General features: G+C 40.4%; 9 protein-coding genes and 1 pseudogene across 11 annotated transcripts; 4 read left to right on the forward strand and 6 right to left on the reverse strand.

The window, feature by feature from the left end:
• Positions 1-3,420: 3,420 nt before the first annotated feature.
• On the reverse strand, positions 3,421-8,634 carry LOC104425144 (2,3-bisphosphoglycerate-independent phosphoglycerate mutase). Of its 2 annotated transcripts, none has more exons than XM_010037739.3 (9): positions 8,221-8,634; positions 7,712-7,839; positions 6,620-6,770; positions 6,323-6,526; positions 5,716-6,140; positions 5,122-5,314; positions 4,949-5,044; positions 4,568-4,723; positions 3,421-3,880 (listed from the first exon to the last, which is right to left on the reverse strand). In XM_010037739.3, the coding sequence occupies exons 1-9, from the start codon at positions 8,380-8,382 to the stop codon at positions 3,719-3,721; spliced, it is 1,677 nt and encodes a 558-aa protein (XP_010036041.2). In that variant the 5' UTR covers positions 8,383-8,634; the 3' UTR covers positions 3,421-3,718. The 2 variants fall into 2 exon arrangements, with proteins under 2 accessions (XP_010036041.2, XP_010036043.2); XM_010037741.3 differs by having other exon boundaries at positions 7,712-7,899; positions 8,221-8,360.
• Positions 8,635-10,667: 2,033 nt separating this feature from the next.
• LOC104425145 lies at positions 10,668-11,737 on the forward strand. The gene is made up of 2 exons (XM_010037743.3): positions 10,668-10,897; positions 11,023-11,737. Exons 1-2 carry the CDS (start codon positions 10,819-10,821, stop codon positions 11,292-11,294), a joined length of 351 nt encoding a protein of 116 aa, XP_010036045.2. The 5' UTR covers positions 10,668-10,818; the 3' UTR covers positions 11,295-11,737.
• Positions 11,738-17,779: 6,042 nt separating this feature from the next.
• LOC104425146 (protein LURP-one-related 5) lies at positions 17,780-19,541 on the forward strand. The gene is made up of 3 exons (XM_010037744.3): positions 17,780-17,818; positions 18,183-18,458; positions 18,914-19,541. The coding sequence occupies exons 1-3, from the start codon at positions 17,780-17,782 to the stop codon at positions 19,316-19,318; spliced, it is 720 nt and encodes a 239-aa protein (XP_010036046.2). The 3' UTR covers positions 19,319-19,541.
• Positions 19,542-25,865: 6,324 nt separating this feature from the next.
• LOC104425149 (ethanolamine-phosphate cytidylyltransferase) lies at positions 25,866-34,244 on the reverse strand. Of its 2 annotated transcripts, XM_010037745.3 has the most exons (8): positions 33,481-34,239; positions 32,736-32,917; positions 32,329-32,400; positions 30,482-30,549; positions 27,504-27,624; positions 27,039-27,104; positions 26,815-26,937; positions 25,866-26,274 (listed from the first exon to the last, which is right to left on the reverse strand). In XM_010037745.3, exons 1-8 carry the CDS (start codon positions 34,052-34,054, stop codon positions 26,203-26,205), a joined length of 1,278 nt encoding a protein of 425 aa, XP_010036047.1. In that variant the 5' UTR covers positions 34,055-34,239; the 3' UTR covers positions 25,866-26,202. The 2 variants fall into 2 exon arrangements, 1 of the variants encoding a protein (XP_010036047.1); XR_721611.3 differs by lacking the exon at positions 25,866-26,274 and having other exon boundaries at positions 27,500-27,624; positions 33,481-34,244.
• Positions 34,245-39,119: 4,875 nt separating this feature from the next.
• LOC104425150 lies at positions 39,120-47,969 on the forward strand. The gene is made up of 15 exons (XM_010037747.3): positions 39,120-39,505; positions 39,709-39,836; positions 39,996-40,128; positions 40,674-40,830; positions 40,916-40,994; positions 41,644-41,684; positions 41,807-41,923; positions 42,073-42,153; positions 44,060-44,122; positions 44,205-44,256; positions 45,378-45,452; positions 47,057-47,104; positions 47,276-47,311; positions 47,410-47,484; positions 47,646-47,969. The coding sequence occupies exons 1-15, from the start codon at positions 39,346-39,348 to the stop codon at positions 47,718-47,720; spliced, it is 1,320 nt and encodes a 439-aa protein (XP_010036049.2). The 5' UTR covers positions 39,120-39,345; the 3' UTR covers positions 47,721-47,969.
• An 894-nt stretch (positions 47,970-48,863) lies between these two features.
• LOC104425151 (bifunctional protein FolD 1, mitochondrial) lies at positions 48,864-53,303 on the reverse strand. Its single transcript, XM_010037749.3, has 5 exons — positions 52,794-53,303; positions 50,817-51,133; positions 49,647-49,883; positions 49,385-49,552; positions 48,864-49,221 (listed from the first exon to the last, which is right to left on the reverse strand). The coding sequence occupies exons 1-5, from the start codon at positions 52,999-53,001 to the stop codon at positions 49,051-49,053; spliced, it is 1,101 nt and encodes a 366-aa protein (XP_010036051.1). The 5' UTR covers positions 53,002-53,303; the 3' UTR covers positions 48,864-49,050.
• A 9,894-nt stretch (positions 53,304-63,197) lies between these two features.
• On the forward strand, positions 63,198-67,541 carry LOC104425152 (protein SCARECROW). Its single transcript, XM_039305669.1, has 3 exons — positions 63,198-65,552; positions 65,675-66,093; positions 66,754-67,541. The coding sequence occupies exons 1-3, from the start codon at positions 63,966-63,968 to the stop codon at positions 67,223-67,225; spliced, it is 2,478 nt and encodes an 825-aa protein (XP_039161603.1). The 5' UTR covers positions 63,198-63,965; the 3' UTR covers positions 67,226-67,541.
• Positions 67,542-70,782: 3,241 nt separating this feature from the next.
• On the reverse strand, positions 70,783-76,436 carry LOC104427329 (probable leucine-rich repeat receptor-like protein kinase At5g49770). The gene is made up of 19 exons (XM_010040436.3): positions 76,089-76,436; positions 75,655-75,775; positions 75,471-75,542; positions 75,220-75,294; positions 75,051-75,122; positions 74,796-74,957; positions 74,544-74,618; positions 74,366-74,437; positions 74,181-74,252; positions 74,028-74,096; positions 73,855-73,929; positions 73,687-73,758; positions 73,459-73,596; positions 72,892-73,358; positions 72,657-72,803; positions 72,428-72,567; positions 72,072-72,291; positions 71,685-71,920; positions 70,783-71,556 (listed from the first exon to the last, which is right to left on the reverse strand). The coding sequence occupies exons 1-19, from the start codon at positions 76,165-76,167 to the stop codon at positions 71,041-71,043; spliced, it is 2,880 nt and encodes a 959-aa protein (XP_010038738.2). The 5' UTR covers positions 76,168-76,436; the 3' UTR covers positions 70,783-71,040.
• Positions 76,437-79,336: 2,900 nt separating this feature from the next.
• On the reverse strand, positions 79,337-87,886 carry LOC104427331 (annotated as a pseudogene).
• A 27,686-nt stretch (positions 87,887-115,572) lies between these two features.
• On the reverse strand, positions 115,573-116,667 carry LOC104427333 (F-box protein CPR1). The gene has a single exon (XM_010040438.2). The coding sequence runs from the start codon at positions 116,665-116,667 to the stop codon at positions 115,573-115,575; it is 1,095 nt and encodes a 364-aa protein (XP_010038740.2).
• Between the last annotated feature and the right edge of the window lie 19,468 nt (positions 116,668-136,135).

Here is a 136,135-nt window from a genome sequence, read left to right on the forward strand (position 1 = left end):
AACTCTTGCTCTGCTCTGTCTTGCTAGAAACCGCCACCGCCGTGCGATTCGACGCTCGAGCCACTCCTGCCCTGATCTGTCCGCGATCGCCCAGTGCCGACTGACTTCTGCTCCGCCTCGAATGCGACCCGCAGATCTCGCGTCCGCAAGCCCACCTTGCCATGTCTCCAATGAAGCCACCACCTTGCTGCATCGCGACGCCGCTACGTTCCGCCATCGGCCCGAAGCTCCACCTTCACTCGCCCCCTCGTGACACCAGCACCCGCGGCCGCTTGGCAAGGCCCCGCTTGGCCACCGGCGAGGTTGGGCGAGCCTCACCAGTGCTCGCCCTGGCCTGGCGAGCCTCCGGCGAGCTTGCCAGACTGGTGGCGGCAGACGGCGGACGGTGGCAAGCGGTGGTGGACGGCGGTCGCAAGATGGTGAAGAGAAGAAGAAGAGTTGTTGATTTTGATTCTCAAATTTGTTCCTAGAACAAGAATCAACTTTTTTTTTTTTTTATTATTCTTGATTCCACTCCCAATCTATTCCCGGTAACAAAAATTTTACCAAACGCAATTTTAGGCTCAAAGGCGATTTCGAGGACAAAGAATCGAATTTGGTATGTTTGAATGGTTACCAAATATGGCCTTAACAAGCATTTACTTTTGCACCTTCTTCAATACTCATTATTTCAACAAGATCCTAACACTGAAAATATTTCCGGTCTTTTTTTTTTTTTTTTTCAGAATACTATCATCTAAATAAAAACAAATCACTTTAATTAAAAATAATTTCCATGAAAAGTATTTCTTATAAAATTTCAGGTAAAATGATCTAGCCAAGAATCGGGGAAAATTACCAAAAAAATCCTAAACCTATTGCAATTGTGCTAATTTAGTCCTAAACTTTTTTTTTGCCAACTTAGTCCTAAACCTTTTACAATTGTGCCAATTCAGTCCATCCGGCCAAAATTGGCCAGCCTGGGCGCGCACGTGGACGCTGGGGCCTGGCCGGCGAACGATTTTTTAATAATTTTTTTCGATTTTTTAATTTTTTTTTTTTTTTTTTTTCTTCCTATCTTCTTCTTCCTCTGGCCGGCCGGCTAGAGACGAGGGCCGGCGAGGCTCGCCCCACCGGCCACTCGCGAAGGCGAGCCTCGCCCGGCGACGGCGAGGCCGCCGTCGCCCGCCCAAGGCGAGGCTCGGCCTCACCCGGCCATGGCGAGGTCGAGCCTCGCCGGATCCAGTGACGGCGGCCTCGCCGTCGCCGGGCGAGGCTCGCCGCTAGTGGCCGGCGGGGGCGAGCCTCGCCGCCCAAGGCGAGGCTCGGCCTCGCCCGCCCATGGCGAGGTCGAGCCTCGCCCGAGATCCGGCGACGGCGGCCTCGCCGACCACCGGCGAGGCCGCGTCGCTCGGGCGAGGCTCGCCTTCGCCCGGTGTGGCGAGGCTGACCTCGCCGGCCGAGGAAGAAGAAGATAGGAAGAAAAAAAAAAAAGAAGAAATTTTTTTAAAAAAAAAAATTAAAAAAATTTTAAAAAATTATTAAAAAATTGTTCGCCGGCCAGCCGGCGTCCACGCGCCGGCCGGCCAATTTTGGTCGGATGGACTGAATTGGTACAATTGTAAAAGGTTTAGGACTAAATTAGCCAAAAAAAGTTTATGACTTAATTAGCACAATTGCAATAGGTTTAGGACTTTTTGGTAATTCTCCCCAAGAATCGGCCCTCCTATGAAAATGGCGAGGTCCTCTCACCAATCTGGCAAGCTCACCCAACTTTTTCAAATTGTTCCATCATATTTCATAACTTTTTTATATGCAATCAAATTTTTACTATATATATATTGAGTTGGCTCTTCTAAAAAAAAAAAAAAAAAGAAAAAAGAAAATGCTAATGTTAAACGAGACATGACTGTTATGTCGATACTTACTAGATGAATAAATGCTTACATGTAATTTTTAGGCGTTAACTAGATAAAATTTTGAAAAAAAAAAAAGGGAAAAAGAGGAGATGAAGCAACAAATCCTTAGAAAAAGAGAGAGAAGAGGAGTAGGAGGAGTGTGGAAGCAGTGCCACCAGCGACAACACGGCAACAAGGGCCGCTGAGTACTTACTTACCAGCCGTCACCAAATTCGTGCAACCCCTAGTGATACGTGGGGGTTACTTAATCAAAGGTCAGATCCATCACGGGTTGCACAACTAGAGTTTGATATATTTTTCAAAGTTTCCTTTGTTCTATTTTTTAATATTTATTTTATTTTGTAATGTTCATCATTTCTAGACCATTTTAATTTTTTAGAACGTCAAGGAGGACACCATCTAACGGAAACTTAACATCTCCATCGTTATTTCCATTTATAATTTTGATAGAAGGACAAACGTGAATAAGAAAAAACATAAAGTTTAGGAAAAGTTCCCTATCATGCCATTTTCCCCCCAAAAATAATCGATTTGCCGAGGGGCTTTATGATCGATCTCCTAGAAGTTAGAACCCATTTTATCTCTCTCAATAATGATAATCCTTGAATAAAAAAATTAAGAGATTTCATCATGAGACTCAAGTGCAATAAAATAAAAACAAAGAACCATCGACCAATAATTCTATAAATTTGTCCACCACGATTCTTTTGCAAGGAAATTACTATGAAGTGCAAGAAGTTGGATGTATCCGTGTTGAAAAATCGCGAAGAGACCAGGTAAAGTCTTTGTCCGATACCTCGCGCCATCTCATGGGATGAGCATGAATAAATTCGTGCATGAAAATCAAGTCCCATGTCACCGTCGCAAAAGTAAAAAATTAAAGAAAGGTAGGAAAAAGTAAGACCCACGACAAGATCGACTCGACCAATCGTAACACGGGACGTGTGAGAACTGCACCACGATTCGACGTCGATCGTGATGGGTGGATGCTGTTGTTTCGACCCTTCATTCACGCACTTTCGATCGGACGTGAGCATGGCTCGTGTCGTGAACGAGTCGGATTCTGCCTTGGACGGCATGCACATCTCGACGGTCAAACACGCGGATGACACGACACCTATGCTATCTTTCCATAACTATAGAAATTACCATTAGAACGGCCCTACCTTATAGAAAAACACCTACGCCAATTACAATCTAAATGTTGAAATATTTTTTTATACGGACAGTCATCAAATTAACTCTCCCAGGTGTCATATACGTTTTTTTCTTTGGTATAAAAAAAGGCTAGAAGTCCCTATCCATCATTGTTGTCCGAAAATTTCCCTTAAATCTCTAAGCATCTTTTCGGGAAAATCTCTAAAAGCCTTTAGCTTGAAAGAGAGGAACAGATCCCTTCTCAAAATTCAATACATACATGCTTATACGTAAAACTTTAGTCCAATATGAAAAACATAACTAAGATATCGGAAAACGACCCGACAACAAATCCAACATGCCACGATTTTTCTTTAGTGTACGGTTACTTGCAAGAATGAATTTGACTCTTTTTCTGAATAAGTCAACCTAAGATTGCACGAGATGGAAGGAGATGCCCAGACATCTGTTCTTTTATCTTATAGGACCACTGTTAATCAGCCGTAGTTAATTGCTATTAACTTGCTAAACATGGCCAACCGGAGGCTGAACTGCTCAGGCTCCAAAAGAGTTCCCTACACTCCGGGAGGACCAATAGCTTATTTTACCATGGACAGTAGACTAGTTACAATACGAAACTATGCACATTAGCTCTGTGATTTGAGTTTGGCAGAGGCTCAGGGTTACTCGACAACTTCGATGAGGGTGGGCTCGTAATCGCTGGGAGCCTCGAACCCGTGAAGATTAATCACGGTGGCGGCGACGTTGGCGAGCCCAGCCTCAGCCAAATCCCGGCGGAACCTGACACCTGGTGCCAGTCCTGGCCCTCCGATCGCGATCGGCACCTAGCACAAAAGACCCCCTAAAATCAGCCTCCACATGAGCTTAAGATCACACAAAGGTACACGGATATATTGGACATCCCTGAAGCAAACTTTTTGGACACGAACAGTGACAATACTTAATTATAAGAAATCGACTGTCCAGACTCATTGAGATTTACAGAATATTCAAAATGATCGGTTTCAAGATCACGCCCGGCTTACGAATTACCAAAATCGACCACAAAAGAACCTCCAAATGCAGAAACACATGCACATATTTTCACCACCATATGCAGAATTACGCGAATGGGAAGCCCACACATCATTTTCAGTGTCTCAAGGTTCATCTTCCTAGGAGAGGCCATTTTGATTCAACCGTGTATTTGCTTTTGCAAGTGTGCCAGAGTTCCAACACAGATTGTTAATCTCAGAGTGCAGAAACAAAACTTGCCAGGCTAATCGTAGCACATACTTTCCTTTTTCCCCTCTTACATCCATGTTGCCAGAACAATTCCACTTCAAGTTATGACTGCCTGGACCCAATCTAGAATTGAATACCGGGACCAAAATTTCAATACAGATAGAACTTATATGGTACGTAAAAGCTGCTTCCGCTAAATTTAGGTGACTGATCCACTTTTGGGATGAGAATGTCCGTGTTGTCTAAGGCAAATCCTACCAGCAAAGAAATAACACAACAAAACTTACCGGTCGAAGGGTGTGAGAAGTAAGAATCTGAATGTTGCCACTCTTGTCGACTAGGGGTTGCCCGGATTTATCCCTCTTCACCATGTCCTCGGCATTCCCATGGTCTGCTGTAACAACATAAATTCCACCGACCTGCTCTACCGCATCTAGGATAATCTGCAATTTAAAACACGGTCACAATCAGACAAGCGAAATTATTGGTAAGAGAACAAAGATTACAATCAGTAGACGGGGAAAAGACAATGACCGAGTTCCTCTCAAGTGCCAACATGCTATGCAGCCCCAAAAAGAATTGCATAGTACTAAAAAGAAGAGGAAGAAAAGGCTAGAAGCGGATGAAAGTCCGGCGGGGAAAAGAATAGTAGATTTGCAAGACCAAACCTTGACAGCCTCATCAGCAGCCTTACATCCAACAATCGTCGCCTCCATATCTCCAGTATGCCCCACCATATCACCATTCGGTAGGTTCACCCTCACCTGCTTTATGCATGCAAACGAAGGGATCAGTTCCTAGCCATTTTCTCAACATCCATAAAGAAGTTCCATTAGATTACCTGGTCAAATTTTCTACTGAGAATGGCATCCCTTGCCTTTTCAGCAATCTCTACTGCCTTCATCTTTGGGCGGACGTTAAATGGAATTCCTGTGTCGCTTGGGATTTCAACATACTCCTCCAATTCGGGGTTAAAATAGCCAGACCGATTGCCATTCCAGAAAAATGTCACATGACCAAATTTGACAGTCTCACTGGTGAAACACAAATGTATAGATTAACAGATGCATGGCTCAACGACAATAAAAAGATAATAACAAGTGTCGGAACCAACTAGCATTGCAAGAAATAGAAAATAGCATCCAAGAACATTCTACCAATTACCAAACAGAGGAATTGGTTTCCTACTGTTTTTTTATCGTCGACGAGACTGGATAATAAGCTTCAATCCTAAGATGTTGCCTCAAGATAATGGAAAGCATGGAGATATATGGACATAGGTGAAGAAAAATAAAAGTATCTTCTTTCTCATTTTAATTGTCCACAACACTTCTTTACCATGGTTGACAAAATACCCAGCATCCCCCCTTCCAACACACGCAAACAGAAGACCTGCAATATTATAGCTATAAAGAGCAAATTGATGTTTGCTGACCTGCAAGCAAATGTTCGAATACCATTCTGAACTAAGTATTCACCGGATGTCCTCTCGATTTCTGGTGGAGAGACAAGGTAATGGCTCGGAAGCTTCAGTTCACCATCATACTGAAGCATTCCGGCGTAGTGAATTTTTGGAAAGCGAACCCGATCGAATTTGTCAAAATTTTCATATTCAAGTGCCTTGGCAAGCATGACCATACGATCTGCTCGAAAATTGAACGTAACAACAGCATCACCATCCACAATGGGACCAACAGCCTTTCCATTCTCATCAACAATGACAAAAGGAGGCAAATATTGGTCGTTGGCATTAGGCTCTGCCCTGAGCTTTTTTACTGCTTCAACAGCACTTCTAAACTTATAAGGAGCTTCACCAAGAACTTGCGCATCCCATCCTCGTTTAACCACATTCCAGTCGTTCTGTAAAAGAAACACAGCGTGGTGAGTTTACTATGCTACTTCAAATGCCCTGGCAGATCTTCACGTCAAAGGTACCCGGCAACTATCTTCCTCTGGGACAAACATCTAAGGGTATGCATAAAGATGGTTTCAGACAATTCATTGTGCTCAGTATAACCAGTTGAAGTTCATTTGTAACCTACCTCATAACGGTCCATGGTCACATACATGCGACCTCCCCCAGACGCGATATGTGCATCAACTCCTTTTTCACGTAACTTTGCAAGATCATTTTCAAGAGTTTCTACAAAGCCCACACTTGAACCGTCCAAAACATCACGGCCATCAGTCAGAATATGAACTCGTATTCTTTTAGCTCCATGCTCGGCAGCCCCTTTTACAAGCAACTGCACAAGAAAGATAGAAGAAGTGAATTTTATAGGCACAACCCACTACCACACCTGAAGAAGATGAGAGATTAAGTCAAGAACTGGAACAACCTGCAACTGATCAAGCCTAGAGTGAACACCACCATCACTTAATAGCCCAATTAGGTGCAACGTTCCATTCTCAAAGCACTCCTTTATATACTTAAAACCTTCTCCTTCGTAAATTTTTCCAGAAGCTAGGGCTAGGTCAACAAGTTTTGCACTGCATCAAGAATGGATGAGATTCAGAATGCTGTACCTGCTCTGTATTTTGATGCCAAGAGCACATGAATAAAAGAAGGCAGAACACTTTGACAAGCTATAATCTCCTGTTCTACCATTTCACTGACCAAATTCTCAATCTAGAATAGACACAATCACCGCATCACGCAGCATACATAGATGAGCACATTTCAGTCAAGTTGGTGTATTCAAATGTTCCAATCAATTAGATCATTGAATATCAAGGTTTCGAGAAGTGATATTGCTAGAAATCCATTACACTAGGCCAAATAATCCCAATTTTACGCGGTTCAACAAATCTAGTTGACATTTCTTCATTAATTTACTCACTCTCAATTTGTCGATTGGATATAATTAATAACGTGCAGATGTCTAAATAATACACAATGTGGCCACCCATACTACAGTAGTTCCTTTTAGTCAGTTTACTAATGAACGATCAACTTTTAACCTTTTAGTCTGAACTTGTGGCAACCATAATATGCAAGTTGGCCGAGTCATGTCACATCCTTGTTTTCTTCAGTTATAAGGCCCAAAAACTCAGGCAAAGGATATACACTAACGTTAATGCAAAGCGAGTTTCCTACTTTCTAAGAGAAGTATTTGAATTCTATTTGAGTCTGCAACTGAAATCATATGAAAGAGAGACAATTTCACGATGAAGTTGTAGAACTAATTTTCTCCTGTTACCAACCATAATAATATCGGTAATAAAGCCCTTCAATTTCGGTGACGACTTATAAATCTGACACAAATTCGTATAACATTGGAAATACAAATTTACTATTTATGTTCGACACCACAGACATGTAACTTCGCTGTTCCATCGAGAAATGTTATGGCACGGCAAGTGATTCTGCTATAAATATATACTCAACATGAATCCCGGAAAGAAGCATCGTGACAGGGCAAGAAGCTAACCCTTGCGCATAAATGCGCCCGGCGCCTAAGGCGTTGTGACCGACCTCGCTGTTGCCCATGTCATCGTCCGTGGGAAGCCCCACCGCAGTTCCATGAGCCTTTATCAATCTCCACTTGTCAGGAGCACCCTTTTACACAGGAATCCATGACCACAAAAGTCAGTTCCAGCTCCAGCCACCAATTTTTGCCTACGCTTTACGTACATATACAAGGCATTTCTTTAATTTGCCTTCTGTGTGAAAACTGTACATGGCAAAAAGACAACATCCCCTGTTTTCTCTGGGACACAATCACAAACGTGGTACCACTCTGAGGCAAAACCACGCGAGAATCGAGTAAATTCCAACTCGAGCTCCATCATCACATTAGAAAGGAGACAAACAATAACGAGCTAGAGTCAGAAAGACCCCACCGCATCAAAGTCGCCGAACAGCCGACTAAATTTATCAGCAAGCGAACATGCACCAAACCGGGACGTTAAAGAGTATTTTCTGGCAGACCAACTGTACCTTTCTGAGAGAATCCAAGGCAGGAGTATCGGCGACGTGGATGCAGTTATACGGGTCGGGTTCGGCTTCGCCCCAGCCGTCCAGCACCACCACCGCCACGGTCCTCCCCTTCGGCAGCCTCGGGTGATCCGGCAGCTTCCACGTGAACTCCGAGCTCCCCATCTCTCTATCTCTCTCTTCAGCACCACCGAAACCAAAATTCCGCACGTACCAATGAATCCGCGACCAGACCGACCAGACCAGAATAACTTCGTCACGTCCTCAACAACGACCACGAAGAAGAAGAAGAAGAAGAAGACGAAGAAGGAAGAAGAAAGAAGGAGAAGGTGCTGGAATGGAAGTGATGAATGTAGCGAGAGTGACGTGAGACCATTGAATGCAAGAGACCAGCTTTACACTTGGCGCTTTGACGAGAGAGTCAGGGAGTCTGGAGAAAATTCAGGAGTCCATGGCGGGCCATGGAAGAGCGGCGAAGGAACGAGAAACTGCATGCGCTTTTGCGCGGTGTTTGGCTCGCTAGGATAAGATTATTCCCACCGCCCGACCGGGACCTTCTTATCTCTGTTGCCAAACGGGCCGGCCGAAGAGCGAGAGTCAGTCGGCGTGATATAAGATGTGATCCGAATATGACAAATCGAAACGAGACAACGTTTAATGAAAGGCGCTCTACCCGATACGCCTAATAAAGTGTCATGACAGATCACATGACATGACATGGCCTAATCATCAAACGATCAAGTCTCATATAATTATTATGATATCATATCGTTTGATCGTTACGTCTTGCATTTAATTTATCATGCTGCATTCGGTTATTGTCATGTCATTCCGTTTTATCAGTAAGTATTGCTTCACATTTGCCAAGTCAAGATACAGGGGATTACTTTCATGTCGTGTAATTTCATCATTACATTATATCCGTATGTGATTATTACAATATCATGTTATCTCACCGTTATCATTTTATTTGTGATTATTGTCATGTCATCTCGTCATATATCTTGTCTTTGTTATGTCATATTATGTCATATGTGACATATAACATCATTTCATCGTTCTATAATTTATTCAAATTTGGGCCGACAACAATGGCCTTGAGTCCACAACAATAATTGGTGTTTGTGATGGCATTGCATGTGAAGGGCTTGAATCCTTGGCATTGTAAAAGGGGGTTTACTTTGGCTCGTCGAGACGTGCGAGGCATTTACGGGCGATTTTTTATTTTCTCTTCCTTTCTATGGCTTTCCTCACCGTCTCTCTTTTTACCTTCTTTACCCTTTTAATACCGTCGGTCCACTTTTTCTTCTTATCTTTTCAATTTTCTGCGATTGAAGCTTTAGGACTAAATTAATGGGCTTTGGGCTGGGCCCATTTATTACAGTTTAGCTACCGAATTGAGCATGGAGCGAAAATTCATAATTTTGTCCCATTATCATTCCAAAGAAAAATTAAATATAAATGATGTATTTATTTTGCAAAAAATAAATGATTTAAATAATTTTTTTCCAAAAAGATCACTCATTGCTTTTAAAAATAAATAAATGAAAAATATTTTGATCTTCCATGTTAAATTAAATTGCTGACAATAATGAAAATATTTTTTATTGACTAATTATTTTAAATGATATAAGTGATATTTTTCAAAAAAAAAATTAAAAATTTTTCTGTTTTGCAAAACGAATGGAGCTATCAATTCTAAGGGTAAGCATGGTTTAAATAGGGGTTCGCACCCTGGAATCGAGAATCACTCACTAAAGACCGATTCCAAAATATTAGAATCGAAAATTGCCCATTGATTTCATGAATCCTTCTGAGAACCAAATCACTAGTCTGATTCTCGGGAAATTGGTCCCACCAAACTTCACGCGACGCCCAACCGCGATGTCCCTATCCAATAAAGTTACCTATAGCAAACCGAACGACTTCTAATCCGCCACCCCGATCATTCCTGCAGCGGTGGTCCTCCATCAGCATTATTATACTGGTTAGTATCATTCACTGAGAGTCCGTGAGTCAGTGAAAGATACTCGAGAGGCCGTGAGTCAAGAGACGGAGATGGAGGCGGAGAGACCGAGTTGAGATTGAGGAGCGAGTTTCAGCATATTAGGGATTTAGGATTTTCATTTTTTTTAAAAGAGTAAAAATTAAATATATATTATATTTATATATATATATACACACACACATATATATAATATAAACATCAGGCCGGTTCGAATGGGCAGGCGAGTGGACAATTCCACACTGAAACCATAATTTCTCTTTAAAAACTATTGATTCTGGTCAGTCCGTTTTGGTTTTGGACCGTTCTCGATTTTTTTTTTACACGTCTAAAGAAGGGATCCATTTAAGGGAGATAAATATCAATGGACAAATCAAAATCAGAACCGACTCCTGTGCCTGGTGTCCCCATCATATCACTGCTGTTTGTTGGATTTGTGCATGAACAATTCCCACCAATGTCTGCTTCCAATTCCATCCACTCATTGACCTAACTTCACTTCCCACTTCCCACTGCAAATCCCCTTTCCTTCAACCCTTCCCACCACACATCACAATCCTCCCCTTCATCTCTCCCCCCTCTCCCTCTCCCTCTCCATGGACAACTCCATTCTCAGTGACTGTTGCACCAGAACGATCATTCTAGTGGCTCTACTTCTCTCCCTCAGGACTCCAGGTATAAAATTAAAACCATCCTCCCTCCCTGTTTCTTTTGGATAAGATAAAGTTTCCATTGTTGATCAATTCAATCTCCCCCACCACCAAAAAAAAAAAACACCACATCTTTTGGGGACGTGCCAGGATCCTGTGCGTTCGACAATCTCGAGTTCTGGCCTGCGGCGGTGGAGCCCCGGGTCCTCGAGCTCCCTCGCGACTATAGGGCTGCCGAGAGACGGCTGCTAGGGCCGTTCCAGCTCTGCCTCGCGTGCAAGTGCTGCGCGGCCGCCACGCCGGCGCCCGTGTGCACCACGATGCCGTGCTGCTTCGCCATCGACTGCCAGCTCCCGAACAAGCCCTTCGGGGTGTGCGCCTTCGTCCCCAAGTCCTGCAATTGCGCATCCTGTGCTGTCTAGCATCATCTAGACCCACCCTTTTTCCTATGCTGCTTCTGAATCAGAATTGGAAAAGGATGTCAACGACTTTGTCAGAATCTTTTCCTGGTCTTTTTGCTTTTGTGAGGGTATATACTGAAATTTCGGGGACACTTTGTGATTCATGTCTTGAGTGATTTCTATATCATTAATTTTTTCTTTTTCTTTTTCTTTAATTGATAGAGGCTGTACACAATGTGTAATTTCTATATCATTACTTTTCTTTTCTTTTCTTCAATTGATAGAGGCTGTACACAATGTGTAATTTCTATATCATTACTTTTCTTTTCTTTTCTTCAATTGATAGAGGCTGTACACAATGTGTAATTTCTATATCATTACTTTTCTTTTCTTTTCTTCAATTGATAGAGGCTGTACACAATGTGCATAGAAATCATAGGCTATATAGCTCCTCATTATTGCAAGCGTTGACATTTTCATGGGACCTAGACCCTTTTACTATTCATTTGCCATTTCAAAAATGATTTTCCGCAAAGCACTTTTATCGCGATAAAAGAAGGGAGTAGCCTGCCTCTATTTGCTTCCGATCCATCCATGCCGTCTCAGTAATTCGATCGGTCTTGGATCAGAGGAAATATCACGAGAGGGGGAGTCGAAGTCATCGGGGCGGGATACATCTCTCTCGCGGGCCAAAATTGAGCCCGGTATCCTGAAACTGCCCATCTCATGTGCCCACGACACTACGGGCCCTGTCATCCGGCCCAGCCAGCAGGAGGCTAAAAACCCAACCCGGCCCAAACATGTCTCATCTTCCAAATCCTTCATGTTTCCATTACAGGTCAGTCGATTCCGAACGATCACACACCCATGCGGCCTTAGGATTTCATTTCCAAGTCAACCTCCTATGCGCACACACTTGAACACAAGGGCCATATGAACAAGGGGCGAGTGTATTTGCTTATGAACGAGCTGACACAATAAGGGGGAAGGTCCCCCATTTATACAAGTTTGGTCCTCATCTCAGCTATTGATCCTCCCTCCGAACCAACGGTGGTATTTGAACATATATCATCATTACAAATCTGTACATTAGGCCACTCAATGGCTCTGGGTCCGGGGAAAGCCTAAGGGACATGTGTCAGAATTAAGGGTAGGGCCGCCCGACACAAGTAGGTGAATGGTCACGAGCTTTTGTCTGCATTACGTATGGGCTGACTGTGTATTGATCAAGGGTCGTCCACGGATCGATCATGGGCAGCTCGTGAGCTAGCTCTTGTGCAAGACACAGCTCTATCTTGGACAGTTTTGGATCATGCTTGTCCATGGGCCTTGTCATTTCCATGGTGGAACCCGTAATGCCAACCTTGACCCGGATCCGACGGACCGAAGTGCATGCAACTATAATACGCAGTACGTACGTAGACTTCAATTTGTTCAAGAAGGACTACATGGTCCGCTTCTTTCCCGTTTCTTGCGTCAGCCAGGCTAATCCCTTGCCCAGGAAATGACGTCAGCGCACTCAGGAATATCATTTTTTTTATGTCTCTGTCTATGTACTGTATTCTAGACTAAGGTATATAGGACGGGGTGGTTGATATTAATTAGAAAAAAAAAATGAATGTTAGGTTGTGATGTCTCCATTTAAAAATGTTCGATCCAATTCCTTAGCTTTTATCTAGATTTGGTGTAAATGTACTATTGATGAACTTAAGATAAATACTAAATAATATATGACGATGTCTCGTGACTTTTCATTCCAATAATTCGAGCATTGCGTGAATCAATTAGATCTCTTGCCAATGAGACAATTCTTCTTATTTTCTTTGGAAAAAGAAACCTTTTAAAATGGAAATTGAAATGTAGGGTCATAATCTATTGCGGAATTTCAATTTAGATAATTTTTTAAAATCTAGAGATGTCAGAGTAGAGATTTGGCTGCCTGGAAACTCATAAAATACCTTGTAAGCCTCATGAACCGGTTTAGTTTAGATTTTTGACACATGCAGATAACCCAAACTTAGAGCAACTTAATTTGAACGAGCAATCTCCAATTTTTAAACTTAAAATTCTCAAATTCAACGTGAGATGCAAAGATCAGCTTCTCTTTTCATTCTTTTCAATAGGAAAATGATTTTTTATTTCTCTTTTAGAAAGAATCCAATTCATGAGGTGGAAATCTTGCGGCGAGCAAACAATCTCGAAGGGTCAGTTCGGAGAATCTTCCACAAGACGTGAAGATCAGCATCATTCTCCCGATGTCAAAGAATGTACTAAATGAGAAATTAAAAAGACTTTCTTCTTTCACCCAATTTTTTTAAAACATAAAAGGGAATGTTCCATTGGAGGCGTCAGTCAAAACACGCGGCCTTGTCTTTCAAACTGGCTGGTATCGCTGGCATGACTCGTAAAGATCTTGGCACGACATCGGAGAGCATCGTCCTCCACGAATTGCCCACGAATTAAAAACAAGAATGTCATCAACCAATAATGTAATCTGACCACTCACGACTTCACGAGCATCCACTTCAGTTGTTTTCTCTGCATATAATTAGACGTAAACACCCTCGTTAGTCATCGCAAGAATCTCCCATTCGATTTCTAGATTACCTGACGTTAGGACCGGCACCGCCACCCCCAAGATTTTCTTGCAAATTGTACATATAATGTCACATGGGATATCAAGAAAAATCGGATCTAGGAAACTAGAACATTGCACGGTAGTTGTAGAAGAAGCCAAAGGCTCTTTCGATTCGGACGTATGCAATATTCACATCACCTGCTCCTTTTTTTTTTCTTTTTTCTTTTTTCTTTTTCCTGTCTTGGCCTTAATTGATAATGAATCCCCTCATTTCTTGGTCTCTCTCGGGGTGTCCATTTCGTTGAAAATGCTCGCTAATCGTCCCCATATTTTACTAGGTTTATGCCTAATTAATTTGGATATTGTCTGCGTGGGTACAATTCATTTGGTAAGTGCGCCATTTCCTGGTTCACATTGAACGGCACTGATTGACCAACTTGTTGTTTTTTTAGTTCCGCGGACTGAGCATTTTTTTAAGTGTTGTGCAGTGAAGGATCGAATTTTGACCGGATGTCCGATGCGATCGCGTGGGGGGATTTCATGCGAGTTTTCTGAAGGGGAGATTTCATGCGAGTTTTCTGAATGTCGACATCGAGCTAGAGAACAAGAGGACAAAGGAGACCTTATTCCAATGCCAATCAATCTTTGGCCTATAAGGGTTTTTATTTTAGCCCCGCGTGATGACCAAGTTGCACATTAGTGGCAGGGAAAGAAACAATATATATGGGGGGAAGATCACAGGGACTTTGAATATGAACACCTAACTTCCATTGAACAAGTTCCTTTGGAGAGATTCCTTCGAGAACATCGAGATTTTATAGGGAATTTTTTTAGGTTCTTCTCACTTATGAGTTTCTAAGTTTTCTCCCCCCCTCAGTGAAATGATATTTAAGTTAGGTTTCCTATGACATCTGCAAAACGAAAGTTCGGTTTGAATTTCTCACAGTAGGTTCAATTTAAAAAGAAAAAGGGTGTGGTAGCCAATAAGATGTTAGATATACGCTCCACAATTGCTTAATTCTCATGGTTGCGCAGCTGGATTTAATAAACTACTCCACCTAGATTCTAGGATGTTGCCACATACAAGTAACATTACTTCGCAGTTGAGCACAGCTGAATTTTTTTTAGGTTCTCACTTATGAATTTCTCTCCCCAAAAAAAGTGAAATGATATTTAAGTTAGCTTTCTTATGACATCTGCAAAATGAAAGTTCGGTATGAATTTCTCACAGTAGGTCAATTTAAAAAGAAAAACGGTGTGGTAGCCAATAAGATGTTAGATATACGCTCCACGATTGCTTAATTCTCATGGTTGCGTAGCTGGATTTAATAAACTACTCCACCTAGATTCTAGGATGTTGCCACATACAAGTAACATTACTTCACAGTTGAGCACAGCTGTAGTTCGGTCACGGCTCTAAACAAATACAAAGTCCAATTCTCTTGTTCAAATGCAACAATCAACCCACGTCGAAATTAGGGATTTCGTGATATATTGGGACATAATCCTTCTTATTTGTCAACTCAACAATCCCTTGAATTATGACATGAGGTCATGGAGAAAAGTACCAAAAAAGTCTTAAATATATTGCATTGGTACCAATTCAGTTCTAAATCTTTTTACATTGGTACCAATTCAGTCCATTCGGCCAATTTTGACCTGCCGGCACTAACGTGGACATCGGCACGTGACCGGACGCTAACGTGACAATTTTTAAATATTTTTTTGAATTTTTTCCTTTTCTTTTCTTCCTTCTTCCTCCTTGGACTGTTCTGACGGTGACCGGCGAGCCTCTGATGAAGCTTGCCGACCACTAGGCAAGTGCCGGCCACTAGGCAAGGGCCTCGAAGCCCTCCCTAGCCACTAGCGAGGGTCACAACCCTCGCCTAGCCTCTCCCAAGGCTGCTGGCAAGGCAGCTTCATTGGGATCTGGGCGATGGCCGCAACAAGGCCTGGCGAGGGGCCGCATTGGCCTCGCCCAGATCCGAGCGAAGCTGCCTCTCCGGTAGCCTTGGGAGAGGCTAGGGGAGGGCCGCGACCCTTGTCGACAACAGGCAAGGGCTTCAAGGCCCTCACCCACCACCGCCAGAATAGTCCAAGGAGGAAGAAGGAAGAAAAGGAAAGGAACAAATTCAAAAAAACATTTAAAATTGCCACGTTAGCGTTCGATCACTGGCCGATGTCCATGTCAGCATCGACATGCCAAAATTGGCCGAATTGACTGAATTGGTACCGATGTAAAAATATTTAAAACTGAATTGGTCCAATTGAAAAGTTTAGAACTAAATTGGTACCAATGTAATAAGTTTAAGACTTTTTTGGTACTTTTTCCAAGATCATGTTATCATATCATCAAGCATTCAACTCTTTTGAGCAGATAAGTTCATTAGTAAAATGGAATGTTATATTATATTGTATAGGTAACCTCAAAAATATATAGAAAAAGAAAGCAAACCCTAAGAATTAAGAACTGTGAATTATATCGAAAGCCAAGAAAGACGCCATAGACATTTAAAGTATCCCATTCTTGACGTCCATATAGCTCACCTGTCTCTCGGACGATCGTGTTCCACGAACAACGATGAACTCGTTTCTTGACTGTTTAAACGTTTCGAAATGGAAAAGGAAGTAATAACACCAGCCATTTTGGAGTCACTAAGAAAGTCGTCCTAGGTTTGTGCATCGAAGAGGCGACGCCATCGAGGGTTAGTTTAGAAACTTGGGACTCTCCCCCACTGAACTTTTTTGATAAGTTGATGCGACCAAGGCAACCCTAAATGAAAATTAACTTAATTAATTAATCCCCCCCAAAAAAGGATTTAAAAAAATATTCTAAATGTTAGGTCGTTGTCCACATCCCTCGTGCTATTTCCTCGTAGACAATGCCGGCTTCTAATCCAATCATCCACATAAAAGGAGGGGAAAAAAAACAGGGAGAGAGACTTGCTTTTTTTCTTCTTTTAAAAAAAAATGGAAGAAGAAAAAATTATTTTCCAAAATTAAGGATATAAAATATAAATTATTTTCACGTGGAGGGTGGGGAACTACTCTCGCTTGATGTCAGCGTGACTTTAAGTTTATGCAGACCCCCAAAAAAAAGAAAAAAAAGAAATGGTGAGATTTCCTTTTACGATGTTGGAGATGAGTCATGCCCATGTTGGAACTCGAAGCCAAGACAAAATGATGACTTCACTTAATTCCGGGACCAAATTCTCTGCCTCATCATCTCTAAATATTTTATACACTTGTATAGTACAAGTCGCCCACGTATTCTAAAGATGAGACAACTCTCCCATTTTTATAAATACCCACCCTCATGCTTTTTCTTTAAAACTCCCCTTTTCATTTCTTAATTTTATCTCTTCCAGCTTTAGTGCAATTTTCAATTTTCATGGATAATTCAGCGTGCGAAAACTTCTGTTTTTTCGTTAGTGTCGCCGAGTGTAGCTTGTAGTATCGTTTTTTCGGGTACTATATGCAAATAAATAAGGGTGAATGATATCATAAAAACTTCAAACCAATAAATATATAATAAATTTATTTCAACTTAATTTTTTTATTATAAAAATCTATATACTTATGATAAATTTACCGTTCGTTAGTTTCTATTAAATTTTACGATTAAATTGCCGAATTAGATGACACAAGCGTATCAACTCAGGATTTTACCTTCCATTTGTCACAAATGCATATTAATCCAATTCAATAGAAACTAATAGATAATAAATTAATTACAAAATATGCCAATTTGAAATTAAAGGTTGTAAAAAATTAATTTGAGATAAATTTATTGCAATTATACTAATTTAATTTTTTTATGGCATTAACCCAATAAATAAAATTTCCTATACTTTTATCCCCAAAAGAAAAGGATTGAATTTTAACTCTAGTTTGAGAGCTATTTCACCCCCACATTCTATGTAAAATCATGGAGTTATTAGGCATTTATCCGACGCTAGTTCTTGAAGTACGTAAAGCTTCCTGTGGTGCAGCTTCCTGGAGACAGCCATGAAGATGGGTTGATTTTTGAAAAAAAATCAACAGCGTCATTGATGGCGGCATAAAGGGAGGGTCCTACGTAATTGAGTAGTGTTAGCCACTAAGCGATACAGCTCTCCGAAACCAAGGACCTCTCCCTCTCTCTCTCCCTCTCTCTCTCTCTCTCTGTGCAAGCACTCCCTATGGACCCCCAAAAGTTGCAATTATAAAACGTATGCTTCACACAAGGAACTTGAATCTCGCCTTCAAGACCCCAAACCCCCACGTTCCTCTTCTTTCCTTCCGGTCTCTCCACGCGGGTTTGTCGTCATTGGTGAGGCCGTCATGTGTAGGATTCACCCGGACGAGAGCCGGTGCGAGTACCAGTCGCGCCGGGAGAAGAATGGGGACCCGGCGGCGGCGGCGGCGGCGGCGGCGGCAACCTCACCGTGTGGAAGAAATCGAGCATGAGCTTCCAAGGGACCGACGGGTTCACGGTCTTCGATGACCGCGGGAGGCTGGTCTTCCGGGTCGATAACTACTCGAGGAGAGGTCAGTGCGCGTCCGGAGGCGGCGGGCTCGTGCTGATGGATGGAGTTGGGAATGCCCTTCTAACTTTGAGACCTAAGGTGATTTGATTCTCCTATGTTTCGTCATATGCCTCGTGAGGCAGCTAGCTAGTTTTGATGCTAAAATATATTTGCTTCAATGCAACAATATAGCTTTAGAAGAAATTAAGTTTCACCTTCGTTTAGACATTAGATCGCGTAGATTCATGCTATTCCGGGTTTCTCTTGTTCGAGCGATCGTTCGGATTATACAATCGATCTTTCCAAGGAGTCTAGGCTTTCAGAAAAGAGCTGTGAACGTAACTGCTGGATTATAATATACATGTATTCTCCAATTAATGCTTAACGTTATCGTTCTTTTCCGATTCAAACTTTGCTAGGCTGTCCAGAGGGAGTAATTGAGATTGTTTTGAGATTTGAATTGACTCTAGCTACAAAAATCTGCAAAAGACCACAATGAAATTTTGTCCCATTTTCTTCAGTGGAACTTAATGTTGGTGCTGCGTTGTCAACAGGTTCTGAGCATGCAATGCCAGTGGCGCGCCTACAAGGGAGAGAACGACTATGGAAAGAAAACTCCCAATTTGAGAGTATTTTCCATGAGGAGGAGCTCACTGCTCTTTCACAACAACAGCAAAAGTGAAGCCGAGGTGTTCTTGGGCGGGCGTGTGAAGCACGGTCAAGCGCCAGATTTCACGGTCGAAGGCTCATTCACGAGGCGAAACTGCATCATCAGGAGCTCCACGGGGGAGATCGCGGCGAAGATCTCGAGGAAGAGAGCAACCACGACGGTCTTGCTCGGGGACGACGTGTTCTGCTTGGCAGTGCAACCTGGGTTCGACCCGGAGCTCGCCATGGCTTTTGTCGTGATCTTGGATCGGATCTGTAAGAAAACCTACAAACCGGTTTTGTGTTCTTAGATGACGACGGTGAATGAACATCCGGAGGGCAAAGAGAGAGGCGCACATAGTACAGTCAGCCACATTCATAGAGTTCCAATCGTTCAATCTTATTTTGTTCGCAGAAGCCTTGTAAATTGTACATTCCTGACGAGGTTTGAAACTTAAACTGCCACGGCTTAAACATAAGGAGCAACCTAATTCACTTCCCATCCATCATATGAAATCAGCATTTCTATCTCAACGATTGCACCCCTTTCCGTTCTTCCATTTCCAGATTCCCAAACGTCGTGACGTTCGTCAAGTCATTCCAGTCCCGATTACATGTTGGGTATTCACCATTCACCCGTCCTCGGGTTTGACCAAGCAAAACTTATTTGGTTGATCCATCTAACAACTAGGATGGGAATCTTCGCTGCCGGTAGTTTCCAAAACCTGAAATAATAAGCTCGATGATGTCGAGCTGCAAAAGAATCAAATCCATGGCATATATTGACAATATTAGTTCTTGAATACTCAACACCCTGACAGCATGATTTTGACAAAAATGATCCAACTTAGTATAAAATTTTATAACCTGCCTTCACCTTCGTCACTGCACACGATACCTCATCATCCTCGTGCCAGTCTACTCAGTCGTGCACTTTTTCGCCCTTACCATGCCTTTTCACAACCACTAAACCACTGCCCTTCTGTTCCATTGCTTAAACGTGTTTCGCTTGACTCGGTTCTGTTCCCAGTCTCCTCCACCGGCAGGTGAATCACATTGCTTCAAATGCCCAAGGTCATATTGACAAGCAACCATGATTCTTTTGGCACTCCTTCCCTTTCATGCTTCGCACGTGCAGTACCAATGTAATTAGGCAGCAAAGGTCAACCATATGCCGTCAACAAAATCCAAAATTGCTTTAGGTGCTGGGAAACAACAAAGAGCGACCCAAATGACACAAGAATGAATGGCTGTGATGACCCAGAGTCACTGAGGAATCACCCGCCTAATTTCTTCGACCCTACAACTCCACCACGATGGTGGGCCCAACTGCAAAGACACCGATCAAGCTAAGAGAGAGAGACAGAGAGACAGAGAGGGGTATGGCAAGCCAAACTCATCAAGTAAATGTGACCATCACATGAACAGTATCCCAATTGAGCCGAACACAATGCTGCAGCCCTACAAGACACGAGATATATACCAGAATAATCTGCATCTGTTTCTACTTTGCAATAAAAAATAAGGTAAGTTGCTGGGGCAATAAACCATGGAGGTGCCCCAGATGTTCTAACATCAATCACCTGTAACATAAGTCTTATCTTCATAGTACCTCTTCTCACTTGCTGACTTCTTTTCACTGCGTTTCTGCAGGAGGTGGAGTTAGTGTCTCACGTCTTCCAGAGAAAGATGATGCTAATGGGAAAAACCCTCATCCACAAAAGATCGCCACCAAAGTCACTCTATATATACGTAACATCAGTAAGGAAGCAGGATTTTCATGCTCAGGACGGGCATCTGAATGTTGACAAGCAATCGTCACATCTACCTGTCTCATTCCAGGAAAAGCTCAGCATTGGTGTCTAAGCTTCTGCTCAGCTCCAAATCCGACAAAAAGAAGCAATCTTGAGGGAGTTGCATCTGCTTTTTGTGCTTAATCATTGACCAAGCATCTAGGGAAGCATAAATTTTGCGTCAGACCATCATGCCACAAGCCACTGTTACCAATAGCCCAAAACTCAGTCATCCCCCAACTAGATGTCAGAAGCCTTCATCTTGCGGGGCCTTTTAGATTGAGATGGGGATTGTGCAGGTTCTGATGTTCTTCCAGGTGCCTGAAGATGCCAAATTTATTATAAAAGGAAAAGACTCGTGATATTAAGCACTGGACCTTGTACAAGAACAAGTACATCTTTATCTCAATCGGAGAACCTGGTTACCTTGCGTTTCTGGTCCCTTTTGCCAAATATATCACCTGCAATTCGTTCATGTATCTTAACCCAATCATTTCAAGCTACAGGTCTAGGGTTCACTTGCAGAGGTTGATCTCAGGAGACTATTAATAGGAAACAACAAAAAGTTCCACAGAATGATTTTTTGGAAATTGACAATAACCACCAGTAGATACCTCCAAAATTAAGAGGGTCAGGCATAAATGGCCGATCCTGGTCCCCACGGGACGTGCGCTGTTATCAAGAGAGACATTTGAATCATAAAAGAAAATTAGAGAGCAGTATAATTGTGGGACACTGAAGACAGCCCAGAACAATAGTAGCAAATGCAAAGCAATAATTGCAGTGGCTCAACTACATCTCATCTCAGTTCACTAAAGTATCAAGATACTGAACTTTGGGGTGCCCAGTGTTTCTGTGTAAGGACTGTCCTGAAAAGATGTAGCTTCTGCTTCCTTATATGGAGGCTGAAATTTGAGAGTGGGCATGTGCATTAATGAAAATTTCAAATTTGTAATTTTCCAACTCAACAAATCTGACTATTCTTTATGTGTGTTCCTATCTTGTGTAATTTCCTTAATGAACATCACTTCTTTATTTATTTAAAACACATATAATCTATGATTGGTGAGCAACCAGGCACTATTAGCAGGCATATCAAGCAATTCAAAATGCAATTGCTGCCAGAAACTAAATAACAGCTACACCAGGCCATCATGGTTACTTGTATTAATTCAAATGTCATGACAGCAGATGATACATGAGTTTGACGACACAATAAGCAAATGTTTGGTTTTACTGAGATATAAACATAAATGCAAGACTTTTGATTGAAAGAAAATGTAAAAGCTTAGCGATACGTAATCTGCTCATGAAAAATTCAGAAATCAAAAGATTAAGACAAAGAGACGAATATAATTATGGTTACGCAAGACATTACCTGCTTCTGAAGATTTAGAAGAGTCAATATCTCTTTCCTTAATTCAGGATGCTCTACACAAACAGCTTTGGTTGGAACTTTTGTTTTCAAATTCACCTGAAATATAGAGAAAATTGAAATAATCATGTAAACTTGTTGACAAAAAGCTTAAAAATTTATTACCAAGTCGCAGGAGAATTAAGACCTAGCAAAGGCTTAACTGCAACAGCAAAAATGAACAACACATTCATTCACATAACATAGAGCAGGAAGTACTCTTTTCAAATCCTAATAAGAAATTATGTGATAATGACTACATAAAATTCCCTTGCCAATAAACGTTCCTGAAACCATTCCATGAAAGAGGAAATAAAAATACCCCAAGTTCTTGCAACGTTTGCTCAACCCGCTTGATGCTTGATTGTCCGAAGTCCAGCAAATGCACTTGCAGCTTGCACCATTTGGTCAAGAGCATACGTTCTCAAGTACACACGGAGCTGAAATTTTCTCAGAGAGTTGTGGAAAGGTGTTAAAAGTTTAGTACCGGAAATAATGGCAGCAGTAAACTACTCACTGGGGCAGACTTACCAAAATAATAGGAAAGAATCAAAAGGTACTTTTAAGGGGAAAAGAAGGTCAACTTAGATGCAAACAGAGCCTACCATGCGAAGACATTGTCTGCCATTAATGTTGACAAAGGGAAGTGTAGCATTTGAAGGAGTTACAGCATCACCAGTGACAGCAGCTCTCTGACTATTTTCTGGACCAATATTTGCTGCTACAGGTGACTCAGACTCTTCAGGGCCCTGTAAATGAAGAAAAAAGACTTGAGAACTGCAATCTCCAGAAACTTCGCACAATCACACTATTAGAATTGGAGTAAGAATAAATACTCCTCTGGATACCAGAGCTTCTTTATTCATTAAGATCATTCTTTCTGAAGAGTCATAATGCCCTCCTCCTGAAAACGGAAAGCAAAAGAAAAGGTTGATGTTTGCTCATCAATGAATCTACCGGTCACTGGTCAAGAAATGCTTGATTCTTCTGCCAAAAGGCATAGTAAAATAATGACCTCTGCATCTTTTCTCTTGCTGTTTTGTTTGAGAGAGGACCATTGACAAGGCACGTTTGCACTCTACTTCCTGTGACATATTGTAAGGTTCCTGTGCCATGAAGAAATAGATGAGCATGGCAATCATGTAACTCGGGTGCAAAGTGAACTCACGGCCCTAATTGACTATCAGAAATATAATATAGGTGCTTAGTTCTTCATCACCAACCTTTACAAGAGGGTATCTCCAGGAGGAGCTCTAGTACTCAAAAGAGCACGAGATACTAAACATACACAGCACAATAGCCATCAATATAAAAAACAAGAAAATTCATGTGAATGGACCTTCACTCAACCTCAAAAACAGACACTTACCACTATAATAATGATCCTTTAGTTCCTCCGCCATGTGACATGAGGGAAGCCTGTCAGCTACCACTATAAAGCGGAGATCAAACCTTTCACACAGGTCAAACAATTGATCCGTCTCTTCTTTTGTCCATGTCTGAAAACAGGTAGAACAACTCAGTCAGGAAAGGAGAATTTGAAAAGCTAGCCAAAACAAATAAAGTCATGTGCAACAAGCATTAAGTGTATTCTCTTATAACGGAAGAAACCAAACAAAAACTGTATCTATTCCGAGGTTACGAAGACAAAACTTGAGAGGGTACCTACGGAATCAGTCAAGTACTTCTCATACTCCTCATCAGTATAATAATGTTGACAGACTGCATCACATCAAGAACAGATTGATAAACTTTCAGCATTAGCATAGCCACATAAACACAAAAACCTTCTCTCACCCGAGAAATTTATTCCTACTCCTCAACTTCTTGGATCAATGATCTCTTCCACAACTCTTTGACATTAGGGCTTATGCTGATGGATGGAGTTGGCAATGCCCTTCTAATTTTGAGACTTCAGGATATTTGATTCTCTCATGTTACACCATGCCTCCTGAAGCAGCTTAGTTTTGACGCTAAAACATTTTGCTTCCATGCAGCTATGACTTTAGGAGAAATTAAATTTCACCGAGAAATTCAATTTCACCTTCATTTTGATATTAGATTGCATAGAGCAACGGAAAATTGGAGGTAAGACTCTTGCTATTCCCAATTTATATTGTTTATCGTCAAAAGCAATCACTTAGATTATACTACCAATCATTTCGTAACTGAGATATGTGTGTATATATACTCCAATTAATGCACAATATTAATGTTCCTTCCGATTCAAACTTTGCTAGGCTGTCAGAGGGAGTAATCGATATTGTTTTGAGATTTGAATTGGCTCTAGATACAAAAATCTGCAACAAACCACAATTTTCTCTGAGAAATTTTGTCCAATTCCTTCTGTGAAACTTAATGATCGTGTTATGTTGTCAACAGGCTCTGAGCATGCAATGACAGTGGCACTCCTACAAGGGAGAGAACAACTATGCCAAGAGGACTCCACTGCTCTTTCACAAGAAGGGCAACATTGAAGCCGAGGTGGAATTCAGAGGGTGTGCAAAGCACGGTTGGGCGCTGGATTTCGTGATCGCAGGGTTGTTCACAAGGCAAAGATGCTTCATCAGGAGCTCCACGCAGTAGGTCTTGGTGAAGATATCGAGGAAGAGAGCGAACACGGTGGTCCTGCTCGGGAATGACACGTTCAGCTTGGCGGTGCAACCCGGGTTCAACCCAGAGCTCGCCATGGCATTTGTCATGATCTTGGATTGGATCTGTAGGAAACCCTACACAACGGTTTTGTGTTCCGAGACGACGAAGATAATGAATAGTACTGTCAGCCACATTCATAAAATTCTTACCGTTCAATCTTATTTTGTTCGCAGAAGCCTTGAATTCCATATTCCTAACAAGGTCTGAAACTTGAAATGCCATGGCTTAAACTAAAAGAGCAACCTAACTCACTTTCCGTCCGTCATATGAAATCAGCATAGATATTTCAACAATCGAATCCCTTTCCATTCTACCATTTCCAATTCCAACATGTTTTTCACTCTCAAGTTACTAGGAAGTGCCATGGGCCATCCCAATGTTCGTCAATCCATTGCAGTTTCGATCCCATCTTGTATATTCATCATTCACCCATCCTCGGGGTTGACCAAGCAAATGTATATAATGCAGATTTGACTTATTCGGTTGATTTATATAACAACTAGGAGGGCGATCTTCACTCCTGGTAGTTTCTAAATCCGGAGATACAGACTCGATGATGTCGAGGTGCATCAGAATCAATCCAAGACATATAGTAGTTCTTGCACACTCAACACGTTGACAGCATGATTTCGACAGAAATGACCTAACTTGCTACCGAACGTGATATCGCATCAACATCGTGCAAATTAACCCTCTGTCGTGTACTTTCTTGCCCTCCTGCCTTTTCAGTTTTCACACACTAACTACTGCCCTTTTCCTCCATTGCTTAAACACGTTATTCACTTGACTCGGTTATGTTCCCAGTCTCCTCCACCAACATGTGAATTAAATTACTTCAGATGTCCAAGGTCATAATGACAAACAACCATAATTCTTTTGGCTCTCTTTCCCTTTCATGCTTCGCACTTCCAGTATCACGGTAATTAGGCAGCAAAGGCCTGCCGTATGCGGTCAACAAATCCAAAATTGCTTTAGGTGCTGGGAAACAACAAAGAATGACCCGAATGACACAAGAATGAATGATTGTGATTACCCAGTATCTGATAAATCACCCACCTAATTTCTTCGTCCCTACAACTCTACCACAATGGTGGACTCAACTGCAAGACACCGATCAAGCTCACACAGAGAGAAAGGGGTATGGCAAGTCAAACTCATCAAGTACATGCGATCATCACATGATCAGTATCCCAATTGAGCCGTATACAGTGCCGCATCCCTATAAGACACAAGCTTTATCCTAGAATAATCTGAATCTGTTTCTAATTTGCAATAAAAATTAAGGTAAGTTGCTGGCGCAATAAACCATGGAAGTGCCCCAGATGTTCCAACATCAATCGCCGGTAACGTAAGCCTTATCTTCATAGTACCTCTTCTCACTTGCTGCCTTCTTTTCATTGCGTTTCTGCAGGAAAGAAAAAACAAGTCATTGTACTCACGAATTCCATTTATCTTGTTTTGTACAGGTCAAAGAAAGAACCCTATCTCTATATCTTTGTCAACTAAGCACCCCTTGAACTTCTTCCATGGAAAACCAACTAATGTCTTTTACTGCAGGGCAGGTAAAACTCGCATTCTACAATGCAAACACAGCCCACAGGGAACAATGTCTTAGACAAGACAAGGAAGGTGAAAACAGCAATCAAACAAGATATCATGGATGTCGGTATCATTGAACCACCTCAAGGCCAAGCCTTGGTTCCTTGATAAAATTTGGATACACAGCATTCATTGGAAATCAAATAAGGTCAATTACCTTGATAATACACCTCCTTGGCAGCAAGGATCAAGTATAGTCACATAGTTTAATGTGCAATGGCCAAGAACAATTTATTTTCTTAAATGTATAGCACTTTGACTGTCGTAGAAAAGTTAGAAGACAGTATAATCCATAGATCGCCTAGGAAATACAGAGAGCTAAAATCACATGTCTGGAAGGACCTACCAGGAAAGCTTCGTGATTTGCTACAATCCTTCGAATTATTGTTGTAGTTGTAATATCCAGAGGACTCTCCAGGACTTTGAAGATGCCCATACTGATTGGAACAGCATACGGATTCCCTTCATCCTGTCATTATGAATTAATGTGGGTAATTCACAAACAAAAGAACAATAGTACTTTAACAGTATAAGCAATTGTCTAACAACTAGCCATGTGCTATAGTTCACCTTCTGAAAATCGTTGTTTTCTGCTATTGTTCCATGGACAACTAAGGAAATATCAAATGTTGTGATCTGCACAAGAAATCAAGTTAGTGATATTATAACCTAAAGTGACAAATGGAAGTCTTGCTAATATAATGCAAATGAGATATCAAAGGGAAATCTGAGATAATCTTTCTAGTACATAAGTGCTTTTCAAAAAGATAGCCTGAGAATCCATTGAGCCCTTGCTCTCTCTGCCCCTCAGATTGTGACATAACCCCCCACTCTCTCTAGATGAGTAATTTGTACACCAAATCGCAATATCCACCTCAAGTTTAACAATCATTCACCATGCATACTATGTTAACAATTTCATTTCCACACCCTCAAAATTTAGAAAGGATATTGCTAAAAGATTTGACAAAAGCAACTAATAGTACAATATATCAAGCTCATCCTAAAGTATATAGCTTCAGAGAGTATACCAACCATATCTCTGGACACTTCCCACGGGGCTCCAATTATCACCTCATCCACATAACGGCATGCCAAAACACTTAAGCTTCTTTCATGAAGATTCATAATTGGTCGGTGTGCTCCTCTTTTAGCACTGCAAAGCCATGTGGACAAACCGCAAATGTGTCAAGTCTGAGAAATCCAAACCAAAAGCCACCTTGGACCCATCAAAGTCTCATTAATGTGAAATACAATTGTCATGACATATAATCCATGAGTGAATGCTTTAAAACTAAGACTGAAAGCAGATAAATTAACACCATTCAAGCAGAAATATCCACAAAAATTAGCAACAATAACCCAATCACCACAAATAATTACAAGAAATCACTGCTATATAGACTAGAAGTAAGCGAATATCATATAAATCATATTAGAGGCAGATTTGTATATATGCATGGTCTGACTTCACAAAGCTCCCAAAACTACTAACAGAAAGGAAGCTCTAGAGATAACACAAGAAAAGAGAAGCCCTCTTTGGTAACTTTCAGAAGAAATTAACACAAATTGAATAAGTTCAACATGAATAAGCAGCAGGGCTTTGAGTAATTCAAGATCAGAGACGTCACTGTCACGAAAATATATCTTATCATTTTTTAACCAAAAATAGCACTTTTTTCACAGAAGAATATTTAAGGAATGTATTTTGCTAGCAACAATTTATATAGCCATTGCCACATAATTCTAGCTTACTTTTCAAATACAGAGTCCCACATAACATCAAAGAAAAGCAAGTAACTTAAGATGGGTGTAAGCAACTTTCTTGGATTTTATCCAAATCTATGTAACCACAAAGAACAATCTTCCCAATAAACTCCACAAATGTCTATCCAATAAAATTTGCATCATTGATGATTGGAAGAATACATTATCACGATCAAGTTGCTGATTCCACCATCATTTATGTATTCTCTCCTACCTCTTTACTGCTAATTTTCTCTTCAGATTTAGACTTCCTCTACTATTAATTGTCTTAAACTATGCTCTCACACAAGTTCAGCTTGCATAACTCATCTTTATGAGAAAGACATCAGCAAAAATCTCATAGAACAGCACCGCCTTTCTGTGGAGTCAAAGCAATAGTGCTCATTGAGCACACAAGGTAACCATACTAAAGACCTATAATGCAAGTCCAGCATAGGAATGGCCTATTAATATAACCTACAGAAACCAATGGTTCAAAAAATTCCCTGAAAACTCGAATGCCTGTAGTGTTCAAATAGCAACATATCTACAGGAGAAAATCTAACTGATTAAGAAAAAGGTCATATCCATGACCATCATGCCCAAGCATTTAAGTTTCAGCACCCAGAAGTCCTTGGCCATCCAAAACTTCTTTTCCTCTAATGAAAACTCATGTAAACTATGCAACCAAATATTATCAGTGGCTTCACGGGATATTCAGAACCAAATCAAGGGGATCTAATCTCCATCATTAGACAGTGGTGCCTCATGATTGGGACCTAATTAACCTGCATAGTGCACCAGTTTTCATACTGTCTTGTTTGAAAACTTTTTACTGAGAAAAAAGATTCCCCGGCATCAAACATCCTACTTTCCATTAAACCTACTGAAGCCATATAAATCCTACACTAGAGATATACTCTGATGATCTGCAAGAGATAACTAAGTCTAATAACTCAAGCCATGTAATGGCAACACGCACTGGAATTGGGAGGAAGGGAGGGAAGGAGAGGAAGAGAGAATTCTACAAAGAAGTGAAAGAAAGAGAAGCAAAGGGGAAGGGAAAGCTTCTGACTCCATTATAAAACAGGGAGGAAATCGAAGCATTGAGAAATACTGAAGATATCTAGAAGTGCATGTGAGAATACGAATATGGTGACTCGTAGACGAGTTCTATCTATTATTTTATTGATTTTCTGAATTAATAGAGGATACAAACACTGTCGATATGATCGATTTTATACAGTCATTCATAGATCAAGACATAAAATAGTGCAGGTACCAGTTGTGAATTATTTCCAATGCTGACAAAAAATAGATATTTTCTGTAAACTGCTGCATGCATATTGCTGGAAGAATGATATAGAAGAAACATGTCTGTAAAGATGTGATTATTATTGCCTATTAAAGTTGATCAGCCACAAATTATTCTTAATTATGAGCATTCATGAATTCTGACACGTTAGTCAAACTTTGATAAGTACCTTCCTTTTTTGTTAATTTCGTGTATTTAAGTCCAGAAGTTCTCCAAGTATTTTAGAGAGAGCCACTGGGCACAGGGCTGAGTATTAAGGGTTTGGGTGGTCAGTTTGAGGACTCAGGTTCAACCCCTGACAAAGTCTGGACCTAAGGACAATTCAAACTTTATGTAGCCTGAAAAACAAAAGGAATTTTATAGAGGTTTGATGGCCAACTTACCAGCCCCCAACCTAATAAATCTGTTCGCAAAACCGCTTATCAGTGGTGAGGACATGGTTAGGCAGTGGGGCAGCAACTTTTGAATGGAAGAAAAAACTCAGGAAAGAACAAACTAAACATATTAGAATTGTATTAACAAGTTCACCCATAAACTAGCACTCGTTCTAGTTAGTCACCCTGAAAATAGTGGTCTATCAATGCTCCATAATGGGAAGCACATTTAATGATTGTCATTGCCTTTCTTGGAATAAGATCAGGACTGTGCGACATGGCTGAAAGAGAATAAACCATAAATCCACACAATTTCGAAAAGGTAGTTAGACTAATTCTGTCTTCAGGCTAGAATCCCGACTGTTTAGTATTTGCCAGATTACGCCGACTAACTGCGACAGCCATGTGAACTGGCAATAAAACCACCCGACGTTAAGACATAGAGCAAAGTGAACATTCAAACTCTAGAGTTTCATGTAATTTTTTTATTTTTTTTTGGGGTCTAGAGTTTCATGTAATTGACATGAACCAAACGAAACCTTGAACGAGTGAATAAAGTAAATGAAAGAGTTTACAACCTCACGGTCTGGTCAGTGTGTATTCCCACAAGAAGAAAATCTCCAAGCCCACGTGCAACCCTCAAAATCTGTACAAAACACCAAAGTTAGTGACAATACCCACAAACTTCTCAACAAGCTCATACTTACCAGTATAAACACCAAAGCACATTATCTTCACGAAGTGCAAGAAATTGGCAATGGTGATCCATTAAAAGCGCAATATGAACTATATCACAAAACAAAATGTGTACAACAGCCATAGCTGAAAGCCTGAAAGCAAATAGGCCCTGAAATGCATGAGAAACGGAGGGCATCAGAAAGGAAAGACACATGTCTTTGGAAGGCTTTCATCCTATATCTTTCTCTTTCAGCAGCACCAATAGAATCTCCTGGGTAGCTTTTACTAGATCCACCCAAAAGACATTTGAGTGGAATCAATTTGTTCTGCATAAAAAAGAAAAGCACAGGAATCCCTCTGCTTTTTATTCATTGCCTCCTATTATCTCTATATTCATGGTTTTTATTTTATATTCTTCCCTATCACCTTATGACCTTTGGAAGTAAAGCCAGTGTAGGACATAGTAGACAGTGAACATACCAAATTAACCACTGTTTATGAAAAAGCCAAGCTAACATCATCTACTATAAAACTAGCCGATGCTATAGACAGTTTTCTATAGGTATCAAATTCGCCTAAACTGAACTTGTAGTTTAACTCTGAAACATCAATTATCATAGATGTGTATGTATGTCTGCTCAAAGTGTATAAATAGTCACTTAACAGGTCGGCAGGTCTATGCTTTCTTGTAAGCTTGCCTAGCTTCCTTTCTTTGATTTTCATTTGGGTAGATATCTTGTGCCTTCTCAATCATGTTCCCCCTAAATCTTATAAACAAATACACAAAAATAGGTTCAAACTTCTGACACAAAGTAGACATCAAAACCACAGACCTTGGTATTCTGGACATCTCAACATTTCTCATTTATACTAACCACTGGCTTCATCTGCCTGACTCAGCGTTTGAAAGGGAACAAGAACTGCTGCAGTTAACTGCACTAGCAATGAATATGTGGAGAACAACATAAACCTCACATTAGAACACTAAAAGAGAAAAATAAGGAAAGGCAAGACAATAAAGCAATTTGTGTCTAGGTGAAATTGACAATAGTATCAAGGTCTCTAACGATTTATGAGGTGCACAAATGATAGATAAGGTGCATATTGCAGCTCATCTATTGGCTTAAAGAAAAAAAAAAGAACAGAAGGGCATGCCCACCAATAATATATGTGTCCAGAGTGACTTATGAGAATATCATGAGCCCACACAAAGGCTAGTGACTAGTTCTATACTCTTGAAAAGGCCAGTGACATCATCTAATTTCCAAGAGAGACATCCAATTAATGGCAGCTTAAGCTGGAGACTATCACCTAATCTTGGTATTTACTACACTAGAGTTGTCAACGGGGGACACTAGCTGTCCAGCATTGTTTTTGTCACAATTAACTTCTTCCTCTGATATTAATGCTAAATAGCTGTTCAATTGTCCTCCTCCCATAATTCTGTTTACGATATTCCTCCCCAAGAGCATACGTTAACAATTTGCACTGAGAAAGAGCTGAAAAGGTAAAATGTATTAAAATGCAAAGGAGAGAATTGTTGGGTAAATAGTTCCTCCTCTTAACTACAAACATTCTCATGATAAGTAGTAGCCTATCCACGGCTATGCAAAGGCAAAAAGGCAATATAAGTACCTCCACATGTCCAGCATGAAATAGATCAAATGCACCATCAATATAGAAACATTCTCATGATATGTAGTAGCCTATCCATGGCTATGCAAAGGCAAAAAGGCAATATAAGTACCTCCACATGTCCAGCATGAAATAGATCAAATGCACCATCGATATAGATTATACGAGCATCTGGTCCCGGGCTCTACACAAATAGAGAACAGCAAAAGAGGGTTAGACTAAAGAAGAGGCAAAGTCTAAAGGAGAGAAGGAAAAAAAAAAAGACAAAAAGCGAAGGGGCATTGATAGCTTTTTACAGCATCAGATTTCTAATAGCCATCTGATCCAAGTCAACCCATTTTATAGATACGAGGTTGACATTTCTAAATCATGTCGGTCATCTACTCCGAAAGTGTAACATGCAACTTCCTATGTTGACAACTGAAATAGGGATTGCTCTTTCTGGCTCCAAATCACAAATCTATATTCCAAGATCACGCTGATAATAGATAAGGACAATAGATATTTACAGTAGCTCACCACTCCATTCGAAAATTGGACAATTCTTCGAGATGTAGGAAGAAAATGAGATACACGAGTCCCAGCACCAGAGCCACCATCTTCAACTTTTGGACTCCGACCATGGCTGAATTGTCTTTGCAGGGTAGAATGATTTTGAGTGTCACTAATAGCTCTTTCCCTCACACAAAGCAGCATCCGACCTGTTTCAGTGAGGGAACTTCCTTAAGAACAGAAATTGCAAATTGCTCACAGGAATAACTCAAAGAAATGACCAACGCTTCCTGAATAACTCTCAGTACATGCTAAAACATTATTGAACATGCACATCCTACAAAACCCCTGTTGGAAAAAAGGATCAATTCGAACATCGAATCCACTGAGGTAAAAGAGTTATCTCATTAGCAGCCTTGCAGCTCGAACTCTCGTTACCACCATCTTTAAAAAACACACCGCCAAGCACAGCATCAGCATCTCCAGAAAAAAAAGGGTTACCAAAACCTTCGCTTCCAGGAGTCCATTGAGAGGACCAATGCCACCAGAATTCACCTTAATGTGAATCTATAGGAGCAGAAAAAAGTTTTCCTTCTCAAGATCCGCCATAGGAATCTTAATTTACAAGCTGGAATACAAATTGAGACACATTGCAGAACAAAGGAAGATTAACGGATCCATATTCTGAAGCATTTAAAGAAACTTCCCCTGTACTGCAAATGCCAAGAGGAAAGTAAGAAACGTGCGAACAAGGACATGGAGAAGACCGTACCAACGATATCGGTGCTCGAAACACCTTCCGTGCGCTTGATCTGCTTGTATTTCCCGGCCTTCTTCGCAAGCGCGTAGGCGTCGGTGCCGTCGGGAAGGACGCAGGGGTCGTCGCCGTGGATGATGTAATCGATGTGGTACTCGTCGAACAGCTTCTTCATGAACTCCTCGGTGATGGCGTAGGGCGCATCTGGGATCACCTCGTCCACCCACTTGACGGCGTTCACCATTATCATCCTCTCCTTCAGGGGCGTCACGGGGGGCCCCTTGTTCACGACGATCTCCGCGTCGCTGACGACGCCGACCACGAGCTGGTCCCCCAGGGCGCGGGCCTGCCGGAGGGCGTTGCAGTGGCCGTAGTGCATCATGTCGAAGCACCCGTCCATGTAGACCCGCACCGGCCGCTTCTTCCCCCGCCTCCGGCCGCCGAGCCCGGCCCCGATCCCGAGCGGGGCGCCGTTGAGGTAGAGCCCGAGCAGCGAGGCCCCGACGACGACGCCGCCGACGAGGAGCGCCGCGAGGAGCTTGGCCTTGCTCTGCGGCTCCGACGGCGCGGCGGCGTCCGGACCTGCCATTGCTCTGCGGAGGTCGCGAAGAGGGGCGGCGGAAACGAGAGCTCAGGCGGCGGCGGAGGCGGCGGCGGAGGCGGCGAATCGGGTGCGGTTGCGAGCGGCGCGGAGGCTGCGTTGGCTGGGGTTGAGGTTTAGCATACGCGTTCGCATCTTCTATGTTGTTTGCCTCCTCTTTTCACCGTGGCGTTGGTTTCCATTTTTGCTTTTTTGGCCCTTTTCTCTTTTTTTTTTTGCACTTTATTCTTATTCTCATGTTTATTTATTTATTTATTTTTGTTCCTCTGGTGTTTCGGTTTTGTAGGGCCCGACGGTTTAAGGACTTTGCAAATAGTAATTTTTTTTTTTTTTTTTTTTCGGTCCCAGAAGCTGACTTCCCGTGTCGATCGCGGCAGGAGGAAAAAGTAAAAAAAAAAAGTGAACGGGGATGGGAGCTTTTTGACCTCTAAAATCTTTTAGGTTGTTCTCTTCTAGCTTTGTTTTGTCTAAAATGATGCATTTAATAACGATTTTATTTTTAAAAATAACTTTAAATTAGAAATAATTTTTTATTTATTTTATTTTTAAGAATAATTATTAAGTATTTTAAGTCATTTGATAACTGTTCAAAAATTTTACTCTAAAATAGAATTACATTTCGTATCGTACTCAACATTTTTACCCAAATCATATTTTAAAAAATAAAAAAGTGAACGGGGTGCTTCTTGACCCTCTAATTTTTTACGTTGTCCTCATCTGGCTTCATCCTTAATTGCTCTAATCGAGCCTCGAATCATCAGTCGCCCAACGGCGGCGGGCGGCCCATGATGGTCTCGAGTGGGTGTTGTCGGAGGTGAGTGAACGATTGATTGAGGTCTCGCGAATCTTGTCTAATCTGCATAACCGTTAACCTCGTGGAGAGAGACGTGAGTAATGGAGACTCGTATCTTAACTACATTCCACGATGGCGAGATAAGTTCTTTCTCTTTTTCGGGATGATTGTTTTCATTGCTTGATATGATGTGTGAGAAGTGCATAAATTTCATGGAAAAAGCAAATTTAAGCAATAGAAAGTCTTGAATATTACAAAATAAAACCAAATCCAAGAAAATAAAGATTAAAAAAAAAAAAAAGCACCATCGGCAAGATTAAGCACATATAAATGTCATTAAGAATGAATTTGTTGAGTATAATAATAAGCAGCCAATTATTGAATCTCGTATTTTCGTTAAAGAGAAGTAAAAGCCGAAAATTCTTTCTAATAATTACAGCATTACCAGTTGGCAATACACGCATTTTTGTTCCCTCTATCCAACAAACGCATATTTAATACTTGAAATGGCAAATATTCGTGATTCAGGAAACTTATAACTCCTATGATCTTTGCTCCCTCTATCGAACAAATGCATATTTAATATTTGAAATGGCAAATCTTCGTGATTTAGCGAAATTTATAACTCCCGTGGTCTTTGCTCCCTCTATCGAACAAACACATATTTAATATTTGAAATGACAAATCCTCGAGATTCAACAAAACTTAGAACTCCTATGTTCTTTGCTCCCTCTATCGAACAAATACATATTTTATATTTGAAATAGCAAATTTTCGCAATTCGGCAAAACTTATAATTTCTATGATCAAATCTAGAACTAGGTTGGGAAAGTCTAAATTCTCAAATATAGTTAAAGAAGTCGCATTTTTTAAATTGTTTGTGCAATATCCTTGAGAGGTAACTCGAATTGATTTCGAGTGACTTGTGTTTGCATTATTCATCGTGCATAGGAAGGATTCAGGACAAGCGGATCAAGTTTGGGCAAATTACAACCCTACAAGGTAACTGTGTCACCCCGATTAGAGATGATCTAGCATTAAGAGTTGGATGATTCAAGTTCTTTATCCCTTTCTTCTTTCCACGAAAGGTGTGACATGCCACCATGCCAAACACGAGTTTCGCGGCTAAAGTTTACGTTGAATTAGAGTTGCAATGTGCGACTCGATTAACGATGATCGTATAAGACAATCAATCAATCCATGCCCCTGGGGGTTAGCGTGAGAATCAATCACTGAAGACCTTTTCTCGAATAAATATATTTTCTATCGCATCTAAACTTGTCACTTACTAAAAAAAAAAAAAACTTGTCACCTACAATCCTAATTGCTAGAATAAATCCATTATTATTTCGGGGACAAGGTTTCGTACTTTCTCCATAAAAGTGGCCACCTCATGGACAGGCAATTTAATCCTCATTTAGTTGTTAGTCGAGTTATTACTATTTAGCAATTAAAGATGTACTCAGAGGCTTGAAAATTTATTTATTTCATTGTTGAAAATGTTGTTGCTTTTATCTTACGGTCGTGGAAGAGAATAAAGGTACGTGCAGACATACTTTCGACAAGCATTATAGCTCTTCTGAATATCGCTCTTCTTTATTCAAAGCTTTGCCATATATATACCTCTATTATATCAAAGTTAGAATATCGATTTTATTAAGGAGTTTATCTATTTTAATTTGTTTCTAGATGATTAAAATAAATGGCTCTTCCTTTTATATATGTTTTTTCTAGAATGATCATCTATAAATAAATATTCAAAATTTTCCTTTTACCGTAATTTTATGAGTTCTTCATTCGTTTGCTCTTTCTCATTAATTTCTCCTGATAAACTTAAGAAGATGCCCGAGGTGCGGATAAAAGTAAAGTAAGTTCGGATAAAAAAGTTGCTTTTTTTTTCCAAATAAGTTTTTTTTTTTTTTTTGGTCGAATTTTCCCAAATAAGTTGAAAAGCTACTTTTATCCGAACTTACTTTACTTATTTAAATATGACCGACCAAAAAAAAAATTTTAATATATTTAAATCTTTCGACCAAAAAAAGTTATCTTGATTATCCAAGAGCGGTCATAGATTCTTCTTTTTGCTTGATGCCGCTATTTGTTTATTCTGTGATTGTTCTCTTTATCACTGATTTTTTGTCAACTTGATTTCTTTTAGTGGATTTTTTTTTCTTTTTAACTTTTTTTTCTGGTCGTATATTTGTTTTCTTTTTAACTTGAGAATATAGATTTGGACAAGTGGAGGCAATAGTCACATAAAGAAAGGAGAAAAAGTTAGAAAAGCGAAAGACAAAAATGCATTTCGGCTAGCGAGATTAGGCCATTATTTGAGATTAATATAATCATTTCATACCCTTATTTTAAAAAGTTTCTCTTCAAGCCATTATTTGAAAATAATGACACTTTAGATCCTTACTTGAGATAAAGTCCATTTTAGATTTTTATTCGGGAAAATGGGAGCAATTTCACGTCCTCATCTAAAATTTTCCCCATAAATTATATTCTTTTCAATAAATAGTCGGATAATCGCGAGATGATATGGTTTTACATGAGGCTTCCATAAAATTATTTTATAATCAATCTTTCCATGATCGTGAGAACCCGAATCCAAACTCTTATGTCTATTGCTTGCTCTAGAACAGTGATCCTTTACTCGACATACCATAGAGGAGGGGTTTTGCCACGAGATTAAAATTTACTTCCTTTTTTTTTTTGGTAACCAAGGATTTGTTGGGCCCGCCTTTCGCTTACACTATTTGGCCACCCACGGCCCATAGAGTGTCAATGTACCTTGGACCAAGCGTCAATACCTCATGGGAGACTAATCCAAGAACCCCCACTTAAGACACTTTAGCAACGTCAAAACCTCGGGAGAGGTTAGTCCGTGATTTCCCACTTAAGACACTTTAGCAATAAGAGGATTCGAACCTCTGACCTCTGCAATGAAAAGGAGAACGCACACCATATGTGCTGCCTGTGTGGGTTCCTTTTTTCGTGGCTCTATTCCCCCAAATAATTTTCTATTTAGTAAGGTTCCAATTTTTTCTGTTTATTGAAAGAGAAAAAGAACATAAATCTAACCACTCGTGGTGGCGGTGTAGTTGGTTAAGCACTTGTTCACTCGTGGTGGTGGTGTAGTTGGTTAAGCACTTGTTCCTTTCGCAAGAGGTTCAGTGTTCAACTCCCTACGTCGTCTGTCTTGTTAGAAAGAAACCCACGACTTATCCGACAGGTAAGAGTGGTGATAACTCTACCTACTCCGAGATTTACCTCGTTGGGCTGCCACTCTACCTGCTCCAAGGTTTACCTCGTTGGGCTGCCGGCACGAGAATTCCTTAGGTTACAAAAAAAAAAAAAAAAAACATAAATCTATTTAGTAACATTAGTTGATTTTTATATTTCCCAAATTGTGAAAAGTGATGAGAATATATATTTGAAATAGAAACAAGAAATAGAAAAAAATTAATTATTTTTTTTAGGAATAATTTCTAAGTTATTTTCTTTCTTTTTTTCCTTCTTCTCCCCGTTTTAATTGATCGATGGAGCCTCATCACTTGTGGCCCCCCGTACGTCGCTAGATGATGCCCAATCATCGGTCACCATGACCACCCTCTATTGTTGCCGGTAGTCACCAGTTGTTGCCATCCGTTGTCACCCAATGATCGGCTTGGAGAGGAAGAAGAAGAAAAGGAAAAAGAAAGATCTCAATTTTTTATTAAAAATTAAAATAATTTTACATCATAAAAATGCTTGTAAATCATACTAAATGCATATTTTATTTTTTTCTATTTAGAAATATAAATTTTGTATAGTTACCAAACGCATTATTCAATGCACTTTGTTGATCTTTCTTGAATTTTCTCTCATTTCCGTCCCAATTTTTAATTAGCGCATTAATTAAATTACACGCCGCACCCACTTTCTCCACCCGCCAAAAGAAGAGCTAAAGAAAGGTAGGTGCATCCAAACGGAATTATTCCTTCCTTCAGTCGGAAGATACTTTTCTATTTTCCTCTGTCGCCATTTTCTTTTTCATTTCTCGTATTTCCGAAATTGCGAAAAATATAAATGGCAATTGAGGGAAAACATTGCCCCATATAAAAGAAATTATTTCAATTTTTCCCTGCCTTAATGTCGTATTTATTATAAATTCCATTTTTATCATACCTAATTTCGTTTAATTATTTATTAGCAAGAAAAATAAAGACAAATTATGAAAAAAAAAACAAAAAAGGGGCCCCGTTCCACAAATGCACCGACCGGGAAGGCATCCGATTGCGTTCTCGCGTGGACTTGCAATTTCAGAGCGAGAGATCTTCTCCTTCCTTCCTTCCTCCTCCTGCCGGCCTTCGTTGCAGCGGCGAATTCTCTCCCCTCCGGCGGAGCCACCGCGCGCGGCGGAGCTCAGTTCGGATCCCCGTCCCCCCAACCCCTGCGGATCGGGCGGAGCCGTGATCCCGCCGGAAACCGTCGGCCCTAAGGAACCATGTCGTCGATGGATGGCCTGGTGCCGATAACCCGATCCTTTCTCGCCGCCTACTACGACAAGTACTCGTTCCCTCCTCTCTCCGAGGACGTCGCCGCGCTCTCCTCGCGGATCCGCTCGCTCTCCAACGACCTGCTCGGGGACGTCCCTCCGACCGAAGGTGCGCTCTCCATCTTCGTCGTTGCTTTTTTTGGGAGGATCTCGGGAGGTTGATGCTGGATCGCGTGCGTGTGTGCGTCGTTGTGATGGTTCAATGCGGTGGTGTTTTCCCGAGCTTTTAATTTGCCGTGCCGTGGACGATTTTGGACGTGTTTAACGGAACGTGGAAGTCATGCTGGTTTAGTGTGTTGTGGTTTTTTTTAGGTGAGAAATTGTTGATAGAGGAGGCAGATAGGACGCCTCCCCATAAAATTGACGAGAACATGTGGAAGAATCGAGAGCAGATGGAAGAGATTGTTTTTCTGCTCGAGAAGTCGAATTGGCCAGCGGCGGTAAGATATTCATGTGTCTAGGAGTTCGCGAGTACATATGTTTACGTAATGCCGAATGTTTTTGGCGATGTTCTTGAGTCTTGTGGGTTTTTTTTTTTGTTAAAGGGGCGGTTTTTTTCTCTTTTAATTGGTCGTTTTGCTTTCGCTTGGTGAGTGCAGCTTCAGCAGCAATTGACAACAGAGAATACCGAGTTTGCTACCATTTTCAGCCAGCTCAAAGATAAGGTTCAAGAAAGTTTGAGTTTGTTGATATCTTTTCAGGCTAGAAATTCTGAACGTGTATTTAACACAGGTTTTACTCTCATTCTCTCGCTCTCCCTCTCTTTTTATGTGTCTTGATTAATTAATGCTTTTCATTCACATAACGAACGCTAGTTCACTTTCGTCACTATTAAGCTTAAAAAAGCACCGTAATATTTGGGATTACAAGCTTTTAGCATTTAGATTTGCGGGCATAGCTTTAAATGTTCATGCATGGCGGCAATGGGTCTCACTATTACGAGCCAGTGGTAATCTATGATTGGAAATTTGCATACCTATCTGATAGATGCAGTTTCCATTTAAGTGCCACTACCCCTGATTAGCGGCTCAACTTTGGTTCATTCATCTTGTGGGATGAGTTAATGATCAATCTGTGAGAAATGAAGAATCTGAGTGTGGTAAAGAGGGTTTTATTTATATATTTATTTATTTATAAATTTGATGGAAAATTGTTGGTGTGTTATGAGAAGTTGATTCCAAGGACCTTGTTGTGATTGATGTGTAATAACTCAAGTAGCATAGGATGCTCCTAAGAACATAAAGGACTTTTAAATGAGGATTTATCCATATCTGCAGTCATGACTTACCTGCCTCAAGACTTTCGGGGGACACTTATTAGACAGCAAAGGGATCGCTCTGAGAGGAACAAGCAAGCAGAGGTTGATGCTGTAATTAATTCGGGTGGAAGTATACGAGACAGATATGCTCTGCTATGGAAACAGCAAATGGATAGGTGAGATCTTTGCTTCTCTAATTGCTGGTTGTGATGCCCTAGGCTAGTAGTGATCTTACGGTGCAACTATTAAATGACGTCTCAGGAGAAGACAGTTAGCCCAGCTTGGTTCTGCTACAGGTGTCTACAAAACCCTTGTGAAGTACTTAGTAGGGGTACCACAAGTATGTATTCCTTTTTGCTACCTCTTGCCTTGTCTGCTTTTATTTCCACCCTGCTTTTGGAACTGCACTTATGCTTTCCTGTTGTAATTCTGTTAATTATTCTCGTTATAGTTTAGTTGCCTTGTTATCTTATTGCTTAGATTGATTGCATTTAAGAAAGAGACTATAGTTTAGTGTTTCACATTTTGATGGTTTGATTTTACATGGTAATTGCTGTTTGCTTGGTCATAGTTTACCATGAATTTTCTGCCCATGTACTGTGATGGTGTGTACTGTTTTATAAGCTCTATAAATTTATTAATCTGTTCCAGAGTGGCCAAAAAATGAATGAGACTCCTAATTCCGACGGGTACATTGTCATGCCCTTTGGTATTCTAGCCAGGGTGATGGTGGTTTAGATAGGCTTGTGGACTTCTGATTTGCTAGAAAACTTATTCGGGCTGGATTTTTTACTATTGCTCATTTCGCAAGCTCTACAACCGCAATAAATTAACTCGCATTCCACCATGTGGTGTTGATTGGATAAATACTTCTAAGCATCTGCACTTCATTCATTTTCATGTCTTTTGCTAAATGTACTTATATTTTTACTTATCCTTCCCTTCCCTTTGCCAAGCTCCTTAATAATTTCCTGATGTTTCTGATACAGGTTTTACTGGACTTCATTAAGCAAATAAATGATGACGATGGGTAAGTTCCCCAAAAGTTCTCTTCTTGCTAATGTCATGTCTACTTTTATTGATCTCAACATCAGTGAGCAAGTGATCCCTGCAAATACTAAGTTCTGATTGTTTCTTTTTAATAACTGATAGGCCCATGGAAGAACAAAGACAACGATATGGACCTCCTTTGTACAGCCTCACATCACTGGTTCTGTTTATTCGCCTTTTTCTTTCACTATCTTGGGGACGCTTTGAGACTCGGAAATTGTGAGATGCCTTACCCTTTTCTAATTTGTTTTTCTTTCATCTTAGTAAACCTTTGATAAGGAAAAATTTTGTATCTAGATTCTGAGAGATGACACTTGCATTTTCTTCTTTGGCATCTATTAATGCAATTGTCATCATGATATGAGCAGAAAAGGAGATGAGTTATCTGCATTGGAGCAAGCATTGAATGTCTATACTTCCGAATTTGAGAGATTCATCAAATTTCTCAGGTACTTATTTTGTATGATGAGGATGATTGTGTTAAGAGCTGTAGATGATAAAAGGGCCCATTACTACAAAACATAGTTAAGCATGCGAAGTTCATGTTGTCATTTTTACGTTGATGATTTCCCTTTCTTTTCTTCTTATTTTTTTTTGCTGAACATTCATTTCTTTTCCATTTCTTTTGTTTCACTTTTCATGGGATAGGTGGCTAAGAACTGTTGAACATTGCTTTGAGTAATCTCTTGGTTTCTAAGGCTTCCTGGAGTATGAGAACTGTTTTATCTTTTGGGAATAGTAGTTCTGGATACCTCATAAGCCAAACTAGACTACATCTTCTAATGTTCAATATCAAACCATCCCTCACATGTTGTACCTACAACATGAAAACATGTCTTGGTATCTTAATTAATAACAGCAATTGGAGGTCAAAATGTGTCCATATTTATGTCTCTTGTAAGGTTGGTATGTTTTTAAAAAAAATTTAAGAGTATTTACCCGTGTAAGCTCCTAACTGTTTGATGTCAAAACCATTATTTTGCTTGAACGAATTTTCAGGAGAATTTTATCATGGTAAACAAATGTGTCATAGTAAGTTTTTTCTTATCTGAAAGTGTAAATGGGTTTTAACTATTACTAGCAATGCAAAACCTTTAGCTCTTGAATAGTGATGAATCTTTTCAGGCATAGATGTATCTTAAAAAAAAGTTCAAAAGGAAAAGACGCTTGAATGTGCTGAGGTAGTAATAGTGTGATAGTTACAGAGTCCCAAATTCTGAACAGGCTGCTCTCCTAGAGATCACTTAACTCCAGAACCAGAGATTTTTTTTATAGGTGTTGACAAATGTTTTGTTGCCTAGGTTTAGATAGTACTGATTAGCTAGTTATTTTGGTGTGTCTATCTCAAACAGTCAGATGGGTAGTGGAAATGATATTGGTCAATTGAAAATGTCACATTTGTATTAAATGACTGCACATTTGTGCCTTCTATTTGGAAAGGATTAACTGATAAAGTCATGGTTCAACTTTGTTATCAGAGGCTTAGTGCTGGATCCCTGAAGCTATTATAATACACAGCCTTGCAGCTGGCGGAAACTTGAAAGTTAAATTGTGTTATCAGCATTTCTCAACAAATTGACTAGGAAAACAACATTGTTTTTTTCAGAATGCACTTTCTTCATGATTTATAGATCTTATCAGCCCATCTTCGACAGAGTTTATAACACTAAGCATGCTACATCTTGCTGATCCATATAGCATTCTGCCACATCAATGCCAAATTAGCTTTATCTTGACTCGGATTCCACAGTCATTGTTACTGTCTTGGGATGCAAAGCCTTTGTCGTCCTGAAGCTACTGGCCTACTGCTGGTGCGATGGTTAAAAATTTTTAGTTGCCATTGAAGTTCTACATTAGAATTGGAGAAGCACAATAATGGGCTTGAGGGGCAGTGGGCCTCTGGAAGAGGGTTGTTGCAATTACATCTTTTGGAGGCTAGGCGATCAATTAATTGGAAGATGAGGCGCATAGTAGTCCTTTCTTGATAATTACTTTATTCAAACAAGACATTTTGTATAATCTATGATAAAACATCTTAAGCACACAAAGACTCAGCTTATGGTGTCTGCAAGATATTAAAGAAAGCAACGTGCATTTTAAGTAGCGGTATGATTAACTGAATCAGATGATATTCCAATCTTTCAGATTCTAAAGAATTGATCTTCTAAAAAGAATATGCCAAATCAGTTGCTTTTATCAGTTTGCTGATTTTGTGGTCACATGGTGAAATTTTTATGACAGCAACAAAGAGAAACTGTTTAAAGGTTCTTTGTTGTTATATATGCGTTCTTTTTCACTGTTATCTCTATTCAACATGTTTTTTTTGTATTGACTAGTATTTTTTCCTTCTTCTAGTGAAGTATTCGTGAATTCCCCCTTCTTCATATCAGCAGCGGAAGCAGGTGCCCTAGAAGCAGGGTAAATTCATTTTTATTTCGTAATTACCTTTCTGTTAGATAACTCTGATATGTCTTTTCAAGTATTTGGATATATTCTGCAGGCAAAATGATGACTATAAAGAGATAAGTATACCAGCTGGTAAAATTCATGAGGTAAATTTTTAACCTTCTTGTCAAATAACTGCATTTGAAGCAAGATATTCCTTTGTACCGAGTTATCTGTTTTGGCATCACTGGGTTGATCCTGATGCATAGCTGATGGGTTATAAGCAGTTGAATCTGCTCGTAGATTAGAGATGGATTTTTATTTGAGATAAGATTTTCAGCATCTATTAATAAACTGATATGATTGTCATATCTCTACTTATGTACAAGATATAGGGAACATTATTCTCATTGGCCAAATAGCTAGTGATTTTTAATTAAGAATTTAGACTCTGACTGCAAATGATTAAGAGGTGTTGATCCTGACAATTATAAGCTGGAAATTAATGGATTACTGTTTCTTCTAAACTTTTAAATTTGGGTAGCATGTTCTTTTATTGTTCTTTTTGTTAATGATTTATAATTTAGAATTCTATTTTTGGTCCTTTTTTTTTTAATTTCCTAATCATGGATCGTACTGAATGGGTGCCAGCCATTTGGTATAAAATATGTTATGGATCTAACTCCTACGCTAGAAACGTTTTGTTGGTTCAGAAATTTTACAGACTCCAGAGAATTTTGAGTTTCAATAACTAAACTCCCGATTGGTCCAAAGAAGAACACAGTAGACAATTTTATGTTGATGGTTGGAATCAATATTTGTATTTTTTTTTTTTTTACATTTTTACTTTTTGCGGGTTCTTCCCTAACACAAGCTAAAACAATGTCTTCTAGCTTCCTTTGCTGTGCCCTCCTAGTAAGTAAGTCCATCGTCTTGATGAGAGTTTGGATTCTGCTTGCTGCACCCTACCATCCTTGCACAAAAGTTAAGCTTTTAAAGTCCAATTGACTGGATAAGACTCTTGAGGAACTGTAGGATTGGGAGTTTGTCAGTATGTGATACTTATGGTTTGCACTTTGTCCAAGTCTAAATATATTGCATAAAACAATGGGATTGCTGTGCTTCAGTCAGTATCACAAGTCAACTGGGTTAATTGATGTCTCAAAGTATCTGGTTATGGGTCACAGACTTATCTTGTCTATTAGCAACTTTTTTTGCTCCTGCTGTAACCTCGATGATGGTGTTTTGGCTCCAAATTTCTGAAGCTTCATAATGGACTCTATGCTAGGTTTCCTTCATGGTGGATTCGTTAAACTCATACATTGCATGGGATTTTTCATTGGTACAAGGGAAGATTAACCTGGTAAGTCATGAGGCTTTCTTTCCCGGGGTTGTCGAATCTTCTATCCTGTTCTTTGGGAAATTTTTGTCATCTTAATGTAATAGGATTTTTTTTTAATTTAACAATCATCTTACATTTAAGACTATGTACTGGGTGGCCCACATCTAAGGGAGGTGGCAAGCTGTTTATGTTTGCCTTTTCCTCGTGATTTTTCATATCTTTTGCCCTTTCTTACAATCAACTGTCTGTTGACTGCAGTTGCTTGATGCAGCTGAAGGAAGAATAGAGGGATATGTTGGTTTAAGAGTTGAAGTATTAGCTCGAATAGTTCATGAATTGTTAACAGAGAAAAAAGTATTTGATTGCAGCTTCATCCTCCCTTTATAAAGCCATGATCTCTTGAGGTTATTATACTGGCTCTCAAAAATAATTCATGTGGAAACTAAGGATCTGTTTGGTAACGTGCCAAACAGTGCCTATTTTTATTCTTTTGTTTCCCAAAACAAAAAAAGAACGAAAATCCATTTGGTAATGTTTTTGTTCCGGAAATAAATTTGTTCTCAAAAATATATTTGAAATGGAATTAATAATAAAATAAAAGTTGCTTTTTTATTCCTAGGAACAATTCTAGAATCAAGCTTTCCCCCCCTTTTTTTTTCTCCTCTTTTCTTTTCTTCCTTTTCTTCCTCTAGCTGGTCGCCAGCCCCTAGCTAGGCCAAGCCTCAAAGGCTCGGGCCAACGAGGCTACCCAAGGCTGGCAAGGTCACTGGCCCTCATCTAGCCGGTTGCCAGCCATGGCCAAGGCCAAGGCCAGTGACCAGCTAGATTTTTTTTTTTTTTAAAGGAAAGAAAAAAAGAGAACAATGTAATAAAATTATTAAAAAATTAAAAGAAATTCTATGCTACAAAATTTTTTTAGGGTTGTACCTAACAAATTCTTGTTCTAGGAATAGAAATTTTGCATAGTTATCAAACATCTTCAAATGTTCGGAAACTTGTTGATGGAACAGAATTATGAAAACCCATTGCACCCTAATTGATTTGTAAACAAAATTCTCAAAGTGGAAGGCCAATTGCCCCAGTATTCTCAAACTGCCCTGAAACTTTCCTATTCATTGAGAAGTAGCTGGAGCCATATTGCTTTGGCTGGAAGCAAGATTTCTTCTACATGACATGAACATGTTCACTAACTTGTGATTTCAATTGCAGACCCAAGACTAACCAAACCAGTCTTGTTTACGGAGAGATTACCGACTACCATCTCTTTTACCCATTGCTTCCATGCCCATGGCTTGGTTAGCTTGCTCTTAAATTGAATTTGGCTCGACTGTATGGACAAGTTCTTCAAGTCACAGACTTTAGGCTTGATTTTGAGTCAGACAAACGCCTTTCTCAAATTTGGTTGTGGATTGAATTTCTTGGGCTTGAGTATTTCTTTTTCAAAATGCAATAATGGTAGTTGAAATGAGTGCCCCTCTTTTGTAGACATCAGACAGGATGTTGAATTTGGTAATTGAATTAGGAGGATCGAAATGAATGCATGGTCCAGATGGTTAGTGTTTTTGGTATGCAAGCTGGAGAATATTGCAAGAATATCTTTTGATATATGCTCTTCCATCTGACAGGACATTGGATTCAGTGTGGAGTGTATAAGTCCTTCTGGAGAAAAAACCGTGAGTTCTGTCCATGCTCAGCTACATGCTCAGCTCTGAATTATCTAGATTCTTGTCCTTTTGGACCTTTTTGTAGGCCTGCTGGCTTTGTGCTCAGTTATAGTGGATTCGGCAGCTTACTCACCTGCTTTCCCACTGATCTTTGACTGCATCTTGTTGGCTGTTTTGCAGTTGATATTACCTTACCGTCGTTATGAGTCTGACCAAGTGAGTGCTGCTTTTTTTTTTTTTGGGTTCATGTCCTCCCTAGCTTGTTTTCTATGAGAAGCAAAATAACTTTTGGCTTTTAATCGCTTTTTGGGCAGGGCAACTTTTGCACATGCATTGCTGGAAATTATAAGCTAGTCTGGGATAATTCATATTCCACATTCTTTAAGAAGGTATATGCTCTTTTCTTTTGGGGCCTTATGATGTTGCTTCGATATTTTATCGCGTTACAAATATTTTTTGAAAATAGTATGATCATTCCTTTTTCAACAAGATAATCAAAGTAGTATTAGTACACTATATTGATGATATAGAGTTTGAATTTCACAAATAGGCCCTTCGCTACAAGGTAGATTGCATTCCCCCAGTTGTGGAGCCAGTTCAGTCCATGTCTGAAGAGGAAGCGTGAGGAGGGCCTCTTTGTTAGTTTATTTGCAAATGTTTGGGACATTCTGTTTTAATCTCTGCCCCCAGAATTTTTGCTGGGATGGATATCTTACCCGGCTGTCCTTCTCATTGAGAAGGTGACCCTAGTGCTAAATTGCTCGAATTTGTAACTTTTTTGTATATACTCCACGAAACGATGTAATCAATTCTCCTTCATGATTATTGAAAGATGATTAGCCCGTTCAGTCATGGACGTGGTTTTCTCACTGTTTGGAAGGGAAATTGCTCTATTGGATAAACAGCGAATGTATAAATTGGGTAAGTTCGGGAAAACAGTAATGCCTTTGGAAGAGAAGGGCCATGCTGGAACCTCAGATTCTGCTGTTTGAGGCGACCAGTGGAGGAAAAAAGGAAGGAATGAGATGAGAGATGGCCCGCTTGGAGTTTGGTCGAGGGGAGGATAGTCCTATCGACCAATATGAATTTCGAGAACCGAGTTTCTGTGCATTCGAGCTCTCTGGTTAAATCCTTCTCTTCCACTACATCCCGAAGATCTGGGATAGCGAGCTCTCTGGCTAAATCCTTTCTTCCTTTCTTCCACTATCTCTCGAAGATCTAGGATAATAAACCCGTGAATTTGATCTTGAACAGTGCTCTTACCTCATAAAGTGATCGCATGAGAGGGATCATTTGAGCTGTATCTGAATCGTGTACCCGTCGGATTTCTTAGGACCAAATGCCTAACCTGAGAAGTAAATATCATGCTACCGAAGTCGCACCCGATAGGAGAGCTGATTTAAGTAGTACGCTTCTTTTCCTTATTTTCCTCCCGGGTAGTTAACATACGTTGTGCTAGGTGATAAAAAGTAAGAGCAACTTGTTTTAGGTATCAGTATGTACAGGCTTTTGCTTCATTTTCTTCAACAACATATACTGTAGATTTTTTATAATGGACAGTAACCATCACAATATCTGTATCAGTGACTTTTTAAGTACAGGTGTAAAGTGGTCTCCTCAGCCAGTAATCACCGGCTAGTCATTTGGGGCATGAATTTATCCATTTTGAAGCCCAAATACTTGTGTAAACGGCCGTATTTTTTAATGCTCGACCTCCACTTCAGTTAATAAATGTTGCCCGTGCAATGCAGTCGGCAAACTTAACACGGTCGGATAAAAACCTACATGAACTATTCTTTTTACTCCTTCCTCGAAAGATGACAACGAGTGATGCGGCCATGCCTAACCTTTAAATATACAGCTATTATGACCCAACAAAAAAGCTACCCGCCATAGGAAAGCTATTGAAAAATCAGGCAAGTATTAAAAAAGATATTTTCCGTGTGTCCTATAAGTCAAGAAAAATCATATGCCCGCTTAGCGGCATCCAGAGTGTTGGACAGAAGCATGGCTATTGTCATGGGACCCACTCCTCCAGGTACAGGGGTTAAAGCACTGGCCACCTGCACAGCTTCCTCATAGCAAACATCACCCAGAAGACGGTATCCATGCTCGTGGTTTGGATCCTGTCCCACGGTCCATAATGATATTACAGATTTGTCATAAATATTGCAAATGGAAAGGAGTGCCTTATGCGTCGACTGCAACAAGTGCATGCATATCAAGGACATCTGCCGACCATCGTTATAGTGATATAATAAACACTGCACTATATGCCAGAATTCTCACCTCGATTGGATGAGTTCCAACATCAATAACCACAGCTCCCGGTTTAAGCCAACTGCCACGGACCAAATTTGGTACTCCAGCGGCCGTGACCACAATGTCAGCTTCCCGAGTGATCTCTTCAGGGTTTTTTGTGAAAGCGTGCACAACAGTCACGGTTGCATGGTGCCTCTGCCAGATAATGCCAGGAAGTAAACATCTATGATCTGGTAGAAGATAAAAAATATGTGCGATCAACCTTTTTGTGAAAAAAACATCTTAATACCTGCAACAGCAAGAATGTGGGCAACCCAACAATGTTGCTTCTCCCAATAACCACGGCTTTTCTCCCCATGATCTCAATACCAGATCTTATCAATAACTCAATGCAACCTTTTGGAGTGCAGGGGATGAACAGAGGCTCCCTTCCTCTCATTGCAAGATTGCCCATATTAAGGGGGTGGAAGCCATCAACATCTTTTTCTAGGCTTAGAACATTCAAAATCCTCTCCTCATTCAAATGCTGCCATAGGGAATTTATACTGCATCAGCAAGCTAATACTGTACATACTGCATCATGTTCGTAGTAGAGTTGACAGGATTGGGTAAATTGCCATTATCTTTTCTCTGTAAAACCTTACTGAACAAGAGCATTCACTCAAGAATTGTGTCCAAAATGCACTTTGATGGTACAAAAAAAAAAAAAAAAAAAAAAAAAAAAAAAACCATGAACACAAGGACATACGTCTAGTAGATTTTTTGTCTCAGACGACACACTATGGAGCATTTCCTGATGCGGTAAAAGCAAAATTTAAAAGCCATGTACATTTGTCCATATTATAAGGAATGATACAGCATTTGCTTGCTTAACTTTTGTCAAGCATGTGCATTGCCAAGTAACAGATCTGGTTTCAGAAGAATTTCTTTCAAATGGGGCATCTGACCCTACAGCAATACCCCAAGAATGGACTGCAAAGTGATGGGTATTTTAAAAAGAAGCAAGGGACTAGGGAATCTAAGGACCACAAAGCCAGTATATTTTTCAGTCACGAGAGATGGCCAATTTATGTGCTATCATAATTGCACAGAACGGAGTGAATGTCTAAAGGCTTATTGCATTTTTACGTGTCCCTATGTGCCCTAATTTCAATAATTATAGTCCTGTCTACTATTCATGTTTGTGAAAATAACCTTCAGTTAGGACATCTAATATAGCTGTTTTAAATGACACTGTCTTAACACGTAGGAAGATTGAGTCAGAAACACAACAGAATAGAAGAACTATTTTTACCAAAGAGAATAATATAGCGACTAAAGTGGATAGATCGAAGTTCAGGAAGTCATGTACATATAATCCCAAGTACAAGGACCTGTACATGTTCTCCCCCGCCCCCCTCCCTACCTCATGAAAATAAAAAAAAAGAGATACGTACAGAGAGCAGCTTTGAGTAGTTACATTTGGTAGAGGCAGCTGCACGAGAATACCATGAATTGATGGATCATTTTCAAAACTTAACAAAGCCTTGAGAACGTCATCTTCGGAACAATCGTTAGGCAGCTCTGCTAGTACAGACTTGATTCCGGCTTCTTCACAAGCTGTCATCTTGTTTCTAACATAAGTTTGAGAATCCTTTCTCTGTCCCACCATAATTACAGCCAAGCCTGGAATCCTATCAATAGAGTCCTTCATCCTTCGAACTTCACTCGCTATTCTTGACCTGATTCCCTCAGCAATCAACTTGCCATCGATCATTGCAGCTGTCTGCCCATTGGCTGTGATGAATACCCAATATATTCAATGCTGGTTCTTAGAGTAAAAATCAATCTCAAGACATGAGACGAATCGGTTCTTAAATTATCTTGGCCATACAATTCATAAAGTAAGGTTGACACACCTATCTTTATTTCTTTCTTTCTTAATCTTTTTGAGTCACCAAAACTTACCTCATTGATCAAACCATCACAAGACAAGTGACAAAAAGATTCGTGCACAACTTCTTGTACATATTTCCGGAAGTGAGTAAATGAAGAACACATATAGACTGTACCCATACAAAAATTGTTTATTCATTTGCATTATCTTTCTATAGGGAAGAACACATAAAGACTGATGCTGCATATTACAGCCACTACTCCTTTTCATCAATTATAATACTCATGCTCACTTTGATAATAATTCAGGTTTGAAGCTATACGTATGGAATGCTTCCATGCATGTCACAGAAAACCATATTCCTAGCAAGCGAATAGAATTGACGTAAAACACCAGAAAAATAGCACTTTTTCCAAAGGGGCCATCTCTTGACATAGAAAAGGATTTCAATTCAGTGAATGTTTTTGGATCACCAGAGAGAAAGAGAGGAAAACAAAGCCGATTACATATTTACTCAAATGAACTTCTTACAAGAGCACGAAAGATGTTCTGTATATAGTGTAGAGAGGACACGACTAGATCATTTAATATCTACCTATTAACTAATGGCTGACATCCCAACACTATTACATATGCTTCAACAATTTTAAATATTTGTGTAATTCAAGTTCACAGAAAGAATCTTATAAAAAAGTATGCTAGGAAGGAATTGACTACAAAATTAAAATCTGAGTGCCCAAAAGGCTGATGTTCTGACAGGAAGCGATTTAAGTCTACACAGTGAATCAGAAATCTAACTAATTTAACTTTTCAACTAGTGTAAATGCCTAGCTGAGGGAATATATGAGTAATATTATAGGGAAGTTCATGCGACACTCCAGTCATCACTATAGCGAATTATGTTTTGCACCTATTGCTAATCAATAAATACACGAAAGAATTCTCTACTAGCGAAAAAGTTGCGTTTTGCCATCTATTACATTGTCATATGATTGTGTGTAGTTTCATTGTATGAACAAACCTATTATGCAATATCAATGTTGTGAAAAACAATGGCACTTTGAAACTAGAAAAGTAGTAGTTTACCATTGAGCTAGAACAATTCAAAACTTCAGTCAAGCCAAAACAACACACACAGAGCTAAACAAGGTGGGCTGCGTTCGATTCATCTTCAATTAACCCTCAAAATTCCCCCTCCCCATATTAATTAGACAGAGTATGCGCGTGGGAACAAGAAGTGTAATGGGCTGGTGGCCTGCACAGCGGGGCAATCTGACCACGAATATGAACACCGTGTGAAAGCAAGCCTCAATGTTAAATTCCAAAAAGCCACTCAATACCCAAAGAACCGACGCAAAAAGAGATGGTACATTGGTTTCCATGGGAACAAAACATAACGGGAAAAAAATTTGAAGTGCTGCAAACAGGATATGAGAAGCAGTGCCAGTAATCATACTTATTACAAAAGGCATAAGAAAGACAAATTGCATCAAAAGATTCACAGAGACCCATCAACTCACCCACACAGAACCAACACAAGATATACGGAAAGCTGCTTACTTTGATGGTAATTGAGTGGCGGACCAGAATGGCCGAAATTGGGAGCCCACACGTCGGGGAGATCAAGCGAAACAAGCGGCGGCGACATGATGATCCGGGAGCCACGTTTACCCTCCGCGACGGAATGCACCGCCCGCGGCCGCGCAGGTGCCGCCGGCCCGATCGACTCTCTCAACCTCCGACTCAAAACCCTCATCAGCACCACCATTTTCCCTTTCCCCTCCACCGGTTCTCCGCAACGAGGCGGCCGCCGGCGCCGGCGCCGGTGCGCGACGCAAGCTGAAGTCTTTTTCACGACCGAGCCGACGCAACGACGCCGCCCGCGATCGTCCCGCCGCCTCGGGCCGCGACGGAAGCAGCTGCAGCTGTGCTCCTACGATTCGACGACATCATGCGCATCGCCATTTCACGACGAGACGGACGCCGGACCGCCGTCCATCGCCCGATTGCCGAGTCTGTCGAAGGATATTCTTCCCTTCCGATTCCCGTCGTCGCTGCTCGGTTTGATGGCGGAGGATTTCTGGGTCGGGCGAACATCGCGTCTTGGACTTCCTCCACGGGCCTTTTCTTGGGTTGGGCCCGTTATGGGCCGAGCGACAGAGTGGGCTGAGGAGCCCATTGGGTTCTGTTTCGGATGCATTTTCTCCACTTGGGTCTGCGACATGACTTGCCTAAACCGGAGGTGATCCATGGGTAGGACCGAGTACCGTACCGTACCGGACCGGACCCGACTCGACTTTCGTGATCAATTAAGCATCGGATGGTGTGGTGTCGGTGGTTAGGCTTTGGGAAAATAATTGCTAGGGATTAGTGGATTAAATTAGGGGTGTTCCCGGTTCAATTAGAGAACCGGATTTGACAGGCCAGTGCTGGACTGTTCTTGAGGAGATCGGTCTAGTTTCTAGTTCCATATACGGAGCCGGACCAACAGATCGACTAAAATTTCTAATATCCTTTTATGTTTTTCTTAAACAAACCCTAATTGTTAAAAATTATTAATTTTTCTTTTAATGTTGGGAAACTCCCACTTGTAAAGAATAGAAGAATTCGCCTGATTTGAGATCTCACTGAGTGGATCAATTCTTGATTCTAAGTTCTAAAGTGGGAACCAACTTGGCCTAGAACCAATCCCTCCTAAATTAAATACTTTTGCTAGGTCTCAATGGTGTACTTTCCTCTTATATAGGATTCTGTCGATTGGATCCTTATTTTTAGCTGAATCCTCTTCCCCATTATTGATCTTGATTAGTCCCCACTTATCATGAGTCTCGTTTTCTTTCGGGATCGACTTATTTTTCTAGATCATCCATTGAAACACCCACTTAGGGTGTATGGTAATATTTCTATTCCGATAAATAATTTATGTTCATAAATAATTATTTCTATTTGTATTATTGGATAAATTTTGTAACAAAAGAACGCATTTGGTAACTGCACAAAATTTCTATTTGCAGAATAGGAACGCGTTTGTTTGATAGGACTCAAGTTTTTTTTGTAACTTAAAATTTCTTTTATTTTTAAAATAATTTTATTATATTTTTATCTTTCCTTTTTTTCTTCCTCTTCCTCTAGTTAGTTATTGGCCTTGGTCATGGCCAATTGGCGATCGACCAAATGGAAGCTTGGGAGGTGGCTAGTCTCGGGGGAGCCTCATCGCCCCCAACGAGGTCAGCCTATGCCTCGCCGTGGATGGGTGATGCTCAACCTTGCCTTGGTTGGGCAAGGCCCCTCCCCCAACCATCGTGAGGTCGGCCTCACTTGACCAAGCGACGCAAATCTCGTTTGGCTAGTCATTGAACATTGCCAAAACCGACGATAGCTAGGAGAAGAAGAGGAAGAAAAGAAAAAAAGAAAAAAATGATTTGGTTTGAACTCTTGAGTTGTTTTCCAATTAAAGAAGCAATGTTTATATATTTTTTAATTCTATTTCAAATCTATTCCCAATAATAAAAATATACATAAATGAATTTTTATTTTGGGAAAAAAATAAAAAATCAGAAAAATATAAGCGTCATGAAAGGCACATTTATCGTGCCAAATTTGGCTTAGACGCCATGATAATTTGCAACTATCCCATGGTATCTGAAGTACGTCGTATTTTATACCCCGTCCTTTTTCCTTAAAATAGACCATTCCCTCACAAATCCTCGAGTCAAATCCTGCTTTTCTCAGACTCGAAAAGATCTGCCCCCTTCCCCAGTTCCTTTCCCGCTCCTATTCACCAATTATTCCCACTAAAGTCACAACAAACGATTGAAGCAAAACATCAAGTCACCTCCAATACGAAAGACAATCAATGATAAAAATCCACAACTCCAGATTCGCCCGTCGCTCGCTAGAATCCGAGCGATGGCGAAACATGAGATCTCAGTGGCGATCCCTGTTCTCCGCTCACGTTCCTCGTGGAAGCAGGCAAGGAGTCGAGGACAGGGCGCGACCGAACTGGCCATGCATGTTCCGCGAACTATAGCAGTTGGAAACACTCGGATCGGGAGGCAAGTCACATGAAAAAAGGGCATGAAATGAAACAGGAACTGGGCAAGTTTTCTAGCGTTCGGGAGAGAAGATAATCACTCGCAAACGATAATATGTAATTGATAGGAAAAGGACAAGAACCGGTCATATAGACTATACCAATCATTCAAGCTTTTCTCCTCGTAGCCCAACAATGGCATCCAAATAATTATTTTCCACAGGGAAAAGTGAGTGCTTGCTCTTTGCTATAGGTCAAGAAAGTATTTCCTCCAATGTCTCCTCGCTTTTTCTCCCCCTCTTAGTGAGGACATCCGAATAGGAGTGATTTCCCCCACATGGATCGTGCTAAAGAAAAAGGCCGTGCATTATTAGGGACGAGCACTTAAGATTTTTCGATTGATATGGTCTTATTTGCCATGATGATCTGTCCAAAAGTTCAGTCTAACTGTGAAATTCGACAAACCTAATCTTATATATTGAAATTACGTTCACATTAGTGGGCACGGTTGCTTGGGGAGATGATCATTTTAATAAACTCACGTCTATTGCGAGAGAAGTTAATGATATACCGTAGGCAACTTTTTTCACCAAATCTCTCTTTTGCAATTAGATTGTAAGGAATTTGAAGGAGGCACATTTATTGGAACAATATTCAAGTGACTCTAAATAGGCTTGTTATCCAGAAAAACCCTTTTGTAAGTTATTTTGATCGCAGCAAATGAGCATTTATTTTTACATCAGTGAAGTGAATTCGTGAATTATCGGGGACCAAATTGAATAAAGAAAATGTAAAACAACATTGCATGTGTCGGATCCTTTTTGCATGAATGAGGATAGATTTCTTCTTTTTCCCCCCGCCCCCCTCACAAACACATGTGATGTTATTACCACCATAAATGTTCATGCACTTATATTGTTCGAGAAAAGTCTTGAAACAAGTGGGAATTGAAGTGAAGTCATGTCGAGAGAGATGGGAACAAAACCAGCCAACAACGTCATCATGCTTGAGAAAGTAGTTGCTTTATTTGATGGGGACAAGGAAAATCTCCTTTTACACTAGTCATGGTTAATTTTCTATTTGATATATGAGAGGGGAAAAATAATCATGCCATTGGAATTTTGACATTTATTTTATAAGCAACATTTTCTTTATCCAATGACCCAGGAAGACAATTGACCTTAAAAATTGACACTTTTCATGTTTCCTTAAAAAAATTGGAATTTATATATAAATTTTCTACGTTTACAAAAGAATTTTAAACGACCCGCATGTTAAAATTCATGTATTTTAAAGTTTCGGGTATTCAACTTTATATAGAAAATCAGAACTAAAATGTCATGATAAGAAAACAAAACAAAACAAAACTAGAAATGACAAATAGAAAATGTGAGGAAGCTAGACACTTCGAGGAGAGGGCCAATTCTCCTCATGCTCTGCTTAATATTGTTAACGTTACGTGAGGAAAAACACACTGACATTGCATTGTAAATTTGTATAAAAAAAAGTTTAATGAAAGTATTTTCGTGTGTTCGACTGGAAAGTAAATACTAAAGAGTTGTGAGAATAAATTGGGTTAATGGAGTCTTTTAATGTTATTTTATGCAGTTTCATATTGTTCAAACGTATCAAAAATTAGTCACTACATTAGAATTTCATTTATAATAATAAAAATTAAATTCATCAAATGTCCCAAGTCCCAAGTCCCAAGTTCTTACTTGCATAAACCATAATAATCATAACGAGATATAGATCTAATCATTTAATGCAAAAGGTAATCAAAAGAATGGTCAATAGAGTCGTACGCAAATAATTTCTAGAAATAGTGAAATAGAAAAAATAAAATAAAATATGGCCATATCATTCCTTGGCGTGGCCATTCAATATGAGATTCACTTAGCCAACCCTTTGAATTGTTGGGGGATGGAATGCGTATACGTATGTATGTATATACGATGTAGGTATGTATGTATTTATAAAACCAAGTTGTGTATTTATAAAACCAAGTTGAACGGGTGATTTATAGAAACGGAAGTTATCTATGTGATTAGGGGTAATCCATAACCGTTATATATCAGCTTATTTAAAGCAAGTTGAATAATTGATTTATAGGAATAAAAGTTCAAAAAATGTGGTTGGTACTAATCGATTTTAGAGTGGGCCGGTTTCAAGCGTAGAACTAAAAGTGACCCATTTTGTGCTTTGGCTAAATTTATATAACAAAACATACAAGTCACGTTATTTCACTACATAAATATTTTATCGGTCTAGTGGTTATATTGTTATTTGTTCAGGTTGAAGATGAAGAATATAGATTACCGGTTCAACCGGGGGATCGGACGAGTTGAATCGGCTCTCGGATAGAATCGGTGACTCAAGAGTTGGAATAAAAAACTGAACCAATCTGAGGTTGGCTCGCGAAATCAAAAACCGAGTCGGTCCTCCTTAAACCGGTCTCGATCAACTCGGTCCAATTGCCAGATTGAATCAGACATGGGTCTCACGCTAACATGTGACCATGACCGATGAGTGACGTGCAAAGAGTAAGAATCCAAAATATCATTGTTGATGAGAAAAGACAAAGGGGAGTGCACTTAAAGGAAAAGGAACATTTCAACAATTTTAGCATTTTCGGATTGTGTATACATTGTACATAGTACATAAAATAAAAATAAAAAGCAAACTTTTCTTTTGAGGCCAAACAATTTGACAAAATATTTTAGAACGATATTTTATATATCGTGTTGTTATTTTATCATACTTAGATAAATATCTCTTCTGATGCTCTATTCAATTTTTCTTGCTTTTTTTTATTTTGTGAACCGGATAGGTCTCCAATTCTAAAGTTTTTTTTATATATATTTTCGCACCTATCAATAATTGAATTGACAACATTATCACTTAACCGACATATATTTTTGTATTGAAGTGGTGCAACTTTTAAATATTTTCATAAATAATTCGATTTTTACCCATGACATAAAATAGGTCGGTTCCGACTTTAGATCAAGAACCAACCCATTCCGAAACGGATCCAACATTCTGTATTGGCCAAGGCCTGTTTGTTAAACGAAGGAAACCTCCATTTTGCATAGCCTCTTGTCTACTTTTTTACCTGCAGAATGAAACGCGCCACTACACTTACGGAATCACTGGTTACACGGACAACACGCTTGGTCACGAGGGGAATTTGCAGGGGCTTCAGAAAAGTCAAGCACTCAACGTTCGCCGGACTTGAATTTGCATATCCAACTGAAACGTACTAAATCGAATGTATTTTTTGACCTTTTCCTATTTCAGATTGAAAAATTACGAAAGACCCATTTTTTATACCTCCAGAAAAGAAAAGAAGAACAAAAAGCATTTGAATTTCCTCCCTTTTATTCGAAAAGAGGATAGAAGAGAAGGATTGGGAACGTGAAGATGGAGATGGAGACAAGAAAAGAGGGACCATGACATCCGTAGACGATGGGAGATAGAGAGAGAGAGAGGCCGCGCACCCCTGAGGTGAGCCAGACCATTGAAAAGTAATGTCAATCGCCAACGAGCCCCGACCTGTCTGAAAGCAACTCGTGCTGGTCCAAACACTCCAGGCCATAATCATTCTTGGCTTCGGACATCGCGCCCCTCACGTGTTTCAGCCAAGTACAGTCTCCACCCCAACCTTCCGAAAAGGCCCCCCCCCCCCAGCTTTTCCCATGGTTATCGTTTCCAACCCCAGCTTATTTACTCCCGTTCAATTTCCACCTAACTAGATACTTTTCCAAATTGGAGCGGCATAGCGCATTTACCTTCTACTGAGGGTGATCGGTTCTCGAGCAATCCGGTTCTTGCGCGGGAACTGGAATTAGTTCCCAGCTTTTAGAAATGAAAACCGGGCTTATCGATGCGATCCAATTCTTAAAAGAGCCAATGAAACAAGTGATGTGCATAGTTTTTATTAACTTACTCGTCGTTAGTGTTTAAGACGAAATTAAAGATGTTTTTGATGATTAAGACATTTTTACAATTAGTGAGTTACACATAACATGATAGGTCTCATAAAGATTTTTTCAATTTGTGGTAAAATTTGGTTAGAACGAGCAAGTATTATTGTATTGTGATTTGTTCTTGTTGTCTTACTCACACGTGAGCGAAATGGGATTTGTGTGACTTGTGCACGAGTGAAGCCCAAAATGAGAGATAAAATTGGGGGCTCTTTAAATAGATTTTTAAGATATAAAAAAATTTAAAAAATCAGTCCAGATTGATGGTTCTATACCTTAAATCAAAACCATTATCAAAATTCATCGGATATGGAATTAGGAATAGGACTAGTGTCCTTGAAAACCGTCTAGAATCGGCTGATTTAGTCCAATCCAATAGTTCCTTTTGTTCATTCCTACCATTAACTAATTTTTATATGATAAAACATCATAAATTAGTACCGTTGACTTGGAAAAATTTCAATTTCATATCTACCTTCCATCAGAAGCTTGAGACTTGACGTGGATGATGGATTTGAATCAAGAGTATCGATCCAAGATTTTTTATAGGATGAAAATTAGTTTGGGATGAATATATGCCGTTTGATTTTTTACTAGATGAATCTAATTTGAGACTAGCATGAGTCTATCGGTTTAAATATTTCAATGGTATCGATTTTGGGAAAAAAAAAGGAGAGAGAGGGAAAAAGAAAAAAAAAAGAGAGAAGGACAAAAGTCATTACAGAGCCCACATTATCATTGAACTGCTCGAAGCCCCTATAATTTCTCGTCACTGTTAGATTAATAATGGAAATAGTATAAAATTCAAAAAATCTTTTACTGACATTTTATTTTTTCGCCTCGTGGGGCGTGCTGCTTTTGGGTTCAGTATCTTGTCCGATCTCGGCAAGCCTGCAAGATGCAGAGCGGAGGAAAAGAAGCCATTGATTATTGTCCAAGGAGTCAAACAAGGGGCTAGAAAAGCTTGCCCCCTATTGAAAAGGTAGAGGGCAAAAAAAATTTGAAAAATTTTTAAAGAAAGGGGAAAATTGGGGAGGAGGAAAAAGTAGGTGATGATGATGCAGTTGAATGCAAAATGTCAAACGCTAGGTTGCATTTTTTCATGGGGAATTGAGGTTTCTCTCTTTCATTTTTATTTCGGGCTTGTTTTATTCTATTCAATTCAATTTCAATTTCTCATTTTTTACAGCTCCTCCTCCTCCTCGACCCAGATTCGAGCTTGTTCCTCGTTCGTGTCCTTTAGTTCGCAGATCGAACTTGTCGTGTTAGGTGGCGCACGACGCTTTTGCATTCGGTCGTGTAATGCGGAGGCTGCTTTTGTTCTGGACCCGGCCTGTCTCAGCTCCTTCCCCCTTGGTGCCTATTTATTTCTGCCCTTTCTGTAGCGAAGGACTTGAAAAAAGGGCATCTTTTTCTGGGTCTTTGAGAGGCGTGAAAAGTCAAAAAGGGTCAAAAAAGAGAGAAGGAGTCCATCCTCATTTATGATGGGCTAACCCCCCCTTACTTTCCTCCTAGGTCAAAAAAATTCATTAATTGCTTGAATTTTGACCACATATATTTTTTGGAAAGAGCTTTCAGCCCTTTTCTCTCCCCGATCAAACAAGCGATGTGGGCATACCGTGTTTAGATATATATAAATACACTCTCTTGTTACAAAAATGGAGAGGAGGAAAGTAATGGATTTCTTTGGAGATTATCTTCATTGACATTTTTTTTTTTTGTTTAAGCAGAACATTGATATGGTGAAAAATCAAGCACAATTTGGCCATCTTAGCTTGGAGCGATCCTATCTAGAATATAATGCGAAATGGTTAGATGGACTCGGAGTAAGTATAAAAGACTTTTTGGTCAGTGAAATTCACATGGATTCTATTTTATTGAGTAGTATTAGGATGTTTAGGAAAGCAAATGTCGAATCCATATAAGTTAATGTGAGGCGAATCATCTTGGCTAATGCTGACCATCATGGGAAACTATATTGTTAGACAAAATACTACACCAATGGTCATCAAACCACAAATTTTTTTCTTTCAATTCGCATGGAAAAACATAAACGGGACAAAAGGGTTTCCCACAATCTGCCAACAGTTTGAGATCGAAAGAAAGTCGCCTTCATTCCAACCTCATTACAACTGGGTCACGAAGAGACAAAACTCTCGATCGTGGAACTGAATACACAACAAAAAACTACATTCACTTTCCCTGCTATCTCGAGATGAACTCCCGAGTCCCCCCAACATGACTCGAGCAGGGACTTTCGACATCGTTGAAGCTGTCACGGCCTGCACAACCCTTTTCGTCCAGATTATTTAGCGATGACGTTAATCGCCCATGCCCGTGATCACAGGCCAGAATGTCACATTGTCTTCATAATGTATAGGCCTACGATATAGGAATGTCCAAGCTCCTCGCGACTATCGATGCGGCGAACAACAACGCATCGTAAGCGCTGTAAGTCTCGGAACCACAAGCATGAAGTACGTTCCTTTTGCATGTAGTTTATTCGGAAATTCTATTAAAAAATTCGATCATTAGCCTTTTCGCATGTGTGGAAATGTGCCACCCCTAGGCCTAGATATGGAAAGGGTTTCCTGCCGTTTAAGTCAAATGCATATAAATTTTAGATTAATGGTACCAAGGTAATGCACGTGATTTACGCATTGTGCCACTCGAGGAGACGTAATTATTCGTGCAATTTACATTATCTATAATAGAATATTTGCTATAATTCAGTCAATTATAATTAGTTCTCGATGCATGACAATTGATCGCGAAAAAGTATAGTACTTTTAAGGAGGGGAAGGAGAAAGGGGGCGGGAGAGACGGAGGACCATTGCCACACTTTTCTATCCCTATGCTATCGTAGTTGACTCTGGATAGACTTTTCGAGCAATGATCGCTTCAAAAGGGTTCGCGATCTTTGCCTCTGAATATCGCCAAGCTATGATTTGTTCCATAGTAATTAAAGCTATCATCAATTAGAGAATGCCGTGGAGTTTTCGAGGAAATCAGGACATGTACTTCAATAATTGCGACTTTTGGCCACAATGTCGAGTAATGCATCCCGATAATCCGATTCTATACCAATCTCAAAGCCCATATAATTTTTTCCAAGAGGAACTTACATTTTGGTTAACTCGTGTTATAAAAGAAATCCTGATTTAGGAAAAAAGATGTAAATTCAATTCAGTGCGAGTGCTCTTCTTAAATCACATCTCTAATGAAAAAGAAAAATATTATTAAAATTCTGAAACCATTTCACCTAACTAGTCCGAAACTTTATGAAGTCGATAACAACAAACATATTTTTTGAAAAAAAAAGGAAAAGTACTTCTATCTTTAGCTAGCTGGCAATGAACACAATAATGTGATCAAATTAGACATCCTCAATGCTTGGGCCGACTTCACTGCACATCAAGCATTGTCTATTAGAATAATAAAAAGCTAAAGTCAAGTACCCGAATATTAATTTTTTCTTTTGAAATGACGCTATATGCTAGGAATGACTTAAACACATTGATTTAGAAAGTGATGGCACATACTCCTCTCAACTAATGCCCAAGACCACTCGTTATTTCTGGTGCCCCCCACAAACCAATAACGAAAAGCAATCTGAACAATGCCTAATACCGATTCTTTCCTTTCGTGATGGCACGTTATTCGACACGGTTCGCGTGACATGGAAAGCAACACAAGATGACGAGACGCTCGTCCTCTCCAATCCAATGAGCACCCTACCCTAAATCTTTTCTGTTGCGGCCATGGCGATCTTAATCAAGGCTAATTAATTAGGCCGTTGATTAAATCCAAATACGGATTAATCGAACTCGAACGAAGATAAGGGGAGGGGTGCTGTCTTTTGTCACTTGCGATTCGCAACATCTGCATGCTCGATGAAATGAAAGGAGCTCGGGAGTGCCACTCGAGGATGGTCTAATGGCCATTGCTGCTGAGCCCTCTGCGAACAAGTCAAACGCTCAACGACGAATCGCAAGCCAACCATCAATTCCCACTCCCCTCCTCACTCCTCACACCCCCCCGCACGCATCTCCACTCGCCGTTGCCAGCCCACTACCACCACCTCTCTCTCTCTCTATCTCTACATCTCTCTTTCATATACATGAACTCGACTCGGACGTGTTCGTGTGCTCCCTCGCATGTCCATTTGATAAATACACTTGATTAGCCGCGCTGTCTGAAATCTGCCACCACCACCACCACCACCACCACCACCGCCCAGCTCCCCATTCCTCCACCCGGATACCGACGCCTCGCTACCCGCCACCGCCACCCTCAACCACCACCTGCTCTCTGCCCTCCTCCTCCCCTCTCTCCGCCTCCCCCCTCTTTTCCTTTCTTTTTTGCCTCGGTCCCTGCGTGGTCGGAACCATCCAAAAGCCACAGCCTCGACCTGCTTCCTCGTAATCTTAATCCCCTCCAGTCAATCCCGCCCCCCCGCAAAAAGGGTTCCTTGAAGGTCGTGTTGGGTCTCCTACACAATCGAGAGATCGAGGATTAAAAAGGGTAGTAGAATCCCGACGCTGGGTTTTTAGTATTTGTTTTTTGCCTTTTCGTCGAGCACTTCATGTGCGCTCTCGCTCTCGCTCTCGCTCTCCCCTCGCGTATATTACACCCGCTTCGGGCCATCCACTCCCTACCCCTTATTTCGCCTTCCGTCTGAGTTTCTCTCCCTGTTATGAAGAATTGGTGCTCATGGCTGCTTGCGCTTTGCTGAGCGGTGGCGACAATGGCGGCAGCAACAGCAACAACGACGACAGCAACGGCCGCCGCGAGAGCCCGGGCTTCATGAGCTCCTCCAACGTCGGCGCCAGCGCCGGCGACCACCTCCTGAACGCCCTCCACCTCCACCACCACCGCCGACAGCTCCACCAGCAGCCGCCGCCGCCGCCGCAGGAGAGCGGTAACAGGATGAGGAAGAGGATGGCTTCGGAACTCGAGGTGCAGGCGCCCCCCAGCGCCGATTACTTCAGGCTTTCCCGGCGAAACACCTCCTCCGCCGCCGCCACCGCCACCGCCGTCGCCAGCGCCGCTTCGTTGATGAGTAACCCACTATCCGACGCGAACTGCTTCGTGCCCTCGAGAGATGTTATCATCCCCAACCACTCCACTATGAGCATGCTACCTTCTTCCACGAACTTGACCGTGACGTCACTCGGGCCAGGGTTTTTATCCCCCACTCCATGCACCACCATCGCGACGACGACGACCTCGCCTTACGCTGCCGAGACCGCCCTCTCGCCTCTCCTCCCGTCGCAGCCCCAGTCCCAAACCCCCGCGCTCTGCGTCTTCTCCGGCTTGCCGTTGTTCCCGCCGGAGAAACCCCTCGCCGCCGCCGGTTTCGCGCCGCCTCCTCCGACGGCGATAAACCCTAGCGTCGGCGCTGGTGGCGTTCCCATGGACGACAGCTCGGCGACGGCGTGGATCGACGGCATCATCAAGGATCTCATCCAGAACTCCACGTCCGTGTCGATCCCTCAGCTCATCCATAACGTGAGGGAGATCATCTACCCCTGTAACCCTAACCTCGCCGCCGTCCTCGAGTACCGGCTGCGCTCGCTCATGAAGGAGCCGGTTCCGGCGGTGGATTTGCAGTTGCAGAGGCAGTATGATAACCAGCATTTCTCTGTCCCCGATTCGATGGTCCCCCATGGTCAGTACTTGAACTATGGCCTCGCATCGCTACCGGCGGCCGTGGGCCAAGGGGGCAGCCGCCGCTTGCAGGAGCACGAGGCGAGCGCTTCGTCCGCAGGGGCTCCGGTTCTGACGTTGAACCAGGTGCAGCAGCAGCAGCAGCAGCCGCCGCCGCCGCCGCCTAATAATCCGCCGCAGCTTCAGCCGCCGGAGCGGCTGCAACAACCGCCACCTCAGCAGCAGCAGCAGCAGCAGCAGCAGCGCAGTGAGGCGGAGAACGACAAGTCGTCTACCTCCGGCGAGACGGCGCCGACTCCGACGGCCACGGCTGCCTCCGCCGCGGCGGCCGCGGCCCTGGCAAGGGAGAGGAAGGAGGAGATGCGGAACCAGAAGAAGGACGAGGAAGGCCTGCACCTGCTGACCCTGCTCCTCCAGTGCGCGGAGGCCGTGTCCGCGGACAACCTCGAGGAGGCGAACCGCATGCTGCTGGAGATCTCCGAGCTCTCGACGCCGTACGGCACCTCGGCGCAGCGTGTCGCGGCCTACTTCTCGGAGGCGATCTCGGCACGGCTAGTGAACTCGTGCCTGGGGATCGACATGACTCTCCCCTCCGTGCCGCACAGCCACAAGATCTCCTCCGCCTTCCAGGTAGGGTTTGCCCATTCGTGTCGCATTATCCCATCTGGGACAGTCAGGTCCGTGCTGTGTCGGATTTGGTCGGTCGTGTTTAAGGTCGTGTTTCTCGTGCTTTGTCTCGTTGCTACCCTCAGGTCTTCAATGGGATCAGCCCATTCGTCAAGTTCTCGCACTTCACGGCGAACCAGGCGATCCAGGAGGCGTTCGAGCGCGAGGAGAGGGTCCACATCATCGACCTCGACATCATGCAGGGCCTGCAGTGGCCGGGGCTGTTCCACATCCTAGCGTCGCGGCCCGGCGGCCCGCCGCACGTCCGCCTCACGGGGCTGGGCACGTCCGTAGAGGCCCTGGAGGCCACCGGGAAGCGGCTGGGCGACTTCGCCGACAAGCTGGGCCTGCCGTTCGAGTTCATCCCGGTGGCGGAGAAGGTCGGGAACCTGGACCCGGAGAGGCTGAACGTGAGCAAGCGGGAGGCCGTGGCTGTTCACTTGCTGCAGCACTCGCTCTACGACGTCACGGGTTCCGATACCAACACGCTTTGGCTTTTGCAGAGGTAAAGATAAAAAGGAAGAGAAAAAGCGTGAATGATCTTTTCACAATCCCCATGCCGATTTTGGTGGTTCCAAGTTCAATTTTTTATCTTTCGTAGATATAGTCGCAGTGTCGAACACGCCATCGCCATTTCTTGTTCTGTGCTGTGTGGTCTTTGCCCTTTTTGACTATTCGCATTCTGGGGTTTGGTTAGTGATCATTTGAGATTAGAAGTGGACGTGTGATTTTGATTTACCCAGTTGTTTTTTTCCCTTTGTTTCGAAAGAAATAAAGGGATGGGGCTGAGGCAAATGAAAGATCGCGCCTTTTCTTGATTCAGTGAAAGGATGGCAATGGCAAAAGAGAGCCCAGCTTAGATAGCTGCACCCTCCTTTTCCACGCAAAAGGAAGTTCCTTTTTGTTCTCATTAGGCACGTCCAAGTCGCTTCCATGGGGGAGGGAGTGCAAAAATCATTGCCCACTTGGTCCTTGTTTTTCTCCATTGAAGGAGCTGTAAAGTTGTCGTCCACATCTGATTGTCTGGTCTTTGCATCTCTCCCTAGGAACACTGTGTCTCCAATAATCATGGTTAGAAAGCGGGTGTGGCGTTTGAGGTTCAATGTTCCTGCATTATTTGAGTTGTAACAATGACCGGTTTGGTCTTTTTCCTGTGATGATCTAGATTGGCGCCCAAGGTGGTCACGGTGGTAGAGCAGGACCTGAGCCACGCGGGCTCATTCCTGGGCCGCTTCGTGGAGGCGATCCACTACTACTCGGCCCTGTTCGACTCGCTGGGGGCGAGCTACGGGGAGGAGAGCGAGGAGAGGCACGTGGTCGAGCAGCAGCTGCTCTCCAGGGAGATCCGGAATGTGCTCGCATTCGGCGGCCCGGCGAGGAGCGGGGAGGCCAAGTTCACCAGCTGGAGGGAGAAGCTGCAGCAGGCTGGGTTCCGGGGTGTCTCCCTCGCCGGGAATGCCGCGACGCAGGCAACGCTACTCCTCGGGATGTTCTCCTGCGATGGGTACACGCTGGTGGAGGACAACGGGGCTCTCAAGCTCGGATGGAAGGACCTGTGCTTGCTCACCGCCTCTGCATGGAGTCCGCTGAACCTGCATGCAACCTCGGCTGGGCTCATTCGTCATTTCTCTCACTAGGCCGGAGACTTGATCGGGCAGGCGATGTCGGCAGCGCGGATGTGGACCATGATTGTGAGGATGATGTGGGAAATTGAACTATCATGGGTTTAGTGAGGATTTTCTAGTTGCTGGGACTATGGTTGACAATGTGGTGATTTAGGTGAGCCAGAGTGATATCATGTGCTAGGGGAAATGGGTTGCACCAATACGAGTTCTCTCCTTTTGGCCTTCTAAAGATTTTCACCTGCTGTTACATTTTCGTCTCCATTGCCTTAAATTTCTTGTGTAGATCCATAAATCGGGTGAGGAATCCGAGATGACAGTTCATTGTTAAGCTTAGGATGTTGTCAAGAGTTTTGTGACCGGACATTTCTTTTTGGTTATATGAAAACAGAGATGATCCCAAGCACTCAAGTAGAGAGGAAATCAAATGGGTTTACTACATTTCAACTTTTTTAGCTTGACTTGATAGATGATAGTTTTCGATTTCAAGAAAATGCCCATTTATCTTCTGAAAATGGAGAGATTATGCCAATATGTCTTGCATTATGTAAATTTATCTTTTCATCTCATGACTTATAACTGGAATTACTTCCACGAACTTGGTGAGCTTTAAATTAAAACATCGATTTTTCATAAGGGCATTGGGATTGTCTATATTACTCTCAAGTCAAAACCTGATAGTGGCGTTCGTCGAGTAGTTCGTGACGTGAATTGACTATCAACTTTTTACATTGAAAAAGTCTATTTATTGAAAGCTCATGAAATAACGTGCAAGTAATATGAACTAGTTATATTCAAATTGTTTATGTTTACCTATGCAAGTGATCCGACTTAAAGTAATTTGCATACAGTTAATGTAATTCAAACGAATGATTACATTTCATGATTTGAAAATTTTCCGACATTTCATTCAACCACACAAACATCAGAGGATTTGAAAATGTTTTGGTTATGTTTGTTTTTGGCGAAGTCTTAATTACATTAATGATTGTGTGCTTTGCTAACTTTGTTGAAATTTAATTTCTGATTGTCGGTCTCATGAAATCTCATAAATAGTTACATATTAACCACACAAATTAGGGTAATTGCCTTGAGACTTTATAAGTTGAAAATAAAAGTATTGTATAAATATATTCTTTTGTGACAAAGTGCATGTTTAATGTGTATACGATAGCTTTTGGGGGAACTTTTTCATGCAATTTAAGTGTGTGCGTGCGCATGATTTTTATTACTAAAGCTTCAGGCAATTTATAACTCATTCTAAGTTTGTCTCCTGATGGCTATATGGTATCAAATTCAAGGGAATATATTAGTTAACTTAATATTTTCTTTAATAGATGTGTCTAGTTTGGCCGAAACTTTCCTTAGGTGAACTGTGTCAAACCAGTAGTGGTTCATGCAGTAAAACTCGGTGGGATGGTAAGCTCGTTGGTCAACTATTGATTGGTAGCATAGGAAGCATGAAAATAAACTTATTAAAATTGATTTATTAAGAAGATCAACATCTTCCTCTAATTGTGTATCACGTATATCTTCAGATCAAGGTCCTTTACATAAGAAAAAAATAAACACAGAAGATTTCAATAAATCTATAGAAAATTGGAAAATTCCTAAAGTTCAACTTGATCATAAACATTCAAAGTTTAGATTTTTGAAAAAAATCAGATTATGTAATCACAACTGAGGAAAGAGACCTATCCCTTTCTAGATCCTTTGAAATTATCAAATTATTAAATCAAAATTCCCGTAATAAACATATGCAAAAATATAATTATATTCACATAAATTCTTCCATTCTCCTAGCCTTACGTGACGTGAGATTACTAAATTTCAAAGATTCCCTCTTAAGAATAGTAGAAACAAGTCTTTGTAATGGCTTAATTTATTTTGATTGTTATCAAATTTTCCAGCATCACTTAGGGATCTAAATATTATTAAATCATTAACCTTTCAAGTCAAAACATACAATTACAAAATAGCTAAGGGGTCAATTCCTTTAGCCCTTATTTATAGAGTTCACTATAAAACCATTATTTCATATTTTGGGATTAATGCTTTCAAAAACAAAATAGTCCAAACAAAAATTAGAGCCAAAACATTCCTAGGTCAATAAACGAGAATGATATTTCATATTTTGGGATTAATGCTTTCAAACATAGTCCAAAATGAGAAACCCTTTTACTCCAAACATATATTACTAGAGCCAATACTATCATTCCTTTAGCTTTTTTTTTTTTTTTTTTTATCCGACCAAAAAAAAAAAAAACAATGGGAGTTGGAGGACCGAACTACTCCAAAGGTTGTTCGTAATAATGAATTAGCAAATATAATACAACATCCTCAAGAAAAAGTAATTACTCAATTTCCAAGAAGATCATTTGATATAAGATCAATTCCCTCTTCTTCATCAAGAAGATCAGTTGAGCTCCATCCAAATCTCTCTCCTATAATCACTCTTCCATAGAGAAATCATGATGGAGGTACAACTTCTAATTAACATAATAATCCTAATATTTGTGGTCTTGATAATCGATTTGGAATTCCTAGACTTATTTATCAGCAAGACCAAATTGAACAAAACTTGTAAACCCTAGATTTGCCTCATCATATCTTAGTAATGAAATTAATCAGCAAAAATTAGAAATAAAAGCTCTTAAAAATACTTGGGCCCAAATACAAAAAGAAATTTTGGCAATAAAATCTAAAATAGAAAAAAAGGAAAAAGAAGAAGAAGAAGAAAATCTAACCGATAACTCTTATCCTAATTTTTTTAATGATTTTATCGAAAATAAAATCAAGAAAATGGATAATAAATATAATAATATATATAGTTCTACTGACAAAAATATTCATATAGTTCTAATGCATATATTTTGTTAGATCACGTGGGTCCTTCGATCATTGGGCCCCATAGAAAATTTGCGTGCTCTATTAAATCACATGCACCTGACTAAGTGCTTTCAATGTACCCTCTTATCAGTCTAGCTTTAGTGGCTGTCATGTCAAATAATTCTGTAATATTTGGCAAAACAAAAATAATTTCGCTAGATATCTTATTGGAGGAGCATGGATAAGATTAAAAGAAAGAGAATTGCCACGATCAAATCATCAAGATCAATAGCTGTTGGATCACATAAGAATATATTTCAATTCTCCATAAAAAATCTTTGATATTTTTAAGACGTATAACTTTTTGTATAGAAGGTATGACAGAATGCATTAGGATACGACTTTTTAAAGATGGTGAATGAGTCCCTCAAAAGAACTATAGAAATCTCCATTATGAACATATAATTGTCAAACGGAGCCTTGTGTTCGAATATTCTACCCTAAACATTTTTATTTATTGAGGTGTTTAACTTTTGGTCAATCCCATTTCGTGATTTTGTCAAAGGGGTCATCCATCATTTGTGTCCTTTTCTCAATTTGAATTTCGTATTATGAGATTCCTTCACTTTTGCCTCTCAATTTATGAAGAAGCAGACGACTCACTTTGCATAGACATCTTTCAATGCTGCAGTATCCAGGAGACAAAAAAACAGAAGCTCTTGTGACAAAACAAGACGGTAATCATTGTCTGCTTCATGGTAATATTAGCTTTACGAATAGAGGACATATGAAGTTTACTCATCAATCCCTCGTCTTCCTCAAAAGTTCTGCTCATGTTGCTGCAGCCTTACCCATGCATGTGTCATCTCTTATTGCATTGAAGCCAAGCTAATCTCCTCCTCCTTTTTCTTTTTTACAAATGAAAAGATTAAAAGACTAGTGACAGGAACATCTGAATCACAAAGTGCCGAACACAACTATTTAATAGGACAGATGATCTGCTATTTTGGGTCGATCTTCGGGGAAACTGTGTACCCGCCACTGTAGTCGAAGGAGTTGTTGCTCTCGTTGCTAGTGTCCAATTTCGGCATGGTGTCATTGTAAGGATGCTTAGGTGGTCCCTTCGATGCTCCGAACTCCGTGGTGGACGATGAGGCAGAAGTCGAGTTCGTGTTGACTCCATCGTGCTGCAAGATGCTCTCGATTGTCTTTACCACCTCGCTCATCGTGGGGCGGTCCAAGGCTGACTCCTCGACGCACCTCATGGCCAGCTCCAGGAATATAGCGAAGCTGACGAGATATCCCGGGTTTCTGATTGATGGATCTATTTTTTCTCGCAGGCCATAATACTCATCATCCTTCGCGTCCATCGCCGTGCGCACTTCCCGCACAATGTACTTGCCCTTTTCAATCGGCTGCCTTGCGGTTATCAGCTCGAGCATGACCACGCCAAAGCTGTACACGTCGCTCTTTTCCGTTAGTTGTTGGGTCATGTAGTACTCCGGATCCAGATAGCCCTGCCACAGATTACCAGTTTGGAAGTAAATGTTAGACTTGCAAGTCTTTATGGAAAGGGAAGCCGCTCGATGAATCGCGTTGTGCCGTTTCTTTGCAAACCTGGGGTTAATTAAGCGGCAAGACGTACCAGTGTGCCCTTGACTTGAGTCGAAACATGCCCCTTCTCGCTGTCCGATACCAGCTTGGACAAGCCGAAATCGGCAACTTTTGCCATTAGATTTTCGTCCAACAAGATGTTAGTCGACTTAATGTCTCGGTGGATTATAGGAGGATTCGCAAGGTCGTGAAGGTACGCTATCCCCCTAGCAGACCCGAGAGAGATCCGGAGTCGCCTCCTCCAGTCAAGGTGAATTCCGGATTTTCCTGCCACGCAAGTGAAAGTGCTATGAAAAAGATTTCATGTGCAGCAGCGTCTAGAGAGAGCATCACGAAATGTATAATGAATCGTGAATCGTTGAGCACGATCTACTTATGTTTTCACAACACTCAGGATTTTCCTGTCAGGGTGATTTACCTGATAAGCTCGCTCTGAGTGTTCCGTTAGGCACAAATTCATAGATCAACATCTGCTCTCCCTGCTCGAAGCAGAAACCCACGAGCCCGACGAGATTTTTGTGATGAACTCTCGACAAGAGCTCGATCTCCGTCTTGAATTCGAGACCGCCCTGCATCGATCCTTGTTGAGCTCTTTTGGTTGCGATCATTTGTCCATTGGGGAGCATTCCCCTGTAGACCTGAAGGAAATGGCAAAACAAGAATCGACAATTAGGAGCTCTGTGCAGGAACTTCAGAGATTTGTTAACCACTTGATCCAAAGCAAATAACTACTTAATCAGTAAGCTGCGTGAAAGGTGATTGTGAAAGAATTACCTTGCCATAGCCTCCAGAACCGATCTCGTTTTTTTCAGAAAAGTTATTGGTGCACCTTTTGAGTTCATCGTAAGAAAACCACCTTGCTCCCTTCAGCTGAGGTGCGCCTCCACTGTCCTTCCCGCTCGGCGCCCACGATGCTACAAGACGGACACTGATCCAAGTCAAATGTCCTTCAACAACACATGTGAATTTAGTGCGACATTGAAAGCTTTTGTGCAGAAATTACCGAAGGGTTTGCTCAAGCTGATAGCCTTCTCTGCGCGTTGCTTCTGCCGGACCGCATATGCACCTACTGCAATGAGGCCAAGTAGTAGAGTTCCACATCCAACTGTGACGCTGGCAATTGCCCCAGAGCTCCAGGATCTTCGGTGAGCTGAAAGTGGCCTTTTTCCGTCAATATATCAGTTCTTGATGTTGAGAGTAGAATCAAATTCTTACACGAATTTACACATACAAGTTACCTTGAAAAGCATAAGGCAAGGCACTGAAGTAATAAGGGCCGAAAACTCTTGGCGGTTTAAAAGTTTGGTTGCTCAAGTCAAATCCCATCCTCGCGATTTCTGACCGGTTGAAATACTTCCCCTCGGCTGGGAAGAACGCCACTGGAACTTGCAGATAGTCGTCTGTATTAAAGAAGGGATCGTCTATGAAAACCGAGTTTGGGGCGAGGTCCAAATTCGTCCAAAGGCTCTTTTCTAGTTGCTGAAACAAGTTCGCATTTGTTTCCTTGAAGAAAGGTGCTCTGAAATATAACATTCCTTCGTATGGAAAAGCGCAATTGCAACTATGAGGGCTGAGCTTTTGATCCTGTCGACAAGATTTGTTCCCACAACTCGCGAGGCTGGTAGTATAAGATTTTGCAGGTTGCTGAGGCAGACAGTACATGGTATTCCCAAGATCTTTGTTGCAGACGGGATTGCCTAATAACCTGAAAGCACAGAATCGTCAGCACAATTAGTGATCATTGGAGAAAGAGAGAAGGTGCATTCTTGCCGATGACAAGAATGTGTTTGGATGAACTTTCTCACATCAGTATATTGGTATATGAAAAAGAATTCTGCGTGACTGAGGAAATCTGGTTATACTGCAGATCAACGCTCACGAGGTCTGGGCCAATGTTGTTGCTCATGTTCAATGCGCCCTCGAGTGTGTTGTTTCTTAAATCTCTGTCCAGTTAGAAAAGAAAAAGATGATTCTGGTCTCAAAATCACACTTCCTTTTTCCTACGAATAATAGTCTAAAACATATGATCTTACACAAGTTGAATTTGGGGATTGCTGAAGATTTCTTCTGGTATAGTCCCTTGAAGCGGTCCATACTCTACAACCCTGAGCACAATAGCTCTTTAGAAAATTCCCAAAAGATCTCACCACCAATTTGGGGGAAAAAAATAATGAATATGCTCTGAGTACAAGAGGACGTACAGAGTGGTAAGCGATGGTAAGGTCCAGAACCAAGCTGGAACAGTTGTTTGGTTGAAATAATTGTTGCTAAGATCCCTATTTAGTACACAACATCGACCTTCATCAGTGCAAAAGGAGAGAATGGACCGTGTAGTGTAAAATCAGTGCCATTGAGTACGGTGGCATTTACTCACACGGAGTTAAGCGAGATCATGCTGCTTAAATCGGGGAAAGAACCATTCAGTCTGTTATAAGCTAAATTCCTGAAAGAGATCATAGCATCAATTCAGTGGACTTAAACTGGCATCCGGAATACATGCCGAGGAATTAATGAAAAAGGTACTAACAATTCATTGACGTTCACAAGTTTGCTGATATCTGATGGAACTTCTCCCGAAAAGGAATTCCTGTCAAGACGACTGTCGCATTTTTGGCACCGAGTTCAATGAGAGAAGAATAATAATGGTGACGATAGCTTTGGGTGACTGACAAAACGATTCTCTGGAAATCATATAATGAGATTATCACTTACAGAACCTCAAGTGTCTGAACGAGTCCTATTGCGGGTGGGATCGATCCATTAAATTGATTATGATCGAATAATCTGCAAGAAAGAAAAAGTATCTGCTTATTATTAAGAGGATGATGGCAGAGTACATTAACAATCGAGTATCAACTTCCACATCAATCACTTTAGCAGAAAAACTTACACATGTATCAGATTCATATTCGCGCTGAATAGTTCGCGAGGTATGGGACCTGAGAGCTGGTTCTTGTTGAAATGGCTGAAAAACCAAACCCAAGAACCAGTGACTTCTTTGTGGTCCAATTCGAAAGAAATTAAATAGATCTCATTCCAATCATACACAGGCCGACAACCATACACGCTCCTACATATACACATTAACACATTTTGCAGTAACCTTGAATCTACATAAGCAAATTATTTAGATGATACTCACAAGTGCTTGGCATTTAGGAGATGATCTAATCCAGGGTTATTGTTATCTGAGAGCGGTATAGATCCAGTTAACTGGTTTTCGGCCAAATCGAGCCAACTGAGTTGTGACAGATTCCCCAGGGAAGCAGGTATACTACCAGTGAACTTATTATTGTTGAGAGCCCTGGCAAGAAGGTTAGCTTGAACAGAGAGAATGAGGTATTTATACACTGAATAACCAAAGGAAATTCCCATAGTGACAATCCCGACTTCTTACAGGAAGGTCAGCTGAGAAAGTTTGCCTAGCTCGTCAGGAATATTGCCGGTGAAGCCACAACCTTGCAAGATTCTGATAAAAAAAATACTAAGCACAGAGAAAAATGGGAAAAAGAACAAAAGGCCAACTTTTTTGAGATCAAGAAACAGTCTTGCGAAGGCACTATTACAGAGTATTAAGATTTGATAAGTCTCCTAGCCGGGCCGTGAGGGAACCAGTAAGGTCTTGGCTAAAGGACAGATCCCTGGAAATAAGATAGAACTGGTCAGAATGAAAGAAAAATACACATAAGTTGAGATTGAGCATACAACAAATATAGCTCTTTGCTTTGAATTGTCCATAAGTTCCAGCTGACAAATTCAGGAAGAACTTCTATCTGATCTTAGTTATGAATAATTTGTTAAAGGCCAGAGGACTCACAAAGATCTTAGCTCTGTTAGGCCTCCTATGTCACCGCTCAATGACCCTTTGATGTTCATAGATGAAAGGCCCCTGAAACCGACAATAGCCATTCAACGTCATTGTACATTAATCAATTGAGTCGTTATGGATGGCAACAATGGGCATTTGACAGAAAAAGTTGAAATGAAAGTACTGTACTCACAATGCGGTCACCCTCAAATTGTTGCAGGTCACGCCATCCCAAGGTACCCCACAAGGGTCATCTTTCGCCCAGCTGGGCGGCGTGTTCTGCCATATTCCCCTTAGAGCTTGGAGTGCAGCAGCTGATAAAGTGACATTTTGCAGCAAAAAAGATTTGAATCAGATGCTTGTGCTTCATTAATTTTCAAAATTACAGAGTCTATAGGTATGATATAAGCATATTTCCTAATACATGTTGAAAACTCCCAAGCCCCAAATATCCCCCTCTAGCTTGCTCGTTGACAATCACAATCTCACAAACAAGGGAATCAGAGCAATTAAACATACCCTAACTTGGCTCTCTATGGAAGATGTCCATGAATTAGAGGACGTGCTCTCTCATGACCAAAGGCTAAGCTAGACATGAATAAGATTGGTTGGGCTAAATTTACTTACAGTCACCAGGATCAGTGAATGAGCAGATGACATGAATCCCAGCAAGTAAGATTGCCAGGAAAAAGACCAACCTCATCATGATTTCTCAGATTGCCACCAAAAACCCAAAAAAAGAAAAAAGAAAAGAAAGAGCCAAAAGCTTGGTCTTAGTAGAAATCAATCCTCAGCTACTCTAAGTTCATGAGTAAAACTCTCATTTTTTGGAGCAAGAAAAGGGTGTATCTGGGTGTCAAGTTGATTGATATGGTCCTGGAATTGCTAGTAGTATCTCAAGATCATGGAAGCTGAGACATAAGAAAAGACAGGGAGAGAAAGGGAGAGAGGCTTTTGTTTGGGTGGTTAATCTTAGGTTGGGAGGGGTTCTCATCTTTCGTTTGCCTTGTCTTGGTAGACAAAGCACATTAATTAGTGTTATGCTTCATTTCCGCGTTAATGCCTTTTGCTTAGTCGCTGTCATGAACAAAATCATAAACAACTAAACAATGCCCTCACCGCGTTCTCCGTCCGCCAGCTTTTCCAAGATGACAAAATACCGGGAAACAATGAAAACCTCAGCAGAATACAAGGCACATTTTCAGTCCAAATGTCTTTGTTTTGTACAGAGGCACCACTCATCATCCCTCGAATTTTTGTGAACGAGAAACGTTTAATCGGTATGGTGACTTGTCATGTGATATCAAGCATTCTTTCTTCCTTATTTTTACTCGAGCCCGGTCACATGACAAGCGACATTCTCTGGTCATTCTAGTCAAAACAAATTAACCCCATGACGTCCCTCCCCCGATAAGTTGGTCATCAACGCATACACAATCGAGGATTTTGACGAAAGGAGCAGAACGGTGGAAACTACGCATCAACATGGGTTGGGCAATCTTGGAAATGCCACTTGGAGCTTTTACTTATTCCTTTGGCGCGTAAGACCCATTAGGAGATTACTACGTGGCTTGTAAACGAAGTCAATATCTAAATCGAAAGGGCCCTTGATGGCTCCTGCACTTTGCACGATCACCAGGGCAATACGAGGGGTCAAGGACTCCAATGGAATGAGCAGGCCGGGGACAAACGAAGAGCTTTGATTCCTCTTGCCTCGTACTGTCTGTTGCTTAGTACTTTCTCTATGCAAAGCCATTCGCTTGTCCTCTTTCCTTTGGTTTATGTACTCGCGAAATTCGATCATTAGAATAATCGCAGGAAGAACCGCCTCCTCATGCTGACAACCAACCTTTTCGGTACGACATGCATTTTATAATGATAAGAGTGGTGGTGAATTAGTTTTAATCGGCCGGCTGAAAGCAAAGTAGTTATCCAAGCTTCAGGGAAATAAGTGCATCGGATTTTTCTTTTCTTTTTTTGGGTATAGTTCGATAGTACGAGAATGTATAGACTTAGAAGAGCCAATGAAATCCTTTTGTCGGACTGCTACCTTTGCCCCGCCAGAAAGTGGGTGGTGCCTTTCCCACTTGATCTTGATATTGATATGTGAATCTGAAATTTGAATGAAGGACTAACTCGAATAGATCACAGGCCCTGAGCTCCAAAGGAATCAGACTTTGACTTGAATATTGAAGAAGTATAGCATAATGACTGATTGCACTAGTGAAGTTTAGATCAGTCTGACACAATATAAAGTCATATGGCACACTGATGAACTACACTACTAGTTACCCATTATTCACCTAGAAGGAAGAGAAAAAGAGGAGGAGAGGACACAACAAGCCTCTATGACAAAGAATGGTTTTCGGTTGATGGTGGCCAACGGCTCCCCATCAGCCCTTAACAGTATTAAAAAAATGAAAAGGAAAAATTAATAAAGAATCAGAAAATTATTAAAAATATCAATATTATCTCTAATCGTGTCATATAGGATAGCCATGTTTGTGATTTTCAATCAAAATTGGCCAAATAGATTCAATTGGCGCAAAAGCAAAATATTTAATATGATTCAATTGAAAGACTTATGATCAAATGGATACCAATGCAGTGGGCTAAATATTTTTTGTTACTTTTCCCCTTTGTAGAGCCAATGAAGATTGATAAGATTGACTCAAGAAAAGATTTCATGCAACCCTTCATTGTAGAATTCAGACTTAGGTAATTTTATTTGAGTGAAAGAATTTTTCACAAATTAGTATCCTAAACCTTCATGCATTTGGTTTTTAGCCTAATAGAAAATTATTTATAGTCAAAGAAAATATACATGGATTATGAATTCCCTAATCTAAAAACATTTTCATAAAAAATGATTTCTTAAAAAAGTATTTCTTTTATCGTGAAATTTTTTCCAAAACAAACACAACGATTAATTACGAAGCGGTGAAAACAATCGAACACCTATGGTTAGACAAGGAGTACACAGAAAGCTCCGAGGTCTCCAGCTGACTCTTTGATAGTTCCCCCTCGAACTTTTTGCTGCTCATGTAGATCATACTACACGCTCATGAGTACAAGAATGATCAATTTGCAGCATTAGAATGATCAAAGAATGACTAATACCTACTTAATAAATCGAATAAAAGACTGAAAGTAGTAGTTATGTTCCAAATTGGTCTCTTTTTAGCTTACAACAATTGCTCTGAGCACCTCATAATCCTATCATATACCATAGATAAAACGCAATAAATGCTAGACATTCTCATACCATGTACTTAACTGAATCTCGATCTAGTTTTTGATTCAAACAAATATGGACCTTGTTAACAAGTGTCCAAAGGCACGAGTAAATGTTGAGCTCAAGAAGTAGTATTTTAATTCAATGTCTCAAATAATATTGTCGTTAAACGTTGCCTGTTTTGATTAGGACAAGACGGTAAAAATGGATCGATGAGACATTAAACTTTTCTTGCTTGAATGGACAAAAAGCTAAACAAATGAGGAGGAAAGTAGACTCTAACTGCACTCGATTCATGGACAGATATGGCCATCTTTATTATCGCAATGCTGAAAGGCGAAAATCGATCGATCCGAACAATATTTGGATGTTCACATGTAATCAAGTTGCGGTTGTGTAAAGATGGAACCATAATAAGATCATCGATAGGCCTTAAGTCATGCTCCTGATGCTTGCTGGCTTTGCACTAAAATGCATTCGGCACCCAGAGAATTACTCCTTATTTTAAGTTTTCAAATTGTCCTGGAAAACAGTCAACAGTGTCTCTCTAGATGTCTAAGGTGGACATATTGAAAGCATAAGGAAAGCCGGCGAAATAATAGGGTCCGAATTGTTGAGGTGGCTTATAAACTTTGGTTGCTCAGATCGAGCCTGATCCGAAATATCTCCGAACCATTGAATAATTTCCTGGGGACGGGAAGAGCGCAACTTGTACTTTTAGATAGTCGTCGGCATCGAAGAAGGGGTTCTCTAGGAAAACCGAGTGGAGAGCAAGGTCCAGTCCGATCCGGAGGCTCTTTTCGAGTTCCTGAAACAAGGTCACATTGATTTCCTTAAAGGAGGGTGCTCTGAAATAGAATTTCCCTTGGTATGGAAAAGCGCAATCGCAGCTCCGAGGGCTGAGCATTTGGCCTTGTGGACACGAACTGTTTTCCAATGCGAGAGGCTGGTAGGATAATTAGATGTCGTAGGCTGTTGTGGAGGTTGGCAGTAGCTTGTGTTTGCAAGACCGTTGTTGCAGACCGGATTGCCTAAAAGCTTGAATGTTCAAGGTTTCATCGGTTTTCATCGGTAAGATTCACGATCATCAAAAGGGAAAATGTACATCGCTGGTAATCCAAAAAATATAATTTCTCACACTAGTGTATTGGCATATTCCGAGGAATTGGTTTCGACCGAGGAAATCTGATTATATAGGATATTGATGAGCTCCAGATTTCGGCTGATGTTGCTGCTCATGTTCAATGTGCCATCGATTGCATTGTTTCTCAATTTTCTGTCCAGTTAGAAAAAAAGATGATTCTGGTGTCAAAATCGCACTTCCTTTTTCCTACGAAAAATGGTCTAACACATATGATCTTACACTAATTGAATTTGTGGATTGCTGAAGATTATTTCTGGTAGTCCCTTGAAGCGGTCCGTATTCCACAAGCCTGACCAAAATAGCTCTTCAGAAAATTCCCGAAAGATCTTACCACCAGTTTGGGAAATTTTTTTTACTAAATGTGCTTTGAGTATGAGAAGGACGTACAGAGTGGTAAGCGCTGGTAAGGTCGAAAACCAAGCTGGAACATTCGTTGGGTGGAAATAATTGTCTAAGATCCCTATATGGTACATAACATCGACCTTCATCAGCGCAAAAGGAGGGAATAGAATGTGCAGCGTAAAATCAGTGCCTTTGGACACAATGGCATTTACTTACAGGGAGTGTGACATCCCGGTTTTTCTCAGTTTCATTTTCAGCCAATTGAGTCGGGCAATTCATCTGTGCATGTAGTTCGTCTCTCGGAGTTGGCCACTCACGGGAACTAGTCTATTGAGTGAAGTAATTAAGGAATTTTATCGCGTCAAACTTGGGGATTGATCACCCTCGGGTTGGATGCAAGAAAATTTCCCCAAAAACTACTCGTGGATTAGGCGCGCTAAAATTGCGCCAGATTGAATTTAATCGGAGAAATTGAATTTAGAAATTGGAGGTTCAGTTATGTCACAAATCTTATTAGGAACATTGGATTAATTTATGGACTTTAATTTGGACTCAATTAGAAGAGAATTGATGGAAATTGAAGTAATTGAATGTACAAGAACTTGGACCCGGCGGAAAATGAAAGTGAACCTATTGGAAGATGTTATGGAGGATTTGAATTAGTGGAGAATCGTCAGGGTGATGTCGTGGTGGAGGCCCAAGTCGAGGAGGCTTGACAAGTGTCACGAAGCCAATTGGCTCACCAAAAGTGGGGATGTCACTTCCCTTGTCTCTATCATCTTCAACCTTGGAATTTGGAGAGAGAGAAGAGTGCGTGAGAAGCCAGCGGAAGCCGAAGCCCCCGTCCGCTCCTTCGCCGCTCGCCCGTCGCCGCCGCCTCGCCCGCCATTCGCCGGAGCTCGCGTCGCCGCTCGCCGCGCGCGACCGCACGCCTCCCGCGCCGGACTGCTCGTCTCCGTCCTTGACCTCCCGCCGCCGTCGCTCCAAGCCGCTTGTTCGTCGCCGTCAAGCCCCCCGTCGCCACCGTCCGTCGTCGTGAGCTGCCGTTCGGAGCCCTAGCTTCCTCCGCCGGTCTTTCTCCGTTGTTTCTCCGTCCGTTCAGTCGCCGTTCCGCCACCCCTTTCAAGCTCGGTTAGTTGCTGGAAAAACCAGCAAGAACCAGCTCCTTTTAAGCTCGGGTTTGGCTCCTATTAGTCCTCATTTGGTGTTGATCCGTGTAGGTTTGTCGTCGGCGTCGTCGTGCTCTTCGCCGGAGACTCGTCGAAAGCGATTCCGGTGAGTTTACCTCGGTAATCCGCGATTAGCGAGATAATGATGCCTAAGTATGTTTAGCTTAAGTTGATTGAGATTAGGTGGATAGATTGGCTTAATTAGTTGTGGATTATATTAATGTGATTAATTAAGGTAAAGTGTGTTTAGTTTAATGGTTAAGTATGTTTATTTTTAAAATAAACCTTGATGTGACTTAAAGGAGTTTATTTATGATTTAAATAAATGCTTCGAAATTGTTGGATTATTTAATAATATATCTTATTCGAAATTCATTAAAATATTATTTAAAAAAAAAAAACTCGAAAATTTATTTTGACCCTAGTTGCTCGAATTTCGTGCCGATCGTTCTTTGTGCTAGTAGAATTTGAAATTGATGATTGGTTGTGATGAATTGAGTGTGATTGCGATTGATGAGGATTCTTTATAAAATCCTAAGTGTGGAATTGATGGGAGATTAGCCGTGATGAACCACCTATTAGAGATCGTAAAAGTGAGGCCGTGATGAACCATCTATTAGAGGTCGTGCCCAGTGAGGCCGTGATAAACCACCTATGAGAGGTCGTGCCTAGTGAGGCCGTGATAAACCACCTATTAGAGGTCGTGCCTGATGAGGCCGTGATTTACCACCTGATTACAGGTCGTGTCGAGTGGGGCCGTGACTGTCACTGGTTATTGAATCTTCCTACCAAGTCGAGATGGGTAATAATAATTGAATTGCTAGAGTGACATGTAATCGGCCGAGCCGATTGATGTTGAGACGATCCAAGTGGATTTGAATTGTTATGATGATGTGATTGTGCCTTCGTTGTTGAGTTACTAAAATTTCACGTGGTTGAATTATATAAAGCTGTGCTAACCCGAGATGAAGGCTAAGGCGAGTAAGTTTTACGGATGTTGTGGCTAAGCTACTTTGAGGGCGTATTTACTTTCTAATAGGGTTTAGGAGGGTGAACTTGCTTTGAGACAAAGTCTCATCCCGGTTTGGGGAAAAATATTACGGGACCGTAGATGGCGGGACCTCCGAGAGAAGAATGGCCTCCGGTGCGGATCATCGAGCGGGTGCGCGCACCCCCGATTCGGGGGAGCCATTGGGTCTATGAGCCGATCGGGGCTACCGTGTGGATCTAGGAGATCGAAGATGTTAGGGTGCCCCATAGGTATAGGGCTTGGTTCCGTTTTGGGGCCAATGGTTTAGGATTGGTCCGCAGGGTTTTGACATTCCCCGTTTGTGATGGATGCTCTTCTAGGAGAGGGTGTGGGCTGACCTTCCCGATGGTAGGGTGGACAACCCATCATCTCCGGACCTGCGCCGTCAGACGTGGAGGATGTGGGATCGTCGAACGAGTCCAATTAGTAGTTACCGGACCGTTCTTCTTTTTTGTGGGTTGATCCTTGTTGTGTAGGTTAACCCTCTTTTTGATGCACATAGACTCGGCCCATTTTTGGTGTATAGGCCACGGATCCGGTTGATGTATGTAAGCTCCCGGATTGTTGATGATATATGAAAGTATGTTGTTTGATTTTGAGTTGATGTTCCTGCTGTCCTATCCCGTATGCTTTTGTAAAGGGGTTTCTTAGTACGTTCGCTTGCGCTTTAAAAGTTAAATTGGGGTCGGCGACACTACACCGGAATGTCGCATTTGCATGACCATGGCGGGTTGTTCACGTGTCTCGGGGTTCGGGCGTGACAACCCGTTTAAGTGCCGACCCAATTTAACTTTTAAAGCAAGCGAACGTACTAAGAAACCCTTACAAAGCATACGGCGACAAATAGAACATCAACTCAAAATCAAACAACATACTTTCATATATCATCAACAATCCAGGGCTTACATACATCAACCGGATCGGCCTATACACTAAAATGGTCAAAGTCTATGTGCATCAAAAGAGGGTTAGCCTACACAACAAGGATCAGCCCACAAAAAGAAGAACGGTCCGGTAACTACTAATTGGACCGTTCGACATCCCACATCCTCCTCCGTCCGACGGCGCAGTGGTCCGGAGATGATGGGTTGTCCACCCTACCATCGGGAAGGTCAGCCACACCCTCTCCTAGAAGAGCATCATCCATCACAACCTCATCCATCACAACCAGGGGAATGTCAAAACCTGCTCAGCGGACCAATCCTAAAAACCATTGGCCCCAAAACGGAACCAAGCCCTATACCTATGGGGCACCCTAACATCTTCGATCTCCTAGATCCACACGGTAGCCCCGATCGCTCATAGACCCAATGGCTGGATCGGGAAGCCGCGCACTGCTCGATGATTTGCACTAGGAGGCCATTCTTCTTGGGGGTCCCGCCATCTACTTTGGCCCTATAATATTTTTCCCAAACCGGGATGAGACTTTGTCTCAAAGAAGTTCACCCCCTCCTAAACCCCTATTAGAAAGTAAATACGCCTCAAAGTAGCTTAGCCACAACATCCGAAAACTTACCTTCGCCTTAGCCTTCATCTCGCAGGTTAGTACAGCTTTATATAATTCAACCACGTGAAATTTTAGTAACTCAACAACGAAGGCACAATCACATCATCATAACAATTCAACCACTTGGATTGTCTCAGTGATCAATCGGCTCGGCCGATTACATGTCACTCTAGCAATTCAATTATTACTACCCATCTCGACTTGGTAGGGAAGATTCAATAACCGCGGCTCACGGCCCCACTGACACGACCCGTAATCAGTGGTAAATCACGGCCTCATCGTGCACGACTCTAATAGGTGGTTAATCACGGCTTCATCAGGCACGACCTCTCATAGGTGGTTTATCACGGTCTCACTGGGCACGACCTCTAATAGGTGGTTCATCACAGCCTCACTGAGCACGATCTCTAATGGTGGTTCATCACGGCTAATCTCCCATCAATTCCACACTTAGGATTTTATAAAGAATCCTCATCAATCACAATCACACTCAATTCATCACAACCAATCATCAATTTCAAATTCTACTAAAGACAAAGAACGATCGCAAGACGAAATTACGAGAGCAAGGTCAAAATAAATTTTTTTTTTAAAATAATATTTTAATGAATTTCGGAATAAGATATATTATTAAATAATCCAACAATTTCGAAGCATTTATTTAAATCATAAATAAACTCCTTTAAGTCACATCAAGTTTATTTTAAAAATAAACATACTTAACCATTAAACTAAACACACTTACCTTAATTAATCAAATTAATCACATTAATATAATCCACAACTAATTAAGCCAATCTATCCACCTAATCTCAATCAACTTAAGCTAAACATACTTAGGGGCATCATTATCTCGCTAATCGCGGATTAGTGAGGTAAACTCACCGGAATCGCTTCCGACGAGTCTCCGACGAAGAGCACGACGACGCCAACGACAAACCTACACGGATCAACACCAAATGAGGACTAATAGGAGCCAAACCTAGCTAAAAGGAGCTGGTTCTTGCTGGTTTTCCAAAGAACTAACCGAGCTTGAAAGGGGTGGGAACGGACTGTGAGAAACAATGGAGAAAGCGGTGACGCGAGCTCGAGCAAATGGCGGGCGGGCGGCGGCGACGGTCGAGCGGCGAAGGAGCGGACGGGGCTTCGGCTTCCGCTGGCTTCTCACGCACTCTTCTCTCTCTCTCCTCCAAATTCCAAGGTTGAAGATGATGGAGACAAAGGGGGAAGTGACATCCCCACTTTTGGTGAGCCAATTGGCTTGTGACACTTGTCAAGCTCTCCTTGAATTTGGCCTCCACCATGACATCACCTGTCGATGTCATTCTCCACTAATTCAAATCCTCCATAACATCTTCCAATAGGTTCACTTTCATTTTCCGCCGGGGTCCAAGTTCTTGTACATTCAATTACTTCAATTTCCATCAATTCTCTTCTAATTGAGTCCAAATTAAAGTCCATAAATTAATCCAATGTTCCTAATAAGATTTGTGACATAACCGAACCTCCAATTTCTAAATTCAATTTCAATTTCTCCGATTAAATTCAATGGGTGCAATTTTAGCGCGTCTAATCCATTGAGTAGCTTTTGGGGGAAATTTTCTTGCATCCAACCCGAGGGTGATCGGTTCCCAAGTTTGACGCGATAAAATTCCTTAATTACTTCACTCAATAGACTAGTTCCCTCGTGAGTGGCCAACTCCAAGAGACGAACTACATGCACAGATGAATTGCCCGACTCAATTGGCTGAAAATGAAATTGAGAAAAACCGGGATGTCACATGGAGCTTAGTGAGTTCATGTTGCTTAAATTGGGGAAAGAACCATTCAGTCTGTTATATGCTAAACTCCTGAAAGAGATCATGGCAGCAATTCAGGGGACTTACACTGGCATATCAGAATACATGCTAAGGAATTAATGAAAAAGGTACCAGCAATTCATTGACGTTCACAACTTTGCTGATATTTGATGGAACTTCTCCTGAAAAGGAATTCCTGTCAAGACGACTGCCGCATTTTTGGCACTGAGTTCAATGATAGAAGAAGAATGATCATGGTAGCTTAGGGTGACTAACAAAAACGATTCTCTGAAAACCATATAAAGAGATTTTTACTTACAGAACCTCAAAGTGTCTGAACAAGTCCTAATGTGGGCGGGATCTTTCCATTAAATTAATTATTGTTGAATAATCTGCAATAAAGAAAATGTGTCTGCTTACTAAGGGGATAGTGGCAGAGTACATTAACAATCGAGTATCGACTTCCACATCAATCACTCGAGCAGAAAAACTTACACATGTATCAGATTCATATTCGCGCTGAATAGTTAGTCCGGTATGGGACCTGAGAGCTGGTTCTTGTTGAAATGGCTGAAAAACCAAACCCAAGAACGACCGACTTCTTTGAGGTCCAATTCGAAGGAAATTAAATAGATCTCATTCCAATCGTACACAGGCAGACAACCATATACGCTTATACATATATGCATTAACACGTTTTGCAGTGACCTTGAATCTATATAAGCAAATTAATTAGATGATACTCACAAGTGCTTGGCATTTAGGAGACAATCTAATCCAGGGGTATTGTTATATGAGAGAGGTATAGGTCTGGTTAACTGGTTTTCGGCCAAATCGAGCCAACTGAGTTGTGACAGATTCCCCAGGGAAGCAGGAATCCTACCAGTGAACTTATTATTGTTGAGAGCCCTGGCAAGAAGGTTAGTTTGAACAGAGAGAATGAGCCACTTATACACTGAATAACAAATCAAAATTCCCATAGTGACAATCTCGAATTCTTACGGTAAGGTAAGCTGAGAAAGTTTGCCAAGCTCGTCAGGAATATTGCCTGTGAAGCCACAACCTTGTAAGATTCTGATTAAAGAAATACTAAGCACAGAGCAAAATGGGTAAAAGAACAAGAAGACAAACTTTTTTGAGATCAAGAAACAGTCTTGCGAAGGAGCTGTTACAAAACATTAAGCTTCAATAAATCTCCTAGCTGGGGCGGAGGGAACCAGTGAGGTCTTGGTTAAAGGACAGATCCCTGGAAACAAGATAGAACTGGTAGGAAAGAGAGAAAAATACACATAAGCTGAGATTGAGCATACAACAAATATAGCTTTTTGCATTGAATTGTCCATAAGTTCCAGCTGACAAATTTAGGAAGTACTTCTATCTAATCTTAGTTATGAATAATTTGTTAAAGGCCGAAGGACTCACAAAGATTTTATCACCGTCAGGCCTCCTATGTCACCGCCCAATGGCCCTTTGATGTTAATAGACGAAAGGCCCCTGAAACCGATAGTAGCCATACAACACCATTGTACATCAATTAATTGTGAGTCGTATATGGACTACAGCAATGGGCATTTAACTGGAAATAGGTGAAACAGGATAATCACAGAACATGAAGTGCATCAGTCGAAATACTTCATATGGACGAGAAAGTGTGACAGATAAAGCTTATAGAAAGTAGAAAGGTTCACAGAAATTTCTCACAGTACGGTCATCCTCGAGCCATTGCAGGTCAGACCATCCCAAGATGCCCTGCAAGGATCGTCCTTCATCCAGCTTGGCGGTGTGTTTTGCCATGCTCCCTTCAGAGATTGAAGTAGCATGACTGATAATGCAACATTTTGCAGCAAAAGAGATTAATCAGATGCAATGCAAATGCACCTTTATTTCCTTCAGTGCCGAGCAAGCAATAGATGTGACCTAGTTCCTAACACGTGTGACCTTTTCCTAATTTCCCCTAACTTGCCTATATAAATGAACTTCCCTAACGAAGTAACAAATGTCTTCCTGTTTCAGGTAAACCGAAATAATCAAAAGAAAAGTAGGATGTGCACTCTTAGGAGCTAAGGTTGGCCTATAACATGAATTCAACTGATCTAATCGAATTGACTTACAGTCGCCAGGATCAGTGTATGAGCAGATGACTTGGATCCCAGCAGGCAAGAAGGCCAGGAACAAGGCCGACCTCAGCATGATTCCCATGGCTTTGCTCTACTGTATATTCAACTTATAACTTAGAGAAAAAGTGGTGTAATTTTTTAGATGATTAGCTATGGTGTTCTCTTTCTGCCTTCGACATTGACGCCAAAACACGCAAAATGTTCCTTTGCGTCCTTTGTCACTGTCGCAACGACATGAACAGCCTGACAGCGTTTTCACTTAACAAATTTCTTCGCTCGCCTGCTTCCATCGATGACAAATACAAGGAACAAATGGTTTCTTCAGCCCCGTATGGAGAAATTATTCAATGAATTGTGATATATGCATTAATATATATATATATGTATGTATCATCAGATTCGACGAGATCTATCTTGTTTGAATAATTCAAATGTATTTTTTTTTTTTTTTTGGCATGCATTTCATGCTCATCAACTAGTTCGAGACACATAGTGACTCGCATCGTTTTCTTATGGCCCCACGTAATTTCTAGAAAGTATGTCATATGATATTTGACCAAAGAAATAATATGTTATGTCATGTTACCAAATCCGTAATTTCTTTTTCTTTGCATGCACTACGTATATGCAATTTATTAGAGACCCAAAACATTAGTGGACGTGGACATTTGATTAGTAGGTCATAGGTGTCGAATTGAGTCGAGCATTTCGAAAGGCATGCATTATTTTAAGCGGACAATTCAATTTCTAAACCGTGGTTGTGTAAAAAACCTTTATTTTCATTTTGCTGTTTGTTTAATCTAAACGCTCTAAACCTTAGCAATGCTCGCATCTTGGCTTTTTTCTTTTTTTATAAATTCCCAAACACTAGAAACTCTCATTAGACATGCGTTGACACGTAAATTCCAACACGTCAATTCATAATTTTCTAATCTACGTTCTTTGAACAATTAAAACGGGAAGGTCCATTATATGGTGAGGAGAAAATATGAATGCTCTTGTTAGTTACAAGTCTATTTTATTTTATTTTTTGGGGTCAGAATTACAAGTCCAATTAAGCTATAAGAGAATAAATGCACTATTTTATTAACGTATAAATTGACATGATCAAGGCTAAGTGAATATCCATTATTAAGCAACAGTTTAGATGCCCACTCAGTGTTTACCTGTCCTCGAGAAATACTATCTTGAAGATTTATCATAATGGCTAATAATTTAGCTAATTCTGTAAATCTATTTTCAGTTCTATAATATTTAGTCCTAGCTCCGATCTTTTTCTTTTTATTTAATGATCATGGGAACGTGCCCATCTTTGCTTACTGCGTCGGACTAAGTCAAGATGGAGCACGCAAGGATGGCTTCGAACCGCGGGGCGAATTCCCAGGGTGAGGCTAGCTTATAATCTTGCATTCCAATGGGATAAGAACACTACAAGAGATTATAATTTTTTTATGCCACTTATTTGAGTACCATATTTTTTTTCCAACCATTTTTTTTTTTTGGTAAGGTCTTTTTTTCAACCATTTGAGTGCCATAATTTTTAAAAAACTCTCACTTGAGTATCATAATTTTCAATTAACCACTTAAATGTCATAATTTTTTAAAAGGGTTCGCTTAAGTGCTGGAATTCGACATGGCATAGCACTTATCAAATTTTTTTTTTTTGTCAGTCCTACTCTAATCCTATTCTAACACTCACTCTTAGACTTTTGCCCTGCCTTATTGTAGGGCGTGGGAGTCGAAACCCACTCCTGAAATGAAATCGTCCCCACCCCAATTCCCCACGAGAAGGTGGAGATTTGAACCCCTCCCACCTCCCCTTCCAAATTGGAAGGGTGGCCACTGGGGCGAACCCCCAGTGGTTTCACTTATCAATTGATCGATTGAAAAATTATATGATATTCAAGTCGGAAAAAAGGTTATGACATTTAAGTAAACGTCGTATATTAATTATGGCATTCAAGCGATGTAAAGAAAAATTATGGCACTTAAATAAGCATCGTTCAAAAATTATGAAATTTGTAAGGTTAAATACACCGCAAGTGTCAAAACTTAACATCGATGGACATTTAAGTATAAAAAATTTCAAAAAGTACACTTAAATGCTGCTTTTTAAAAAAATTGGAACATTTGATTGTCAATTTTGGCGAGGATAGCCGGAATTCCGATGTGGTATTATTTTAAGAATAAATTGACTCGTCAAATTGCCTACTCAACAAATGAATGTGTAAAATGACGTTGTTTTGCCCCAAAATCATTTTAATATAAATATTAAATAAATTAAATATATATTTTTTTAAGGAGGAGTGGTAGCAAATTAGCGAGAACCTTTATAGCTCTCATTGCTACTACCACTCCACCATCACTAGAAAGGGCCGGCGACCCCGCTTCTCGGTGGCAGGAAAATTTCTTCACTTTGCATGCACTATTTAGAGGTGTAGTTGATACTCTCATCAATAGGAAGACACGAGAGTCCCACTTTTCGATGAGTCGAGGGAGCTACTGGATATATATAATTTCTTTCTTTTGTAATTGAGGGATGAAAAAAAAAGGTGCGATGTGTTAATTATAATAGAAACATTTATTGAATGTAGCCATAGTTTAAGAGGGCATTGCGATAAAATCTTACATCTCAAATTTTCTTTTTCATTTTTAATTTTTATTTCTTTATGATTATCCGTGGAATCTTAAATTCTTTAGAAACTTCAAATATTGGGGGACGAGGACATTTGATTACTGATTAGTATGTCATAGACGTCATCATGAGTCAAGCATTCCATAGGCACATGTCATTTGAGCGCACAGTTCAGTCTCTAAACCTTGCATGCCGAGTAGACTTTTGCTTTTCTTTTTTTTTTTTTTCTCTCCCTCGATCTACATTTTGAGGTGCCCCTTTTTTTTTAGTCCTAAACACTAAAATTTACACTGCATAAAAAAATTTCACACGTAAATTCACTTATGGCATATTAATTCATAATTAATCTAATTTCGCAAATCAATTTTCATTTTAATGGTACTTACGTCCAAACAAATAGAGTCCCCGGCTCCAACCCTTTTTTTTTTTTTTTTTTTCCTTGTCTTCCGTTTAATGATTATGGGGAGAACCCGTGTCGATGTTGCTTTCGTTGGGTTGCGATAGATAAGCAGCAAGGGGCAAAGGGGCCTTGCGCCAAATTGTAGGTGTTTGGAAATTTTTTTAGCAACCTCATTTGGCAAAAGTAAGCTTTCAGAAAGTTGAAACCCCAAAGCAGCTCAACATGCAAGAAGGCTACGGTTAGAAAAAAAAATTCTTCCAAAATTATTCTCACTAAATTTCGAGTTTTCTTTACCCTCATTTATGACTGTTCATCTTCTTCTTTGTTGAGATCGATCGACGTGGTTGCATGTGGCTATGAGGGGCTAACGACTGGCAAAGAGAGGTTGACATGGTCGCGTGACCCAAGCGATTGTTGTCGAGGGGTTGGGCTGGGCGACCTTAGAGGGGGCCACACGAACTAGGTGAGTGCCATCTGGGTTATGCGACCCTCACGAGACCATTTGAGGTTGCCCAATCCATACGGCACTCGGGGGTTGCTTGGGGTCACATGACCCAATTGGTCCGCGCCAAGGTCAAGCGATTTCTATGAGGGTTTGTGAGGGTTGCGCTACCCCTAGCAACCCTTGCTGGTGAAATTTGGGGGTTACCTGAGGTCTTGCGACCTCGAATGACGGCTGCCAATGACAAATCTAGATTGCTAGTAGGCGTTGCCCTTCGTCAACTCCGGTGAAGGACTAATTTTTTTTCTTTTTTTTTTTTTTGTTGTAGTAACAAAAGTACTTTGTAAATATAATTTTTCTCACCATTGTTTTACTCAAAAGTACTTTCACAATGGATTTTTAGAATACAATTTAACGAACACAATTTGCATTTTGAAAAACTCATTTAACTTAAAGTCCATTGTATTTTTTCAAAGGCTTTCCCCTATTTTTGAAAAATTTAACCAAGTTGAAGTAGCACAATCTCACACATCAAATTGTTAGGAATCACACACCAATTCCAGAAAAATAACACAAGCAAACGATCTACACGGGTATAATATATTAATAAAATAATAGAATCGAAGAAAAAGACATTGGAAATGGCTTGCTCTGATATTGCTAGAGCTTGTTCTGTTTTGTGGTCTTCAAGGATGTGGCTTCTTTGGCATTCTTGCGTCTGTAGATTAGTTCTTCGGTTTGGTCCACTGGCCTTTTGGGTGTTGTAGGACATTGGGTCTAGTAGGTGTCGATTTAGTAGGTTCTTTGGTCTGTGGAGAGTTGGGATGAAGATTTCTAATTATGCAAAATGCTAAGATGTTGGCGTGGAGTTTATTGTTTGTGGTGCTCTTGGTTTTATGCTTGGATAAGTAGATCACTGGTGAAGTGATATTCTCGTGTTCCACCGCGAAGCATGCGGTTCAGGTTCCTAAACTCACTGCTTAAAGGTGCATTTACATTAAGTCTACTAAGAATCATATAGTGTTGGTGTGCAAAATCATGTCCCGCTCGCTCGGTCCCTCTGTACTCGAGGCTGAAAAAGTGCTTTTTGACCGCAATTTAGTTCTTTCACGACGTTTCGGATGCGATTATTGCTGCGTTAGTGCAAGGGCTTAATTGGTTGGTTTGCTTAAAGTAAAATTTGACCCAAAGCTTGTGGCTTAGGACATCGTGCTCATTCTTTTCCATCGGGCCCCCTTGCATGATTGTTATTTGGCGGGGTCAAATCAGGAGTTGTTGGCGGGGTCAAATCAGGAGTTGTTGGATTCTTCGTGATGATGGGACGTGATGGTATGCACAGCTTGATTCTATCTGTAAGTATCATTCGCGATCCTCGTTGACATCGTACGTCATGGACTCCCCATCAACCGAGCCCTCGTGCTTATACAGAAGTTCCCTCCAGCGACGGAGGATCAGCTTGTCGCGTTTGTACGGGCCTACCACGAAGTACCCGCCCTCGGGTCACGCGGGCTGGATCGTATATTTCCTGGTCCACTCTCTTCTCGTGTCGTCCTTGAGCACCCTCACTTCGATGCGCATCTTCTTCGGATAATGGACTAGGGCCGGTGCTCCTCCCATCTCGGGCATATGCAGGCCATTCTTGAAGAGGACTTCCGGTAATGAAATCAATCTGAATTGCTCATGGGTGAGGTCAAAAGAGAGCATTGCCCTCGGGTACGGACCGTCTGACCATGAGTAGCTCAGAAACCAGTTCAAAGCTCCGTAAGCAAAGTCGAAACCATGTGAGGACGAAGTGGTGGGCTCTGCAGTTCCTCCACAATCACTTCTCGAAATCGTACACTCGAGCCTCCTTCCTTTCGTGTGGTTCTTCTCATCATAGTCGATAACACGCATTGGTAGAGTGATTGTGTAACACTGGATCTCCATTGTATACATATTGTCCACTTTAAACACTAAATCGTCACGGTTTTGTTCTTCTTAAACCATCCCATACCATTTCAAGAAAATGCGTATATACAGTTAGAGACTTATAAGCTAGCCAGGATTCCTTCCCTAGGCAATGTGGGACAAGAGAGGAATCAATTCCTTGTGCATGTCCAAGATTGAGGCGCGAATGCACTGGTATCCCTCCTCCCCACACATCGTTGCTCGGGCCATCACACTCTCCTCGCCCGCATATTGCCGAGGCGATCTTAGTCCGTCATTCCGTACTACCTCGGGTCTGGGTCATCACAGATTGAACCCCAACCCATTAACCGGCTCGTGTGGTGAAAGATCGGGTGCTCTTGACAATTGGGATTTCTTTAGTAAGGGGATTAATCAGGAACTCACGATTATTCTCGTCATCCTCGATGCGCCCAAAAAAGAGCAAGCCTTTGCAGCACCTTGGAAGATGTAGCCTTTCAGTCTCGTGAATTTCGCTATCTGGATCATCTTCGTCGGAACTTCCTCGTATTCCATCAGGAGATAGATCTTCCCTTCCTCAAACTCCTGACATAGCAACACCGGTTCTTTTGCCCGGTGCGCTGAGTTGCGGAAGTAGGAATATCGATGACTTCTTGCCAGCGATTGCAGAGGCACCGGTATCGTAGCAGCGACTCACCCGAGACTCTAAGGATGTTGGAGAGGATGGCTAGTGGAAGTTCATCCATGCTCTCATCAACAGTGGAATGAGAAGAAGGCTGTTGGGAAGAATCCGGGGCAATAATGTACCAATAACTAAATTCAATCCAGAATCAATTTCTTCCCAAAAACTAAAACGACCAAAATTGACTTGATCTCAACAACAACTAGCAATATATAATGCCCTTGGATTTAACGTGGAAAGCCCACGTAGGAAAAATCATAATCACGGATCGCCCAAAAACTATTATTGATCACTAAGAATAGTAAGACACACAAAATATTCTTCTCTAATTATATACCAAAGGCTCAACATCAGTATTACAAGCACATCCTCAGCACAAAGATGAGAAATTATAAACAGAGTAAGAAAATTGGAGAATTCGAAAAGATTCTCAATAAATGAAACCAATCAACTTGGAACCCTGAGTCTCACACAAACAATATACTCAAACTTGAGTCAATTCCGTCAACATTTGGTCTTTGAATCAAGACCACAAAGGTGAGTACTCTCTCTCCTCTCTCCTCTCGGGCTCACCTCTTGCACGACCTTAGCCAGCCAACACAAGATATATATATATATATATATATATATATATATTCTGTTTTCCTTTTTCATATCTTTGATCATCTTTCTCAACATGCGTTAAGATCGGCATCATCATCTTTCCAAAATTTAATTGGTTTCTACTACTTCATGATTGATCATTCACATATAGACGTGGCGCGTCTACTTTCTTTTTTTCATTAAGAAAAAGCATAGTAAATTTTTTTTTTATTAAATCTACATTAATTATGAATAAATCATACACAAATTGGCGTGTTTGCATGAATGTTTTGAATTTTCAAATTAGAAGAAGGCAAATTGATATAAATAATTGTTGAACTTTGATCTAATGTGCGATTTGATCCTGAACTTTTAATTTGTTCAATGTGATCCTGAACTTTATCCCAATATGCAATGTGGTCCCTCAACTTTTAATTTGTTTAATTAGTCCTTGAACTTTTGGTCATATATTGAACATGTGCATACAGTTTGGGGACTGAATTGAGTATGTACCAAAAGTTCAGGGACTACATTGAACAAATTAAATTTTAGACACCACATTGTATATTAGGTTAAAGTCCATGGACCATATTGAATAAATTAAAATTTCATGAATTAAATTACACATTGGATCAAAGTTTAGTGATTGTTTCTGCCATTATCCGTTAGAAGAATAAGTTAAAAAGCATGAAGCGCAAGAGTGGACTAAAGAAGTACAAAGTAAAAAACAAATTGAAGATATCGACAAATATTGGTGATTGCGAGCATTAATGAAATTTGCCGGTAGCAATAGTCCACAACCGTTGATAAAAAAAAAATATTTCATTAAAAAGTGATCAATTACTAGTGAAGTGTTTTTTTTTTTTTTTTGAACTTTTTCTTTTTTTGAACTTGTACTTAAGATATTTCTTTATTTGGTCTGTCCTATTCTAAATCTTAACTCATTTTGTTATGCGTGGGAGTCGAAATTCCATACTTAAAACTAAAATTCCCCATCCCTAATCCTCCTTAGAAGAGGGAATTCAAATTCCCTACCTCCCCTTCCCACATTGCAATCCCCTAGTGGTTGCTGTACTCGAGATTGAAATGGTGCTTTTCTACCGCAAATTTTAGATGTCTCACCATGTTTCAGATGTGCTTATTCACCATGTTTCAGATGTGCTTATTGTGGCGTTAGTGCATAGTATTTGATCCAAAGCTTGTGGCTTAAGACATCATGCTTTTTCTTTTCACATACCATAACTGGTTTGGTCCACCCTTGCAAAATTTGTTTTTCTAAGTTGTCGAATTCGGAATCCTTGGATTTGTTTTTTTTTTTTTTTTTTTTTTTTGGGTAAATGTAAGAGATTGGATTTGTTTCTAAAAGATAATAAAAAGATTAAAGATTATGGGTGAGCGATTCTGTATAGGTTCTACCTGAAACTTACCCGTTGGAATAGATTCCTGATTCCTCATTTTTTGTCGGTTCATGGGTCTATGTAGGTTCCTGTATTTTTAATTGAATGACTACAGTTAATTATTACCTTTAATAATCATCATTTGCTACAACAATTCACTGAGTACGAGTTATATTTAGATATATGAAAAACATGAAATATTAGCAAAATAAAAATCGCAATTATAAAATAGAAGTTCAAACTAGTAGTTTTAGATTATACACTCATGGAATATTGCAAAATCGCTTGAAGACATAAGACAAGAAAGTACAAAAACTCATTTCCAGATTTATATTACAAGTTCTATGTTCCACCAACCCAGAATCTTAAGCCATCGAAATAAGTTTATTAATTTTCGGAAACCTGCAACAGTTTACCTGCCACTATTAAAGATAATTAGGAGCAACCTAAAAAATAGGTGCTTGAGTTTTTTTTTTTTTTTTTATAATGGTATTCAACGTACGAGAAAAGAACAAACGGAATTTCATTAGAGTCTAGCGGACATTAATCAACGAATGAGTCGGTTTCGTCGCTAAGTCGCTTGAGAGAAACAAAGCTTAGAGATGCACACCACTCATGCCTCCAGGAGGAATAAGCAGGTGCGGTGTCAAGCCTCGTGAATCCATCCTCGTTGACATCGTACGCAATCAACTCCTTGTCCTTCCGGTGACGGAGGAGGATCAGCTTGTCGAGTTTGTTGTGCTGGCCTACAACGTGGAAGCGGCCTTCCCCGCCGGCGCACGGGGCCCGGATCCGGTGTTTCCTGGTCCACTCTCTTCTCCTGCAGTCCTCGAGCACCCACACGTCGATGTGCGCCTCCTTCGGATAATGGACCAGGGCCAGCGATCCTTCCAGCTCGTGCATGTGCAGGACATCACGGAGGAGGCCGTCCGGTATTGGGATCGGGCTGAATTCCTCCCGAATGAGGTCGAAAGAGAGCATCGCTCGTGCCAACGGGCCGCCTGATGGCGAGTATTCGTAAAGGAACCAGTACAAAGCTCCGGAAGCAAAGACGAAAGTACAGCCAGCTCTGGAAGCAAAGACGAAAGCACCATCAGGACGAGCGCTGTGAGAAGAAGGCGGTGGCGGTGGGGCTCTGCAGATCCTCCATGATCGCTTCTCGAAATCGTAGATTCGAGCCCTCACCGTGCAGGTGCGAGTCTCCTCATCCAAGTCGATTTCATCGATTTGTACCATCTTGTACGTGTTGGTAGAACGGTCGAACCCGAACCCATAAACCGACTTGTATGGCTGAAAATCAGGAGCTCTCGGCAATCTCAGGATTTCTTTAGTGAGGGGATTAAGCAGGAGATCAGGATTATTCTTGACATCGGCCTTGTGCGCGAAAAGGAGCAAGCCATTACAGGCACCTTGGAAGATGTAGTCTTTTAGTCCCGGGAATTTCGCTATCTGGATCATCTTCGTCGCTTCCTCTTGTTCGTCCAGGAGATAGATCTTCCCTTCCTCAATCTCCTGGCACACAGTTCTTTTCCCGTGATGCGGGAGTAGGAATCATCGACAACTTCTCGCCAGCGCTTGCAGATGCACCGGTGCCGTATCAGTGACCGGCTCGAGACTCTGGAGAGGATGTCGGAGAGGAGGGCCGCTGGAAGTTCATCCATGCTCATCAAGGGTGGCGCCACCGTCTGCTGTGGCTGTTCAGCCTTACACACACACATATATATAAATATATATTTATATTTATATAAGGAATGAGAAGGATTATTTATTAAAGAGTATGAGAATATATATTCCATTTCTTTGTTCTACTCGGATGAGGATTATCCTCTATAGATACATAGATATCGATATCGTTCATCATCTTTGTCAAGATGCGTTAAGATTGGCAACGTTGCTATCTTTCCAAAATTTGGTTGGATTCTGCTACTTCACAATTGATTATTCATATATAGACATAGCGCGTTTTTTTTTTTTCTCCCCTTAAGAAAAAGCAAATAAAAAAACAAATACTTATTAAATCTACTATTATTATGAATAAATTATACAGAAGTTGGTGTGTCCATGCGAAAGTTTCGGATTTTCAGATCACAAGAATAAGTCAAAGAGGGTGAACCGCGAGAATGGACTAAACAAAATGTAAAAAATAAAATAAAATCGGTAGATCAATAAATATTGGTGATTGCGAGCATTGATGAAGTTTTCTTGTAGCAAAAATGTTGGTAGTCCACAACCTTTGTTAAAAAAAAAAAAAAAAAAAACAGAATTTCATTAAAAGTCATCAATTACCTATATCCAGAACCATAAAAGCCGACTAAAAAAATTTCATGTAATTTTATCATCGCAAATTGATTTTAAAAATCCACATATTCTAATAACAACCTTGAATAATTATAATTTTTCGTAATCACGTCAAATCCTCTTCAGAATCACCTTATCATTTAGAAAAAGTTTAAAAAGTGTCCTCTTTATCGTCCGTGCACTTCCTAAATCAATTTGATAATATCATCTTCATCATTCGTGCAATTTAAATGTAACAGGTGGATGCGAAGAATCCCACAAAAATAATCTTGACTAGGCCTCTGGTAATATAGGAAATGTGGTTTTTGAGCCAGAAAGCTGAAATTGGTAAATAAATTTGAAAAAAAAAATGACCAAAAGAGCCCTCGGGCTCTTCCACCCCCGAGTTTTTTTTTTTTTCATTCCCCCCGAGTTGGTGTACCCCTTTCTCTCCTCACAAATGTCTTAACTCGTAATTTCATTAGATTTTATTTCTCACTTTTACCTACTTCAATTATTACCCTAAATATATGATTTTTTAAAAAAAAAAATTTTGTATTATTATACATTTTCACAGGGGATATCGCTTCTCTACATTGTAAAACTTTTTATACATATTTTGGTTAAGCTTATAAAAAGTTGCATTTGATGTTTTTCGACTTAATCACGGGAGAGAAAACATGATTGTAAAAAGTTCATCAACCCGTCTCTCTCCCTCCCTCGCTCCCTATTCTCGGCTCCCTATTCTCGGCTCGGCTCCCTATTCGATTCAAGCGTTCTTTAATCTTGCCCCTTTCTTCTTTCCCTTTCCTTTTCCTTCTCTCTACAAATTTTCCAGGAAAATGGAAAAGTGTATTGAAGAATTCTTTCTCATAAGGCATCGTTTATAAAGAATATAGCCACGTCATAATCCATGTTGGACTTGTTTTCTAAATAAAAAAAGACACATAATTGTTTGGCCAGAATTTATAGCTAAAGGTACTTAAGTAATTCTTTTTTCTCTGATTTGACATTTATGTGAGCCAGCGGAAACTTTTGGCATCAAATAAATGCCATATGCAATTTTTGACAATTTTAGTGTACTTATCCCTCATCATAGCCAATTGCATTGATTTGTACCATCTTATAAATGTGGATAGAGCAATCTAACCCATATGTCTAGCTGGAGATCAGGAGCCCTTGGCAACCTCAGGACTTCTTTAGCACAGGGATTAATCAGGAGCTCAGTATTATTCTTGACATCGGTTCTATGTACGAAAAAGAACAAGCCATTGTAGGTGCCTACATCGGTTCTATGCACGAAAAAGAGCAAGCCATTGTAGGTGCCTCAGAGCAGAAAGTCTTTCGATCTTGGGAATTTCGTTATCTGGATTATTCTCCTTGGGCGCTTCCTCGTGCACCTTTGCGAGATAAATCTTGTCTTCCTTAACCTCATGCTACATCAATACCAGTTCTTTTCACGATGCAATGAACCAATATGTAGATTAAGCAAGGGGTAAAAAGTTTGTTATGTTATTTTATATTATAGGAAGATTTGAGTAAATCTATCTATATATAGCGTTTTTGAGAGAACTAAGGACAATATTTATTCATTATATAAATCTCGTTAAAGTATGATTATGACTCGACAAAGAAAAATATGATTATCTTATATCATAGGGAAAAAAATTATCAAAAATCCTAAATTATGTCTACCATAACATATTTGCCTCTTCATCTTTTTTTTTAATGGTAAAAAAATAATTTAGATTAAATTTATTATAGGTGTATCGATTCAAGATTTTTCGTAATATTAAGTAAAAGACAATAAACGAGCAATCGGAGGTGCTCATGTTTTACTTACATGTATTAGCAGATGAGAAAAATACCGATAGAAAAAAATTAGAGCCTATTTAGAGAAACAAGTTTAGGGTCTTACACTAGGAAAACCCATGATAATTCGTGAATCTATACTTATCGACGTCAAATAGATTGTTGGTGTTTACGGAAGCGTGTGTTAATGCGTGTGCAAATGAGTGTTTTGTAAGTGAATTATCAAGATAGCTAAAGAACTAAGAACAAAGTGGGCAAGGGCAAAGTAATAATAGTAATGTGTAAAAGAGAGTGGAAGAGAAGTACAAAGGAACAAAAAAAAACTTTTTTTTACAATGGTTTGTGGTTTGGGCTCTCTCCCTCATGAAGGGAAGAAGTAATGGAAGGGGAGAAGCTTGCTTACCATTTGTTGTTCTTCTACGCTCCCCCTTTCTTATTTATAGGGTGTTTCACCGACTAAATACAACATTTTAGATTTCTGCTGTCCATGTAGGCTTCTAGGAAATTGATTGAAGTTAGCTACTCTTCTTCTAGAGACTTCTACATTTGTACTTCTATACTTTTCTTTGCCACCTAAGCTAGATTTTCTTTTTTAAAGATTTTTCTTGTATTTTCTAGCTAATATCAATCTTGAAGTTTGTAGAAATTGGATCAACAATTCAACACAGATACATATCCCTCCAGCAAGGGAGGATCCACTTGTCACGTTTGAACGAGCCTTCCACATAGTAATATTCGCCAGCCATGTCGATCCTGTATTTCTTGGTCCACTCTCCGCTGGTAGAGTCCTTGAGCAACCATGCGTGGATGTGTATCGTGTTCGAATAATGGAACAATGCCGGGCCGGGGATCCTCCCAGCTCATGCATTCAGGCTCCAACACCGGCCATTGGGGCTGCCAGCTCCGTTGATATCATCGGGGATCAGGATCGAGCTGAATTCCTCATTGGCAAGGTGAGAGAGCATCGCTCTCGTCGTCCACAGGATGTTTGGCAATGTTCAAAGCTCCGGAAGCAAAGACAAATTTGGACAAGGCCGCTGAGAAGGCGACAGGGCTATTTAGATGGGATAAAATGGAATGTTATCTTGTAATAAAAAAAACAGAAGTTCGACAAAGTCAAGATTATTCTTGGCATCAGCGCTGTGCCCGAAAAGGAGCAAGCCAGGTACCTTGAATCGTGTAGCCTCCCATTTCCGGGAATTTACCTAGCTCGATCTGTGCCGCCGCCGGCGCTTCCTCATGTATCTTCATGAGATAGATCTCCTCTTTTTTATACTGTAGTATAGAACCGCTCGTCCCTTTAAGCGGTGCAATGAGTTGCCGAAGTAGGAATCATCTATGACTTCTCACCACTGCTTGCAGACGCTCCAGTACCACCACAGCGACTAGCCCAAGGCCCTGGAGAGGATGTCGGAGAGGCTGGCCAGTGGAAGTTCATCCATGCTCATCAAGGGTGGCGGCGCCGCCGTCTGCTGAGGATGTTCGGCGCTGAGATGTTACAAGGCGAATTATTTATTGAGAGTTTAGATTCCGTTATTCATAAGGAATGAGATGAATTATTTATTGAGAGTTTCCGAATTATTTATAGGGTGTTATCCGTGCATTTAGTTCAGTATTATAAAAACCTAATAGGAAAATGCAAAGCAGTTTAACTTAAAGAACTTTAGATAAATACAAAGGCCATTTTATAAACTATGCTTTTGAAAGCAACTTTAAGAGAAATGTCGTTTGATAAAAAAAACATATTCGAAAAGCCCTTTGGGTAATTATTATTGGTTTTTAAATTTTATTTGTTTAAAATTGAAAAAAAAATAATGTATGCAACTTTTTAAATATAAATTTGAAATAATGTTTAAAAAATATATATATATATATATATATATTAAAAAAGACCAAACCCTTCAAAATAATTTTTTAATTTTTATTTGTTTAAAATTGAAAGAAAAATAATCTATGCAAATTTTTAAATATAAATTTTGACAATAATGTTTAAAAAATCAAATACATATATAAATTTTTTTTAAAAGACCAAATCCTTCACTGAAATTTTTTAATTTTTATTTATTTAAAATTGAAAAAAATAATATATGCAACTTTTTAATTGTAAATTTGAAAATAATTCTAAAAATCAAATACATATATATATATATATATATATAATTTTTTTTTTTAAAGACCAAACCCTTCAAAAGAATTTTTTAATTTTTATTTGTTTAAAATTGAAAAAAAAATAATGTATGCAATTTTTAAAATATAAATTTTGACGATAATGCTAAAAAAATCAAATACATATACATAACCAAATCCTTCATTTTTTTTTTTTATTTGTTTAAAATTGAAAAAAATAATGTATGCAAATTTTTAAATATAAATTTAAAAATAATGCTGAAAAATCAAATACATATACATACATATATTTTATACATACATATATATATATGATTCTTTTACAAAAGAACCAAACCCTTCATTGGAATTTTTTATTTTTATTTATTTAAAATTGAAAAAAATCATGTATGTAACTTTTTAGATATAAATTTTGACAAAAATGCTAAAAATCAAATCTATAAATAATTTTTTTAAAAAGACCAAAATATATTTAATTTTTTTTAGCATTTATATACATTTGAATTTTTTGGCATTATTTTTTGGCATTTAAAGATAATAACGAGGGAAAAATCAAAAATTTGAAGAATGAGTGAGAATAGTTTTGAAAGAAAAATAATAAGTTTCAGCACTTTGTCAAATGCTGAAGACTCAAAGCTAATCCCTATTAGTATTGGGCTTTCAACCTTCTCAATGCTAGCTTTTACTTGAAAGTTATTTCAAAATAATTACCAAACGATCCAACATTTTCCCAAAGGGTTTTGGAGACTGAAAACCCTTAGGGAATGCTGAACCAAACGCACACTATGTCAGTCAATGAACCGACTTTCAACAAAATATCTACTTGCTAGCCCGACAAAAGCTGCAATCTCTACGGAGGATAAGGACCAAACAAGGCTAGACTAATCATGAACACAACTTCTTTTACGCAATGCAACCGATTGCGGAAGTTGGAATCATCGACGACCCCTTGCCAACGCTTGTAGACGCACCAATATCGCAGCGGCGACTGCTAGAGCATATCCTCGTGAAAATGTCCACCGCTCTCCATGACCAACTTATAATTGGTGTACCCCTCTTTCTCTTCTCTTAATGTCTTAACCCGTAATTTCAATAGATTTTATCTCTTGCTTTTTCCTACTTCAACTATTACCCTAACTATATGATTTTTTTTAATTTTGTATTTTTGTAAATTTCCTCTGAATATATCATTTCTCTACATAGTAAAATTTTTATATATTTTTTGGTTAATCTTATAAAAAGTTGCATTTTAGTTTTTTCAACTTAACCACGGGAGGGAATACATTATTGTAAAAGTTCAAGCTTTGCTTATTAATATCCAGCAAAGCTAGACCTAAGTCTGATTATTAAGGAAGACTCTTGAACTTGGGCGATGAAACTTTACCAAGCAAGAAACAATCCAAAAATTTTATTAACACGAAAAATTGGGTACATCATGTAGGGTCCCCGAAGATTCAACGTCTAGATCCGCCTTGATCATGGTTATAATCATCATAAAAATACTATATCAAAGAGGCTCCGACCAAATACATATTGACTCAATAAAAATAGAAAGCATCGTCCAATTCGTGTCCATGAATCAATGCAATCAAAATCGTTGGTCACATGGTATTCACGTGATCAACGTCCAAGTATAACTCGAGTCCACATTGATCGCATTTTAGGCAATAACTTGTTTAAGAAGAGAGTGAATATTTTTCGATTGAAACATAAAATTACATGCACTTATGAAATTACCACCATCGGTGTATAATATCATGAAATAGAGAACTATCATGTGAATGCCCCCGGAATCAGTGGAAATATTAGTTAACTGGAATTCTAGTAGTAACTATTCAAAGTAAGTTATTTTCAAAATTGGCCATAAAAGGAATACGAATTTTTTTAATAAAAATAAGTAGACAAAGCCAACTTCATATATAAAATTTTAAATTGGAATAGATTTCTTTAAATGTATTGACAAGTCCATACACAAGCACCTTGGACATGGACAGCTCTGCCTCGTCTCTCGGCCACTCCTCCGGTGAACCGATGAGGAGACCTCCCTCTAGGCCTTCGCATTTTTACCTCACTGCCTCGGCCTCCTCGCACCACTTTCGTCACTCCTCCGGCGAACTAATTCCTTTGTGCTATAGTACTTTCACCAAATCATCCTCTCCACGCCTCACGAGTCACTACGGGAGCGCATGGCGAAATAATTTTTTTCTATTTCTATTCGAGAACAATTTCCGAGTAAAATAAGGTATTTGATAATTATACAAAATTTATATTCTTGAAATAATAAAATAATAGAAATGTGTTTGGTAAAAATTTATAATTTTTGTATTTATTTGTTTTTTCTTCTTATTCACGGACACTGACCACCGCCCACAGCCGCACGACCGCCGCACAACCATCGCACGACCACCGCACGACCGCCGATTGTCGTCGCTGACCGCCGCCGCAGGATTGTCGCCCACAGCCCATTGGCCACAGGAGGGGGCGGTGGCTGGTGAGTCGTGGGCGGCGGTGTGCGGCAACAAGTGGTGGTCATGCAGCAATTGGCCACAACAGGCTACCAACAGATGATGGTGGTCGTCGGCCGATGGGCTATGGGCAGCGGCCGGTGGGCTACAGGTGACGGCAACTATCGCCAGCGGTTCGATTGGCTACCGACGATGGTCGCGAGCAGCAGGAGGTGGCCGACGGTTGGCAAACAACTGTAATAAGGAAGAAGAACAAAAAAAAATAGAAAAGAAAAAAAAAACTAATTCTAGAAATTGTTCCTAGGAACAAGAAGTTACTTTTTTTTTCTTATTCCAAATCTATTCCCTAGCTACTTTTCTATTCTGTGGAATAAAAAAATAAGTTGGCATTACCAAACAGATTTCTGTTCTTTTTTTGTTTCGGAGAACAAAAGAACAAAAATCAGGAGAAATAAAAATGTTACCATGCATGCCCTACGTCAGCAATGCCATCGGTATCAAGCAATGCGGTCTTTTACCTCCCTATCTTTCATGGAAATTGGCAGTCTTAGCTTCACGTGTGAAGGGTTGGCAAATGGGATGTCTGAGTCGTGAGTTTGTTAGAAAAGGCGGGAAATTCAGTTTGTTCTGAGTTGACTTGCACGTGTAGCAAGTGTTATTATGTTTGACAGTTTTACAATTATTACGTCAAGGTCTCATAATTCTACGACAGAGTTCTTGCATAAGTTCTTAAGTTTCAAGAGAGAATTATAAGTCATCTCTCCTCTAAAGCCAAAATACCCATTCATCTCCTTCCTGCAAAAAACCGCTTTCCGAGGTATCTTTTGAAATGATCTTTGCTAGTTTTTTTCTTCATTCATTTTTTTTTTTTGGTCTTGTAGCTTTGATGATTTCTCTTTTGGACGGTTCAGATGAACTCTCTAAGTCAATTCTTAGGTCTCTCTCCTCTTTTGCAGAGAAAAAACAATGGATATGGGTCTCTCTTTTAAATGGGTTGTGACTACATTAACCTCATCATGCAATTCAAGGTTTTCACTCCGCAGGGATGTGGATAAAATTTTGGGATTGATTTCTCGAACAAAACCCCAACATGTTCTCAACCGTCAAAGACAAACTTTTTGAGGTTGGTGATACTCGTCTTTTTGCTTCCGTCCCTCCGTCCATCATTTTTTAGCAGTAGAGCTGCTGTTGAATGATTAGTATGTCAATCTCTTCCAAATATATCATATGAATTTCCATGGACAATGATGAGGTCTAGTTATTCATTTTTTAACAGTTTCCAATCCAACATCAAAGATCCAAAGTTTGACTACGGGCACCATGGGAAACCGTAATCAGAAGTAGGTTTATAGATCTCATGTTTAGAACACAATGATTAGTTCATGAACGTAAGACAACAAAAGCGTGAAGGAAAAATCTTACATCCCACGTTCAAAACAAGGTTCTATATTCACAAAAGCATTGAAAGTAACAACATAAGTAAGATCAGTCATATACACAATGAAACACAAATCTGTTATGAGACTCCTAAGAAGGCAAGCGAACAAATTCAGGAATGATTTTGACCCAAAGCTTATGGGTTTGGACATCCTATGCTTCTTCTCTTCGTAGATCGTGTCTGTTTTGGGGCCATTCACATGACTTTGTTATTAGCTTCTTTCAGTCATTAGGTGGTGTCAGTTTTGGAGTTTTTCTAAAACCAGAATGAGAGCACTCAATTTTTCTTTTATCATCCATAAGTTGTTGATTTTTCCTTTGGCAGGACTTTAAAAGAGGCACTTAGCTTATGGGATCTGTGGTTGGAACCCATCTTTGAAGGGGAGGAGGAACTTTCTCCAAGTATTGTGAATCATTTCAATGACATTCTTTATTACTGCTTGTTGGAGAAAACTTATTGGATGTTTTGAAGTTGACAAAACTTATCCAAAGTCTATTCTGAAAATTTTCAGACTTTTATGTCAAAGTCTGAAAATAACCAGATTTTGTGTCAAAGTCTAAAGACTCTCAGACTTTGTGTCAAAGTCTACCCATATTGACAAATTCTAGATTGAATGCTACTAAAGAATAAAGACTTATCCAGATGCGAGATTTTGTTTATCTCTTCAAGAGTTTGATTCGTATGGCTTATGGATGGCTTTCTGGATGGATATATCACCTACAAGATTGATTATCTTTATTGAAATCAATTTAGATAAATCAAATCTTTTCAGATTGCAAGTAAATATGGAAAGAATCTACTTATGGAAACCAAGATCCTAAGGATGAACATGATTGATGGGCTTTCATCACAATCTTCAAATGACTCGAGCTTGATCGATTTTGTCCAACGAGTAGATTGGAAGAATTCCTTTGGAAAGTGCCAACAATCGAGAATGCATGAAGGAGTATTTAAGGTGGACTCTCTAATTGTTCGATAGTGTGCGTGAAAAAGAAATTTTAAAGTCCGAAGCTAACCATTTTCTTGTCATTCAATATACTGAGGTCAAAGTTATATTCAAAGAGAGAGACAATTGAGACTTCATGAAAGAGTAGTAGAGACTCTTCACTATGAAGTTGAGATCACAAGTCTATAAAATCTCTTTTGATTCTTAGTAGAATCCAGCCAGAAGGTTGTCAGCATAGAGAGTGGATGTAAGCTTGATCTAAGTCGAACCACTATAAGTTCTGTGTTCTTATTTTTTTCCCTGAACTCATTTATTTTGTTCGTAGTTTTATTTAACTACTAAAATCTGAATTTGCTCAAAGTCTATTATTTTTCAAACTCAGTTTTAAAAGCGAAATATTTCTACTATTCCTTACGGAAAATTATCTTCACACCTATTCACCCCCTCTAGGTGTTCATATTAGTACTTACAATTGGTATCAAAGCCTGTGTGCTTATTTCATCTATGGCTAGTATTTTAGCCCCAGGATTGGTTGATGGTTAAAGCAACACCATACCTTCTTACTTTAATAGGAATGAGTACAATGTGTGAAAAAACAAGATAAAGGTATTTCTGAGTAGAAAAAAGGATCAATCCAAAAGCTACACCAACCTCAGAAAGAGGAAAAAAAGTTGTAGATGTTGGCGAAACAACACAAGAGGAAATAACCAAGAGACAAGCTCTTGATGCTAAAGCTATCTACTCTTTATATTATGTCTTATCTCCTACTGAGAATAACCGAATTTCTTCTTATGAAACAACAAACGAAAGAAGTTGGGACAGATTGCATAAAGAACTAATCGAGTAAAAGAAATAAAAATCAATATTCTACGGACAGTATGAAGCCTTCAAGATGAAGCTTGGAGAATCAATTACTAATATGTTCAATCACTTTATAGAGATTGTAAATGGCCTGGCTTATCAAGGACAATCAATCTCAGGACCAAATAGACCACTGCGTGGACTTTCTAAAAGATGGAATCATGTAAAGACATCAATTAGAGAAACTCAGAGGATCATGCTTCTATCCGTAGACGAACTAATAGGCGGGCTTCAATCATCTCCTGCAAAATATCCATTCATCTCTTTCCTGCTAAAAACTGCTTTCCGAGGTATCTTTTGAAATGATCTCTGCTAGTTCTTTTCTTCATTCATTTTTTTTTTTTTTTTTTGGTCTTGTAGCTTTGATGATTTCTCTTTTGGACGGTTCAGATGAACTCTCGTACTCAATTCTTAGGTCTCTCTCCTCTTTTGTAGAGAAGAAACAATGGGTCTCTCTTTCAAATGGGTTGTTGACTGCATTAACCTCATCATGTAATTCGAGGTTTTCACTGCAGGGATGTGGATAAAATTTTGGGATCGATTTCTTGAACATAACCCAATAGGCCCTCAACCATCAAAGACAAACGCTTTGAGGTTGGTGATACTCGTCTTTTTGTTTCTATCCCTCTGTCCATCATTTTTAGTAGTAGAGCTGTTGTTGAATGATTAGTATGTCAACCTCTTCCGAATATATCAAATGAATTTCCATGCACAATGATGAGGTCTAGTTATTCATTTCTAACAATTTCCAATCCAACATCAAAGATCCAAAGTTTGACTATGGGCACCATGGGAACTCGTAATCAGAAGTAGGTTTATAGATCTCATGCTTAGAACACAATGATTAGTTCATGAACGTAAGACAACAAAAGCGTGAAGGAAAAATCTTACATCCCATGTTCAAACAATGGTTCTATATTCACAAAAGCATTGAAAGTAACAACATAAGCAAGATCAATCATATACACAATGAAACACAAATCTGTTATGAGGCTCCTAAGAAGGCAAGCGAACAAATTTAGGAATGATTTTGACCCAAAGCTTATGGGTTTGGACATCCTATGCTTGTTCTCTCCGTAGATTGTGTCTGTTTTGGGGCTGTTCACATGACTTTGTTATTAGCTTATTTTAGTCATTAGATGGTATCGGCTTTGGAGTTTTTCTAAAACTAGAATGAGAGCACTCAATTTTTCTTTTTTCGTCCATAAGTTGTTGATTTTTCATTCGGCAGGCTTTAAAAGAGGCACTTAGCTTATGGGATCTGCAGTTGGTACCCATCTTTGAAGGGGAGGAGGAACTTTCTCCAAGCATTGTGAATCGTTTCAATGTCATTCTTTACTACTACTTATTGGAGAAAACTCCTTGGATGTTTTGAAGTTAACAAAACTTATCCAAAGTCTATTTTGAAGATTTTCAGACTTCTATGTCAAAGTCTGAAGACTCCCAGACTTTGTGTCAAAGTTTGCCCACATTGACAAATTCCAGAATGAATACTACTGAAAAATGAAGACTTAGATGCGAGATTTTGTTTATCTCTTCAGGAGTTCAATTCATATGGCTTATGGATGGCTTTCTGGATGGATATATCACTTACAAGATTGATTATCTTTAGGGATAAGTGCTGCAAAAGTCCTAAAACTTGTCACGAAAATGCAATTGAATTCTTAAACTTGCAAAAACTGTAATTAAGTCCTAAAACTTGTCAAAATATTTCAATTGAGTCCTAAAACCGACGCCATCAAATTTCCTAACAGAATTTTTTTTTAACCATTCGCCATGTAGAAGAGAGAAACGATTAAAAAAAAAAAGCCACGTCCGCACCACGTCCTTAAACTTGCAAAAAGTATAATTAAGTCCTAAAACTTGTCAAAATATTTCAATCGAGTCCTAAAACCGACGTCATCAAATTTCCTAACGGAATTTTTTTTTAACCATTCACCATGTAGGAGAGAGAAACGATTAAAAAAAAAAGCCACGTCCGTGCCACATCAGCTTTTTTCGTTAGAAATTTGACGGCGTCAATTTTAGGACTCGATTGAAACATTTTAACAAGTTTTAGGACTTAATTACACTTTTTGCAAGTTTTATGACTCAATTGCATTTTCGTGATAAATTTGAAGACTTCTGCAGCACTTATCCCTTATCTTTATTGAAATCAATTTAGATAAATCAAATCTTTTTGAATTGCAAGTAAATATGGAAAGAATCTACTTATGAAAACCAATATCCTAATTGTATGAGCGAATAGGATTGATGGACTTTCATCACAATCTTCAAACGACTCAAGATCTCCTTAATCGATTCCATCCAACGAGTAGATTGGAAGAATTCATTTGGAAAGTGCCAACAGTCGAGAAGGCATGAAGGAGCATTTAAGGTGGACTCTCTAGTTGTTCGATAATATGCATGAAAGAGAAATTTCAAAGTCTGAAGTTTACAATTTTCTTGTCATTCGATATATTGAGCTTAAAGTTGTATTCAAAAGGGACTCATTGTGAGACTTCGTGAGAGAGCAGTAGAGACTCTTCACTATGAAGTTGAGATCGCAAGTTTATGAAATCTCTTTTGATTCTTAGTGAAATCCAGCCAGAAGGCTGTTAACGTGGAGAGTGGACATAGGCTTGATCTAAGCCGAACCTCTATAAATTCTATGTTCTTATTCTCTTCCCTGAATTCATTTATTTTGTTCGTAGTCTTATTTAATTGCTAAGTCTGAATTTGCTCAAAGTCTATTGTTTTTCAGACTCAATTTTAAAAGCGAAATATTTCTATTATTCCTTGCGAAAAATTGTCTTCACAGCTATTCACCCCTCTAGTGTTCATACTAGCACTTACACTACTCGAGTTTGCATCGAGGTTTTTACTATAAAAAGGTGAATAGCAAATGGCTGGATGAGAACGGTAAGGTCATTAGTGTGGACCAATGTTGCGGATATTTGCACGGAATGAAACAACTTTGTGAAGTGATATTTTATGTTGTGGACGGGGAGCTGAATTTGGACAGGGATGAGATCATGAGAAGAGCCGTACTCAGAAGGCGCTGAAGTTCAGGAGAAGGCCGCTAGAGATTTGGCTTAAAAATACAGATTAATAAAGAAATATGGATGAGAAAGGTCGAGTAGGATTGAGTACTGGTAGTAGTCTAGTAGTGGTATGGATGCTATATACAGATGGGATACCAGACATGTACGGCTTGACTACACAAACTTGTTGATATGACAATGCACTATTGGTTTTTACAAGTATATCCTTTTCTCTATGCTGGTTCTACATTCTTTATTTTTTTACTATGGCCGCCTAGATTATTAGTACTATCCTCGAAAAGATGATAAAGGAGCAAGCTTACGTGCTCGAGTCTTATTAAGATGCATCAATGGATGATAAGAGAACAACTTGTGGTGTCATATTTGGAGAAAAATTAGAGTGTAACGTATTCATGTCACTTGAGAGTAACAAAGCTCAAGGTCTCGCACCAAAAAAGAGCGTAAGAACGAATTGCAATGTCCTTGATCGCACACCTCGTGAATCTTTCCTTATTGACATCGTAAATATACAAATCCTTATCCCCCAAGCAACGGAGGATGAGCTTGTCACGTTTGTAAGGGTTTACCACGTAGTAATTGCTGCCGTTGGGGCCGTTCGGGCATGGGAGTTCCCCAGTGTCAATCTTGTACTTCTTGGTCCACTCTCTGCTCGTGTGGTCCTTAAGAACCCACACGTCGATGTGCATCGCGTTTGAATGATGGACCAGCGCCAGCGATCCTCCCAACTCGTGCATTCGCCCAAAATCCCACTGGATAGTGGGGCGTCTAGGTGTGGAGAAGTCGTCCGGGAGTGGGATCAAGCTGAAATCCTCCCTGGTAAGGTCGAAAGAGAGTGTCACTCTCGTCCATGGGCTTGGGAAGGAGTCACTCATCAGAAACCAATTCAAAGCTCCGGAAGCAAAGGCAAAGTGAGGATGAACCTCACGAGAAGACGGCAATATCATATTGTTCCACGGAGCTAAGGTCCAAAATAGAGAAGAAAGAGGTGTTTCCATGACTCTACCACTCAATCAATTATGTTCTACCTAAACCCTATTTCATGGCCACATCTTTTCCGGCTAAGTAACAGAAAGTTATATGAATCCAATTTTCATTTCATCTGAGAAAAACCATCTTTTTCTCAACAATGTCTTTGTCATTTGATCCAATAACCTTCCGTTAGATAGGAACATATTTGATCAATACTAATAACTCTCGGATTAAGTATTAGAAGGGAAAAATCCCTTAGATAATGAACTATTGGTTCTAAGCTATCTCTGGTGATGAATCAACAATTTGAAGTACTTTTCTTGTGTATTTTTGATAAACTAGCATTTATATATAGATGTAAGAGAATCTTTTTGGGATATAAAAAGCCCTTTTGATGTCTCTTCATCTACAAAGAATTCTCGATGTGAAAATACAAGAGACAAAGGGCTGATCCTTGAATAGGAAAAAGAGTGGATCTGTAAGTCCCAAATGAATTGGTTGAGCTTTGAGCACGTAGTCTTTCAATCCCCGAAAATTTTACCTATCTCAATCATCTGCGTCGGCACTTGTTAATGTGTCTCTAGGAGATAGATCTTCTCTTCCTGAGCTTCATGGTATAGAACCGCTGGTTCTTTTAAGTAGTGCAATGAGTTACGCGAGCAAGAAGAGCACACATGAGAAGGATTATTTATCATGAGTTTATGAATTCACGTTTTGTTTCCTTATTCGATAAGGCTGAGGATTACCCTTTATAGATACACATGGTTCGAATCCATTGATCATCACCATCTATGCAAAATATGGTGCCGCTTCATGATTGATTGTTCGAATATAGACGTGGCACCTATTTTTTTCTTCAGAAAAAGCAAAAACAAATAAATACTATTTAAATTTCAGATAATCATGAACAAATCATATACGATTTTTTTTTGTGAACGTTTATATTCGAATTTTCGAATTAACAAAATTGAATTGCATGAGCCGCAATATTATAACTAAGAGAAACTAAAAAGTAAAAAAAAAAAGATTTAGACATATATAGCTAAAATATGTAAAGAATTATATTGTTTGAAAAAGAATAAAAAAACAGTTTGCAAACAATATATATATATATATAGGTTATATTGACTTTGTCAGGGTATGATTATGTCCATATCATACCAACAAAAGATCATTATGCATTTTAGTACTGAATGCTAGCATTTATGAAATTTTCCTGTATAATTTGAAGGTTGAATAGTCATTCATCATCCATGAGAAACGTGCAATTACAATTAGGAGTGATCAATGGATGGGTTCTAAAACCTTCAAAAAATACAATCAAGTACTAAAACTTATTATTAAGTTATAATCGAGTTTTAAAACATTCAAAAAAGTACAATTAATGGAAGAACTTGATTTGACAAATTCGACAAATTTTAGGATTTAGTTGCACTTTTTGAAAGTTTTAGAACTCAATTGCACTTTTGTAATGCGTTTTACGATTTAATTATATTTTTTAAAAGTTTCATGACTCGATTATACTTTCATAATAAGTTTTAGAACTTTAATGCAATTGTCTCTATACGTACAACTTGACTCCACAAAATTGTTGATGCTATTTTGTGGATGCAACTATACACTTTTGTTTTTCTTTTTCTAAGTATGCGGTTTTCATTGTGCTAGTCATACATTCTCTATTCCTTACTACAGCTACATAGATTATTAAAAGGGTTAATACCAAAAAAAAAATTCAAATTAGTACATCTGTGACAAATTTAACCAAAACTAATTTTTTGACAACCAAAAATCTCAAACTAGTACACATGTTATAAATTTACTCTTAATTACCATAAAAGATACTAAATTGGTACGCATGTGACAAATTTACCACAAACTAATTTTTTTTTACCGCCAAAAACCCTAAATTAGTATAGTTGTGACAAATATACACTCCATTAAATTTGATTGATATTATAAAAAAAAAAAAAACCACAAAACTAATACAATTGTGACAAACAGAAAGTAAAATTTCAAATCACTACATCAGTCAAATCATTCAACTTAGTAATTTGATAGTAAAATTTAACTAAAATTAGTAGAGAATAAATTTGTCATAAGTATACTAGTTTGGGATAAATTTGTCAAACGTATATTAATTTAGGGTTTTTTGTGGTTATAATATTAGTTTAAGATAAAGTTATCACATAATGTGTATTAATTTTGGATTTTCCATAGTATTAACCTTATTAAAAATATCCTCGCAAAAATAATAATAAAGGAGCAAGAATATGTGCTCATGTTTTATTAGGATGTATCGATGGAAGAGAAACAATGCAATAAGTAAATTAGGATCGTAAGATGAGATAGGGACAACATCTAGTCCATTTGCGAAGTTTCTTGAAGAGTATGGGATTATTACACCCATGACAAAATTTCTAAAATAGAAATCTGATTTCTCAATTTCTATTCCATGGACAAGTTTCTCAACAAAGAAAGACGTTTGATAACGATTCAAAATTTCTAGAAGAAAAATTCGTTTGATAAGAGAATAAAATTTCTATTTCTAAGAGCAGCGACGGTCGGCATTCGTTGACATCCGATGATCAACAATTGGCATTCAATGATCAACGGTGGGTGGTCGGAGTTCGACGTTCAACAGCTGACATCCAAAGTCCGACGTCCAGCGTCCGACGTCCAGAGGCCAGCAACCGACGACTAGTAGTGGGTGGCCAACAACCGAAGTCCAGTGGCCGATGGCAGGTGGCAGGTGGCAGGGGGCTAACGGCCAAAGTCTGACTGTCAGTGACGAGTGGCCAATGGCCAAAGTCCGACGGGCGACATCCGACTACTAGTGGTGACCAATAGGCGGTCAGTAGGGGATGTTCAATGGTCGACGGTGGGCCTCCGGTGTCCGGTGGTTGGCAATGAGTGGCCAACAACCGACGAGCATCCAACATCCAGCGATCGACAATCGATGACAAGCGGCTGGAGTCCGATGGCTAACGGCCGTAGTTCAATGGCTGACGATTGATGGTGAGTGGTTGATGGCCAAGGCCGCTAGTGGGCAGCCGGCGACCGGCGATGGGTGTTCAATGGCGAGCGGCTGGAATCCGATGGCTGACGATTGGTGTTCAGTGGCCGACGGCCAATGGTGAGGTGAGTGGCTGATGGCCGGGGCCAATGGCAGGCAATCGACGGTGGGTGTTTGGCATCCCATGGGCGACGGGTGAGTAATGGGTGATGACGAGAGTGAACAATGAAAAAAGTTTTGATTTCTAATTTCTATTCCAAAAATAGAAAAGCTAAAAACTTTAACTTCTGATTTCTACTCCAAATCTATTTCTATAATAGAAATTTGTTCCAAAAATATAAAAAAGAAATTGCGTTATCAAACGGATTTTTGTTCCAAACCTGTTCTGGGAATAGAGAATAGAGAAATAGAGAAATAGAAACATTGTCATGCGCGCCCTCCGTAACTCCCAACTAAGTCCTATAAGGCTTTTAAAATAGGAGTGTATATATTAAACCAACCAAGGCCATCCTTGGGAGTAAAAATTCTTTACTTTTCTATTTTTAGAATAAAAATGAGAAAAAAGGCTTTTCACCCGTCTGCCATGCCGCTTGAGGGAGAACAACCGCCCAGGGGATAATAACGAAATTCAATTCTAGGAAGAGGAATTTTGTATGATAATCAAACACGTAATTTTGTTCAGAAACTCATCAGGGAATAGAATTAGAAAAATCAATTTATAACCAGAAATTTATCTCTAGAATGATTATAAATTTTTAAAACAGAATAGCGCCCTATAGTCCAGTGGCGTCACCATACTTGAGAGAAACAAGGCTTAGAGGCTCGTACCAGAAAAGCGCATAACAAGGATCCGCCTCGGTCCAACAACTCGTGAATCTACCCTTGTTCACATCGTACAAATACACGTTCCGCATGCAATGGAGAATAAGCTTGTCGTGCCTGTACGCGCCTACCAGGTAATGGCTGCCGCTGTCGTGCGGCAGCCACTGCGGCAGCCGGATCCTGTATTTCCTGGTCCACTCTCGTCTTATGTAGTCCCTGAGCACCCACACGTCGATGTGCGTGTTGTCCGGACGATGGACCAGCGCCAGCGATCCCCCCAGCTCCTGCATTTGTGTCCCCACGTTGAAGTCGCCCCATTCAGAGAAGTCGTCCGGGATCGGGATGAAGCTGAACTCCTCCTTGACGAGGTCGAAGGAGAGCATCGTCCTCGCCAACCGGCGGAACGACAGCGAGTTGGTCTTCAGGAACCAGTTCAGAGCTCCAGAAGCAAAGACAAAATCGTGACAAGGACCGGTGCAGTGAGGAAGCGGCGGGGCTTCGCAGGTCCTCCACGATCGCTTGTTGAAGTCGTAGATTCGAGCCCGCATCGTGCCGGTGTGGGTCTTCTTATCAAAGTTGATCGCATCGATTTGTACCATCTTGTACGCGTTGGTAGTGCAATCGAACCCCAGCCCATAAACAGGCATGCCCGGCGAAAGATCAGGTGCTCTCGACAGTTCCAGGACTTCTCGAGTAAAGGGATTGATCAGGAGCTCAGGATTACTCTCGGCATCAGTGCTGTGCTCGAAAAGGAGCAAACCATTGCAGGTGCCTTGGATCGCGTAGCCACTCAGTTCCGGGAACTTACCTAGCTCGATCTGCGCCGCCACCGGCGCTTCCTCGTGTATCTTCATGAGATAGATCTCCTCTTTTTTATACTCGTGGTACAGAAGCGCTCGTTCTTTCAAGCGGTGCAACGAGTTGCGGAAGTAGGGATCATCGACGACTTCTCGCCAGCGCCTGCAGACGCTCCGGTGTTGCAGCAGCGACTCGCCTGAGGCTCTCGAGAGGATGTCGGAGAGGATGGCTAGTGGGAGTTCATCCATGCTCGTCAAGGGTGGCGCTACCGTCTGCTGGGCTATTGAACGCCGTAGATCCATTGCAAGGAATGAGATGGACTATTTATTAAGACTTTATGAATTATCGATTATGTTTCCTTGTTCTGTTGAGATGAGGATCACCCTTTGGAGATACGAACAGATGGATATCTTCCATCACCTTCCTAAACACGGTTAAGATCGGCATCACTATCTTTCCAAAATTCAATTGGATTCTGCTTATTCTTGATTGGTAGAAAATACCAAAAAAATCTTAAATATATTGCATTAGTACTAATCCAATCATAAATATTTCAATTAGAACATTTTTCACATTGATACCAATTTATCTATTCAGTCAATTTATGCCAGATATTATTGATACCAACATGACATGTTGTGTGCTAACATGGACATTTTTAAAATATTTTTTTTTCCTTTCCCTTTTCTTTTGTCTAGTGACCATCATCGAACACCAACCATAGCCATGGCTGGCAAGGGCTAGCCTGGGGTTGGCCTCATTGGGCCGAGGGCAAGCATCGGCTATTAAGGGTATGCAAAAGAATTAGAAACCGTTTGGACCTCCTGGAATTGGACTGGATTGAATCAGAAGCAGCAATTCCCATGGGGACCGGTCTTATTCCTAGTTCCAATTTAGTGAAATCAGCGAGTACTGAGCCGATTCCTTGATTCTGGGCTTGGAACCACTCGTCCATCCACCCGAACCGGACCAGTATATATATATATATAATTCTATCTCAATTACTTAATTGTTTTATAGCTTTTTGATTATATGTATATTTGTGGTTATCGAACATTATTGACTAATTTTGTCTTTTAGGTGTGTAATAATATTAACCCTTTTTTTTACCCTTCTGGTAATCCATTTACTTGCTTTCTCAACTAAAACAAAATAAACAAACTTAGAGAAAGGAGAGAACCAATTGGAGTTGTCCGTAAGAGCCAATAGCTCACTTTAAGAGTATAAATATATCTTTCCTTAGTCATTCTCATGATTAAATTAGGTTAACGTTGACAAAAAATGAACCAAGCAATTAATGTTTTAACTTCTATTGATATTAAGACCCTTAACATAGAGTCCAATTCTCTACATGTTTCCAATGTTGGAAAACCTTAAGAGGACTACATCATGATCTTCGAAGAAATTAAGTTTTTAGCTAATGAGTATTGTTTATTTGTTTTGTCTAATTTCAATTCTTAATTAAAATTAATGGCTCGCAATTCAACCCAAATATAAGGACGAACAAACTTTGCAGGGATTGGGAACCGGTTCCATGAACCCACCCGAGAATTGAACAAGGCCGGCGGTCGGTTCTTGAGTGGATCTATGGTACCAATGGGTGAGTCTCAATTCTAATATTTTGAAACCGATCCTTAATGGGTAGATCCCGATTCCAAGGTGAGAACCGCTCACTCGAACTATGCTCACCCTAGGCGAGGCGATGCTCGCCCTAGGCCCAACAAGGTTGACCCTCGCCGGCTACTGACAAAAAGAAACTATAAAGAAATGGGAAGGAAAAAAATTAAAATTCAATAAATTTAAAAATTATTAAATCATGTCAATGCCAACCGACGTCCATTTCAGTAATTTCTAGACTATATTGACCGGATATATTGAGTTGGCATCAATGTAAAAAATGTTTAAGACTTTGAAAGATTTAGAATTGAATTAATATTAAGAAAAAACAAACACAAACAAATACGTTAAGTTTGCAATAATGATGGAAAGATCAAATACTGTGTTGTCAATATTTAGATTTTGCAACAGTTTCGAATTTTCTGTCATGGCTAAAATATCGCATAGAGGGTTGAATAGGTGATTTTGGGAAATGAATTAATTTAAACCAATATTGTAGTAAGACAACTTATAATAAAGTGGTCAAATTTTACCAATGCACAAGTCTATTACAGAAAATTAAAAGAGTAAGGGATAGGGAATTGCACACTTAAGATTATAGTAGTTCAGCTTTTGCAAGCCTACATCAACTCTTCTGCGCTACGACCAATTAGCTGGAATCCACTGATAAGAACTGATAAGAGGTTACAAGATCTGAGCATCGAACACTCCGGCTCATGTGTAAAACTCCTTAGACCTTCTTGACCTCTAAAAGGTTACACAAATTTGCTCACTAAATCAAATGCAAAATGATCACAACCACCCTTCAGACTTTAGAATTAAAGGCTCCAATACTTGTGAAAGAGAATTGTTATCCTTCTGCTTTGAGATCTCCTCTTATACCTCTCCTAGTCCAAGCTGACAATTGGACATGCCTTCAAGAGGATCATCCAGCCAATCCACCCGTTGGTCCTAGATTTGTTTGAGAAGATCCAATGGCATGAGGATCACCGAGGTTGAAAACTTCCTATAAGATTCGTTGCCCATACAGCTAGTTGGGTTTCCAAAAGTCAAGTGTCTATGTTTATAAAAAAATAGCTCACCTTCGAAGTTTGAGGAAAGTTTAGAAACATGAGGATTTTTATGAAAACCTTCCTTTTAAAGCTCCTCCAAAAAGAAGCAAGTAATCTAGTCAATTTTTCCACTAGCTGTTGCATACGAACATGCCATAAGCAGTGTTAAATCTTGGATTATGTGAACAAAACATCGTCCCCAAATCAAACCGCCGAGAGAACCCTTGTGCTCTTCCACCTCCAACTTGGTGTAGCCTCTCTCTCTCTCTCTCTCTCTCTCTCTCTCTCTCTCTCTCTCGTAATTTATTACCCGTAATATCAATTGATGTTTGTTGCTTGCTATTTCTACTCCAGACATCACCATAATGTTGTTTTGTATTGTTGTAACAACTTTTCCAGAACATATATTGGTCTAGTCCTATGTGCCGGAAGAGGAAATGTTGGCGATGGTAATGTGATGCAAGCAAGTTAAGTCTTCCTTTCACATTTTCGGGGAGCTACATTCGAAGATCAGAGAACGTGGGATTCAGTCATTGAGAAGGTAGAAAGAAGATTGGCTAGTTGGAAGAGGTCATATCTTTGTAAAGGAGGCATTTAAATTGGTTTGACTTCCAAGAAGCACCCTGTTGGTCTTGTGAAGCTATGACTTTGAGGGTTTTTAAGACAATTTTTGTTGATGAAAATGACTCCAGTATTTAAGGGACTCTTCCCAATTGTTTCGGAGGATGTATAAAGCCTTATAGAATATTTTTCCCTTTAATTAGTGGCTGCTGAACTATACAACATCTACAGAACCAAAAGCTACCGCATGAAGTTAATACCGCCAAACACGCATCCTAATGAGCGGGTCGGTTTAATATTTGTTACTTTTCCCCTCCACCAACTATATAAGTTAAGACACTCGAGATTATAGAGAGGAGATTGGAAGCAACCAAGAAGTTTGCCGTATTAGAGTAGTTTGATCGAGAATCAGTAAAATCCCTTTGGACTTTGGGGGTTGGGGGGTCGTGTAGGGTATGAAATTTTCTAATAGATTTCTATAAGGCTCGGTGCAGCTCCCCCGGGAAAATTCCCAAGTGGGGGTGTGAAACACTGGGGGTCTATCGGAGTCAACCGAAGACCTTAAACTCGGTAATGGCAACCAGCCGGGAGGCTTGTACCAACTTGGTAGTAACTCCCGGGCCTGATCCTGGCTCTGCTGCCTCCCGGCTGGTTGCCATTACCGGGTTTAAGGTCTTCGGTTGACTCCGATAGACCCCCAGTGTTTCACACCCTCACTTGGGAATTTTCCCGGGGGGATCCGCCTCATGGGCTTGGCAAGAGCCGTTTAAAGACCTGCTCGGGTCTTACTTGGGCCAGGGATTCCAGCTCGGCTGATCTTCCCCACCTTAGGGATGATCCCTTCATTGCCAGATCCCTAGCTTGTTCCTTGGGGTTTTAGGGAGTCCCCTAGGATAACTCCATGTCCAGTGGTTAACCCCACATGGGCTTGGGGGAGCCTTTTAAGGTCCTGCTCGGGACCAACCAAGCTGCCTTCATTTCCCATATACTGGACTGGCAGTCGTCGAGAGGCCAGCGCAGCAGAGCCAGGATCAGGGCCGGGAGTTACTACCAAGTTGGTACAAGCCTCCCGGCTGGTTGCCATTACCGGGTTTAAGGTCTTCGGTTGACTTCGATAGACCCCCAGTGTTTCACACCCCCACTTGGGAATTTTCCCGGGGGGATCCGCCTCATGGGCTTGGCGAGAGCCGTTTAAAGACCTGCTCAGGTCTCACCAACTATATAAGTTAAGACACTCGAGATTATAGAGAGGAGATTGGAAGCAACCAAGAAGTTTGCCGTATTAGAGTAGTTTGATCGAGAATCAGTAAAATCCCTTTGGACTTTGGGGGTTGGGGGGTCGTGTAGGGTATGAAATTTTCTAATAGATTTCTATAAGGCTCGGTGCAGAGTGGCTTGAGACATTGAGGACTAAAATTTTCTTTCTTGGAGAGCATAATCATTGAGATATGGAACAGACCATTTTGGATGGGTAAAATATATTGGGGAAGATAGATTGTCTAATTTCAGCTCCAATCCTGCTTTAATGGCTATTGAGCGTGTCTCCCGCGAATCGTGTGAAGTTAGCATGGTGCAGTGCAGGTATGAGGGATGTCTTAGTGGCAGCCTGAGATATTTGCCATCATGCGGTGCTTGGTGGCTTCAATATTAAGAGATCCATTAATTACATCATATTAAGCTGTCTGCTTCTCTGAAAGTTAAGTCTATATGAATGCCTTAAAGGCTTATTCTCTATCTTCTACTGGAGCCAGATTTTATCATTCTACACGTTTCCTCTGCTACATCATGCTTAGCAGTCTGTTGTCAAACTAAATTGAATATTGTTGCTGAAGAACTTGGTAACAGTGGCGTGGCAAACTAGCATGAGTGATTTTTTCCTTTCTGGAAATGTATTGCTACAATTATTTGAACCAAATAAATAATTTTCGAATTATAAACCTTGCCCTTACAGGCTTTTAACTTATATTCTTTTTGAATTGCAAAACCTTGGACCATTGTTTCTTCATGTGAATCTGAGACTTATACAACAGCAGCAACAGCAACAACAACATCGAAACCTTGTCCCACTAAGTAGGGTCAGCTGTGTGAATCCTTTCACGTTATTGGGCATGATTTTGACTCGAATTTTTTGTAAGACAGTGTTTTTGAATCTGAACTAGACTGGCCGGTTCAACCGGTTAGGCCAGGAACCAGACCACGGTGTGCTCTTGCTTTACTAAATTACTGGCACTGGACAAGAAATGGCCAAAGCCAGTATTGACCTAGTTTAACCAGGTAACCAGTGAGCGCGTCACCAGTTTGACCGATCTTTCCGTAACAAATTTAGAGAGAGGAGGCAAGGGGAATGATCCCGTCTTTTAGAAAGTGGAATGAGTGTCTCAGCCATCTGAGCCGTGCTCTCATGTTGGGTTGGATGGGTAAGATTAATATCATTGTATGCTTAAATTAGTAAACTGTGCAACTAATTAACCCTGCGGTTGAACCTGTTCAACTGCGAACTAAAAACCAGACCGGTTCTTTCTGGTTTTGAAAACAATCTGTAAGATAAAGGTATTGCTTTGTTTTGTCTCCTTCATGCCATTTTAGGTCTTTTTTGCCTCTTTCTATGCGGACTATTTATCCCATAACTATTTAGATTGCAACCCATTTCTTTTTGGAACATTAAGCCCAATGCCATGCCAATATTCAGTCTTTTTCTTTTTTGCCAACATGTGATTTTTTTGTTAATGCATCAATTAGGCTGTTTTTTCCATGAAAGTAAGATCCGTGAAGTGCCCAATAGTATTGACCATATGGAAAAGTTCTTCTGGTACAGCTTAATGCATATTCTTCACATTCTCATCTAGAGAGATTAGCCTTCGTTCGCATCTGCTGACATTACTGCAGGTTCTTCTCGGGGAAAGTTTGCAGGATGCTGACAATCCTTCCTGGAAGATACAAGTGGGTATTTCACCAAGACAAGAAGTTGCATTGTCAATAAAGGTATGGCCTATTGCTTCAGTTCTCCATGTGGAGAGTACCTTCTATGCTCGTCAACAGTTGTTTAGCTATTGATGGTAGACTCAAGTCTGAGTTATTTGCTCAAGTAATTTCTCTGGTTAGGTTGCAATTCAACCCCTTATGGTGGTGATCGATACTGAATTTTTCCTTGGCTTCATCGAGTTTCTTGATAAATTGGGCTCTTTTGAGTTTCAGCATGAACGGTAAATAAGCACCAAAAAAAAAAAAAAAAAAACAAGAAGCAGAAGATCCGATGCTTAGTAATGATGGCAAATATATAAAGAGCTGGTCATAAAAGCAAAGACAGCTGAAATAGTCAGTACAGCCAACCTGTCTGCCATTCATTCGAATGACCAATAACAAAACATATCAACAATAGAAACCTTACATGCTCCAGAGTGTTGCAGAAGTTCGATGAATTAAGAACTTGACTTTGCATCCACACATGTTATCACTTGCAATAGTGTCCCCATTGCTTTATGGAGGATGTAATTCTGTCGCTTCATCTATATCCTGCAGAAGTGTCAAAGAGTTTCAAAGACGAAAAATATTATGACAATTTGGAGTAATAGTGGTCACTGAAACGGTCCTAGTCCATGCATGTTAGTAAATGCTTTTCTCTCGCACCTGCGAGCTCTCCCTCTACCCCATGGTAGCGTTTCCCCCTTCTTCACAATCCCTAATCCCTTGAACCTGTGCTTTGATCGCGAGTCCCGCTTCCCCCCAGTGATCTCTTCCCCCTCGTACACTTAAAGAGAAAGCACAAAAAAAAAAAAAAAAAAAAAAAAAAAAAACTGACGAATGATGCCATCTCCGATGAAGTGGAAGCATGGAGACCCCATCAGGCAGGAGAGAATGGATTAAGAAGCATCTCTAAGGTGAAGCACTGATCCACTGTTCCTAGTCCTGCCACAATTCCGTGAGTCTTCAAACTTTGTCTTGTCTGGGTGAGGAACCCGCGGAGGTAGAGTCAAAATTGAAATCGGGTGGAATCGTGAATGTTGATCGATTGAGCATCACAGAAACAGTTGATAGTTAGAAACGATGGAGAGTAAGGAAGAAAATGAATTGAGAATGGCAGCACTGTGTAAAAGCCTAGGGTACCTGTGGTCTGAGGAAGATGTAGTTGAAGTGTTTGATGAAATACCTCATCAGAAAAAGGAGGAATGCAGGCGTACTCTCTTCGGCAAATTATTTTCCAAACCAAATGTGAACTATCCTGCATTTATAAATACAATGACAAAAGCATGGAAGGCAGAAGGAGTTATCTGCTCGCAAAAGGAACCGGGGCTATTCACTTTCGTATTTCCAACGGAGGAGGAAAAACAGCGAATCTTAAGGAACTCACCGTGGTCATATTCAACCAACCTGCTCGTGCTGCAGCAATGTCTTCCAGAAGTCCCCGAGCATTGTTATGACTTCTCTAAGGCAGCCTTTTGGGTGCGTATTGGAGGAGTCCCCCCTGGTTGGAGAATAGAAAAAGTCTACAATGACTTGGGGAAAAGGTTGGGGAAGGTAATTGAAGTTCAATTGGACACAACAACTCATGTTCAGAATAGAGGAGGTCGAGTTAGAGTTGAAATTGATCTGACATTACCGCTGAAAGCAGGAGCTGTTCTGGATATTGGAAACAAATGCCTCTGGGTGGAGTTCAAATACGAGCGCCTCCCACACTTCTGCTTCTCCTGTGGAAGGATCGGACACTATGCTACTGATTGTCTCCAACATCCATACGCAACATCACCCTGGGCGTTGAACAAGAAAGGGTCACATGGACCTTGGTTAAAGGCTGAAACCAGTGATCACAGCCCCTACTGGGATGCATTCTACGGCAAATTAGAGGAGTTAGTAGTGGAAGAAACTCTACCTGTTCCGTCACCTGAACCAGGGGAAGGAAAATCCTCGAGCAAGAACCACCCTCGATATGCAACTCGTCGTATGTAGCAAGAAGCGACCCGAAAGTTGTTGTAATGAACAGCCTAACACACCCAGCAAAAGATCCTACAGCAGGAGAAGATAGGGATCGAGGAAAACAGGTTATAAACCTTGAAACTCAAAATCCGCTGGTATTGAAAATCGGGAAAAGTAGCAAGAAGACAATGAAAGTTCAGAAAGCAAAAAAACAGAAATGCATGCCAGAAATATCATCCCTCATCCCAGATGATGTCGATCTAATGGAAACCCCAGTGAATCTAATACGGGAAGGACTAAATTGGGCTTTGGTGGCTAGCCCTAATAAGCCACCACAAAAGCCATGAAAATAGTGAGTTGGAATTGTCGGGGGGTACCCCCGACACTCGGGAATTACGAGCTTTGATAGCTCTTGAAAGGCCCAAGTTACTTTTTCTTATGGAGACGAAAAATACAGCTACCAGGGTGGAAAGAATCTGCAAAAAGTTCCCGTTTCAGCAACGATACTTAGTGGAACCAACAGGAATAGCGGGGGGATTGGCAATTATGTGGCAAGAGGAAGTCGGTCTAAAGGTGCAACACGCCTCTAAACACTTCATTGATGTACGGTGCATCGATCCAGAAAGTAAACAGAAAATGCAGATCACCTTTATACACGCATCCACTGATTTTGGAGAGAGGATGGCATTATGGCAACTACTGGGAACCTTTAAACCTTCAGCTTCTACTCCCTGGATCTGCATGGGAGATTTCAATGAGATACTATATATATGGGAGAAAGTTGGGAAAAAGGAGGCAGATAATCGAAGAATCACAGCTTTCAGAAACATGATAAATGATTTATCCCTGATGGATGTCGAGAGCCATGGATGTGCCTTCACATGGACTAATAAAAGGGAGGGGGCCGAGCTGGTTAAAAAGCGACTCGACCGAGTACTTTGTAATCTAGAGTGGCGAATCACCTTTCATGACGCAGAAGTACAAGCCCTTCCTGCTATCGGATCAGACCACAGCCCCCTAATTCTTCGACTGCATCCTAAAATACAGAAAAGGAAAAAACAGTTTAAATTGGAAACTTTCTGGACCGAACATGCAGAATATCAGGAAGTCATCAAGCAAGCCTGGGAAGATAAATCAACTCAGCAACCTCTATTTCCAGAGAAGTTAGAAAGGGCATCGAAAGAGTTAATGAAGTGGAGCAAAGAAAAGTTTGCAAATGCCTATATACAGATCAAAGAGCTTAATCAAGCTTTACAAACAATCACGAATCAACAAACTCAGCACACAAGCAGACAGAAAGTGCAGCAGATTATCAGCCAGATAGCCACCTTGAGAAAACAGGAAGAACAATTCTGGGGAATGAGGTCACGAATCAAATGGCTACATTGGGGAGACCAAAACACCAGATTTTTTCATGCCACGACAATCCAAAGGAGACAAAACAATCGAATTACAATGCTACAACTAGAAGATCAAAGCTGGTGCAGAGAATCAACAAGGATACAGCAACACATCAAAGCGTTCTATGAGAATCTTTACAACTCTGATGGTCCCCGACACTATCAACCGATCCTAGACCAATGTCCCTCACCAATAACAGAGAGAATCAATGAAGAATTAGTGGCTGTACCTCTCTGGGAAGAAATAAAGGAAGCAAGTTTTCCAGTGGGAGCTCTCAAGGCTCCAGCCCGGACGGCTTTCATGGTGTTTTCTATCAACGGTCATGGGAAACTATTAAGGCGACCGATTAAGCTTGTGCAAGAGTTTTTCGAGACTTGTGTTCTTGACCACAGACTTAACCAAACACACATCGTGTTGATCCCAAAAGTCAAAAACCCTGAAACCATCAGCCAATACAGACCCATTAGCCTGTGTAATTTCAGCTACAAAGTCATCTCAAAACTATTAGCAAACAGACTAAAGAAATGGCTGCCACTTATCATTGAACCAGAGCAGGGAGCTTTCGTCTCGGGGAGGCAAATCCAGGACAATATCTTCATAGTCCAGGAAGTTCTGCATCAGCTGCGCATAACCAAAAAGAAGACAAAACATCAGGCGATTGTGAAGCTTGATATGCAGAAAGCATACGATCGAATCGAATGGGATTTTGTGCGAGACCTAATGTTGCATATGGGATTTGATGCTAAATGGGTCTCCCTTATTATGCAATGCATAACAACGAGTCTCTTTTAACTTAAAGATAAATGGCGAACCAACCTCTCCCTTCCATCCTTCGAGGGGACTCAGACAAGGGGATCCACTATCACCCTATATCTTCATCCTCATCTCCAATGTCTTAACCTGGATGATGAAGAAAGCATTAGCAGAAGGCACACTCAAAGGCATACAGGTAAACAAACACTGTCCTAAACTATCACATTTGCTGTTCGCCGATGACGTTATATGTTTCCTAGATGGAACCATTACAGAGTGCCAGAACCTTCACCTCATCCTAAACCAATACTGCTATGCTACGGGACAAGCTATTAATTTGAATAAATCAGGGGTTTATTTCAGTAGGCATTGTCCAGAAGTCTTGAAACACAATTTGGCGATGGAATTGAGAGTTCCTATCCTACAGAAAACAGGAAAATACCTGGGCATACCGACTGAGTGGGGTCATTCCAAGAAAGAGATGTTTTCGTGGATCCTGGCCAGAGTGAACTCTAAGTTAGCAGGATGGAAAGAAAAAATGCTTACAAAGGCAGGTAAGGAGGTGCTTATCAAAAGTGTCGTGCAATCCCTTCCTACCTATGCCATGTCCACCTTCAAGCTGCCACTATCGATCTGTCGAGCCATAGAACAACGTATTGCGTCTTTCTGGTGGCAGAATGGTGAAGCTAAAAGAGGCCTGCACTGGAAAAGCTGGGAAATGTTAAAGACTCGAAAAGATGCAGGGGGCATGGGGTTTAAGGATCTGGTTACCTTTAATCGAGCCATGCTAGGCAAACAGGCCTGGCGTTTAGCTACCTCCCCTCAAGCCCTATGGAGCAGAGTGTTGAAAGGGCTTTATTTTCCCGACGGAGATATCTGGCATGCCTCCAAGGGTAGTCGCCCATCATGGGGATGGCAAAGTATCTGCTCGGCGCGACACAATTAAGAACAAAACGAAATGGTCAAGAGGGAGACGGGACATCTATTCGCATAAAAGAAGATAGATGGCTGCCACAAGGAGTAATTGGTGGGGCAAAAGAAACCAAAGGCGAGCCTAAAATTGTGTCCGAACCGATCAATCCAGACTCCAATGACTGGAACCAGCCACTCATACACCAACTTTATGAAGAAAAATTGCAAACGAGATCATCGCCATCCCCTCACCCAACCACCACGAAAGATACGATAATATGGACAGGAAAGATCGGGACAATATTCGGTCAAGAGCGGCTACAACGAAGCAAGAAAAGCTACCAGAATCTGGATCGAATAGACCCTCCTGCTCTTACCAACCGCCACGCACCTTATGGACACAACTGTGGAGTCTCGATGTGCCCCCAAAAATTCGCTCCTTCCTCTGGAGTATTTGCCAGAACGCCCTCCCGACGAAGGAAAACCTATTCAGAAGGAAAATTGTTAGTGACCCCCGATGCCCTATCTGCTGGTCGAGTACCGAAACAACAGAACACTTGCTGTTCTTTTGCAAGTGGACAAAAAAAATCTGGCAAGACCCAATTTTTGCAACGATCAGGCCAAATAATAGCCTCCACCGCACGGATCAGTGGCTTACAAGCGCCTTCCGAAGAGAAATGAACTTACCCGAGCGAGAGCTGGTCAGTCTGGTTCTGTGGAACATCTGGAAGGCGCGAAACAACCGGATCTTTCGTGCGCAGGACCCCCGACCAGCAGATCTGCTGCTTGCCGCACAGGAACAACAGTATTCGTTCAGCAAGCGCACATCAAACAGAAGAGAGAGCTCTCCCAATCGAAGCAAACCTGGTCCGTGGAGGCCTCCGGAAGGGCAAAATCTGAAGATGAACGTCGATGCATCGTGGCAACCCGGTGATTTTCTCTGCTCTGTTGCCGGAGTGGTTCGCGATGCGGAGGGAAGGATGATCGAAGGTTTTGGGGCCACCGCTAGGGTTTCCTCCGCAAGTGAAGGGGAAACTCAAGCCATCTTACACGGGATCTCTTATCTGAACGAGCTCAACTCCAAACACGTGCGGGACTTCGGAAGCAACCTGACAGGAAAGTGTTTAATTGAAAGTGATTGTTCCGCAGTTGTAGACATGGTGATGGGCCGGGCCGACCCTCCATGGGATTTAAAAGCACTCGTCCAAAGATGCAAACATGGGCTTCAGCAGGACACCAATATTATGGTAATTTATAGCCCTCGCCACACAAACGCAGCGGCAGATTGGGTAGCACGACATCACCGACTAAATGATCTTCCTCGTAATTGGGTCTCTTCTCCCCCTGGTTCCTTATGGAATATTTTATGCGCAGATCTCTCACCATCGGTGGTTTGTAAGACTCCTATTTAATCCAGTAATAGTCAATTCTATGTTGTCCAAAAAAAAAAAAACCCTCCACTAATTTGACACTGGCAGAATAAAGGAATATCAAATTATTTGCATTTTAACTCATTAAAAGATCTTTGTTTATGATCTTACTTTTCAAACTTCAAGAGACTTCTGTTTCTCAATTAAATGGAAGCAGGAATATAAGTTGCTCATGAGAAAGTTACCTTGATAACTTGATCTGATACGACATCAGAAAACTGACCAGAGTCGTCAGTACCTCCGGCACCAAGCATACCAAGAGACAGCCAATTCAACCATCGACGCGACCTGCCTGATGACTACCCATCATTCCGTGACTTCTCAAGACTCGGTTCCACATAGTTATTGGTAGACTCACATAAAAGCTCCTAGAGATAGAATAACTGGATATGTAAGACGTAATAATTGATTTGCTTGACCAGCCACGTGAAAAAAGAAAAAAAAAAAAACTGAAATTCCACTTTACGATTAGAAAACTAATCACAATAACACACTGCAATCATCGCTATTATTAAGTACTAACAAATAAATGAAGCAAATTGTGAGACAAAACCTCTATCGTACCTGGAATTCATGTTCAGCAACTGAGCCATAACTTAGGATATCTTCTATATCAGATGCTCTTTCCATTTGCTCCAACTCTTGAAGAATTTGTTTGTCAACTGACTGATAATATCAGACTCCAAAATGAGGAATTAATTGGAAAAGAGATCTATTAAAGACTTGCTAGTGGCACGACATATATGTGTGAGTTAACAGGTTCTATATTCTTCTAACTCTCTCCTTTCTCATTATATGGTCCAAGTAGGAGGTTTTGAAGTCAAATCTCCAAGCCCCTCATTTGCTACGATTACAACTTATTTTCCGTGCTTCAAATTCAGGACACATCTCATCCCAACGAGAAGGGTGACCAATAATATTTAAATTAAGGTCCATCTAGTGTTTTAAGAAGCTTTTAGAAGAATCTGCTACGATTTACAATGTTCTACATTAGGGGTTTCGCAGAAGGGCTGGAACAGTTCTCCATATAGTTTAAACTAGATAAGAAGTCATGTATCATCCTCAACAACAAAAATCACAACTAAGATTTTCTGTAAGAATAAAAAAAGTGAAGTTAACATCTGTCGACAAAATAATTAGATGGACACGAGGAAAATTAGCTATTCAAAAATGAACCTTCCTATCGGTATTCAGGATTGGCCTCCAATTCATGCAACTCTTCAGGTGACAAAACAAGGTCCAAGAGGTTTCTTTTTATCATGAAAGAAACTTTTGACAGGTGCAAGACAGCATTGTACTAATCCTCCAACCAAGAGTTGTCTGTCTTGTGTATGCCTTTTTTTTGTCCTCAAAAGAGTCATATTAAGGTAGGTAGAAATTCATAAGATGATGAAACATATTTCCAAGCTTTGACTAGAAATGACACGAGGAAATTGTAGATAGGTTGCATATGGTCCATAAAAGGGATGCCAAAGAGAACAACTCGAGAGCTGCTTTAGAATTTGGATAGTGATTTCGTGAATGCCAGGGACTTGTATCTTTTCAACTAACTTTTGCTTTAATCACCAGCCTAGATATATAGCATTTTACTATGAATTATTCATAACCTTCACACATTGAGTATATTGAAATTTCATTTGTCCTTCTCAGCAAAGACGTTAATCACAATCAGACAACAAAAACAAGCTTTTACGAACAACTTAACTTGAATGAAAAACATCCTTGTAACTCAGAAGATGCAGATATATAATTACCGTACCTTATCACCTCATCTTCACTCAACTAATTTTTTGAAACAGATAACCGCTTTCCTAAGTCTTTGAACAAAAAAAATTCCAATTAAATCAATGCATAGACAGAGCACGATAAAAAACAAACAAGCAAAAACTCAATATCCGGAATCATATGAAGTATGTACCTCAAACATCTGAATGACCACCTAGCATCTCAAGAGAAAGAGGAGAAATTTCAGGCATCACTAGCCAAAAAAGCCCCAAAACCAGCTATAGACCATTATTCAACACACAAAAGATGAAAATCCTAAACAGCATCCAGAGGCAGTAAGAAAGGAGAAACGTCACGTTGGATATATAAAAATACAATGTTCATACATGTTGAGGAACACACCTGCTCTTGTCGAAGAAAAACTAGTTTCTTTTTGTACAGGTTAACATATTCCCGACGATTGTTTCTGCAAAGGAGTAAAATTTGGCATTATTTGGCATGTCTGAAGATAGCTACGCAGATCAACGACAACCATTGAAAAAGATGCCCTTTAGTTGCAGCAATCATTATCCAAAGCCCAATTTGAAAATTTTCAGCTCCTCGGTCCTCTCTGTCAGATAAAAAATGATTGAAGAAACTCCTAGCATTCACGCTGAAGCTGTCAACAATTGCCATGATCATAGTGAAGCACCAACATCGGCTTGTAAGATCTGGGGGAGCAAAATACTATCCAGAAAACCTTCAGGAGAACCTCACTACAGAAGAACTAGCACCTCCTGACACAGTTGGTCAAATGAAGAATACATCTACCTAACTACCGCCCTATAAATCTCCATGCACCTCATGAAAATACTGTCACATTAATAACAAGCATCATATCGAAACATATTATTCTTAACGATAGCCACTGGATCCTATGGTAAGTACGAAAGGAACTGTAAAAGGAAAAGAAAGGGCATAACAATGATGACAAAAGAAGATAGTGAGTCAATAATAATGACATTATGTAAGACGAGTTGCATCATGAATTGATTATTAAGGTCAAATTGAATTCAAACCTACATCCTTAACCAAGATGCACACATGGACAAGACCTTTTCTGGTTTGAAAAATAAGAAACTACCAGAAACCTGGACACCATTTTCATGCTGTGCATGGTATAGAAAATCAATTATTTCGAGAATGTTAAAAAAGCCAGGCCAATAATGAAAGAAAAACTCTGTGCATTAACAGCTCGCGCGTCCTTTGGGTCATTAAATGCCACATATATTAGCATCAAGAAAGACCAAATTTGTGCATAAGTTACAGGATGGACAACACAAATACTCCTGTGTATGTAGAAAGAAGGATAGGCAAGATGATGAAAGTCACAAACAGACACATTCAGTAGTGCTAGAATAGGGTGAAAGTGATTGCTTTCACAACTAGCATTGCTCAGCCATCGATTGTCTCCAGGATTCTCCCTGAAACTCAAACCTCCATTGGAGGAGTTGCAGTAGACTTTCAAACCCGTTATCTTTACAACTTTGTGGACTTGGCATTTTGTGGCAGGTGAAAGAGAAAAGAGAACTTCAGCTTTCTCACTAAGACAAAAGTTAATAAAAGAAGCACCATAAAGCTGTAAAGGCAAGTTACAGAAAGAAGTAGTTAGGCATGTAAATATCCTAACTTCCAACCAAGTTCAAAAGCAGATCATCAAATAATGGGACTTCTATTTATTGAAATACACTCAGTTCGGCTCTTCTCACATATCAGGGGGGAAATGTGCATGCCTCACTATATTGAGCAGCAATGCGCATATTTCGGACATCTCAACGATTAGACGGATTGCAGAAGAATGGTAAGATTACGGGCCCACCTCATTAGCAGGATTGTGGAAGAGCGGTAATAATTATGCGGCAGACATTAAAATATAGCGCAACTGAAGCAAAAGGTCCAAATCCAGAAGCCACATCCAAAAGCAACAGCAATGCCAAGATAGGCCCTCTATAGTCGTTCCTTCACTGACAGAAAAAACGCATAGAAACATCATCACACAGGCTTGCATTTTATGAAGTTTAAGCTCCCAGGAATTGTAGGTTGCAACTTACCACTAAAAAGTTTCGACCAAAAAAAAAAAACTTACCACTATAATGCAATTACTCTTTAACTCACCAGCAACTAAACCATATCTAACACCAAAGTCAAAGAAAAAGCACATTGATAGCTGGGAGAGGAATTCAACAATATGCCTTATTATAGATCAATATTGTACTATGAATCGATTCATGAATTTTAGCCGGATTTTGCTAACTAGGTGCCGGTCAATTGACGTGACAAAATTGATATTGATGTGGACAATTTTTAATAATATTTTAATATTTTTTTGATTTTTTTGATGTTTTATTTTATTTTATTTTCATTTTCCTCTCTTTTTCTTTTTCTTGTTTTCTTTCTCTCCTCTAGTCGCCGGACCTTGACAACCAACTAGAGGTAATGGCAAGCGAGGTTGAGGTCAACCTCTTTGGCCTCTGGCAAGCCTCATGGCCACTGGTGAGGCTCCAACCCTCGCTAGAGGTCGTAAGGGCTATTCGCCGTAGGTGGTGAGGCTCGCCCTAGTCGAATCTAACAAAGGTTGAGTCTTGCTAAGGGCGACCTTGGGAAGGCTTGACCTCGTCAGATCTGGTAAGGATCAAGTCTCACCAATCATCGAATCTGGTGAGGGTCGAGCCTCACCCATGGCCAATGAGGCTTGGCTCTCCCCAGAATCTGGTGAGGGTGAGACTCGCTGCCCAGTGTGAGTAGCCCTCGTGGCCTCTAGCTATGGCTCAAGCCTCACCAATGGCCATGAGGATCGCTAGAGACCAGCAAGGTTGACCCGACCTCATCGGCCATTGCCTTTGGCTAGTCGCCAAGGTCCGACGACCGGTTAGAGGAAGGAGGAAGAGAAGGAAAAATAAAAAAAAGAAAATGAGAAATAAAAAGAAAACGAAAATAAAAATTCAAAAATATTAAAATATTATTAAAAGTTGTCAATGTCGGCATTAGCCACACCGTGACACGCCAGCCAACCAATACCCAATCAACAAAATCCACCTAAATTAGCCGAAATGGCTGAATTGACACTAAATCAAAATATTATGACTAAATTGGCATCAATAAAATGTTTAAATCTAAATTGACACAATTACAAAAAGTTTTGGACTAAATTGACACTTTTCCCAAAAGATCTGTCCTGCTATTCCGTGTTTCAGCAAACTAATTGTGGAAATCTCATGTCCCCTTTCCTAGACCCGCGTGAAATTTAGTAATTGCGACTATCAAATCAACCATATCCGCCCATATTGCACTCTTGAACCGTTGGTAAACAAATGAGTGACCACTTGGCACTTGCCAATAGGGATGACCAATTCCTGGTCCGGTTTAGTTTCCACCTAGGAATCGGGAATCAGAAAGGGAGGACCGATTCCTAATTTTTGTGATTGGGAACTGATCACTTGCAAAAAAAAAAAAAAAAAAAAACTAGAGTTATTACTATTTTTAGGGTCATTGCTATTTTTAAGAAATTAAAAAATATATCTTTAAAAAAAATTGGTTCGATTCAGTCCACTAGGTTCTCTAGTCCAAACTAGTATTACCAGTTCCATTTTTATGGAACCGGGAATCGAACAGATCCCTTCGAGAACCGAACCGAACTAGTCCGTCTGGTCCGATCTAGGTGATTCCCGATTTGGGCGATCCGATATACTCACCCTATTTGCCGATTGAAGTCAAATAAATTATGGCATTGCCCAGCGAATAGAGCCGTTCTTGCGGCTGCATCCCTCGTGAGAAACCTAGGCGAAGAGGAGGGCGGAGCCAGGGGAAGATGAGATCGGCTAGGGGTTGAAGAGGAACCTAACAATATTGGTGGGCTAAGAGATTGGGCCTAAAGGGAACCCTATAACTATGGGCTGCGCACGAACATAATCGAATTGTGGGCTGCAAAATTGGGCTTGAGTCGGGCCCAATCAACTATTTTTCAGGCTCGTGATCAGATCTAATTTGCAATATGAGGTAAACCGGATAAATGCCATAAATACGAGTGGATGTGATGCTCTTGGTTATAACAATCATTTCGGAAAAATTGGTAGACCACAAAAACCCATCAATGATCGAGAACCATAATACTAAGCCAACCAAAAAATTTCGCATGATTTTATATCGCAGGTTGATTCTAGAAATCTAAACGTTATAATAGTATCTAGAATAAAAATCTCTGTAACATACCTAGATTTTATCATCGGTGTACCCCTCTTTCTCTTCTCTCAGTGTCTTAGCCCGTAATTTCAATAGATTTTATTTCTTGTTTTTTTTCCCACTTCAACTGTTACCCTAAATATATGATTTTTTTATTTTTTTTGTATATTTCCACATAACATTTCATTTGTCTACATTGTAAAACTTTTATACATATTTTGGTTAAGCTTATAAAAGGTTGCATTTTTTTCCAACTTGACCATAAGAGAGAAAACATTATTGTAAAAGTTCCAAGTTTTGCCTATTATTATTATCCATCATCAAAGCTAGACCTATGTTTGATTAATAAGGAAGAACCTCAAACTTGTGCGATGAAACTTTACCAAGCAAGAAACAATTAAGAAATTTAATTAACACGACAAATTGGGTACATCATATAGGCTCCGCCAAGGTCAACATGCCAACCCGCCCTGATCACAATTATAATGATCATGACGATACTATATCAAAAAGGCTCTAACCAAATACATAATGGCTCAATAGAAGTAAAAAGTGTCATTTGATATATGTCCATAAATCAAATACAACCATAGTCATTAGTCACGTGCTATTCACATGATCAACGTCTAAGTATGACTCAAGTCCACATTGACTGCATTTTAGGCAAGAACTTGTTCAAAGAGTGAATAGTTTTCAATTGAAACGTAAATTTACATGTACTTTAGAAATTACTTTCATCGATATATAAAATAATAAAATAGTGAACTAGTAAGTGAATGCGCAAAAAAATGAGTGGATATATCAGTTAACTGGAATTCTAGCAGAAAATTAGCCATAAAAGGAATAGAAAATTTTGTTTGATAGAAATAAGTAGACAAAGCCAACTTTATGCACAACTTATTGAATTTTAAATTTGAATGGATATATCCTCATCGCCTCAACCTCCTCGCACCACTTTCATCACTCCTCCGACAAACCAATGACCTTCCTCCGCACTATTGCACCTTCACCTTCACCGAATTTAGCTCCCTCAAAATTAGCCTTCTTAACTCCCATATGTGAAGGGTTTGCAAGTAGAATGTCTTGTGAGTTTGTTAGAATAGACGGGAAACTCAGTTTATTCTAAAGTTGACTTT

This window comes from Eucalyptus grandis, chromosome 11, assembly GCF_016545825.1.
Source record: "Eucalyptus grandis isolate ANBG69807.140 chromosome 11, ASM1654582v1, whole genome shotgun sequence".
In the NCBI taxonomy this organism is placed as follows: domain Eukaryota; kingdom Viridiplantae; phylum Streptophyta; class Magnoliopsida; order Myrtales; family Myrtaceae; genus Eucalyptus; species Eucalyptus grandis.

What these genes read in the sequence shown, in the direction of transcription:
- LOC104425146 (XM_010037744.3), top strand. Translation starts at nt 17,780, where the DNA reads ATGGAGTTATTAGGCATTTATCCGACGCTAGTTCTTGAA. An exon ending in ATCCGACGCTAGTTCTTGAA is followed by an intron (nt 17,819 to 18,182) that starts GTACGTAAAGCT and finishes CGTCATGTGTAG; the next exon opens with GATTCACCCGGACGAGAGCC. An exon ending in TTCTAACTTTGAGACCTAAG is followed by an intron (nt 18,459 to 18,913) that starts GTGATTTGATTC and finishes CGTTGTCAACAG; the next exon opens with GTTCTGAGCATGCAATGCCA.
- LOC104425152 (XM_039305669.1), top strand. Translation starts at nt 63,966, where the DNA reads ATGGCTGCTTGCGCTTTGCTGAGCGGTGGCGACAATGGCGGCAGCAAC. An exon ending in AGATCTCCTCCGCCTTCCAG is followed by an intron (nt 65,553 to 65,674) that starts GTAGGGTTTGCC and finishes TGCTACCCTCAG; the next exon opens with GTCTTCAATGGGATCAGCCC. An exon ending in ACGCTTTGGCTTTTGCAGAG is followed by an intron (nt 66,094 to 66,753) that starts GTAAAGATAAAA and finishes GTGATGATCTAG; the next exon opens with ATTGGCGCCCAAGGTGGTCA.
- LOC104425150 (XM_010037747.3), top strand. Translation starts at nt 39,346, where the DNA reads ATGTCGTCGATGGATGGCCTGGTGCCGATAACCCGATCCTTTCTCGCC. An exon ending in AGATTCATCAAATTTCTCAG is followed by an intron (nt 42,154 to 44,059) that starts GTACTTATTTTG and finishes TCCTTCTTCTAG; the next exon opens with TGAAGTATTCGTGAATTCCC. An exon ending in ATTCCACATTCTTTAAGAAG is followed by an intron (nt 47,485 to 47,645) that starts GTATATGCTCTT and finishes TTTCACAAATAG; the next exon opens with GCCCTTCGCTACAAGGTAGA.
- LOC104425145 (XM_010037743.3), top strand. Translation starts at nt 10,819, where the DNA reads ATGGACAACTCCATTCTCAGTGACTGTTGCACCAGAACGATCATTCTA. An exon ending in TCTCTCCCTCAGGACTCCAG is followed by an intron (nt 10,898 to 11,022) that starts GTATAAAATTAA and finishes GGGACGTGCCAG; the next exon opens with GATCCTGTGCGTTCGACAAT.
- LOC104427329 (XM_010040436.3), bottom strand. Translation starts at nt 76,167, where the DNA reads ATGATGAGGTTGGTCTTTTTCCTGGCAATCTTACTTGCTGGGATTCAT. An exon ending in GTTCAGACACTTGAGGTTCT is followed by an intron (nt 74,253 to 74,365) that starts GTAAGTGATAAT and finishes AAAATGCGACAG; the next exon opens with TCGTCTTGACAGGAATTCCT. An exon ending in ATGATCTCGCTTAACTCCGT is followed by an intron (nt 73,930 to 74,027) that starts GTGAGTAAATGC and finishes TGTACTAAATAG; the next exon opens with GGATCTTAGCAACAATTATT.
- LOC104427333 (XM_010040438.2), bottom strand. Translation starts at nt 116,667, where the DNA reads ATGGATGAACTCCCACTAGCCATCCTCTCCGACATCCTCTCGAGAGCC.
- LOC104425144 (XM_010037739.3), bottom strand. Translation starts at nt 8,382, where the DNA reads ATGGGGAGCTCGGAGTTCACGTGGAAGCTGCCGGATCACCCGAGGCTG. An exon ending in CTAGGCTTGATCAGTTGCAG is followed by an intron (nt 6,527 to 6,619) that starts GTTGTTCCAGTT and finishes TTTCTTGTGCAG; the next exon opens with TTGCTTGTAAAAGGGGCTGC. An exon ending in TGACCATGGACCGTTATGAG is followed by an intron (nt 6,141 to 6,322) that starts GTAGGTTACAAA and finishes TTTCTTTTACAG; the next exon opens with AACGACTGGAATGTGGTTAA.
- LOC104425151 (XM_010037749.3), bottom strand. Translation starts at nt 53,001, where the DNA reads ATGGTGGTGCTGATGAGGGTTTTGAGTCGGAGGTTGAGAGAGTCGATC. An exon ending in CCACATTCTTGCTGTTGCAG is followed by an intron (nt 49,553 to 49,646) that starts GTATTAAGATGT and finishes ATTATCTGGCAG; the next exon opens with AGGCACCATGCAACCGTGAC. An exon ending in TTGGAACTCATCCAATCGAG is followed by an intron (nt 49,222 to 49,384) that starts GTGAGAATTCTG and finishes ACCGTGGGACAG; the next exon opens with GATCCAAACCACGAGCATGG.
- LOC104425149 (XM_010037745.3), bottom strand. Translation starts at nt 34,054, where the DNA reads ATGGCAGGTCCGGACGCCGCCGCGCCGTCGGAGCCGCAGAGCAAGGCC. An exon ending in TCCAATTTTCGAATGGAGTG is followed by an intron (nt 32,401 to 32,735) that starts GTGAGCTACTGT and finishes CTATTTGTGTAG; the next exon opens with AGCCCGGGACCAGATGCTCG. An exon ending in AAAACAACGATTTTCAGAAG is followed by an intron (nt 26,938 to 27,038) that starts GTGAACTATAGC and finishes TCATAATGACAG; the next exon opens with GATGAAGGGAATCCGTATGC.